The sequence below is a fragment of the Mirounga angustirostris genome, unplaced genomic scaffold (genome assembly GCF_029215605.1).
Source record: "Mirounga angustirostris isolate CCGP_5_RB_7025 unplaced genomic scaffold, mMirAng1.0.hap1 SCAF_17, whole genome shotgun sequence".
NCBI classification, from domain to species: Eukaryota; Metazoa; Chordata; class Mammalia; order Carnivora; family Phocidae; genus Mirounga; species Mirounga angustirostris.
This window is the reverse complement of record NW_026991725.1, coordinates 22,947,889-23,084,095: the sequence shown is the minus strand read 5'-3', so window position 1 is coordinate 23,084,095 and position 136,207 is coordinate 22,947,889. Positions and strand designations below refer to the sequence as shown.

The following is a 136,207-nucleotide window of genomic DNA, read 5'->3' as shown; positions in this document are numbered from 1 at the left end:
CTTCGGTGGAACGATTAGAGAATAATACCAACCCATCCAAATCGGCAGCTAGGTTAGAAAAGAAAAAATGGAATTCCTATCTCCTTCAGTTAAAAACACTTGCCCTGGGTGTAAAACACTGAGATAAAAATCAGAAGGTCCTTGATCCTGCTAGATCATATCCTGCACATTATAACTATCTCCTGCCAAATTTCTATGGAATCCTAAAGCTGTTGGAACAGATATGCTTGAGGTTAAGCATCTCATATCCTCCCCAGCCCTGGGCTTGGGCCTTATCCTAGTGTCTGAAGACCACCTTGAGGTCATTTCTACCTGCTTCTGATCACTGACATTACCCCAGATGAGAAACATAGATCTGTTTTTCCAATGCCTTCAGAAAAAGCTTCTGCATTTCCCTAATAAGAATGACCACACGCTCACACCCTTAGGAATATTAATATTTAGTTAATATTTGTATATCTCTTATGGGCTCATGGAGTAATCTGAGTGGTGTGCAACCTGGAAGAGAAGCATCTGCTTGTCCCAATGACCTACAAAGAGATGATCCATTTCTTAGAATGTGCCTGGCCAGGTCTCCAAGGGCCAAAACAAAGCATAAAGTTGAGGGAATTATTGAGATAAATAGGAGGGGAAATACTATAATGCAATATTCTTGGTGGGAGGCTGGAGTCCCAAATTGTAGTCTTATCTTAGCCTCTTCTCTACTGATTAGTCTTATCTTAGCCTCTTCTCTACTGATCTGGGATGGGGCTTCCAACATCTATTAACAGAATTTACCTGCTTGTAATGTACATACCTCTTCAGTGGTTAGAAAGGACTTACGAATCAAAGGAGATATGAAGGGGAAAAAGAGTAGTAAAAAGCAAGACAGCAAAACATAGAAATTTATTTTCTCACAACTCTGGAGGCTAGAAGTCCAAGATTAAGGTGTCATCAGAGTTGGTGTCCTCTGAGGCCTCTCTCCTTGGCTTGTGGATGGCCATCATCTTGTGTCTTCACATGGTCTTCCCCCCGGTGCGTGTCGTGCGTGAGTCGGTGTCCTAATCTCTTCATATAAGGACTCTAGCCATATTGGATTAGGCCCCATCCTAATGGCCTCAGTTTACCTGAATTACCTCTTTAGAGGTCATATCTACAGGGGTGCCTGGCTGGCTCAGTCAGTAGAGCATGCAACCCTTGATCTGGGGGTTCTGAGTTCAAGCCCCACATTGGGGGTAGAACTTACTTAAAATAAATTAAAAAAAAAAAAACAACAGATCTGCAAATACAGTCACACTCTGAGGTACTGGGGAATATGTTTTTTCAAGTTAACATTCCCCCAGTGGTTTTTACCTATATTTTTCAGACAGTTGCTGGTTTCCTGCTTCTCTTTGGGTTTGAGAGTGGGGTTCAGTTGGAGCTAAGGGGAATCAAACAAGGTTCTCATTGGAGTTCCTTCCCGAACTTCCCGGGAGAGCAACAGGCCCTGGGGTCCCAGCTCCAGCTCCAAACACAGCAGAGCGGCTCTCCTGGAGAAGGGAGGGCGGGAGGAGTAAGTGGCGACAGTTTATCTGAAGCTGGCCCTGGGTTCATTAAGAGGCCTGGTGCAGTTTATCTGCCTCTTGTCCACAAGACTCAGCTGCTTCGAACGCAGAGTCCAGGCCCTGTCACCATCCCCGCCCTGGCGGCGTCAGGTTGGAAGAGTGTGAAACAGTGTGTCCCCTCCCCCCACCCCAGTCTCCCCTTGTCTCCAACGGTCTGTCCTCAAGGGGTCAGATAGGAGCTGCAGTTGCAGAAATGAAGCTTGAAGGCCTCTGTCAATGCTTTCTACCCCTCAGTCGACTTGGCTGCTGCAATACAGGCCCAGACCTCAGCGGAAGGACGCGGAGAGAGAAGAGGCACGGGCTTACCTTCATCAAAGCCACCTTGCCTGGAATGTAGGTGACACTTGTTTTAAGTAGTCCCATTTGTCCTTGTCCTTGCCACATTTTGATGATGGGGAAAGGGAGAAACCTCTCTGTTGCAGGAGAAGAGGCCCAGGGTTTGGAAGCCCCTTTCTGAATGTCCCACAGCAACTCTGTGGTAGGATAAAAAATGGAACATAGACCTCCTGAGCCCTGGACCAGCCTTTCCTGAGACTGAGGCCCTGGCCACGCCTGTTGTTCTTTCAATGCGGGGGAGAGTGGTGGCTTGTCCAAACAGCTCAAAACATCTGTCCCAGGAGGGAGGAGACAGTGCATTATTCAATGAGTTGGAGTAGATGCCAACACCTGAAATTATTAACTTCTTGCTCGATCCAGAGAGTACCCCCCACTGGATCTACTATTAGAATTCATTTTCAGAGTGCCTGAGTGGCTCAGGTCATGATCCCAGGGTCCTGGGATCGAGCCCTGCATCGGGCTCCCTCTTCCATGGGAAGTCTGTTTCTCCCTCTCCCACTCCCCCTGCTTGTGTTCCCTCTCTCACTGCATCTCTCATTGTCAAATAAATAAAATCTTAAAAAAAAAAAAAAAGAATTCATTTTCAAAGGGTTATTGACTTTTTCCAGGAAGGTGGAAGGCAGCAAGCAGATTTATCCAAGTCAAAAGGAAGCAGTTGTGGGTGCCTGGGTGGCTCAGTTGGTTAAGCGACTGCCTTCGGCTCAGGTCATGATCCTGGAGTCCCGGGATCGAGTCCCGCATCGGGCTCTCTGCTCGGCAGGGAGTCTGCTTCTCCCTCTGACCCTCCCCCCTCTCATGTGCTCTCTCTCATTCTCTCTCTCTCAAATAAATAAATAAAATCTTAAAAAAAAAAAAAAAGGAAGCAGTTGTTTTCAAGGAAATCTGTGGCAGCAAAACACCCGAAGTCGTCAGGACCTGCGGTCTCCTGACCCCTCTCCAAACGCATCTTCCTGGAGGGAAGACCTCCACAGATACCCTGTTCTATCTGCTTCTCCTAACTGCCCACCTGGATTTGCTTCCTCACTCCAGGTTCGAGGACAGGGTGTCATCAAGTAAAACCAGGCACCCACTTTCCTCAACACTCATCAGCGGCCACGGATCTCTGTGCCCCAGACTCGGTCACCCACCCTGTGTCTCTCCACTACAGCCTGGTCCTTAAAGGCTTGGGGCCCCGGAGCCAAGCTATCCTGTGTTTAATCTCAGCTCTTCTTACTGGCTGTATACTTAATTGCTCTAAGCCCCTATTTCCTCATCTGTTAAACGGATATAGTAAGAGTATTTACTTCTTGGGATTAAATGAGATCAAGAGCTTAGCACAGGGCTTGGGCGCATGGTAAGCACCCCATAAACGTTAGTTATTATCTTCAGGGACTTTTAGGGAGGGGGCTTCCACGCTCTCCACACCCACGTCTGTCCTTCCCGATTGCTATGTCTGTCCCACTGGGCCTTTCTCTACTTTGTCTGTCCCTGTCCTTCATAAAACACGATCATCTTTAATGCCCTTCGCCTAGTAGATGCTCTTTGTCTCTTACTCCCATGGAGGCAAAAAGGGCAGCCGGGTTATTGGGCTACCTGTTTCCCAAATCTGTAAATAGAGAAAGAGCGCGATGCCCCGCCCACCAGAAAGCTGGATCAAGGCCACTTGACCTGCCATATAAACCCTCCGCAGCCTCTGCCCCATCCCAGCCCTGCTGCCCCCAGCCTGGAGCGGGGGGACTTCGGTGATGTATGTAGGCTTCCAAGTGCTCTCCCCAGCCCCTCAGCAAGCTGCTTATCAGGGACTGAAAGGCCAGTCCAAGCAGCCTTGGGCCCGAGCTTGCCATGACAGCAGGACCTGCCTGAGAAGAGAGGCTGAGATAAATGAAGGATCCTTCATCCCCGTCAGCGTGGGCCAGACAGAAACCAGGTGCAAGGCAGTGAGCCTTCATCTTTTGTAAACAACCTTCCATCGCCCACTGCAGCCGCTTGAGCCTGAGACGGGGATTAGAAGCACAGCTTCTGCAGGCCTGGGGCCTCTCAGCTGGACAGCAAGTTAAAGGGCGCACAAGATAACTCGCTGCTGGGAAAGATGCTTGAGGAAACACAGCCATTCGTCAACAGGGGGTTTGCCTGACCTGGCAGGAGAGAATCTGATATCTAAACAGTCCCTGCATCCCTGAAGCTCTGAACGTTCTCCAGCTAAATACTTGATATCACATCAGATAATAGCCCAAGGCTCTTCCCCGGCTGGTTGGAGAAGGCTCTGTGAGAGGAGGGAGGCCTTGCCAGCACTGGATTTGGCTGAAATCAGGCAGGACTTGAGGTGGAAGCATCCCAGTGAAGCTGGTTTTGGTGTCCTTTAACCTGGGCCAGTCCAGTTAGGGGTCAAATGTTGGTCTTCTGTGAATCCGTGAAGAGACCTGGCACCTAAATTTTGAAGGCCTTCGTCCCCTCCCCACCGCACTCTCCCTGCCTCCCCACTTCTTTGGCAGAAGCTCCACTGAAAAAGCAGAAAAAAATTAACTGTGACCCCCGTGCTCAGTCCGTCCACCTGAGATGACAAAACAAAGTTAAGTGCTTGAATCCCGAAGGGAGGTGAGGACAGACAGGCCTGGCTAAACGGAACAGTGTCTCTGTTTACGAGTCCTATTTTTCCAACAGTGGGGAAGAGAAGGTCTCCAACCCTGTGTTCAGAGTTTCTTGTAAGACAATGAGAACGAAAACATGTTTCAAATAGTACTGCTTCCGTGGGGCGCCTGGGGGGCTCGGTCGCTCAAGTGTGCCTTTGGTGCAGGTCATGATCTCAGGGTCCTGGGATCGAGCCCTGCATCAGGCTCCCTTGCTCAGTGGCAAGTCTGCTTCTCCCTCTCCCTCTGCAGCCTCTCCCTACCCCCGCCCAACTCATGCTCGTGCTCTCTGTGTCTCTAAAATAAATAAATAACTAAAATCCTTAAAAAAAATAACAAAGAAAATTTCAAACATATACATAAATGACAGAATAGAATGGCCTCTTACATGCCCAACAATACCCGGTTTCAACAACTATCAATCAAGGCCAACCTTATATCGTCCATACCTCCCTACACAGGTATAGTCTGTTGTAAGCTAGCAATTTTGGCCACAAGTCTGGGTTATTTTTTAATAGGAGGAGGAACATGGGATTTGGAGCCTGAAAACTTGTTCCACTCTTCATTAGCTGTAGGATCGTAGGCGGGTCACTTAATTCATTTGACTCTTGGATTCTTCACCTATAAAATGATGAAAATAATACTTGCCATACACACTTCACACAGAGCTCTTGTGGAAATGAGATGTCTTGAAAGGGCCTTGTAAAAGGAAGTACTCTGCCAGCACAGCTTGTTAATGCCCCGCCTCTCACCCGTGCGTGGCACCCATATGCTCTCAACAAACATTCATCGAGGCTGTTGCTAAGTGCTACGTCATATGCCAAAGAAAAACCTGTTCTTCGATCTTGGGCTGTGTCCCCGAGCCCAGCTGGTCCCATCGCAAATGCTGTCCCTAAGGCACCTAGGCCAGACAGAATGGATTACTCGGGGTGTCTCAGCCCCACCCTCGGAGAATCCCCTCAGTACGCACATCCTGTTGGACCAAGAGTCACTGCTCATACCGCGTGTCCTTGCTCAGTGTCAAGGCCTGCAAAATGTCAAACCATGTCAAGTCTCCAGGGCTGTATCTCCGTGAAGGTTCAGAGTGAGAATTACAGAGACAGTGGGACCTCAAAGTTAAGACCTCAAAATTACGTTTTGAAAAAAAAAAAAAAAAAAAAGAAGCTGTCAAGGACATAACCCAAATCACCCTTTCAAAAGTTATTTGGAGATAGGTCTCACATCCAGGATTTAAAGGTGTGAGCAGAGACCAGAGGGGGATGCCTGACCCAAAGGTTGGCCCTAAAACTAATTTGGCTGCAGCTGGAGAAGATGCTATTTCTCTCTTGTTTTTCTTCCCTTAGAAAGAAGAGAATTCAAGATTTCATCCTTGCCCCAACCCCTGCCTCCTGGTGGCCCATGAAAACAATATTTTCCTGCTCAGCAGGGCAAAACCTCTTATTTCCAGTTGTCCTTTTCCCACCTCCTAGCGCCACACTGAAGTCCTCGCTGTAGACAGATTTCTCCAGCAAGTTATTTTCTCACCACTGAGCCCCGGCTGTTTTGCATCCCTGGAGCACGTCAGGGCCAGAGCAGAAATGAAAGGACCGACGCAGTGTCAGCTGCACTGGGGCCCAGGTCACTGGTGATCAAATTTTTTAATGAACATGGAGGCCAGGGACTTGAAAGGAAGGTCGGGGTTCACTGAAAGGCGAGCACAATATGCGTCTGGTTTATTAAATCCTGAACGTGCAGGCATCGATGTCCTCCCAACACCCATTACTCCCAGGAGCTCAGCGCTGCCCTGAGCAATCAGGGCCCCTGATCTCCTGAAAGCCTCTGACTCCATACTGTCAGAGAAGCCTGAAGGACACTTGACAATAGGGACATGTCCCAGGAGTCAGCATCTTGAAGAGATATCGGCACTCCCATGTTCATCGCAGCATTATTCACAGTAGTCAAGAAATGGAAACAATTCAAGTGTCCATCGGTAGATACAGGATAAAGATGTGGTTTGTACACGCGATGGAATATTACTCAGCCATTCAAAAGAATGAGATCTTGCCGTTTGCAACGACAGGGATGGATCTTAAGGGTATTAAGTGAAATAGAGAAGAACAGGTGCCATATGATTTCACTCATATGTAGAATCTAAAAAACAAAAACAGAAATAGAATCATAAATACAAAGAAGAAATTGGTAGTTGCCAGAAGGGAGGGGGGTGGAGGATGGGCACAATAGGTGAGGGGAATTAAAAGGTATAAATGTCCATTTATTAAATGAAGACGTCATGGGGATGAAAAGTACAGCATAAGAAATACAGTCAATAATATTGTAAGAGCATTGTTTGGTGACAGATGGTAACCACACTTTTCATGGTGAGCATAATGTATAGAACTGTCAGATCACTATGCTCTACACCTGGAGCTAATATAATGTTGTACATCAACTGTACTTTAATTAAAAAAATAGTAGGGGCACCTGGGTGGCTCAATCGTTGAGCGTCTGCCTTCGGCTCAGGTCATGATCCCAGAGTCCTGGGATCGAGCCCTACATCGGGCTCCCTGCTCGGCGGGAAGCCTGCTTCTCCCTCTCCCGCTCCCCCTGCTTGTGTTCCCTCTCTCGCTGTGTCTCTCTCTCTGTCAAATAAATAAATCTTAAAAAAAAAAAGATTTATAAAAAAATAGTAAATTAAAAAAAAATTTTATACATATTGCAGTAGTATTCAGCTATAAAAAAAAGAAAGAAATCATGCCATTTGCAATCACATGGGTGAAGCTGGAGGACATAATGCTAAGTGAAATAAGCCAGACACAGGAAGACCCATATTGTAAGATCTCACTTTTATGTGGAATCTAAAAAAGTTGAATTCATAGAATCAAAGGGTAGAGCAGAAGTTGGCAGACACTGGGAGGGAGGGGAGATGGGGAGATGTTGGTCAAAGAGTACAAATCTTCAGATCTAAGATGAATAAGTTCTGGGGAACTAAGGTATAAGCATAGGGATTATAGTTAATAACACTGTATTGTATACTTGAAATTTGCTAAGAGAGTAGATCCTGAGTGTTCTCACCATGCATGCGCACACGCACACACACACACACACAAACTATGGGAGGTGATAGATGTGTTCATTGACTTGATTGTGGCAATAATTTCACAATGCATATGTATATTAAATCATCACATTGCACACCTTAAAAAATCATGTTGTACAACCTAAGTACATACAATTTTTTAAAGATATTTATTTATTTATTTATTTATTTATTTATTTATTGGAGAGAGCAGAGGGAGAGGGAGAGGGAGAAGAAGGCTCTCCACTCAGCGGGGATGTGGGGCTCAATCCCAGGACCCTGGGATCATGACCTGAGCCGAAGGCGGATGCTTAAGCGACTGAGCCACCCAGGTGCCCCCATATAATTTGTATTTGTCGATCATACCTCAGTAAAGCTGGGCGGGGAGGAATGAGATAATACATGCCTACATTAAAACATTATACACATGCTTTATAATCATCATCATGCTCCTTCTTGGCCCACCTCCTCTGGATCTCTTCAGTGTGTTCAGCTCCATTGAAAATTTATTTGTTAGTTCAGTAGGCATCGGGGAGCCGGACACTGTAGTAGGCACTGGGAAAACCAGGACTAACAAAATGATCTCTGCCCTCAAGGTCATCAGAGGATTCAAGTGCACCGCACTAAAGGCCGTAGCAGAGGCACGTGCGGAGAATAAGAATATAGGGGAAAGGGGCGCCTGGGTGGCTCAGTTGGTTAAGCGACTGCCTTCGGCTCAGGTCGTGATCCTGGAGTCCCGGGATCGAGTCCCGCATCGGGCTCCCTGCTCAGAAGGGAATCTGCTTCTCCCTCTGACCCTCCCCCCTCTCATGCTCTCTCTCTCTATCTCATTCTCTCTCTCAAATAAATAAAAATAAAATCTTTAAAAAATATATAGGGGAAAGCCTCCTAACTCCCACAGAGTGGAGGAAGTGACAACTGGACTGAGTTTAAGAGGATGCAGAGGAGTCATCCAGACAAAGGAAATTAGGGAGGGCGTTCTAGGCGGGGATGAAACCATGCCTGAAAAGCCATGAAGTTTAATAGAGATGGAGGTAAGCTATTTTGAATTCAAAAAGGTCACTGCTGCATCGAAGGACACAATCAACAAGAGGGAAAAGGCAACCCATGGAATGGAAGAAAAGACTTACAAATCATATATCTGATGAGGAGTTACATATCCAGAATATGTAAAGACCTCCTACAACTCAACAACAACAGAAAAAAAACAACCCTATTAAAAATGGCCAAAGGACTTGAATAGACATTTCCCCAGAGAACATATACAAATGACCAATGAGCACATGAAAAGATGCTTAACATCACTAATCATTAGGGAAATATAAATCAAAACCATAATGAGGGCACCTGGGCGGCTCAGGGCTCAGTCAGTTAAGCGTCTGCCTTCGGCTTAGTCATGATCTCAGGGTCCTGGGATCGATCGGGCTCCCTGCTCAGCGGGGAGTCCTCTTCTCCCTCTCACTCTCCCTCTGTGCTCTCCCTGTCTCTCTCTCAAATAAATAAATAAATAAATAAATAATTCTTTTTTAAAAATAGAGTTATCATATAATCCAGCAATTCCACTTCTGTGTATATGCCCAAAAGAATTGAAAGCAGGGTCTCAAAGAGATATCTCTTTTTTTTAAAAAAAGATTTTATTTATTTATTTGACAGAGAGAGACACAGTGAGAGAGGGAGCACAAGCAGGGGGAGTGGGAGAGGGAGAAGCAGGCTCCCCACTGAGCAGGGAGCCTGTTGTGGGACTCGATCCCAGGACCCTGAGATCATGACCTGAGCCGAAGGCAGACGTTTAACGACGCTTAACAACTGAGCCACCCAGGCGCCCCCCCATCTTAATCATTTTTAAGTGTACGGTTCACTAACGTTAAGTACATTCACATATGCAACCAACTCCAGAATTCTTTTCATCTTGAAAAACTGAAACTCTATACCTATTAAACAACCTCTTTCCATTCCCTCCTGCCCCCAGCTCCTGACAACCACATTCTGTCTCTATGGATTTGACTACTCTGTGTACCTCATATTAAGTGGAATCATATAGTATTTGTCTTTTTATGATTGGCTCATTTCACTTAGCAAATGAACTCAAGGTTTATCCATGTTGCAGCATGGGAAATGTAAAATTTCCTTCCTTTTTAAGGCTGGGTAATAGTCCAACCCGCATCGGGCTCCCTGCTTGGCAAGAAGCCTGCTTCTCCCTCTCCCACTCCCCCTTCTTGTGTTCCCTCTCTCGCTGTGTCTCTCTCTGTCAAATAAATAAAATCTTTTAAAAAAATGATTAAGATGGTAGACTTATGTGTACTTTACCATAATTTTTTTAAGGCATTGGAAAATTTGATATGCACTGGATGTTATTGTTAATTTTTTAGGTATGATAACATTCCTGTGGTTATATAGAACAGTGTCTTTATTTTCAGGAAATGCACACTGAAAAATATAAGGGTGAAGTACAACCTATTTTGAATGCACGGATGAAAGGATGGATGCATAAATAGAGAGTTACATAAAGCCAACCTGGCAAAATGTTAACAGCTGAATTGAGATGGTAGATGTAGTGCTCATTGTACTGCTCTTTCAATGTTTTCTTAATATGTGAAAGTTTTCATAATAAAAATTTGGAAAAAATGTTTAAATCACTGTATGGACCCAGCTGGAGAAAATACTCTCAAGCCTCCATACATGCAAAAATAATTAGATTTTTCCAGATGAGTTAACTCTGGTGTGACTGCCAAAAAAAAAAAAATCCAACAAAGCAAAAAATAACCATTAGCTGTATTAACAGAAATATGGCATTTGTGGACAAGCTATTTACCCTCTGTGAGTCTTGGGTTCCATAGGATGTCAAATGAGAATTACATTAATCCCTTTCGTCTTTGGGTTGTGACAAGAATTAGATGAGACCATGTATGTAAAAGGCTTGAAACAGAAGCCAATATTCAATAAGTTCTCCCTAAGCGGGTGGTGGGAGCAGAAGCATGAGGAAAATGTTACAGTCTTTTTTTTTTTTTTTTTAATATTTTATTTATTTATTTGACAGAGAGAGAGACAGCGAGAGAAGGAACACAAGCAGGGGGAGTAGGAGAGGGAGAAGCAGGCTTCCCACTGAGCAGAGAGCCCGGTGTGGGGCTCGATGCGGGCGGGGCTCGATCCCAGGACCCCGGGATCATGACCTGAGCCGAAGGCAGACGCTTAACGACTGAGCCACCCAGGCGCCCCGAAAATGTTACAGTCTTAATCGACCATGCTGGTGGTGACACCACATAGCACAGTGTGTACTTTGCTCTGAGTGCTCTCAGAGGGTGTTCCTCTGGTTCCTTCCTGGGCAATACAGTCACATCACACAATGAGCAGCTGGAGGATAAGGGGCTTGTTTCACCTGGAGTGGGAAAGACTGAGGTGGGGAATACATCACGATTGTCTTCTGGTAGCTGAAAAATGGTGCTCGGAGCAAAGGGTAAAAGTTTATTGAAACAAATGCCATCCTAAATAAGGAAAAGCAGTCAAAGTAGCTTGAACAGAAAATTAACTGTCTTAGGAAGTTGTCAGCTCCCTCTCTTTGGTAATTGGTGGATTGTCATCAGAGGCTGGACAACCATTTGAGGAAAACTGTCATGAAAAGGCGATGGGGGTGGGCGCCTGGTAGAGATGCAACTCTTGATCTTGGGGTTGTGAGTTCAAGTCCCGTGTTGGGTATAGAGATTACTAAAAATAAAATAAAATAAATATACTAAATATATTTCAAGAAATCTTGAAAATCTTTATATGAAGAGAGAAAACCAAAAACTAAATACATTTGTTGTATCTGTCAGTTATTAATATTATACCATCTATGCTACCTATTGGATCTGTCTTATCGTTACTCTTATATTTGTTCGTTTATCTTTTCAATATTTTGTGTATACTTACAAGGTATATTTTCCCTAGGTACTAAGGATGTAAAAATGAATTGATATATAAACAAGTGGTAAGAGCCCAGCAGTGGGATTAACAAGGTTGGAGCGGAGGAAACAAGGACAGAGATTCACTCTCTTTAGGGATGGGGGGAAGGCTTCTTTGAGGAAGTGAAACTTGAGCTACGTCTTAGAAAAGAAGGATTTTCCAGACATAGAACAGGTAGAAAATCATTTCAGCAAATGGAAGAGTTTATTAAAAGTCAATATAGAAAGGGTGTCATGTTTTGGAGGGACAAATAACCAGGTAAAACCGGATCTCGAGGAAATATGAAAAGCCAAGAACGTCAGGAACATGTATCACAATTCTAAAACGGGAGAGACAGACAGAAGACTTAGACATCCAAGCTTCTTTCTTCTCTTCTTCCCACTTCTAGAACCTCCCTCCTGAAACCCCATATCTTTTCATTCCATAAGCTGGTGACCTCATTCACAGTATAAGGTTTTAAGTGGTTTTTTGTCTTCCAGTTACTGCCGTATTTTAAGAGGATTTACAGATATAACAACCTGGAATTGGGGCACCTGGGTGGCTCAGTCGGTTAAGCTTCTGCCTTCAGCTCAGGTCATGGTCCTGGGGGTCCTGGGATTGAGCCCACGCATGCTCTCTCTCGCTGTCTCTCTCTCTCTCAAATAAATAAATAAAATATTTTTTTAATTTTTTAAAAATTTTATTTATTTATGTGACAGAGAGAGAGACAGCGAGAGAGGGAACACAAGCAGGGGGAGTGGGAGAGGGAGAAGCAGGCCTCCCCCACCCCCGCCCCCACCCCGAGTAGGGAGTCTGATGCGGGCTCGATCCCAGGACCCTGGGATCATGACCTGAGCTGAAGGCAGACGGCTTAACGACTGAGCCACCCAGGTGCCCCATAAATAAAATATTTTTTTAAAAAAAACCTGGAATTAGGGGGCGCCTGGGTGGCTCAGTTGGTTAAGCAACTGCCTTCGGCTCAGGTCATGATTCTGGAGTCCCGGGATCGAGTCCCACATCGGGCTCCCTGCTCAGTGGGGGGTCTGCTTCTCCCTCTGACCCTTCCCCTCTCATGCTCTCTGTCTCCCATTCTCTCTCTCAGATAAATCAATAAAATCTTTAAAAAATAAAAATAAAAATAAAAAATAAAATAAATAAAAAACCTGGAATTGGGGTCTTCCTTGTTGTACATTTCAGATTTTTAAAGATTTTATTGATTTATCTGAGAGAGAGAGCACATAAGCGGGAGAGAGGGACAAGCAGGCTCCCCGCTGAGTGGGGAGCCCGACGTGGGGCTCTATCCCAGGACCCTGAGATCATGACCTGAACTGAAGTCAGATGCTTCACCGACTGAGGCACCCAGGAGTCTCACATTTCAGATTTTTGACCCCCCAAAATTCACCCCACCTACTTTACATTTTGATGGGCTTGTGTTGGACTTTCCATGAGGACCCTCTCTGCAAGAGTGTCATGCGCAGAGAGTGCTCGCTTTCCTCCAATATCACCTCCAATGGATTGAAATTCCTTTGGCCTCCATTTCCTTAGTTAACAAGCAAGGCTGATGACGGGAAGGGATGAAAGTAAGAGTGGACAGACTCATGAAGCCTTAACTGGACCTTATAAAAAATAGTTCCAACTGCCCCCCCATACTCTCACTGCTGTTTAATGATTTTTACTGAGTCTCAGCCAAAATTGATATTCCCTTTGGTTAGAGGGCTGAGTAACTCTCTGCGAAGTAAGTGAAATATGGTGCGCTTGTAGTCCCCTAGCTTGCAAAATCATCAAGACCCATTATTTCAGCATGTTGTCTCCAGGCTGGCTCCGACCCATGAAAAGAAGACTGGGAAGAACCTGGCTCCTGCCTTCCCATAAACGATTGAATTTATTTGACACCTCTTACTGGTAAAAGCTCAGGTGAAGGGATTCAGTAGCCGGATGAGGGCTGGGATCTCTAAATATGTTGAAAATGTTATCTGTTTTTTCTCAAATATGTCTCTGTCATTCAGGTATTTGTTCTGTGATAGTCTTTTACCTTGACAGCCACTGAGTCCCTGCAGCTTGCATTGCAGAGCAAGGAAAGGCAAGATCCCCCCTCATCCTGCTCACGGGGAGCACCTGGTGAGGAGAGGCCATATGTGATTTGGGCCCTGTGGCCTCACCACCAATACTCACCCACCTCCCCCTTGTTGTGCACGCCTTACTCATCTACAGAGGAGGTAACAGAAAGGAGAAAATAAGTGGGTTTTCTCTGAGGGGCTCACACATACACTCTCTCATCTCCTTATCTGCACACTTGGCAAATTCTTTACAACATCTGATCAAGGAAGGTGGGGGTTTTTTTGTTTTTGTTTTTGTTTTTTGATGTTTCCGCATGTTCTTGATGTACTGCCCTGCTGCTAGGATACGATGAGATGCCCTTATCAGGAGCCCCTTCGGAGCTCTGCAAAGTCTGCGTATTTTTAAAGAAATAGCAAGCCAGTCCCAGAATGTAGCTTCTTTGGGGGAGAAAGCAACATTTGCATAAAGCAAGAGAGTAGATGCCAGACCCAAGTGATCTACTGCCCCTGATCTGGCTCTATGTCCCTCATCTCTCCTCTTCCTGTCTCACTCAGCTTCCCCATCATCCTATTGTCAGGACCCCTCTAGAGGGGTCCCCAGGACCTGGGCTGAGTTATAGGAGAGGAAGCTGCTCATGGCCTCCAGCTTTCTGCCTTCCATCTGCTTTGTGTCTGGCTCTGCAGACTAGTGCCAGGAGGCTCACAGGTGGAGGAGGGTGGAGATTTGGACTTTTGATCTGCTTATTCCTCAAAGTCTTTAAAGCCCTGACCTATATGTCCACCATGACTGGGATCTCCAACAAGGCCTGGGTGATGGGAGGGGGGGCGGCAGGGTATGGGGAATGTGGAAGAGGTCTGATTCAAGTGAGAGTAGGCGGGGTGCTTGAGTGTGCAGTCAGTTAGGCTAAGCATGGGACTCTTGGTGTAGGCTCAGGCCCTGATCTCTGGGTAGTGAGATTGAGCCCTGCGTTGAGCTCTGGGCTCAGCACTGGAACCTGCTTGAGATGAGATTCTTTCTCCCTCTCCCTCTGCCCCTCCTGCTCATGCTCTCTCTCTCAAATAAATAAATCTCTTTTTAAAAAAACTGAGAGTAGGCAGCTAGGCAGTGCTATTGTCTCTGACTCCAGAGCTAAAAGCCCCTTCTTATTATCCATCCGTGTGTCATGACTCCCATTACCTGGGAAGTCATAGCGCCCACACACCCATCACAAGAATTTGGAAAAATATGGCCTCAAAGAGAACTCTTCCCAAATTCATGTTAAGAGCCCCCTTCCCATTTCCCTCAGGCTTGCTGTAATATACCAAACTTGAATCTTTCAGCTTCAAGATCAGTCATGTTCAAAGTGTCTACATCTTTCCAAATTTGGAGAAGACCACTAGAAGGGGAAGGTCCCTAAAGCCAAACCTCCCATCATGACCAAACCCTGGACCATTAGAAGTTTTCTTGGACTCTGTGAGTCAACCAATATTTGACTTGGATTCTATTTGCAGGAATTTTCAATCTTTAAAGGTTATATGGAGAGAGAGATTCCCTAGGTGAGCCTGGTGATCTTGGATATTTGGGTAATCTGCTTGATTTCTGTTCCCGAAAAGGAAAAAGGCAATGACCTAAGACCCTGAATGAGGCCTGATGGTCTGATGGGTAGGGGTGCAGCTGGGGCAGGATGAGGCGGAGCCATGATCCCAAATGCATTGCATATTCCAAATATGTGGACTTACATATACATTCTTGAGGGCTAGAGGCAGAAAAAGGAAATCATATGTTGCTTTTCAGATATGCAATCTTGGGTACATTACTTATTTTCTCTGCGCCTCCGGCTCCCCATAGGTGAGAATAACGATCATACTAACCTCCCAGAGATGCGGTGAGGGGTAAGGGCTAATAGCAAAGTGCTATATAAATGTCAATAACAACAACGATCACAAAAAACCGTAACTGCTGCCCTCGAGAAGGGAGGTCAGGGCGAAGCACTCTGAAAGAAATAGAGTTACCTGGACAGCAATGATAAGGAAGAGTAGCTGGCTTAGCCCAGGTCATCAGCACTTCCTGCCCCTGAGATAATACGGCCTCTCCTTCTCACCTGTCCACACTGTTTCTCTACTCTAAGGCTCCTTTCCCTTCTCACAAATTACACAGGCTCCGCTCAGCAAATGTTTGTTCCCCACAAATAGCTGCCAGTCTGACAGCGCTCACCCTCCCAGAGCTTGGGGATTTGTATGGATTATGGTTTTGATGACTGATGCAGCCCTAGAGGTCAAGAAGATAAACACAATGGGCAAGAGATAAAGGATTCCTCTCATTTCTCACCAGCCACCAGCCTGCCCCATTGGCCTTTCCTGCCCAGGCCCTGCTCCCTGTATCAACAGAAATATAGTGACCAGACCAAGGGATAGGATATTCCCACTCTACTTAGAACTGATGCGATCACATTTTATATTTTCTGTTCCCCTCTGGGTGCTTCGTTTTATGGAAATATTAACTAAGGAAAGAAGAGCAGGTTGGGAAAAGATCTGGAAATCAGGTCTTCGGAGAAACAAATGAAGGAATCGGGTATGTGTATCACTCCAGAGAAAGAAGGACACACGTGAAGGCTGTTTTCAAATATTTGGAGGGCTAGCATGTGGACAAGGAATTCAGAGTCATTCTGTTGAGTCCAGAAGGGTGGCAAAGAAGTAAGATCGATGGGTGCAAGTCCCAAAGAGATGAGCTCCTAATCCACATAAAGGAATATTTCCTATCATTGAGAGCAATCCAGCATTAGAGGAATCTTCCTTACAAATAGCAATTTCCCCATTGCTAGAGGCATGCAAGCCCAGCCTGTTGTAGTAAAGACTAGGCGAGCGTATAAAGGATAAAGTCTATACAGTCTTTCCATCTCCAAGCTTTTCATTGTTCTTTTGCTTTGATTTGCCCCACCCTCGTTCTCCAAGGCCATCTCAGGTGGGCACTAGTGGGTTGAGAAAAGAGGGAAGTTCCCAGCAGTTGTCAGCTTCAGCACTGATAGGTGTCTGGAAATTCACCCATCTGACAGAGAAATAAAAGGCTCGTGGACTGTGTCCAGGCGGGGCACGGGGAAAGACAGAAGGGATGAAAAGAGAGGTAGGCAATGCAGATTCCTCAGTTCTCTCTATGAGCCAGGAAGCAGCTAGCTGGTCCTCAAAACATCCAAGGGCAATATTGATCTGAAAGCTGGAGTAGCATCTCATTTGGGGGCAGGAACTTCTTTCCACATCTGCCAGAGGCCAGGGGAAAACACCTCTCCCTGTTACTAGAAGCAGATTTACAAGTAACTTACTCCTCCTCTGTCCCTATTCCTTTAAACAACAAAACTCCTCCATTAAGCTTACAGAGGTGTGTGTGTGTGTGTGTGTGTGTGTGTGTGTGTGTGTGTGTGTGTGTGTGTTGGGAGAGGAGTAGGGTCTTTTCCTTCCAGGCACACGTAGGATAGAAACAGCTGCTATTCAAACCATCAAGGATTTGTGACCTTCCCTCTCCTTCTCCCAAACAAGGGCTTCAGACCTCGTTGGGGAGTGAAAACTGTAACTCAGGAAACTGCTCCCTGTTCCACACTGAGGTGGAAAAGGACTCTGGGGGTGCTGAGTCAGATCCTCTGTGACAGCGGGAAAATTCTCTGCATCTTAAACCCTGCCTCGGTTGAGAGGAGAGGATGGAAAAGTACTCGCCCAGGCTTCTACTGACCTAAAAGAAGAATCTAAGTTATGTCTCAGCAACTGAGCAAACATTTACACTTGTCACCAAAAATAAATTTGAAAACTAAATTTAAAAGACCTAGGGAGGAAAAAAAGAGAGAGAGAGAGAGAGAGAATCAGGTCTTTTCTTGTTTTCCAAAGGAGGAATCTGACATTCAGCTCAGCTCAGCACCTGACCAATGGAGAAGACTTAAGAGCAAGAGGTTTGTGTACTGACTATATTAAATTCAAACCTAAGATCCTATTTCCTGCCCTACCTTGGGAGATTTGTGTAAAAGAAAGCTGGAGGAAAAGAAGAAAAAAAAGCAAAATTTGCTTTAAATTTTTTCCAGTCTCCTATACCCATTTGACTTAGAAAGTAATAAAGAGGCAGAAGGAAGATCCATATGTATTGTAGATAAACCTCTCGTTCAAAAAGAGGAATTTTTTAAAATGAGATTTTCCCTAGAGAAATAGAGGGAGTTTTTCATAAGGGCAGGATTTGGGGCCACGCTCATTATTTTTGTTAGATTTATATAAGGCACATTTGGAAGTTAGATTTTTTTTCCCCCAAATCGGTTAGGATGTTGAAGAACCCAAAGCTGGGGTTGCTATATTTTTCTTTTATTTTTGTATCCTTCCCTTTGTTCCTCATTATTAAATTCTAGGGATAAACACAAGCTCTTTTTCTTTTTCCTAGTCAAGGCAGGAAGATGCAGATAAAGTCTACTAAATTGTGGGTCCAAACACCCAAATGAAAACCAAGGAAAAAAATCAGCTTTGCAGATCTTCTGTATTCGATGAAGATAATGTAGGAGCTTGGCCACATTTGGGATTTTTTGCTTGTTTGTCTGTTTTGCTTTGTCTTCATTTTTGCTTTCCCTCTGAATCCTTAGCCACAAGCCACCAAACTTGAAGGGTTGATTAATTTCCCCCCTATTTCCTTTTCGCTTCCATTCTGGGAATTCTGGAGAGAAATTTGATTGAGGGATTTTTAGCAAAAGGCCCTCCTCCTTTTCACCTGTATGCCGAGAACCCTTCTGTTTTCCACTCACACTTCTCAGAAGTCTTGCTCTGCACCACTTAGAGTCAAAATACAAACTCAAGGTGTAGGAGAGAAAGAAAACCTTTCCACCCAGGTAACAATACCTGTCTCCCCGGGAGCCCGCCTTCTCCAGCTGTTGGCAGCCACGTCTGCAAAGCCGTGTCCTGGACTTTTGATCGAGAACACACGTAACAATGTTTATAGACAAGTCTGCGAATGCGTGAGGGAGGCTGGCGTGACTGCGGGGAATATATCAAGGTGTGGATTTCAATAGGTTTTGAAATGTTCGCCCCGTAGGTGGGAGCCTGTAAGCCTGCAGGCCCTTTCAAAGGCATCTTTGCAATTCCCCATTTCCAATGCACCTAAATTACTGAATTTGAATTGCTGAATAGAGACCCCATGCTGGATTCAGCACTTGGCCCCCACCCCCACCCCACCGATCCTCTGCGGACGGTATTGCCTTCCTGCCGGACTGGCTCTTTGTAGCTTCAGCCCCTGGGTAGGATCTCTCCGCCAAACCCCAAAGGTGGGGATTGAACACTGAGTTCCGGAAGCTGACGGAGCGTAAATAGGAGAAACTGGAGGCGGTGGAGGAAGTTGGAGCTGAAGAACAATGTGGGATCGCTCTTCTACCACCTACCAGCCTGTGTTTGCTTACATAGAGTTGGAAGACTTTTCCCCCTGAACAGCCTATTGTCCAGATTTTGCCTTTTCAGAATCCCCATCCTAAAAAACAAGAGCATCTGGCCAGCCCGAAGCGGGGAAGCAGAGAACCCTGACCCAAGGTTAGAGCCACGCCCAGGACCCTTGGCCCTTCGCGTTCATGAGGGTCGCTGCTGAGTAATTTCCTTCCCCCAGCTTTGTTCCTCCCGATCTTGAAACCTAGCCCCAGAGAAGCACAGGGTGCAGGGGACTTTTCCTTATCCTTGACAGTTTTCCCTTCTGTTTTCCTGGCTGGTCAGTTCCTGTTTCTGTGATCAGGATCCATGTGTGTAGGTCTATGATAGGAGTAAGCAAAAGGACGTCATCAACTGCCAACAATTTCCAGTGATGGCAACTGACCCTGCTAGACTGGGTGATCCTCCCGAGGGCTCTGCGACCCTTCGAACAGGTGGCCATCCTTGCCCCGAGTTCCGTTAAGCTTTCCCTTAACGGAAAGTTACATGAAACATGTATCTTTGAAACATGTCACATGAAAGTAATGCTTTCCCTCACTATCCCCCTTCAGGCCCAACAAGCCCATGCACTGCTCTGTGCCAATTCACCATATTGGCCCTAGAAGGGAAAGACATCCCAAATATTTTTAGAAAAGATGAAAGGAAACCTAGGTCCATTCGTGTATGGACGACCCTAGACTCTGTGGGGTTGAGGTGGGAGATGGAGAGGGAAAAGAAAGGCTTATCCGTGACAGGAATGCCTCACCCTGATCTCCTCACTAGGGTCGCTCTGCAGAAAGATGGCTGCTCGTCCCTTTTGTACCAACATTTCTACCAATCTAAACACCCCGGGGGTGCCTGGCTGGCTCAGTCGGTAGAGCATGCGACTCTTGATCTTGGGGTCGTGAGTGAGTTCGAGCCCCATGTTGGGGATAGAAGTTACTTTAAAAAAAAACAAAAAAAATCCAGCTGAGCCTTCAAATCCCTTACATTTCCAAAGTTGAGTCTTTTCTTGAGTTTACACTTACTAAACTAAAGGAAGCCCAAATAAAACCTCTGCGGGTGAGCCCTGGGAACAGACTCGCTCTGAAGCTATGAAGTCAAATCACTCTGTCATTTGCCGGAGAGAGACACACTTAACGCAGGACCGTAGGAGAAGAAAATGCCTCCCAAGTCCCCTCCCTTCCCCAACCCTGCTTTCATTACTCCGTAGTGATGCACTGATTATGATAATACTCTTGGACTCATCAAGCATCTGAAACTGACACCCTTTCAGAACACCATTTTTGGGGTGCCCGCCTTCTAGATAGGAGCATTCTGCTTCAATCTTCACTTACTCAACAAATATTTACTGAGCATCTACTACGTGCCAGGCATCATTCGAGGCACTAGAAATAGAGCAAAGAACAAAACAGACAAAATCTCAGCCTTCATGGACCTTACATTCTAGAATGTTTGGAGGTAAGAGACTGTTTTCATATATGGTTGCTGGGAATTGTGCGTCACCTCTTTATTGTATGAGCTCTTTTAGTGTTTTTGGAAGAAGAGTCCAAGCTATCACAAGGTTACAAGTATCTCTGGATGAAACAGTCTATAATACTAATAACATGCAGATACGTGACCCTTTGCAGTCCTGGATCATCTCCACGACCCAACAGTTCCATTTTAGTCAATTTCCGTCTACTCCTTCCCCCAAAAGACAATCATTTGCTGAGTCCTCTCTCCTCTGGGAGGCCCTGGCTGCATGCTGGTCCAGCAAGAGGGGAGAGACCAGGGCATGACCCCACGACCGGGGCCCTTCCCCCGCCCTTCTGGCCTCAGCAATCCCCTGGACAGGCGGCTCCGCCAGGCCTGGGGGGTGGGGGGCCGCTAGCCATTTTAGGGCTGAACTCTCCATGAACCAGGAAGGGAAGGGGGGGACGGCAGAGCAGAGCCAGTAGGAGCAGGCTAGGGAGGCCAGGCTTCTGGGCAAACCTCTCTGGCTGGGTAAATATTGAGCTGCCTCATCTCCAAGGTTGGGGGTTGAAAACAGAACTGTCAGAGCAGAGTAAACTGAAGGGAGCTTCAGGCCCCTGAGGAGCAGAGAGCACATACTTTGTGGGGCTCCCTCCCTCCTAGGTTCCCTTCCAGGCAAAAAGGGCTGCGGGACTCGGAATTGTCTGGACTCAGGCCAGTGATTTTGAGAGCTTAGAGGAAATGGACTGGGGGTAGGAAGAGCAAGAGTGATTTTAATTAGCTCTAACTGGGTCAGTAGACTCTATCCAACAGGATGCTTCCCCTACCCCACCCTCCCACCCTCCTATCCCCCACCAGGTTTAACATTCCTTCTTACTTATATCTTCTATCCTCAGATGAAAGGATGAGTCAAGCTGCAGTGGGATAATTCAATCTACATGAAAGACTGGGAAAGCAGGCCCAGAGAGATTAGGTGACTTACCCGAGGACACACAGGAGTCTCCTGATAGAGTAAACTTGGGTCTCCTGACTTCTTACAGAATTCTTTCTTCTCTGAAGTATCTGCTCCATTAATTTCCTGATGAGGAGAACAACAGTGGACAGGCGCCAGGAAGCCTTTGAGCCTCTCTGTTCTCCCAAGAATGGACATTAAATATTTTGCATCTCCAACTCCTGTCCCACCCAGGACTCACTCTGATTATGGAAAGCATTTAAAGAGCAGAGAAACAGCAAAAGCTGAAGCATCTGGAATATTGTGACTGAGTCATGCAAAGGAGGTCATTCAAGGGAGTCCTTAGAGTCAGGACTGAATCATCAGAAAAAAAAAAAAGAAAAAAGAAAAATCTGGTACAACTGCAGGGGGTGCCAATCTCATGGACAATAGTGAGAATGTGCTCGCAGACTTACGCAACGAGGCTCTCCTGCCAAGAGCACGTCTCATCATGACACTGTACCAGTGTTCTGTGGGACTACCCTGAATCATTTCATTCAGAATTATTTTATTCCGTAACAGCAAGTCCCATGGTTATGGTACCAGCTGAGCTTGTGGGTGCAGTGCAGGGGGACCAGGGCTGGAGGATGTCTGCTTCCATCATGCCAAGACCAAGAACAACTCGGTGTAAGAAAGTAAGAGAAAGATCTTATGTGAATGTATATATATGACAGAAAATCTCTCTGAATGCACTACCAGACAGTGTTCTAAGCAGGTCTCGTGTATCTCATTTATTCTTCAACATCCTCCATTTTATATCTGAAGAGATGGAAGCACAGGGAAATTGAGTAACTGGCATAAACTCACCCAGCCAATAAGAAGGGGACCACACTGAAAATCCAGTTACACTTTAGAACCCTTGCCCTCCACCACTCTAAGTCAGGAACTCTGCCTTCAAAAATTCCTGTCCATCCTCCCAGAATGGAGAAGGGAGGAAAGTATGGGAGGCCCAGGTCACTCTCCCCCTCCACCAGTCAGTGCACTGAGACCTAAAGGAAATGACAGGGTCTCAGCCAGACCCACTGGACCTGTTCTCAGCCTCGAAGAAGGGAATCCCTTCTGTAGCCCCATAACCTGCCACTAGTCCCATATGTTTATCAGGGATCAAACAAGCTATGAGTGTGAGAAGTAAGAGTGTGTGTGTGCCAAAATGTCCAGATGTGCCCTGGAATAGATTAGAGACCAAAGAAGTGGGAGAGGATATGCTCCTCTTAACAATGAGAATTATGATTATAGTGCACATTTATTTATTAGGGACTGTTCCAAATATTTTACACATTTTAACTAATTCAATCCCAATATCAACTCTATGAAAATAGGTACTATTACGATCCCCATTTTGTAGGTAAGGAAACTGGTCGCAGGGAATTAGACAATTTGCCCAAGGCCACTGGCTGTGATAGGCAGGGTTTGAAAGAGTTGAACCCAGGTATCCTGGACGCTTCCTGAAATCCTCAGTCTTCCTCTCCGGCTCATCTGGATCGGCTGCCCCCCACCCCCAGCCCCCATCTCAGTCATCCCAGAGATGCCCCCAGCCTCCCCATCCCAACTCCCTTCCAGCAGCTCAGGGGTATGGGTGCAAGGAATATTCCTTAACAAAGAAACTAACTTAAAAGTAAGAAGAACTTCAGGGTTTTTTAAAATCTCTTTTTCTTGTCTCTCTTGTCCAGGAGATCAAAGGGCATCACGTTGGGAGAACAAACGCTGAAGAAAAAGGCAAATGAAAGAAGAAAAGTTCACACTTTGGGCTGAGAAACAGATGGTGCGGAGGGTTGGGTGGAGTGGAGGCTTGACTGCCCCCCCAGACAGTGGGGGAGGGGTGGGGAGATGCTCCTCAGAAACCTTGACAGACTTGCAACCAGCCCTGAGAAGAATTCTCTCTCCTATGAAGACTCAAGGGGAAAAGATTCTCTTAAGATTTTAATTTTCAACAGGAGAATTTTCTTGAGATAGTCTTGGTAAATGGAAGTGGGGGTGGAGGGTTTTCCAGTTCTGCGGAAAATGCGCTATCAGATCTCCTGGTGAATATAATTCCCCTCCTCCCCCGCCCCTCCACGCTGTGAAAAATCCACCTTTCTAAGAACTGCGGTGGAATCTATGAGTGAAGCAGTTTGGCATTTATCCTGGGAAGTTCAACAATGAACACCATCAACTTAATTCAATAGCAGAAAAATGTGCTTTTGTTTGTTTGTTTTACCATCCTCTCCTTTGTTGGTTATGATAGGAAAATGCACAGTGATCTTTTCTTTCTCCAACTAAATGCCTTCCGTGTAGACCAGTCTGGAGCCTGAGGTTCAAAGTGGGATTTAGGAGAGCACAAAGTGCGAAAGAGGTCAAGATCTTCGCATCAAAGATGATGGGAGACTCAGACTTTTTGTGGATTATTTTGAGCCAGCCCCTCTGTTAACAGAGAATTGATTTGCCCCTCACCCTTCCCTGGGGGAATCTCATGGTTCCTTCTGCGATGACCAAAATCAAATGGGCCAGCCTTCCCCTTTCCTCCTGTCCCCTCCATCACGCTTCCCCCAGGGCCTGTCAGCCCCATTCTGAGGCCCAACTCCTCCAGCCCTGTAGTCCTGTCCTAACCACTGCTCTTTCCTCTCCCTGCATTTCTGCCCATTGGCTGGTCCAGAGGTTGGAGGATCCACAGATACCCCAATCAGAAGGCTCTACTGGCTTCCAGTAAATGGCCCCAAGCCAGGGGAGTTTTGTTCCCACAGACATTTGCTCTGTCCCCTCTGTCAAGGTGACCCTTTTAGGGAAGCCAACCTTGGTGGCAATTTCGATTCAATGCAGAGAAGCGGTTAATGGGGGGGGTGTGTGCGTGCGTGTGTGTGTGTGTGTGTGGTTTAAGACAGCAAGCTCTGGGAAAGCTAGGCTTCCTCTAGCAGCTCACTTCCCTTCCTCTCCAGCCGGGCTGTGCAATTATTGATAACGTTGCCTTTCCTATGATGGCACCGTTTTCATTAGGAAGCAAATGCCCAGTGTTTCTTACGGACACTCCTCGTCTTTTGACCAACTCTCTTCCTTTGAGGTCAAGAATTAAATAGATGGGGTGGAACGGACACCCCCTTGCTCTCGCGCCAGCGTCCCCCCCCACCCAGCTGTCAGGGCTCCGGGGCCTTTGGACTCCCCGGGTAACCGGAATCAGTAACCAGGGCCGGAGCCCGCAGGCCCGTGTCAGCTCGACGGCACCGCGGGGCGAGTGAGCGCTGGCGGTTTGTTGGCCGTCGCGGAGCTTCCTGAGCCCCGGCCCCCCGCCTCCGCCGACCAAAGGTTTGTCAGTGGGACCGGCCGGGAGACAATAGCTGCCCCCGCGGGGCTCGCTGTTGGCTTGTTTGGAAAGCCCAGAGGCGCTTGGAGGTAAAAAGGTCAGCGCGGGATTGGGGTTTACCCCGGCCCTCCCAACCCCCCCTTCCCGCGTCCTCCAGCTGGCCCGCCCTGGGCCCCCTACCTGCCCGCCTCCCGCGCCCCACCCCACCCGGCCCAGTGGCGGCTGCCTCCCCTCCCCCTCCGTCCAGCGTCCCGGAGACCGGGGACGTTCACCTTGAGCCCGGGGATGGCCCTCTGCAGGCGGGCCGGCTAGGGCCAGAGTCTCCCAGCTACTCTGGCTTCCCTCGTGCCACGTCCCGGTCCCCTTTGCGTGGAAGGGTTCTGCGTTGGGGGGCGGGAGTGGGCCGGGCGGGGTAGGTGGGGGGTAACCTGGGTGCCAGTCTGCAGTTTGTTAGGGACCCATCCTCTGACATTCTCTGAGCAAGAGTTGGAGGGGCGGGGGCGTTATTACACAGCCCACCGACCCCGGGTTCACTCCATCAACCTTTATTGAGGGCCCACTCTATGCCGGGCCTGGCTCTGGGCCTGGGGGAGAGAGCAGGGGGAGGGGGTAGAGGGCCCTTGCTTTCCCCCCACACTTCCTCCTCTGTTTTACACCTTTTCCGTTCTCTCCAAACAAGCTCTTTCTCTCTTTTCCTGCCTTCCTCTCAGGACCCTCCCTGGACCATTTCCTTCCCCCCATCTTTTCCCTTCTCTCTTTCCTGGTTCCTCCAATGACCCAAGGACTGACCACTGTCAGACCTGGAGACTGGGGCCCAGTTCTGCTTGGGATCCACCCAGTAAGTCTTTCTCTTTATCCAGCTGAGATCTTACAGCTCAAATCTTTTTTTTTTTTTTTTTAAGATTTTATTTATTTATTTGGTGAGCTCTCCCACCTCTCTCCCCTTCCCCTCTCCTCCTCCCGGGCCAGCTCTGCGCCCCCAACGTCTGCCCAAAGTCAGAGAGAATGAGAGACAGAGAGCATGAGAGGGAGGAGGGTCAGAGGAAGAAGCAGTCTCCCTGCTGAGCAGGGAGCCGGATGCGGGACTCGATCCCGGGACTCCAGGATCATGACCTGGGCCGAAGGCAGTCGCTTAACCAACTGAGCCACCCAGGCGCCCGGGTTACAGCTCAAATCTTTCCAGCTCAACCAGCATCCACCAACTCTTCCCCCATCTCTCTCCAGGGCTCTTGGGGTTTGAAGCCTCTTCTTCCCGGAGGTGGAGGAGAAGAAGCAGTCAGGAAGATGGGGAAAAACAGACTTTATTGAAATGAGGTAGCTGGCGGTACAGAGAGAAGCCGGTTTGCTTGGGGCTCAGGTTTCCAGAAACTCGGGGCGGGGGGCACCTCCACTGTTTCCAAGGTTCGGAGAAATGCTTGCTGCTGCTAGGAGCTCTCAAGGCACCTGGGTCTCCCGAGGCTGCCTCAGGGCTCGACGTGGAGATGGGGAGGAGGGGCCTGGGTTTTCCAGGAGGCAATAAATAGGGGAGGAACTAGTGGGGGCGTGCCTGCGCCTTCCTGGTAGAGGCTTGCTGGGGGCAGGCCTCGAACAACGTTCCAGAAGTCTCCGGGAGTACCAAGTTCCAAAACACTTTGGTGGCTTAGAGATGAGGTCGCTGGCGGGAGGCAGGTCTCAGAAAAGCTCTGGAGGCTGCGTCGTTAGTGCAATACAAATGTGCCAGGAGGGGGTTAATAAGGTTAGATGGGGGGGGGGGGGGCTTTTTGGTCTGTCACAAGGCAGCTGGTGTTATTGTAAGGTCTGTGGTGACCGGACAGATTAAGCATCGGTAATAGGCCTGCACCCAAAAGCCTCCCCCAAGAGATACTCCAAGGCCTTCCCTCTGTCCCGGCCTAGAAGAGGGAGTTAGGATCCGAGCGCATGAGAGGAGTCCTCGGGGCTCAAAGGCACTGAACTGAACACAGGAAGTGGGAAGGGAAAGGAGAATTCGGGAGGATGAGGCTTGCTCCTACCCCACCCACGTGCTGATCCCCAGATGTAAGGCGGAAGGAAGCCCTTCCCTCCAGAGTTGACAAGTTCCGAGTGTCCCAGGCCTCCCTGGTCCTATAGGGTCCCCAGCCAGCAACACCCTGCCCAGACCAGAGAAAAGCGTCTCCCCATTCTCCCCGAAGGCAGCTGTGAACGGGCGCTCCAGCCTTGGTAAGGGTCGCCGGAACCGTAAAGCCGAGGCCTGGGTCCGGGAGAGCCGAGGAGCGGGCTGCACTGAGGCGCTCTAGAACAGAGGAGCCCCGACGGTTGGGGAGGATTCATTCAGGAGGTGATGGAGCTGGGCGAGGCCTCCGGGGACGTGCACGTCGACTGGTCGGAGGCGTCTCCAGCCGCCTCCTTGGGACAGCCCGGAGGGGCTGCGGGCACCCGGCCTCCCTCCCGCTCGCGCTTCTTCTGCTTCATGCGCCGGTTCTGGAACCAAATCTTGACCTGCGTCTCGTTGAGCTCCAGGGTGGCGGCGATCTCCACCCTCCGGGCGCGGCTCAGGTACTTGTTGAAATGGAACTCCTTCTCCAGCTCGGTCAGCTGCCGCGTGGTGAAGTTGGTGCGGAGGCCGCCGGGCGCGCCCAGGCCCAGCTCGGACACCTTCGCTAGGGGCGGGGCGGGGAAAGGGCCACGTCAGCTCTCCCACCTCTCTCCCCTTCCCCTCTCCTCCTCCCGGGCCAGCTCTGCGCCCCCAACGTCTGCCCAACGTCAGCTCTCCCCGTGCCCTTGGATCGCCAGACACCCCCAAGGTGACCTCCAAATTCAGACGGACCTCCCCCAACTCTTCCGTCCCCCCCCCCCCGCCACCCCCTTCCCAAGAACCGGGTGCTGAGTCTGTGTTGGGCACAGAGATGAGGAAGCGGGGGTGTGTGGCGACTTCCTCTGCAGGGTAACCGGGCACTCCCTGCGGGGGGGGGAAGCCCAACTGACCTGAGACGGGGCGGAGTGCTCTCACCCGCCCCCACCAGGGCTGCTCCACCTGTCCCGCCAGCCCAGGCCCGGGACACCCTCCGTGCAGGAGCGGCAGAGCGGCTTTGAGCCCCGGAGAGGAGGTAGCCGCTCCTGACTCCTACCTGTCTTGGGTGGGTTCCTCTTAACCTTCATCCAGTCGAAGGTCCGGGCCGTGGGGGTGCTGGGTTCTGACGGGCAGGGCGACTCCTTGTCCTCCGAGAGGAGTTCAGCATAGGCCGATGCAAAGCTCGCCGAAGGCTCGTTCCCGAAAGGGGGCTGCGGGGGAGGGTACGGCCCGGGGCCCGCTCCACCGGTTCCATAGCCGTCGGACAAGCCCCCTAGCTGGGCCCCATAGCTCGAAGGATGGTAATAGCCTCCATCTCCTTCCGGTTGGCCCAGAGGATAGTACTGAGAGGGCCCATAGCTGGGGCTGCAGGCGGCAGGGGCGTACCCTGAGGTCGCCGAGCTGGGGAAGGGCACCCCGAGCGCCGAAGGCGGCTGCTGGGTGGGATAGCCTGAGTTCTGCTGGAGCGCGGGGCTGGGCAGTCCCCCACCATAGCGGGTCTCGCCTGCGTAGCTGTCAACAACCGGAGCCGAGTTGGGGGGGAAGGAGGTAGGGGCGCTGTGGGCGCTGTGGGCGCTGTAGGCGCTGGGTCCCCGGTTACAGAGTGGGTACTCTAAAAAGGAATTCATCCTATTATAGTCCATGCGTGGAGGCCGCAGGAGGGTCGGCCCGTTTGGGGGAGACACCCTCTTGCCCTACAACCTTTCGGCAGTATGTCACAGCGCTGAAGCTTGCATCCATGGCCCGGCCCAGCTCGCTTGGGCCAGGGCTCCCCCAGGAAGGGGGTAGGGAGTGGGGGTGGAGGGGCGCATGTGATCTCTCCCAGGCCAATGGGCGCAGCGGGCCAGAGTTTGGCAGCCCCAGCGCCCATCCATCACCCCCCAAGCATTAGCATGACAAAGACACTTCAATCACCCGCAGCCCATCCATCTGAGAGCGACGTGGATGCGTCAAAAACATCTTTCTTCAAAGACTTTTGGGAAGAAGGGACCAGAGGGAGAGGGGGTAAAAGTTAGAGGAATATTCAAGACTTTCTTCCCCTCCCAACCCCCAAGGCCTTCAATAGGCTCCTGGGTTATTAGATTTGGACAAATTCAACCCAGCTGCCCCTCACTCTTCCCACCCCCAAAGGAGCCTCCCTTCACCCCAAGGCTGTAGACTAGGAGGTAGGGAATCCAACCTCCTTACTTTGCCCAAAACTCCCACCCCTGGTCTCTTTCTCCCAATTTATCTTGGGGTGATGGGCTAGGACAGCAGGGGAAGGTATGTTATCTTGGGCCAAATGGATAACTGTGAAGGAAGAGGGTGCAAAACGCCCAAGGGTGGGGCAGGGTCTAGAATCTAGAGGAAGAATTCATTAACGGAGAGGTGGGAAACTCATTTCAGTAAGCAAGGCAGGACGACAGAAATGTGGAGAGGAGGATGAGAAACGCCCCATTTCTCTCTCCACCCCTCCCCAGAAATGCTCTCTCCTCATTCACACATCCATTTCTCTCCCTCAGCCTCACTTTATATTCTCTGTCTCAATACATCTCTCCATTCGTCCATCTCTCTCCATATTTATATTCGTTCCCTACCTACCGATCACCCCATCTCTCTAGATGTATTTATCTTCTCTCTAGCCATCCATAGCTGTAGCTGGCTCGCTCACTCAGACTCAGATAACTCCTTGTATCTCTCCAGAGAGCCACAATGGGTACAGAGCTAGGTGATGTTTACAGGGGAAGAAGAGGGAAATTTTATTCTCTTTCTCAAGTGTTTAAAACTAGTGGAGCTAACTCTAGGGTTGCTGGTGGGGAGGAGGGTGGGGGGATGGGGTAACTGGGTGATGGGCATTGAGGAGGGCACTTGATGTACTGTTATATGCAACTGATGAATCACTAAATTCTACCCCTGAAACTAATAATACACTACATATGAACTAAATTGAATTTAAATAAAATTTTTTTAAATAAAAAATAAATAAAACTAGTGGAACTCCTGTATTCCCCTGGTTGCCTCCTTCCCCTCTCTCCCTTACCAACTTCCATCTCTTTCCCCTACCTCCCCCCCCAAAAAAAATCCCAAGCCTCAAAATCATAAATTCAATACCAGTCGTGTCTTAAAGATTAGTCAAATTTTCAATGAACTTTCTAGAATAAATTAAGGGAGTTTGCTTGGAGAATAAGAGAATCAGAGACTCAGGAGTGGAGCCTCACCCCTCTCTGTCCTGTGTGTCTGTTGGGTTAGGTTTGGGGGAGGGGAGGAGAACAGGAAGTGCCTCCTTCTCTCTCTTTTAGACCTGGATGGGACTGGAAGAGAAACTCTTAGGTAGAGCCCATTGATTCTCCTCCTCCAGACTCTGAGGACAAGAGCTTGGCGCAATCCAACACCCACGCTCATTTGTAACCTGTCAGGGTGTCTGCCTGAGAGGAGGCCTGGGGCTGGGGCTAGGGCAAGTCCGGGAGGGCAAGAGTTCAGGGAGGGATCTCTGTAAACAACGGAACTCAGGAGAGGAAGGGAAGCAAGCAGGTGGGACTGGTCCGAGAGAGGACTCTCAAAGCTGCTCAGCTTTCCCCACCCCTAAAAGGGCAGGGTGAGTACTCCTCCTCTGCAAAGAACCCCAAAGTGCTCCCTCTCTCTCTGTGTGTCTATGTGTCTCTCCATATTTCTGTTTCCCATTTCCCATCATTTTGCCCGTCCTTTATAATCACTTCTCTGGCTTTCTATCTTTAACACCAGAGTCACACAGCCTTTCTCTTCGCTTAATTACTGCGAGCCCAGCTTAGCCCCCCAACTATGAAGGAGCTCAAAGCTTTTCACGGGCCCCTTACCCCTTTCCCTTCCCATGTGTACTCTGCTTTGGACCCTGCTTCAGACGAGAACAAGTTGGGGAGAGGGAGCCAGCTGGTAACTCCTTTAAGGGAGAAACAATGGGGGAGGGTGAGAGAATGTTCTCTGCCAAAGGGATGAGGGCAGACAAAGGAAAGTAGAGTTGAGATGGGGGCAGGGGTGGCCTGCAGAGGGGTTGAAGAGAAAAGGAGTGTAGAGGTGAGAACAAGCATATTTCTTTCTAGTTCCCTTTTTGGGGTTTGTAGATGTTCCTAACTTTTTTCTCTCACTTTAAGATATTCTCCATGGAGGCCTTTGGAGAAGAAGGGTTTATTTAGAGTTAGGATTTTCAAACCCCAAATCTGATTGAGGACTGTATCTGACCCAGTGGCCCAGCCTCTGAGAGACTTGAGACTTCTTCACTCTCTACATTTGCCTCAATCCAGAAAGAACCCACTCACCTCATCCCTTGCTTTTCCAATTAAGGCAACAATTTGAGGTCTAAATGAAGTGAATTCCAAACCAGTTTGTTTGTTTGTTTGTTTGTTTGTTTTTAGAGGGGGGAGGGCCAAAGGAGAGGAACTGAGAGAAGATTAAGCAGGTTCTACTACCAGTGAGGAGCCCGACTGAGGGCTCAATCTCACAACCCTGAGACCATGACCTGAGCAGATATCAAGAGTCAGGCGCTTAACCGACTGAGCCACCCAAGAGCTCTTGCAAAGGGATGGGGGAAAGTGTTTTAAGTGATACTATTGATTACAGGGATAGCTTTGGCCTCAGTTCTCCAAATTCACTTATAATCCTTAATGCATCCCTGAGTCTTGCTCCCTTCCCTTGTGTAGCAGAAAGATTAAAACTTCCCCAAATTCCTGTTGGCTCCCCCAGCTTCAGCAGAAATGACTGGTGGGGAAAAAAGTAACTTGGCTCTCTACATTCCCAAGTTGCTTCCTCCTTAAAAGAAACTTCACCAGCCTCTGGCCTGAGAAGAAAGTTTTCGAAGCCTGGATTCCTTGCTAAATCCACAGCTGAGTACAAAACAAACAAAGAAACAAACAGAAGTAATCCACAGCTGGAGTAACCTCTGGGCTACAGCATTTTCTGGATGACCAAATTAAGTTCACCAGAGAAGGTCTGGGTGCACCCAACACCAAAGTGAAATAAAGTCGATTGATTTCCTCTTTTATATAATCTATTTAGACACGCAGGAGAGCAAGGACACCATAGGCGTGTTTAGAACCAAAATGATCTTTGAGAGGTGCTAGTCCTTATCATACTGAGAATGGGGCTGTGTTAGAAGTTTACACCTGATTCTGGCCTTTTTTGTGCAGGAAGCTGCTTTTGCTGGGGGGGGGGGGGTAGCAGGAGTAATCTGCACTCTTCCTTCATAAAATCCTCAAGTGTCTCTCTGCCTGCTCTTCCCAGCCCAATTCTTGAGGCCCAAGGCCAAGCCCAAGATCAAAGGTTGGAACATAAGAATTAAGAGGGCATTCAGGTTATAATTTTTTCTCTATAAGAGATGGCTATTTGAGGAGAGGATGGAATCTGAATTCAGTGGTGTTTCTTTTAATACAGACTGATTAAATTGTCACAAATCTGGTTGACAACCATAGACTATGGGCAGTACATATCATAAGGGGAAGACTACTAGCTTGGGGGCCAGAATACTTGGGTTCAAATCCTTGCTTGGCCATTTCTTAGCATTATGACTCTGGATAAGTTTCCTGGTCTTTCTGAGTCTCAGCCTCATGGAAGAAGAATGGGTTTAATTCTACTTACTTCACTGCATTGTTAGTAGAATTAAAGCAAACAAGAAAATATAAACAATAGAGAACTCTGTAAATGTCTGATATAAACATTACTTGCACATTCTGAAACAGTATGAGTCAGTCTTCTGTTTTTTTAATATAATTAGCATATTAAAATATGGAAATATGTGGGTGCCTGGGTGGCTCAGATGGTTAAGCATCTGCCTTCGGCTCAGGTCATGATCCCGGGATCCTGGGATCGAGTCCTGCATTGGGCTCTCTGCTCCTTGGGGATCCTGCTTCTCCCTCTGTCTCTGCCTCTCTTTCTCTCTGTCTCTCATGAATAAATGAATAAAATCTTTAAAAATAAAAAAATAAGGGGCACCTGGGTGGCTCAGTCGTTAAGCATCTGCCTTCGGCTCAGATCATGATCCCAGGGTCCTGGGATTGAGCCCTGTATTGGGCTCCCTGCTCAGCGGGAAGCCTGCTTCTCCCTGTCCCACTCCCCCTGCTTGTGTTCCCTCTCTAGCTGTCTCTCTCTCTGTCAAATAAATAAAATCTTTTTTAAAAAAATAAAAATAAAAATAAAAAATAAAATAAATAAAATATGGAAATATGTGATAGGAAAATAGCATATGTGTTATATTTTCATGTAACATATCACCATATATTATACAATATGTGTTTTGTCATATGCAAATTTCATTGAGAATTGAGAAGTTTGTCTTTGTTTAGGCAAGGGATTTTCTTCTAAACTACAGAGTTCTTTGGGAACTAAAGCCTAATGTCATATAATCTATAAAGAACCCAAATGATTAAAATTGTAGCAGAAGGGTGAGGTTCGATATTAGCAAGAACTTCCTGATCTTCCAAATATTTGGAAAAAGTTTTCTAGGGAGGATGTTGTCTCTCATTCCTTGAGGAACTTAGCTTAGAAACTGCTCTTTCTGGGTGAACCTGACTTCTGTGTTCTAGATAGAGTTCATCTGCACTGAAAGGTAAGTCAGAGAGTTGGAATCTTTCTAAAAGGAAAGGTTAGAGTGACATGAAGAGTTGAAATAATTTTCTACTCAGTTGGGTTTCTCCGAGTGTGTTAGTGGTGGCCAAAATATCCACTTTGGAAACTTTATAGAACAATGATCAAAATGACTTTGTATCTAGGTGACTGTCCGGACTGCGATTTTTCTGTGGTGTTTGGGAATTAGAGAAGGTTTTAGGAGGGCTCTTTTACTGGTGACTCTTCTCAGGAGGAAGCAGTTTGTTAGATCTCCTTTAGACACTAAATATCTGCTTCCCAGCTGAGTGTGAAGAGGGGGCTGGATGGAGACAGGAGGGCAGAGCTGAGCTAGAGAGGTCAAGGGAGGATTTGGGCCACACCAGCCACAGCAGGTGGAGGGGATGACATGGGGGCTCGAGGCCACTCTCTGCAAACTGAGCACATGTATTTGACGAGAGCACTTTCAAGAATATGTACAGGAGGGTCGCGGAACGCTTGTCAGAAACTTAGGGGAAAGGTGGGCAGGGGAATTCATCAGGGCTCTTTAGGGAGACCCAGAATTTGTACCTATGCTCTGATGCTGGAGGAACCAGACAAAACCTGACTTAAAGGGACTTTTAAGGTCTAGTACACGGTGTCAAAGCAGCTTGGTGGCTCTTTTTGTATACAATGTCCTACTGGGTTTTTTTTTTTAAGATTTTATTTATTTGACAGAGAGAGAGCGAGCACAAGTAGGCGGAGGCAGAGCCGTGGGCAGAGAGAGAGGGAGAAGGAGGCTTCCCGCTGAGCTGAGAGCCCGAAGGAGGCTGGATCCCAGGACCCCGGGATCATGACCTGAGCCGAAGGCAGACGCCCAACTGACTGAACCACCCAGGTGCCCCATCCTACTGTTTTTGACACAAGAGGAAACATAACCAAATGTTGGGGAAGGTGACAAAAGTTGGAAGTCAGAGAAAAGCTTGGTTAGGACACTTCTGAATACTCATATCTGTTGAACACCTGGCACATAACACTACACCCAATGACATGTTTGTTGAAAAAGATTTATTTCCCTACTAGTTTAAATAATGATTGGGGGCATGATTGTTGGTATAAAGATACAAATTAAAATGTGTTAAAATGGCTCTACCAGATACTTGGGAGGTGGGTTGTTGTCAAACATCAAAAGTCACCACCTCCATTTAAAATCACATGACACCAGCCACAATAAATATTTAATACATTATTTGTGAAGACTAACAAATATACTTTGGGCATATATCGATGCAGAAGATATTAGAGACATTAGTCCTTCCATCTGTTTTACAGATGGAGAAACTGAGGTCTGGAAAGGGGAAGGGACTTGCCCCAACATGAGTTAAATTTTTTTTTTTAATGACTCAGGGTTATCATGATGGCAAATAATTCCTCAATCTAATGGTCCTTTGCTTTCACCATAATATTAACGAGCCATTCTTCTTAAAAGATGACGCACCAAGAGCAAGGCAGACTGACCAGCAGCTTTCAGGACTGCACTGAAACCTTCCCACTCCAACCACAGCCAATTTATAACCAGTCTGTGCTACAGACCACTCACACTTGGTCCTGACCGAAGAGGAGCCCTGCCCCAATCAGAATGGGGTAAGTGAGTGCAGCTGCAGGGCATCACTATCAGCTTACCATCATGCGGGGCGGGGCAGGGTAGGGGTGGGGGTGCTGCCTTATCTGGGAACCCCTTCCTCTTCTCCTTCCTTCTCCTAAGCCAGCTGGGAAAACTCAGGCTAAAGAGGATGGCCCCAGAGATGAAGCAAGGAAAGGAGCTGATTTGGAACACAGGCATCCCCAGTACCAGTCCTTTATGAAACCCAAATTGCCAGGCATTCCTTTGATTTTGAAATTCGGTGGGGAGCTTGAAAACAGGAGTCCTCTCTTTCTGGAAATGCATTGTCTCTTTGTTCTGCAGTGGTGGCATCAGAGATGGTGAGTTTTGTGAATATGGAAAAGGAGAGACAGAACGGCTCCTGCGTTGTGCGTTGAAGAGTTCCAACTCCTCTCTAATAATCAACCAAGAGAAATGCTGGAAATGCTCCTGATTCCCTAGATTCATTGCTTCCCACCCTCAGGCTACACAAAGTGCCTAGATCTGAACACGTAGAACGAGCCTTTGGCTGGGCCCTCCTGGCCCTCCACTCACTTTGGCAGGGAGGAATCAGGACTGGTGCAGCCTCAGGCAGGAGCTGAGATTCCCTGTCCTTTGGGCCACTAGTTTGAGTTGGGGAGGATTGGAAGGGAGCAGCCAGGTTAAGCAGGTCAAAAATTCTTAAGCATGGGAGGAAGGCAGGAAGCAATGTGGCACTATGATCTAGTAGTGCTGCTCAAACTTTAATGTGCATATAAATTACTTGGGGATCTGCTAAATTGAGGTTTTGATCCAGTAGACCTGAAGTGGGGCCTAAGACTCTGCATTTCTAACCAGCTCCCAGGTGGTGCTGATGCTGCTGGTCCACGGAGCAGCAAGGCTCTCAGAGAACTGAAGCCTCAGAGGCCCCAGAGTGTTGCAGACCAAGCCATGATCCCAGGATGCGAATTCTCTCCAGCAGAGCAAATCCTGTATTTTTGGCATTGTTGAAGGGTGCTCTCCTTTTGACCAAAGAAAGCTGGAAGGTGGGCAATTAGCAAGATCCTTCTGGTATTCTTGATCTTTGTAACAACCTGCTATAGCTGAAAGAGCATTTTTAATTAGACCAAATTATCTAGTTTGGCTGTCCATAGAAATCAAAGCCCCAGCTGAAATGTCTGTTTCATTTTGTTGGTGTAGAGACGGCTGTGTGCTGTGATTTTTAAGATGTTAGGCACTGCCTGTGGGCATATTTTATGGAGAAATAAACACACAGCCCAATGAGATGTATAGTGTGGTTTTAATATATTGTATATTCGCTTATTTATGGGGAAAATAAATACACAAGCCAATAAGCTGTGTATTATTACTTTAATATATTGAATTTATTTCATACCTATATATTTTATGAGGGAAAATAAACTAAAAGATACATGATATTATTATAATAACACATCTAATTGTTCTATATTAATTTATTTATGAAGAAATAAGTGCAACTTAACATGACATAGGATTATTTAATACAGGAGATGAATTCTATATTAAGACAGTTTAAGGGATTAAATTCCAGCTGAATAAGATGTGTGCACTAGCCACACTGAGGGACCAGTTAAAAAAAATATGGGAGAGCCTGTCTAGTCCTATATGTCATGACCTATGTTGGCTCCCGGCTTCTCTTGACAGTTGTGGCCTCCCAGTGCCTGGTACTCCAAGTTCCCGTCCGTCCTTCTGGTCCAGGGGAAAGTCTGGGAGGCCCAGGAAATAAACTGCTTTCGTAGAATGGCAGCATCTGCTGGGGAGGTAACCCTGCGGTGTCTGTTTCTGAGCCAGAGAAATATTAAGTAAACCTAAGGAGGATGGATGGCTTTCCAGGGCCCTTTAAATCTCCGCGTTCCCCGGAACAAACCAGGAGGCAGATGGGGGAGATCGATCCTCGGCTTCCCGCTTTGCCGGGTTTGCAAGGAGCCTGGCTGGGCGCGGTGGGGGACAGCAGACAGCGGTGAGATGGCAGATGAAGCTGTTGGTAAGACAGGTAGGCCTGCATTCGGAGAGAGCTCTGGCCGGGCTTCAGATCCCAGAACGAAGGACCCAAAGTCAGACCCCGCGAGGCCGACCCGGGCCTGCACGCCCGCCGCTCAGCCCCTGCCCTGCACGCCCGCCGCTCAGCCCCTGCCCTGCCCGCCCCGCGCGGCCTCCACGTCCACCTCGCGTCCTCGGCCTCCCTCGCGGCATTTGTTTAAATAAAACAAAAACGAAAAGGAGGCGCCCGGGCTCCCTTCCTTCCGTGGCGTCTGGAAGATCCGGAAAGGAGACGCCGGGCGCGGGGACCGAGCATCCCGAAGCGGCTGTCATGGCGGCCACCGTCTCTTCCCTCGCCCTCCCTGCAGCCCGGCCCCAGCGCCATTTTGAGCATCTTCCTTGCTTCCCTGTCGCCCGCCCGCTCTCCTCGCTCCTCCTTCCCGCCCCCGTAGGCCAAGCGCCTGCCGACGCAGCCCGGGCCTCCCCGGGCGTGCCGCTCCGCCGCTCCGCCGCCGCTCTCCCGACCGCGAAGCCCTGCAGGGGCTGCCCCGGTGCCCGGCCCGCTCCGCGCGTCAGCCGGGCCCCTTTCGCGCGCACTTGGATCCTGCTTCCCGAGAGAACCCCGACCCCCCTCGGCGCCTTGGCCCGGCCCACGTCCCCAGGTCTCGCCGTCCGCGGGCTTCCTTCGACCCCGCTTGGGGCACTGAAGCGAGAAACCTGGGAAACCCGAGGACCCCTCCAAATTCGGCTAAACCTCTGCGCCCCCTCCCACGACCCCGAAGCCTCTCCTGGCACCCTCGTCTGTACCTTCTCCCGTCACCCGCCCACCCTTATTTCTAAGCGGAGGCCGGGGAACGCCGGCGCAGGGCCAAAGGCCGGCCGTCCGGCCGTCCGGCCGTCCTTTAGAGGGTGTCAAGGGGACAGAACTTCCAGCAAACCCCCCGACTCCTCCCGAGCTGCGGGCCGAGAAGCGGTGGCCAAATAGGGTGACTTTTGTACCACCCGGACTTAGCGGCCCAGGGTCGGGCAAGCCGCGCGCGGGTCCCCAGGGAGTGACGGCCGGCCTAGGGGGGCTGCAGGGAAAGGGGCTGGGTCCCAACACAAACACTCATTTTCGTATTATAAAGACATTTATTTAATCTATGAAAATAATGTACAATAAATACTTTCCCCTTTTCCTATTATTAAAGAGTTTTAATAAATAATCTACGGTCTAAAACAAAAGAGAGAGAGAGAGAGAGAGGAAAACAAGTTCCTCTAGTTCTTTTTTAAGAAAGCCCCCCCCCAGAGTTTAATTATTCCTGAGATTTCATTGGAAGGAGTCTACCAAACGGAATTTTCCTGTGTGATTTTTTTTTTTAAGACGCCGCAGTGCCCAGTATTTTAGAGAGAAAAGAAAGGAAATGGATTAAACGCTAATTCCGGAATACCTGAATTTTAGCCAAACACATAAATCTAAACGACTTGGGGGAGGGGGTCCTTGGCTTTTCCCGCAGTCGGCCGAGGGGACCGGGTCGAAGGGGCCGGGACGGGGAAACAGGTTAGGGGAACTGCAGGTCGATGGTACAGAGGGTGCTGGTGAAGAAGTCCAGCCCCTCCTCGGAAAAGGGAACCGGGCTGTCGAGCGAGCCCTGCAGGCTGGGGGAGAGGCCTCCGGACAGCTGGAGACAGGAGTCGGCCGCGAAGAAGTTGAGGTCGGGCAGGAAAGGCGAATCCCGCCGCTCCGGGAAGGCATCTTCCGGCAACGGCTCGGGCTCCAGCCCGGCGGCCGCGCGCGAACCGCCCCCCCCGTGAGCGGCCACAGGCTGGGGGCCCTGGGCGCCCGGGGGGGCCGGCGCAACCTCGGGCGGGTGAGAGCAGCCTTCCCGCGCCGCCCGCGAAGCGGAGGGCCGGCCAGGGCTGGCCACCGGCTCTTCGGCGGGCTCGCCGGTGTCCTCCAGGGCGCCCGGGCAGGCGGGCTCCCCGTCGGGCGGCTCTCGGTGCTGCGTCTGCCGCTTGTGCTTCATGCGTCGGTTCTGGAACCACACTTTGACCTGCCTCTCGGTGAGGTCCAGCAAGGCCGCGATCTCGACGCGGCGCGGCCGGCACAGGTACTTGTTAAAGTGGAATTCCTTCTCCAACTCCAGCAGTTGCGTGTTGGTGTAAGCAGTGCGCAGCCTGCGCGCCCCGCCGCCCGCGGCCTCCGGCAGTCCCGGGCCATCTGCAGGGAAAGCGGGCTGGGCGTCAGAGCGGGCCGTGTCCCCGGCCCAAGCTCATTCAGCTTCAGTGAAGACCACCCCATCCGCCAAAAACAGTATCAGCAGTACCCCCCCTCCTTCCCCGCCTACCGAAGCCGTTCGCTCCCACTGCTTTTCCGTTCTTTCCTGTCCCCCTCTCGCCGGCAGCCCCGGCCCGGGTCAGGGCAAAGCATTCAGAGAGCCACCCACGGGCCACGCAGGGGGTAGGGAGCGGCTCCCTTTTGCCCCCAGAACCTCAGAGCCTCCCTCCGGAGTCCTTGGAGTAGACCCCTCAATTCGGCACTTTCGAGCTCAACCCAGAGAGAGGGTTCATTAAGAAAGACTGTTCCTCACCTCCTTTCCTCCCTTGCTTTCAAATCCCCCTCTTTTAGAGCTGGGGGAGGGGGGAGATGGGGCCGAATCTTTTCTTGCCCCCAGATTCAACAACCCAGCAACACCACTTTAATTCCTCCACACAGATAGAGGTGAAAACCTAAATCAAATCCTTTTCTTCTAGCAGAGACAAAGCTCTTCCCCAGCCAGGTTCCAAAAATCTGCTATAGTGGGGGAAAAAAAAAAATGCTGGCAGCGGCCAGGCCTGAACCCCAGCAGCATATTCCGCTCCCTCACCCCTGGAATCGACGGGGCAAGGATCCCCAACAGGCTCGACACCCTTTCTACCTCCCCCACCTCTCTTTCTCCCCCTCTCTTCTAGCTGCCCCTCACCCCACCCCTACCCCGCTAACAGACCTGCTGGCGATCCGACCCCGGAGGCCGAAACGGAGGAGGCGGCGGCCGGGGGAGACGAGGCGGATTGGCTGGGTTTCTTGGCGGATTTCTTCTCTTTCATCCAGGGGAACTCGGGGACCAAGGGGGCGGCGGGGAGCGGCGGCGGTGGCGGCGGCAGAACGGGCCCATCTTCGGCTCGCTTTTGGCTCCCGGGTCTCTGAAGGGTGGAGGCGCCGGGCTGGAGGCTGGGGAAGGTTTGCTCGAAAGGAGGAGGAGGAGGAATTAATGTCGACTCCTTGATTGATGAAGTTTGAAATGTCTCCAAGACAGCGGGGAAGGAAGTCAGACACTCGGCGAGCGATGGCTGGCTGTTTATAAACCCAATCTCCCTCTCAAATTCAAAATTCATGGCTTTCAATGGTGGGGGAGGGGGCCTGCTGGGGGGGGCGTCAGGAGGGAGGATCGGAAGGGACCCCCCCTCCTGCCCCCCCCAGGTTTATGTGATGGAGCGATTTTGGGAGGGGGAGATTTCGCTCTTTCTCTCTCTCGCGCTCTCTCTCTTTTTTTTTTTTTTTTTAATTTTGGGCCTTTATAATTGTATATTGCTGATAAATACAAGCGTATGGGGACTCTCTCTATTAAACCCAGGACTCCAGCGAAATTGCAGGGAATTCATGGTCACGGGACTGGCCTCGGCCAATCGCTCGTCTGGGCCTGGTGGAAAACAGAGAGCATTATTTGCTTTAATTGATTCAAAAACTCTAGAGGACCACGACCTGGACACTGTGAGCCCCAAGTCCTACACTCCCTCTCCCCAAAGCCTCCCTTTCTCCAGAAAAGCTGGAGGAAACTTTCTCTCATCCCCTTCAGAGGATGGGAGGTTCCGAAAGCTGGGACACAAGAGAATCTAAGGGAGAAGTCTTCCTCTTTTCCAAATATTTGTAATAGAATATATTAATACATTCTTTACAATGCCAGCAGCATTTTCTTCCCCACCCTTCCCCCATTAAAAAAAGAAAAAAGAAGAAAAGAAAGAAAGAAAACTGAGTAAGGATCTCAATGTGGGAGAAAGAGGTAGTAGAAAGAGGCTTCCATCCTTTGGGAAAGGTCAGTGTTAAGGTGCAATAAGGAAGAGAAGAGATTTACAATCACCAGCACCACCATCCTCATCCCACCCCCCAAAAGCAACAGATAAATCTTGGAAAATCGACAGGCACTCCCAGGTTGACACGGAGGAGTGAAATAGATGGTGGGGGACCCTTTTGGGCCTCTGGCAGCCATAGCTGTGTGGTCTCAGTTTCCTCCTCTGCCTGGTGTTTGCGGCAGTGCCCCTGCCCCTATGTCCACCTGCCTTCCTTACCTGGAGTCTTCATCTCACTCCTTTTTGATACCCCACAATGGACAGGGTCTAAGGTGCATGTGCTCCCATTGGAGCCTCAAGTCTGTATCTACATCTGTCTCCAGGGACGCGAACAAGAACCGAGGTAGTGCGATTTAACTTAGAGCACTCTCAAACTCAGGTCAATGTGTGGGGGGAGGATTTCCCTCCCAGGACAAACAGTATCCCCTCTCCCATTTTTGCCAGTGTGCTAGTTTAAAAATAATAATAATAATCCTTGGCAAGAAAGAATTATCTGAGCATGGAGGGGGTAAAAACAATGAATAAGGAGATGATATTCCATTTCTGGCCCCCGGGAGGGGGGGAGATTTTTTATTTTTTATTTTTTATTTTTTGAGGGGATCAAGAGAGTGCTGAACTTTAGGGAGTGCTGTAATTTACTGGAGAGAGGGGACACATAACTCGGGGCCCCAAGCAATTGGTGGGAAACTAGATCTCAAAGCAGAAAATGAAAAGTCGATCTGGGGAAAGATTTTTAAATAAGTGGGTCAGAGGGACCGAGAGGAGATGAGGCGATCAATCTTAGCCCCCTGACAGCTCCCTCCGATGGCATCAAAGAATTTGGCTCTTTGGGAAAGCAGAGGGAACAGCCGAAATTCCACATCCCTTTAAAAGGCCTGGGGGTGGGGGTGATAGCAAGAGAGAAAGGTGATTCTGGGAGAGCGGGGAAACAGATGGGAAATGGGGACAGAGGGAAGGACGCTGAGTTGGGTGGAAAGTTTGTCTGGAGAACTCCCACGGCTCTGGCCTCCCCTCCCCCTCCTCCTCTCCGCGGGCCCGGCAAGGAGGAGAAAGCTGGTTAGCAGAGAAATGGCAACTCAGCCGGCAGCTGGAACTAGAAACTTTCTGTCAATGTAACAGCCGCGTGGGTGGCGGTGAGTATTCATCCGCGTGGGTGGCGGTGAGTATTTAAAAAGGACAGAGAAGGACAGAGGAGAGCCAGTAGGGAGAAAGGGGATTTGTAGGTGGGGGCTGCAGGGACAGGGGGTGGCCGGCTACGGAGGGTTCAGAACAGGGAGAGGGGCTCTGAACTGCGCAAACTGGCCAGAGACCGTTGCGTCCCACCCCACTCCAAAGAAGCCAGTTTTTGCCCTTTGGGGGGGGGGGGGGGGAGGGGGGAGGGGCACAGAAGAATCCCGAGTAGAAGTTGTCTGGAAGTTGTGCAGTGAGGCCTGAAAGAGGGTTCTCCGTCCGGCCACCCCCTTGAGAAGCCCGGGAAGTTTTTTCCACGGCCTCTCCAGCTGGCTGCAGGGTCTAGCGCTTCTCTCGGCACCAACTCCGGCCGAGGCTGTCCCTGCAGGAAATACGGCTCTCTTTAACCCTGCTGACAGATTTTACGGCCAGATTAGAGAAGAGCAGAAAAGTTGGGTGTTAAAAGCGGCCAAGAGAGCCCTCCTTCCCAGAGACACCGCGTCCCGCCTCCCGTTGTGCTGTGAATCTTACAGCACAGATATTTCCCCCACGACTTTGGCTGCTTAGCCAGCGCCTGGAATCTCGCAGAAAGAAGGGTAGAGGACACCAAGCCAAGTGGGCCCTTATTTTTCGTTTGCAATTCCAGCTTCAAGCCAAAGCTCTGCTTTTCAAACTTAAGCTAAATTCCTTCTCTTGGCCTGCCTCTCTCCTGCTAGATAAATAATCAATCCACTCCACCCCCAGAGCCAAACATGGCGCTTCATCTAGTCACATCATTCAGAAAATGGTATTCAGGGAAGAGGAAGAGGGAAAGACAGAAAGAAAGAAAAACCCTTGAGCGTTATTTGATCCCAATCAAACTTTGCACGCTCTTATGCCTTTAAATTATAGCCTGACCCGATGCTAAATTGCTTGCTGCTTGGATGAGCCGAGTCCAGTTAAAATCCTACTTGGTGGGGTGGGAGGGGGGAGGGTGTAGAATTCAGGTTGCTTTTTTATTGTTATTTATTGTTGCATAAAGACTGTAATTACTAACCTTGGACTGCCAGGATGCAACATAAAAATGAAAATCAGCCCTCGCTTTAAGGCTGAGGGCCTGGAACGATTCTCACTGACACTGCCCCCCCCCATCACTACCACCAAATATATGCTCCTAATTAAGCAATGCGGGCGCATCGCTTACAATTAGAATTATGCAACTCTTCAGCGCAGCCATCGCTCCTCTTTCAATGAATTAGCTCCATATTTCAGCCGCCCTGTCTCTTTGCTCTTATCGGCTCCAGCGACGCGGCGGTGACATTTCATCTTTGACAGACCCTCTCTATCCTCGCTCCAATGTGATAAAACTTTTATGGAACCACGACTGAGAAATGAAGTTTTCCCAGGGATCGTCGAAATGGAGCTGCACATTAGCCTGGGGACCATTTTATTTACGCTGGGATCCAACCGCTTCTCCCACCCTCCTTCTCTCCCCTTTCCTTGGCAGGGGAAATCGAAGGCGCCTCCTCTTCCTCCGCCCCGAGTTTTATTTAGTGATTTAATTTCACTTTAGTTTTAAGGTTTGACCTGAGAAGTCTAGGCCTCAGATTTTTTTTTTAATCATTTTCCTTTGTTTTCATTTTAGACCCAATGGTGGTTGGGCTTCGGGTCACGTGACGACTTCTTTGTAGCTCCGGAAGAGAACTGTGAAGTTTAGGTTGCTTGGAAGAAGCAGTAAATGGCCAGATTTTGTTGTTGTTGTTGTTGTTGTTGTTGGGTAAGGGGTGGCCAGGAAGTTGTGGCCAAAGGAGCAAGAAGACAAAAGGTCAATGAGAAAAACTGAGAGGCAAGTAAGCCAAACAGAAAGGCCTAAAGAGAGCACCCAAGGGTCCTCCTCCCCCAGCCCCGCAACTTGTTACTTAAATCTTAGCTAAAGAAATTGGCAGAACGTTCCAGGCCTAAGGCACGGCAAGGCGGGGGGGGGGGGGGGGGGGGGGGGTAGGGGCCTGAGCCTTGGGTACAAAATCCAGGGTAGGGTCTTCAATGTCCTTCTTTCCTTGGGGGAAATTTGGCAGTCAGCGGCCTTGCTCTGCTATCTAAATTGGACCACCAGGACAAGATAAAATTGATAACAGAAAGTTTATTCAAGAATTGTTTGACAGACAACCCTTTCAAGTAAGGAAAAAAGTAACTACGGAAGAACAAAGAAAGTTCCAGGAGGGAATTAACTCTAATTCTACAAATTCAGGACTATACAGTGACAATAGGAGCTGAGTTCATGCCTTTTAGAACTAATTACAATTGCTCATAAGCACGAGTTTAACATAAATCTACAGCTCTTTTCTAGAGTACAATAATAACTAAAATAGCTGGTTTTACATGACAGGAAACACAATGTCCTTTATAACAAGTAAATACTAAAAAAGTACAGTTTTTCATTTTTTCCCTCATATAAATACATAATGTAGGGGGATAAATAATACAAAAAAGAAAATATTTTAACAGGCTATAACCAATAAATATATATGAAAATGTTCACTAGAACACACACTTTTTGAGCAATGCTGGATTCCTGCAGGCCCAGGCATCTCTCACAGTTGTTTTTATATCCATTAAAATGTAAACTCTAAGTGCAACAAAAGTGTCCTGTCAGGGGGTTGAGCAAGGCGCACAGGCCCAGCTGCAGCCCCTGCCTGGGACAGACAGTTTGTTAAAATATACCCTGTTTTCACGTTAAGTCAAGAGAGCAACAGAAGAAAAGAAAAGTGTAGAACCTCGCGTCGCCGACTGCTTTCTGTGGAGAGAGGGGGATGGTCCTGGAGCTGAGATGGGAGGCAGCAGAATGGGCAAACCTTCAGTCCTGACACCTTGCCTGCTCTGACCACTCAGTTTTCCATAAAAGAAAAAATATATATTTATAATATAGACAGCTCTGACTTTCAGGATCTCTCACCATCCCTGAGCCCTCTGAAAACTGTAATAGATGGGGGCGGGGTAGAGATATTAATGTCCTAAAGCGGAAAATATGGGGCTAGAAATGAAGGGAATGCCCAAGAAACCTCAAATAGATGGGAAGAAACTTGAGGCTTCATGGAAGTGGGAGGGGAGCGTGCTTTGTGCCCTTGGTTTTGAAATGCGCTCTTTTGTTTTGTTTTGTTTTTTAAAGGAGAATTGCAAGAAAAAAAAGTCAAGATTTGGAGAAATTACCCACAGAGAGAGAAGGTAAGTTGGTTGGTGATGGCCTACCCATCTTGTCTGTTTTTTTAAATGTGCTTCTTTGCCTTGTTTCCCTATCTCCTCTTCCTCCACCCCACTCGGGAGCGTGGAATTCCAACTGGGTATTGCTGGAGGCCTAGGGTTGAGGGGGTCATCTCCACAATCTGCTGTGGATTCCTCTCCAACGGGTCGGCAGGCAGATGGAACAAGGACTGGAGGACCTTAAAAAGCAACTTCTCAGGCCTGGGGGAGGGAAAGGAGCTCCAGGCCTGGTCTTCCCAGGAAGCGTGCCTATCACCTCCTGGCCTCCTCTGTCAGACCTCCAGGCTGCCCTCCCAGAGCTCCACGGCCGGGCACCCCTCTGGCTCTCACCGACCCCATGGCCTCGCCCCTCCGCCCTCCCTCTCCCATCACAGGTGTGTTAATTTGGGCGCTTCTTGGATTCTACCCTGAGGAGGAGGCGCATGGTGAGAGGAGAGGTCTGTGTAGGTAGGGTGGGGATCGCAGGGTCCGTGGTGCTGGTTGGGGGCCATAGGGGGCGCCCCGTTGTAGTCCAGGTTCCCCGAAGGGTGGTGGGAAAGGTGGTTGAGGCCGTAGAGGGAGGGGCCGGCAGGGGGCGGCAGCGGATCCGCGTAGCCGCCCCCGCCCACGTACACGGGGCTGCCCTGCATGGTGGGCGTCCCGTAGGCGCCCCCATTGGCTTGAAGGACGTGAGGCTCGTAATCGGGCGCCGGGGTCGGGGGGTACTTCTGCGGGGCGCCGCAGCCTTTGAGAGGGGGCTGGTAGCTGGAGGGCAGCGCGTAGGCATTCTGGTGGGCTTTGCCGAAGGCGGGCGGGGACGGGCTCTCGTAGCTGGGGGTCATGGAGTGTAAGGCGTTCATGAAGCCGGCCGTGGACTGCATGGGCTGCGGGGGGCTGCCGGCGGGGGAGGGGCCCCCGGACGACGAGGCCAGGCCCTTGGCCTTCTGGTCCTTCTTGTACTTCATGCGCCGGTTCTGGAACCAGATCTTGATCTGCCGCTCGCTGAGGTTCAGCAGGTTGGCCATCTCCACGCGGCGCGGCCGGCACAGGTAGCGGTTGAAGTGGAACTCCTTCTCCAGCTCCACCAGCTGCGCGCTCGTGTACGCCGTCCGCGCGCGCTTGGACGCCGCCGACCCCGGGGGGCTCTTGTCCCCTCCCCCGCCGCCGCCGCCCCCGCCGCCGCCACTGCCGCCGCCGCCGCCGCAGCCCTCCGCTGGATCCGAGGGGGAGGGGTGGGAAGGGGACAAAATGAAATAAAAGATAATTACTGAACACGCCGAAATTGAATGCATGGTTTCTTAATAAATCCAGGCCTGGACTCGGAGCCACCGCCGCCCTCCCCTTCTCGTCCCCGCCTCCTCCTAACCGCCCCCCCCAACACCCGTCGCATTAGCGGACACTCTATAATAGTGGCATTTATTAAGAGACCTGTTCTCCTCTTGCTGCCCCAGCTTATGAAAATTTGATCATGTCACGCAGACAGAGCCGCATGGCCATTCATTTAGAGCTGGATTTTCTCGCGCACGCTTTCTCCCCCCATTTCCCAATTCCGGGTTCTGGGAAGACCCCACCCCACCCCCACTCCCTCCCACACACACTTCCCGCCAGGTCCTCTGGACCAGGTGGGCGGCCAAGGAGAACCCCTGGGGGAATCTGGACATTCGGGGACAGGGCGCGGAAGTGTGGCTCGAAGAGGCTGCTTTGCCTGGAGGCCGGGACCCCGGGCCGCCCGAGCGATTGTGATTAATACCCACAGTAATCATACTTAATAATAATCAATCGTTGACGACTCTGCGTCTGCTGGCAGCGTCTCGTGGCTCTGTGGCCTTGCCAAGGGCTGAGGCTGAGCAAGCACCTGGCCTTCTGGAGCTCTCGGCAGCTCAGGTGGAGGGTGGCTGGCGGGACAGGGTGTTGGCGGGGTCAGGGGTCGTCAGGTGGTGGGGGGACGGGCAAAGCGCCGCCGCCCGGGCGCCTAGGGGCTGGGTGCTAGAATAACAGTGACATTCCTGGCCCTGACAAAAGCTGACGACGGGGAAGGCAGAGAGCTGGTACCTGCGCCGGGGGAGCTGTTTTTCAGCTTGGACGTTTGCCTTGACTCTTTCATCCAGGGGAATATCTGTTTGGTGAGGGTGGAGTTGGAGCCGGGAACGCACTTGGGGGTGCCGCTTTTGCTGGGCCCGCCCCCATTACTGCTGTTGCTGGTGGCACTGGTAGGTGCGGCGCTGGGCGGGGGTGAGCCGGGCGGGGCGGGCAGGGGCTCGGGGGCCAGGCCGGGCCTCATGCAGCTGCCGTTGAGCTCCTTGCTCTTGGCATGCGGGGCGGCGTTGCCCAGGGACTGCAGCGAGCACGCCGAGCGCTGGTAGTCGCCCTCCAGGTGCGTGGCGGCCTGAAAGGGGGGTTGGGGGGGGCCGTCGTAGCCGAAGCCATTGCTGCCAGGGTACGAGGAGTAGCCTCCGAAGAGTGCTGCCGCGGCATTGTCGTAGTAGGTGGCTTTCTGCATCGCTGGGCGAGGCCCGGGCAGTGGGTGGCAACTTGCAAGAGCCTGATACCCTCACGACCGGACATTGGCACCCGCGGGGGTCACGTGAGGCGCCGGACCCCCCTCCCCTTTCTGCCCCCCTCCTCCCGAGTCCGTTGGGAGCGGCTGACCTGCGGGGTGAGAGAAGAGACACAAGGGGGAGAAGAGGACTGGGGCTCGAATCCATCTTAGGAGCTGAAAAGGGAACTGACATCAATAGGGTTTTTTTTTTTTCTTCTCCCCCACCCCAACATCTTCAAAGCAGATGCTGAGGCCACTTTCCTGACCTGAAATGGATTTTTTTTTTATTTCTTATTTTAATTTTAAGGAAAAAGCCCACCAGTTTTTATTTCCACTTCTACTCCTTTGGGGACTGCCTAGGTATAGAATCTTACTACTGCAAAGGCCATGGTTTCTCTCTCCCGCCTGCATGCTAGCCCCTGACCTCTTCCTCCTCCCTCTCCCAATCTCCCCCCCACACACACACCAACTCTGGATAGGGTGGCTGGGGTGGGGGGGGAACTAGGAGACTCCAAAATAAAAGCATCACCAACACCCTCCTCTGAGCTGAGACGCCTCCTGTCTTTGCCTCCCTCCATGTCCCTCCAGGTCTCTCATCCAAGCAGAGTCTAGCCTGAAGGAAAAAAAACAGAGGATCTCCGAAAGAGACAGGAAGGAGAAGCAAGTTGAGCAGGCAACCTTCTCCTGTGAGGAGCCCTCTCTTTCCCCTCCCACCTCACGAAGACAACAACAGCCTGACCTAGAAACTTCCTGAAGATTTTTAACATCCAGAGCCAGCAGAACCGAGCCTCCTCCATGGCCCTGGGCAGGCAGGTACCATCACCTTCAGTCTGAGTCTCTGCTCAGCTAAGTCTGGGACCCAGCAGCTAGCAGCCCCATGGGGCCCCCAAATGGAGCAGGATTGTTTCCATTTCCCTGGCCCGACTGATTGGTGCAGTGACCATTTGGCCCAAGTCTCTCCCGGCTCCATTTTTTTTCATCAGACCTAATTTTTTCCCCACCCCTTTCCTTGACAGTCTGTTTCCTCTGATTTCTCCAAAAGAAGAAAAGAAGAGAGAAACTGGATAACTGCTGGACTTTTCTACCAAGAGATGCTAAAGTGCTTCCTGAATGAGAACACCTTTTCCCAAGGCAAAAAAGAAAGTCAACAGAGCAATCAGAACAATATTATTCTCTGGGTTGGAAACAGGGTATCTTGTTTACTAAAGTTTTCCAAGTTAAAAAAAAATCATGATTTTAACGCAGACTTTTAAAACTGTGCAGAAAAAAATAAAGCTTCAAGCTGTCATAGGATTTTGTGTATTTCTTCTAAAACTTCTGATTGCATTTTTTCCCTCCCTGTCTTCCCGCATCTCTCACCATCGTATTTCATAAAACCTCCAGAGTGACCCTGTCTTCTGACATGTGAGTTTGGACTACTTAAATCTCATTCAGCCCAGCTGGTCAACTCCAAAGCAAACTAAAAATAGGAAAATAAAATAAAAGGAGGGCAGGTGAAGGAAGTCCCTTCCACACATAAATCCCCTTCTTAATGGCAGAGATTTACACTCAAAAGGGAGCCAGGGTAGCCCTGAGTTCCGATTGGTTTCTGGGAAGAATTTGTTTCTGGGAAATACACATGGGTCTGTAGAGCAGCAGGTCCTTCCAGGGAGGAGAACTGGAGTTCAATTGACCAGCCTGACCCAATCCCTTTATTATTATTACCATTAGCCTCTGATGATTTAACCAAAATTAGCTTCGGAGCAGCCCTGGATGAAGGGGGAATTAATTAACAGGCATCAGTTGAGTTTGTTATTAATAGATAGAGAAGAGAATGAAATAAAAACGTTGGAAGAGGTTGGCTGGCTGGGCCCTGGCTTTATTTAGTCTAAATGATTGTTGCAGCCGTAATGATGATGATGATGATGATGACGATGATGATGATGATGATAAAGCAATAATCTGACTAGACGCCTGGGGCCGAAATTCCTGTCGTTCCCCCTGCAATAAACCTGCAAACCATCGCAGGACAGAGGCCAGGCGAGTGTGGGAAGCGGAGAAGCCAGAGACGGAACAGGAAAGAATGGAGACACTGCCGGCGGCGAGAGAGGGCTGGGAGGTTTGTGGACGGAGCTAGCCCCTGGCTGCCGCCTCTGGGCTGTCTCGGCTGCTGCTGCCGCAGGGGCTGGTGACTAGCTAGGCTGGCCCAAGGAGGCAAAGAGAAAGCATCCAGAACGCCTAAAGGGCTCCCGGTGGCAGGTTCCAAGCACACCGGGCTGAGGGCAGCAAGTTTGGGAGCTGGAGGTAACCGAATTAAAAGGCGCCTTAGCAACTCTGCTCCGGGACTTTGGCAGGCCCTGGGTCTGCCGGAGGGACAGTGAGAAGAGGTTAAGGTGTTGAGGGGATCCGAGATCTAGGGATCCAGGAGAAGAGGGGGTGGGTGCAGCTCTACCAAGCCAAACATGTCTATTTCCCTTGCCTCCATGTTGGAAAAATCCAGGCTCCATATGGCTTCTCGGGAGAGAGGGAGGGAGGGAGACGGTGGCTCCCGGCTTCCCCCCAGGGTCTCACTAGAGAAGGGCGGTGAGCCACCCCAAGAACCCCACCTGTCCAGGCACACCCCTGAAAAGAGCCGGGTCGAGTAACAATAGCTGGGGAAGCCCGGAGACAGGGGATGGGCCACCTTCCAGGACTTTAAAAAAAAAAAAAAATAGTGGAAGGAAGAAAAATAAAAGAACAAGAAAGGAAAAGGGAGAAAGGTTAGGCTCTTCTTAGCAGCCGGGGGAAAATTCAGCCCTGGATCTGGCTGCTGAAAGAAAAGAGAGGAGAAAAGGAGAGAAACAAGAAGGGAGAGGGAGAGAGAGAGGGAGAGAGAGAGAGAGAGGGAGGGAGGGGGAGGGAGGGAGAGAGAGAGAGAGAGAGAGAGGAGAGTCGCTGCGTGGAAGGAAGCTTAAAGCTTGTGAACTCTTCTTGAACCGAGATTGGAGTCATATGGGCCATAAATCATTGAGACATACTCTCCGCCATTCACAAACTGATAGCCTATTTCAGTCCAGCTTACCTTAGCCACCGACGAGGGGAGAACAGGCAGACATAATATATATTCACATCGAGCCCCAGCGCGAGCGGCAGGCGAGAAATCTCCCCTCCTTGAAGGCAAAGGAAAAAAAGACCACTGTTTAAAGCTGCGTCGCCCCCCCCCCAATAGCCACCCCGGCTGGGGAGCCCGAGGGGCAGAGCGGCCGAAGGAGCCGCGCGGCGTCTGCTTCAATTCACTCGGCTTGGGAGCGGGGGTGCTCAGGAGGGAGGGGGTGGGGGAGCGGGGAAAAAAATAGAAGAAGACCGAAAGGTGCTCGGGCGGCTCAGCTCGCTGCGAATCCAGCTCCAAGCTCCAGCTCGGCCAAGCCGCCACAGTGTGGTTGCCCTAAAGACTGGTACGCCCTACTCTCCGTTAACAATGGCCTCTGCTTTTGCACAGGGAAAAAAACCACACAGACACACACACACACACACACACACTCACTCACACACACACACACAAGCTCACACACACCCCCACCACTCCCCCTTTAGCAAGCTTAGATGCCTGATAAGGAGGGAAGGTGTTGGTGGTGATGGGGGAGGGGGACATTTTTTAAAACCCCCCCCTCAAAAAAAAAAAGTGAGAAAGGAAAGAAAGTAGGGATTTTTGTTTTGGGTTTTTTTTTTTTTTAAAAACAGGTAAATTTTTAAATTGAGATTTTGGTGCGGGGGGGCGGGGGGGGCAGGAAGAGGAAGGCAAGGCAAAGCCAGTGGAGTTCACAGCTCCCCGGCACCCTGCTGGTAAACCATTATGCTAACTGCGAAGTAGGTGGGGAGGCCTCGTCAAAGGCACGCAAGGCGCCTGGGGGTGGGGGTGCTGGGTGCCCCTCTGTGTTCATTCGAAGTGGCAACACTAGGGCTTTTTTTTTTTTTTTTTTAAGTAGTTTCACTCCTCCGGGACTGGTGGCTGGGTCTCCCGCCCTCTCACCCTGGCTCCCCCTCTCCAAGTCTCCCAGGCTGTTTCTTCTCTTCCCCCACACCCTCCCTATTTCTTCTCTCTCCCCGCAAATCTCCAGGCTCAGTTTCCAACCGGTAGGGGAGACAGCCAGACCTTTTTTTTTTTTTAAACACCCCCCCTTTTGAGAACAGACAACAAGCGGTGAGTGATTATTTTAAAAATCCAGACCATCTTGCAGGAGGAGGGGGGTTGAGGAGAGGGTGACAAAAGGAGCAGTCTGTTTAGCTCGAGCTCCAGACACGGCTGGCAATAGAGAGGCTGTAAGAACTTCACGGAGAAGTTTCTGTTAAGATTCTCACCTCTGGATAGGGAGAAGGGGCAAAGAGGTGACAAGGACATTTGTACTTCTAAGAAGGTGAGAAGAACTACCAAAATGGCTTCATCTTAAGTGCGCTGGCAGAAGAGAAGGAGGGTAGTTATTATTATTATGCAGAACAAACCTGTTTGTTTCTCTTAGTTCTGCAAGATTTATGACTCTTGGCACAAGTGAGGAGGACTACAAAAGCTAAACTTTTCTTAGGGTGTGTTTGAGAAGGGCAGGAAAAGGCGAGGAGGCCTGTAGGAGGGAGCCAAGAGCCAAGAATGTAGGTGTCTGCAGATTTGGGGCGGGGGTGGGGAAGAGCCACTCCCGGTGGAGGAGAGACAAAAAGAGGACCAGGACATCTCCCAAAGTAGGAGTGCTTGCAACTCTGCCTAACTGCTGACTCAGGGCTTAGGGGATAAAATAGAAGGCAGGGAGTCTCTCTTTTCTACAAAGCCAGCTTGGAAAACTTGTTCTCTTAACTTCGAGTAGACAGAGCCAGCCACTACCCTGTGACCTCCTGGTTAGAATGCTTGGCTTTTGCCTTCTCCCATCTGGATGCACCAGAAGAGATGGGACTGGGAGAACAAAGGTGAGAGATGGTTCCAGCTATTGTCTTCCCTCCAGGAGAGGGTGGCTGTGTCTGGCAAAGCTTCCCTCACACCCCACTCACAAGCTCTGCTTTGGGCTAAGAAAGGGTCCTGCTCTCTTAGCGAGTATTCCCCGGGCCTCCTCCAGCCCCTACTGCTTTCAGTCCCGCTAAGTCAGTTTTCATGGGCTGGAGCAGCCAGTTTCTTGGGGCCTTGCTGAGCAGGCGGTGGGTGGGACCCATGGCCTCCCTGCTCTCCAGCAACAGGAACTACACGCCAGAACCTCCCACTGTGATGTCCCAAGGACCCTACCACCTGCCTAGAGAGCTGGTGGCTGAAGGAAGGGGAGGGTGGTGAGGACAGAGGGTGGGAGCCATCTTTCCCCTCGCGCAAGCCCAAGCCTATGTTGCTACTCAAGCCAGGACCCTCAAAGAACACCATTACAGCTGCCTGCGTACGTGGTTGCACGGAGCCTGTCCTGAGATTTCTAGACCCTGGTTAGGGACCTACTCTGTTGGTTCCTATGTAGCTTTGGGCCTGGTGGGTTGGGGACTCAGCCCAGGGAGGCTTCCGGAGGCTTAAGGGAATGAGCACCTTTGGGTCTTTTCTCTTACTCCCCAAAATTAAAAGTCAAAAATGTACCTCAGACCCTCCAGCTCTCCTAGCTGTTGCTACCACTAGCTACAGAAAGTCATTGCAAAACTGAGGCAAGAGGAGAACCTGGTCGCTATGGGGCTGCACAGCATTACCTCAAGGAATTAAGAAAGCCCAGAGGGTACCCAGCCAGCTGCGGGCCTGTGGGACTGGGCTGCAGGAGGATCTAGCCTGGAGCTGAGCTGAAGGAGGGTGGAGGAGCTTTCCAAAGACAGAGGTGAACCCCTCCCCTCCCAGAGCCTCCTCAACTCATTGTGGTCTCTTCTGGGGACACAAGGAGCTGTGGCATGGTGGGGTGGGGGTGAAAAGGAGGACTGGGGATCCAGAAAGCTAACCTGGAGAAAAATTTCAGAGGACACCCCCTCCCCCCCAGTGCAGTAGGAGAAGGAGTGGGGGCTTCTTATTAATTCTGGAGAACAGAGCCCATTTGAACTGCTTGGGAGGCAATTAGATCCCAGTTTGGTTTCTTTCTTCTTCCTTTCTTGGAGATTTCTGGCAGGCCGGCTGGCCCTGGTTGGGGCTGGGAAGGGGGTAGGTGGATGGGGGAACAGGCAGCTTGGAGGGTACCCGGTTCCTATGAGCTGTTGCTGCAGGCTGGGACCTTTCAAACTTCAGGGGACAAAGGCCGGGCTCCTACTTGGAGTAGGAGACATCACAGGGGTGTGCGGGAAGACTGGGGTCTGGAAAAAGAGGGGGAAGAGGAGTTTATCACTCCTGACAATGAAGTGGTGATTTAGGGGCAGACCAGAGAGAGGAGTGAACAATTTCTTCCTGGACCCAAGTAGGGAAATTTGGGCAACCTAACTCTGGGGGTGTGTGTGTGTGTGAGAGAGAGAGAGAGAGATTGAAAAAGAAAAATTGAGACGAGATTAAGACAGAGACTTTAGGGTAATCTAACAAAGGCAGAAATTAACAATAAAGGTAAAAATTAGAAAAAATGGCCCCCTTCTGGGCATATTTTCCCCTCCCACTCGCTACAGCACTCCCCTCCCCCACTCCTAATCCGCACTCAGTACCACGGGACAAGGCGCCCGTTAAACCTCTTAGAGCCATTCCTGGCTGTCCACCTTCCAGGCCTTGGAAGGATCATGTCTGTTTCCCTCTCCCTCTCCAAAAGAAAAATCTACCGAAGAGCAAACGAAAATTCTCCTCTCAATAAGGACAAAATGGCTGGCTGCTTTAAAATCGATTTCTGGTATCAGCCTTGGGGTGACCAAAGATCTGGCCTCCAGCTCAACCAACCCACCGGCTCACTGAGAAGCTGGGACCTGGGAGCGGGGGGCGAGGCGATTAGAGAGCTGTTTCTTCCTGGTCCTGTCTGGGCTCCGGGGCCCCACACTCTTTTCCAGCTTCACTGCCCAACTTTGTGGCCGCTGTGGAGTTCACACACGCACCCCAATGTCCATCTCTTCTTGCATGTTAATAAAGATTTCAAAGCTGGCGGTTGTAAAATTAAATTGCTAATGAAGATGGCTCTTGGTATCTGGATTCCCAACCCCCACCTCTCTAAGACGCCTGTGCGGGAGGAAACAAAGAGGAAGCGGGAAGAAGATTCCGTGAGGCCGCGGAGGCCGGTGTAGACCCGGCTCAGCGGAAGCGGGGATCGAAAGAAGACAGGCCGCCACGGTTGGAGAAGAAAAATGCAAGCTCTGCTCTCCCCCCACCCGAAGTGGAGGGGCGCGGGAGGGAAGCAGGGAAACACAGAGCAGCCACGAGGGTTCGCAAAGTGTCTCTCTCGGGGACCACGGAGGCGGCCTGGATGCGCTGACCGAGCGGATGGCGGTGCCGCGGGCCAAGTCACGAGTCAGGGACGGGCGGGCGCATCTGAATCCGGGGCCCGCCGCATCTAGACGCTCAGTCCCGGCCTGGCAGACCCACCCCGGGCGGCCAGTCGAGACAAAGGTGGGCAGACTGGCGAGGGCAAGAGGGGGAAGACCGAATCCTGGCCAGCTTGGGGAGGAGGTGGGTGGCTGGGGAAGGGAGGGAGAAGCAGGCAAGAGAGGAACAGGGGCCTAGCCTGCTGCGAGTGACTGGGCAGGTCTCTCCTGACAGATTGGATGTCTCTCTCCCAGTGACCTCTGTTTAGCAGACAATAACTCACCGGATTAATGACCAATCAGCGGAAGGCCTTCCGAATTGCCTCCAAATATAAAACCCCAGAGTCAGAATGGGATAGGGCCAGAGTTTGGACTTGCCAGCCCTTTGGGTGTTTTTCTTTTCTTTTTTTTTTTCTCCCTCTCTCTCAAAACAGAGACTCTGATTTCCAGAACCCCAAGGATGAAGTTGTGCCCATCTCTTCCTCTCCTCCACCAGAACTCATGTACCTGACCACACTTCCCAAGGCGGTCTGGAAACCTCCGGTCCCCTAGTGGCCTCCCATATCCCTGACCCTACAAGAAATCTCCCTCTCACAACCATGCAACTTCTAAGAAGCCCCGACCTCTTTTGAATTTTATCTACTTCCAGTTGGGAAAAGAGATGAAAACAAGAGCAAAAATAGGGTGGGGGTCATCTACCTCATAGGCCTTCTGTCTTGGCTGCCCTGGGAGGACACCTACAGTGCTCTGCTACCCTGTGTGTGTCCTCCCCCAAAAAAGAGAGGGCTCAAAGGGCCTGGGGTCAGGGTGAGGCTGGGGGACAGGCAGTGGACCACCATTACAGAATCCAAATTCTGAAACCACAGTAGTCCCTGGGCTGGAGTAGGAAGAATTTCAAAAACTGAAATTTGGACAATTCCAGCCTCAGTCCAGTGCCTGGCAGGGAAAATGCCTTGCTCTGTGAGGGGGAACCCCCCTTTTCCTTAGTGCCCCCCCTCCAAATGCCAATCCCAGTCCAACCCAGCTAGCTGGCCCCTCTCCACTGACTTCTCACTTCAATTGCTCTCAGCCTGGGCTTCTCTGCTGAGAATAAAGACAACTTCAAGAAGAGGAATGGTCCAGATTCTAGTAGATTTCCTAGCCAATCACAGTAACTATCCACTGCTCTGGGTGCGTACATACTCCCTGGATATTGCAAATAAGCACACAGTAACTTCTACACCCAGATGCCCTCAGAACTCCAGGACATGCACCAGAGAGTTTCCCAAGGTCAGACCTATGGAGAAACTCAAAGACCCCGTCCTCTCCAATCCCTGCCACTGTTACAGACAGGGAAACTGAGGCTCAGAGCCAGGAAGTGATCTGTCTAAAGTCATACTTGGCACAGCCTCAGCAGTCAGGAGGCTTGGATTCTAGGCATTCCAGATTGGCTGTGTGATCTGAAGCAGTGAACTCCTTGGGCCTCAGTGTCCCCTCTGCAAAGCCAGAGCATGTACATGGAGGGGAGGGGTTGGCCTAAATGATCTCTCAGGTCCCTTTTTGGACTGACAGCTTGTGGTTCTCTGTGTGCTCATGTAAAAGTGAGTGACAGTATGCAGTAATAAACTGAGTTCAGACAATAAAGGGCACCACCTCTGCCAAAAGCAGAATATTTCTTCTTGGGATTTAAATGTGTACACCCCTACCACTGAAAACCAACCCCACTCCTGGTTCTCCTTGCTCCCACAGAGGCTCATACACTGGTTTCTACCACCCTTCTCTCTCTCTCTCTCTCTCTCTCTCTCTCTCTCTGTGTAGGGGGAGGTGTTCTCTACCTCCATCACTAAATCAGAAGTGCTATTTTTGGACACAGCAACCTGAGCAGTAAATAATTAATTTGTATAATTAGAGGAGGAAGGCTCTGACCTGGCAATTTTTAACTAGGAGTCAATGCACCCATTGTACCAGCCTGGCTTTCTCACCTGACCCCCAACTCTGCCCATACACCTACCAGCCTCTCCAACTGTCTCCCCCCCCACCCCGCCCCGTTGGAGACCAGCACTCCCAAGATGGCCAGAAGGGTTCAGAGTCAGACTCTGCTCACTCCCCAACAAAGTTCCATTCTTTGCCTTGCTCCCCCACAGAAATCGGTTGGCTTACAGCTGCCCCTCACAGCTTGCTTTCCCTACCCCCTAACGCTGTGCGGGCTCCAGGCCCAGGCTCTCTGCTCTTGGGACACATGAAATCCACCTCCCCAGTTCAAGATGCCCCAACAATGCAGCGAGTTTGCATTTCAAGAAACTCCCATTAATATCAATTTACTTCACTGAAACCTTGGGTTCTTCATCAAGTTGATGATTTATGATAAAATCAATTAAATTACAGCCACTTAGGGCCCAGCCGCTTCCTCTCAGATTTCATTGGTGCAGGGCCCAAGTGTCTGGTGGAAAAATGCAAGTTTAGCTGGAGGCGAGGAAAGACAATTCTGCGGCTGAGAAAATTTAATGCAAAACAATTTCCAGGCAAAGCCAGGCTTCTAGACAGAAATGCAAGAGCCACCAGTTGGCCTGAGGAAATAACTATCTGGGGTCAAAATATTTCTCTCCCCAACCCCCAGCATCCTGCATGGCTCCTTTGCTCTGTTCCCCTTTGTGCTCACTTGTCCCTTCCCAAGCAGAGACTTTGGAGGAAAATTGGAGCAGTAATGGTGGAACCCAAGCCTGCCAAGGCCCAGTGTCAAACCACCAATCTCTGCTACCACCCCAGGCCTTTTTCTGCTCTCCTCCTCCCCTCCCCATGCAGCCATGCTCACTAATTCCTTATCCTCCCATGGCAAAGTTAAAGGTTCAAAGTGAAGATCAGGCAGCGTGGGCAGATGGCACAGAGGGGCCAGGGACCAGGCCAAGTGGACTGTCTGCATGTGGCTGTGGGAAGAAAGAAAGCACACTCGGGACCAGCACCACCCCACGGTGAGGGCACGGGGCAGCAAAGTGTGTCTAGAGCTACCATATCAGAGTACCAGGACCAGAGAACTCTGAGCCTCCCTCCCAGCTCCCTGTGTGCCCACTCACAAAGCGATGCTGCACCCCCACAGACCCCAGCCCAAGCGCACGTGTGCCCCGGTGTGCAAACGGCCTCACACAATACACAAACACATCTCCACGTGTGCATGCTTGCACACTCTCCTTATACATCACACAGACCCACCACATCCTGCGCCTGCAAAGGGACAGTTCCCACCATCTCCCCACATCTGGGAAAATAAATCCCAGCAAATGAACCTGGCATCGCCTCCCACTCCTCGGAGAGGGGCTCCTCCCGCCTCTGCTCTGTTTGGTTTTTGGTTTCCAGAGCAGTCTGGGAGTAAACATAGCTTCTCTGAAGCCATAAATCACCCCCCTCTCCTACCTTCTCAGTTTAACACCCGGCCTCACCGCAGCCCTTGTAGTTTCAGCTTCAAATAACCCGCCAGGTGCTAAAAGGCTCACCATGGTGGCAGCTGGACTGTGGGAGCAGAGCCCCGCTGTCCCCCCAACCCCAGGAGATGCCCCCACATTTCCTTCATAACGCACAGCTTCCAACTCCCCTGGAAAACCCTCCAGAGCCTCCAACACCCTTCCTGGGCCAGAGAGCTCCCCCATCCCCTAAGCGGTTCCCATCCACACACCGGGGGCCTACAGCCCCACATTCCTCCACGTTGCCCCGCACACCCGGATCCCTCTACCCCCGCAGCACCCACCCGCCTCTTTAAGGTGCGCCCATCTTTGTCTTCCACGATTCGGAGCCAGCCTCCTTCCTGACCCAGGAGAGAGACCTGGGGGCTGGGGTCTCGGCCCCCACCCCCCCCACACACCCCTCGCCGGACGCGGGCCGCTTGGCTCCGCACCCCCACTTACCTGGGCGGACTCCCGCTAGGGCGCAGGCCGCGGGCAGCCAGGAGCAGCGGGCGCGCGGGAGCCGACTGCCAGGCCCGGGTCCCTCGGCCCCAGCGGGGGCGCCCCGGCCGCCGCCCGCCGCATCGCGCTCGCGCAGACCCCAGCGGTCCCGGAGCGGCGGGCGGCGCGGGGAGAGGCCCGGAAGCGCTCGCCCCCTCCCCGCCCCCGCCCCCGCCCCCGGCTTTGTTCGGCCCTCGAGGCCGCGGGGCGGCGAGGCGCGCGCGGAGGCTGCGCTCGGGGCGCGGCCGGGGTCCGGGCCGGAGCGGCCGGAGCGCCCCCTCGGCGAGGGCCCGCGTGGGGCTGCGGGCGGCCGGGCGCGCCTGGCACCCAGCCGGGTCGGGGCCGCGAGAGCGGGCCAAGCTGCCGTGCGGGAGGAGCCGGCGAATGACGGGGGGCACGGCGAGGCGCGGGGAGCGCCGGGGGCGCCATGGCGGAAGGCGGGCGCACGGGCGGCTCTTCAATGTCACCAGCGAAATGGGTTCCATATGTCCGGCCCAGCGGAGAAGGGAGGGGAAGGGAGAGAGTTCTGGGCAGGACGGGACGAGAGGATGGGGGTGGGGGTGCGCAGTGGAGGCAGAGAGCAGGGGCGAGGGCGTAAAGGGACGGATGGGAGAAGCCAGAAGGTTTGCATTTTCCAGGTTCCCTGGAGTTTTCTAAAGCTGCTTAGGCTGGTAGGAACTTTCTTTCCCTTTTTCCTTTTTCCTTTTCTTTCCTGAAAGATGGGGGAGGGAGGAGATTAGTAAGGTTAGCATCCGTTTGTTCATGCTGGGGGTTCAAGGGAGGAGATGTGGATTGGAGGTGAAAGGGAAAGTTCTTAGGCAGCTGGTAGATCAACTTCTTCTCCCCGTCCCTAAAGAGGGAAAGAAGAGACCAAACCCACCAGGGGGAAGAGAGGCCAGCCAAGGAAGGATTCCCGGGTCCAGGTGTGAGCGCCTGACCCCAAATACCACCACCACCCCAGTGGAATTCTGTTTTGGGAGATTCCAGCCATTAAGTTACTGATGGTGGTGGTGGAAGAGGAGACTGATGGGCTAAGACAGTCTTGGCCATTCTCTGACACTTCGGTTCCTACCCCAGCTGCCTCACACCTGATTTAGCACCCCGGAGGGCCTACTCTAGAGGCAGTTGCTTCTGGGACAGCGCTGGCTTTGGGCAGCTACCTGGAAAGAAAGCACTGAGTCTGGAGGAGCTTCCAGACCCCCTGCAGCCCTCCCCTCTCCCCTTGCCTGGCCTCCCCAAGGGGTTGGGCTCTTTCAACATGTCTCTCTCTTCTGTCTCTCCCTCTCTTTCTCTTTCTCTCTCCACCCCCCCGCCTTTTCTAACCATCTCTGTTGTCTCTGTCCCTTTCTCACGGCCTCTTTGTCTTCTCATACTCTGCCTCTCTGTCTTCTGTAAGTTTGAACTGAACCCACGGAAGACTTAGCAGTATCTCCAGAAATCACTTCTGGGCTCACTTATTAGGCTGCTTCTCTCCCGGGGGCAATGTGGAGCTCTTGGCCTCAGGGCCCTTTCATCTGCAGAGAAAACACATCCTTCCACCACAAAGACATTCTCTTCTACAGAGAAGGGGGCAAAGTGAGTGGTTTCTTTTCTGGTTCCCTCCTTCTCACTTAACTCTGTGTGTGTGTGTGTGCCCATCCAAGTTGTGGGGTTCCTTGTCCCAGGACAGCCTCCCTGCCGCTCTGACCGGCCTTTGTCTTTATTTTCCCTGTCATCCTCTCCTTGGGCTCTGCCTTAACTTCTCCCCTCAGAAAAGGATCCTGCTGCTTGTTCTCTCTCTGGGGCCCTCCCTTTTTCCTTCATCCTCTCTCTCCTCATCTTTTTATTCAATTCCTCTGATTGCCAAAGCATTGGCAGCCCAGCTTCTTAAAGGCATGGGGATAAACACTCTCATTCCTAAAGAAGGACACCAGCAGAGTCTGGAGAGAAGATGGACTCAGCAGCTTTCCGAAAGCCCCTTCCACCAAATACGTTCTACCTCATCCCCTGACAGCACAAAAGCAAATGGGGTGCATATGTGCAGAACGGATAAGAGGCTGGGTGCTTCGTGGCTAAGTAAACCAAATATTTATATATATAAAACAACAACAACAACAACAAAGTCTTTCCAAACTTGCTGATATATGCCTGGATGGAGGGCATCAAGCCTTACGTGGAGAGATTCTGCAAGGAGCCAGCAACTAAAAGATAATGGTGGAGAGGGATGGTCTCTCCGCTTTTGTCTCTCCTGGGGGAAGACTCTGAGTGTGAGTTGGGGAAAGGAAAGGGGAGGGGGTATCCCCACGGCCAGAAGAGACAAAGACCTGAAGCGGGCTGACAGAATGGAGAGGAAAAGGGGGGATCAGATCGCCATGTCACAGGCAAAGGCAGCAGGGGGAGGGGAGACAGCGAAGGAGGATAGTTGGTAACACAGGGGTAGCGGCCTGTAGGACTGGCTCCCAGCTCACCCCCCTAGCTCTGATCTTCCCAAAGAGCAAATCCTTCAGCCTTCCCCTTTTGTTTCCCATCCCCCAAAACAGGCTGAATTCAGAAGCTAATAAAACACAGGTCTCCCTCTTCCTTCTCTTGTGTCCCTCCTCCTCTCCAAGGAAGAGGTCATCCTTCCCCCTTCTCTCAGGGATTCCAAGACTTTGGCCTAAGTTCTGGAATGCTGCTTTGGGGGTGAACTCACCCTTCCCTCATTTACATCCCCCCCCCACAACTTCCCAGGTGAGGGAGAAATACATAGTCGCCTGTCACACTGAGTGTGTGCGGGATTCTCCAACACCGAAAGAGGGAGGCCTGAAGGGTTGGAGCCCGCATCCCTCAAGCCTGCCTTCCCCAGCACCTTCCCCCTTCCCCACAATCTCCAGTCCCATCAGAGCTGCCCCTGAATCCACACTCTCCCCAGTTCCTTTTATCCAGACTAGGTAACACCACACCCATCCCAGCCTAGGGTCTTGACCTCTCCTTCTCTTTCCCCCTAAACCCTTTTCAATCCATACTCCCAATCTGGGAGGCTTCCTCCACCACCCACCCACAAATCTGCCAGGTAACAAGGACGGGGCTCAGCACCCCTTGGAGCCAAGCATGGGAGCGAGCTCCTGGATGCTCCAGGACTGAGGCCTAAGCCACCACTCCACGAGGCGGTTGCCATGAATAATTAACACCTGGGTGCTGCGGCGTCACTCTAATTTTTCTCCTCGAAGGTTTACACTAGCAGGCAGAGTTAAATATCACGGATAATAGTAGCTATAAAGTCACTTGGCCGGGCTCCAGCCAGAAAAGGAAAAGCCAGCGGCCTGGACCTTACTTGGCAAAGGCTCTGGCCCTCTGCTCCTCATCCATCACAACTTTGGGGTGCAGTGTTGAATGTCCCCAGAAGCTACCTCTGGCTTTGCTCTTGACCATCAGGCTCTTCCCTAATGGGGAGGAACTGGGACCCCCACATGAGACCCAAGGGAAAAGTTACCAGCTCTCCCCCTCCCAATCTGCACCCCATTTGCTCCCTCTTTGGAGGGGAACACACCCTATGTCCTGGAACCCTCACCAACTTTCTGGGACCACCTGGTTCCTGGAACATTTCTTTTCTCGAAAAACTTAGAGAAATTCTCCCTGCTTTAGCCCCAAACACAGAGTCCCTCACTGCTGAGGAAACTTTCTTTGTTTCAGGAGGTCGAAGGAAGGCTACCGGGGTGTGAATTCATTTCCTTGTTTTGTTAGCCAGTAGGGTGGGGAGCTTTCAGCTTCTCTCCCTGCCCTTCACCCTCTGCCCCCATTGTCTCCCCCAATTTGGAGAGCTCCTTCTCCACCCTCGGTACCGTGCCATACACATCGATCCTACAGATGATACTTTAGTACTATGACTGAATCCTTCCAGCCCCCTTCCCATTGCAGAGAGCTTCAATTTGGTCCCCATTGATTACAAAAATCTTTGCCTTCAACTCCAGCCATTTCTCCCTCCGCCTCCACCTCTCCTGCCCTCAGGCTCCTTCTGTCTTCAGATTTGGGTTCTTTACCCTGGGCTGGAGTCAGAGCAGCCAAACTCCTGGAGGGGAACCGCTGAAAAATGAAGCTCTGTCTGCTGCTTTAGGAATGTTGGCTCTCTCAGGCTTGCAAATATAATTTTTATATTAGGTCGTGGTCTTTGACTGGGTTTATATGCCAATGAGGCATTTCTGGTTTACCAAATTTATACAAATCTCGCCTTAATTGATAATCACAGATGCTGTAATTTAAGACCTCCAGCCATAGAGCTTTCATATTAACTGCTGATATATTACTGCAAATCGTCTGAAATAACCAACTCCTGGGAGCAGAGCAGAGAGGGGAGGAAGTGGCTCCGAGAGCGAGTCTCTCCCGGCCGCAGAAATAGCCTAGCTTCCACATCATTTTCCGTGAGAAATGATTTATCTAAGACATGGCCATAAACAACACAACTTGCTCACAAACACACAGACGCGTGCGCACACACGCACGCACACACACACACACAATGGCTGGCATGCCGGTCGAGAAGCTGACACCCATATTGCTATAAATCAAGAAAAAGGTTGGAGGAGAGGGAGAGAGAGACAGAGAAAGAGAGAGAGGGAGAGAGAGAGAGAAGAGGAATATTCCTAAAATCTCTATGCAATGCCTCAATGGGTATAAACATACAGAACACCGTGTGAAGAGAAATGGCAGGAAATGAAGATGGCTATTTGTCACATTTTACGACAATAACATTAATAACAAACAATAAATTTACATGGACATAGAAGACGCGGTAGGTAGTGAGAAATCCCTTCTACTTACAATACCCCAGCCCGCGGTGTGGCTCCGGCTGCGGGGCTGTTTTATTGCTGCCTCCCTCTCTTTTTCTCTCTCTCTCCCTCTCTCTCTCCCTCTCTCTTTTTTTTTCTCGGGGTACAGGCTTGTTTTTCAAAGGACAGTTGAATTGCACGTCAGAAACAGGGAGACCGAGCCTGCGATTTTCCTGACGAATACATATCTATTCTGCAACCTCGGCATTAATTATTTAATGAATCACGTGACCAGGAGGGGGAAGGGGGTCTTTCGATTTCAGGCTCAAAGGACCACTATGACCTTCCCCTTCAGGAGGAGAAATTTTCCTGCAAAATAGGTTCCCCCCAAACCACCAATGGAAGAGTAGTGAGTTCTTCTCTCTCCCACATTCGCATCTATACCTACTCTACCTACAGCTCCCTAACCTCCCCTCCCCAGACACACACTTACCCACAGCCCACCTCTCCTCTCTCCCTTCTCCTCCTGCTTCTGCTTAGTTCGTGGAGGTGCAGAAATAGTCTGCAGGGGCGTCTGGGGGGTGGGGGTGGGGTGGGCGCCGAGCCCTGCTCCAAGCCCCTGGATTTCTCAGCTTCCAGTTCTTCTCTCTGCATCCTTTAAGATCAAGATTCCCCCCAACTCAGTTCTCTCTCTCACTCTTAGGATATTGATTTTAGTGCGACCCACTCCCCTCTTCCTAAAAAAGCAACAACATTTCTAAAGGGACTAGCTTCAAAACAAACACTTCATAAGTCCAAGTTACACATGTATAAAGAATGGGGCTTCTGGCTTTAATTCTCCTTCTGATCTTTTGTGATACCTTTGGAAGGGGCAGAAAAGGGACAGGGTGAAGAGATTACTCTGGGGCTCCCACAGCTGAGAATAACCGCAAGGGGGACTTTTTTTTTTTCCGTTGTGTTATTACCATCACAGGGAAACAAATTCTAGTGACCAACTGAGAATACACTCTAGAGACAAAGACCCCAGACTAAAGTATCTACACAAAAGAAGTGGACACTCAGTAGCTATCTACCTATGTCACACCCCATATCAGTGACCCCCTCCACCCCTAATACACCAGTGAAGACAGCCGAAGATTTGAACTAGAGAGGAAGGAGAGGGAAGAAAGAGGCTTTGAGGTCGGCCTGGCAGCCCAGGGTCCCTATTTCCCAGGTGTTAATATTCTGAGCTCCCAATCAGCAGACAATGGAGTCTGATCGATGGGGAAAGATTGGGGGGGGGTGGAATCTCATAATAAAGGGTTAAACACAGGGACTATAGGAGCAATCCATTCCCTAGGCCTAGAGAAAGGGACACACACTCCTTCATCCCAGATGTAAACAAAACAAAACAAAAAAATCCCCCAAACCTTCACTTACAGCTTGGCCCCAGAACCAGCAGACCAGTTACAACCAGAAGCCGAGTCCTGGGCCACCGTGAGGGGTGGGAGTGCAAAGGGGAGCAGAAAAGACATTCCTGAAGAAGCCCCGCTCGGCACATTCCCAGCCTTATCTTCAGCAGCTCGGCGCGCAGCCTGGCCCGCGCCGCCAGAGGGGCAGGATAGGAGAATAAATTCGGCTTAGGGTAGGGGAGCAGGGGCCGAGGGGTCGCCACCGGTTTGTTTGGAGAGGCCTGAACCAAAAACAACTCAATGGGGAGAAGGCTGAGGACCCAGATGCCTTAGCAGCCCCCAAAGAAACAGTCACCCTGCCCGCCGGCCCCGGTAAGTTCCAGCTGGGGCGGCCAGGCGGCCCCTTGCCTCCTCCTCCGGAATCCCCGCTCCCGACACACGGGTGGGGCGTCGGCGGGGCCCGCACTCTGTAGGGGGGTGGTCGGCTTTGATTGTCCAGATACAAAACACAGACTGGTATTGAATTCAGCCTGCTCCCAACGTGGGCCCTGCGCCTGGCTCCAGTCAGGGCAACTCCTTGCAAGGTCCTGGCCACAAATCCATTAAAAATGGTCCCCTTTGGGAAAACAGTCCCCTATAGTCTGAAAGAAAAAAAAAGAGAGAGAGAGAGAGAAAGACAGAGCGAGAGAGAGAGACAGACAGAAAGGAAGTAATAGGCAGGAGCATGGGAAGACAGCAATCTCTGAAACTGAGAAATTGTCTTTAAGGACAAGAAAAAGAACAGCAGAATGACAGGAAGGCACGCCAGGCAGGTTCTGTTAAAATGCCCACACTCTTTTCGGATCCTGGGAATGTCCATGTTCAAATAAACAAGAGCTTGAGCGCGAGCGGAGCGCTTTCTTGCTGCCGATAAAGCGAACGTTCATTCTGTGAGAAAGGGGAGATTGATTTACGAATCTGAACGCGCCGGTTTTATGGCTGATCACAAATCCGTCAGCGCTCAACTCACGCTGGGAAACTTCCCAACTCTGTTTTCCAACCAGACTCCCCTCCCCGGCTGGCCACTCTTCCCAGGGAGACCCACCACCGGCGCTGGAGCGGCCTCGAGGGCTCTGGCAGGACTGGGGCAGCCCCGCTGCCCCCGGAGGTGCAAATAGGAGGGCCAACGGGAAGGGCCCGGGACCTGGAGGGAAGAGGGCAAAGATGAGGAGTGCCGCTGGAATTATAGAAGATGAGCCCATCCAGCTGGGGGAGCCTGCTGGAGGTTCTCAGCCCTGAAAAGACTGGGGGTCTGGGAGTGAGGGAAAAGGGAAACCTCGAAGCTCTCGCCTATGGGGCTGAAACCCTGGAATGAACCCCAACCTTCCCTTCCATTGTTTCCCTCCTCCTTCCCTTTGATGGACCCCTCACACTGCAGAGAGCTGCTCCTAAAGTCCCAGGTGACTACAGCTTCCTCACCTGGGCCTCTAGAGGGCCCACAATTGGTTCTCTGCCCCTATGAGTAATGGGTGCATATCTTACATGAGCCCCAAACATTTGCAGTCCAGGAGCGGCCCAGCTCCCTTTCAACTCACTCCCTCTCCTGCCCGAGGCCTCCAGCCCCTGGGTGTATTCTGCCATTCAGGGACAAAGGAGATGGTACCCACCGATGCCAGTTATTTCTTGCCTGAGTTAGAGTCCCCAAGTTACAGGAGACAATTTACAAAATGCAAATCAATACCCCACACACATCCCAGCAAGGTTCTGTCTCTCCTAGTTTTAACTGAAGGAACATTTCCTCTCTTCTCAGCTGGAGTCTCAGTCTGTCTGTCTGCCTGCCTGCCTGTCTGTCTCTCTTTGTCTCTTTCTCCTCCTAAGAGAATGGCTGCTGGTGTGGATTTTAAGATGCATCAAGTAGAACAGAGATTTGGAAAGGCTCCATGTTAGCAAATTCTCCACCCATCTCCTAAAATTAAAAGTTGCTAGAACTTTGGTTACTGTGGCAGAGCTGTCCCTGGAAATGGGCAGAACAGCCTATCCTGACCCTTCTCGCATCTCTCTTGCTCCTCTGGTAGGGAGGTATCCATGGGTCCTGTGAGTAGCTGGGGTGGGACTGGGGATTAGGGGAAGAGGGCATAAGTGATTATAGGAATAGCTTCCTAAACAAAGGAACTTCAGAAAAATGGGTTGAGAAGCTGTGGATTTGGATATGAGACCTTGAGAGAAAGTAGCCTCCAAGGGACTGTTGCGGGGGGGGGTGCTTCCCCCTCTTTAGAACCCAGGGGCTTGTTCCCTTAGCCCTCTGAAGCCCTATGGACCTATCTTTTCACCTCCCTTTGTCTTTCTTCCCTCAGCTCCCTCCAAGAGAAAGAGGAAAGAAGGAGGGATGAGCTGGATGGGGGGGGGGGGGGCGTTTAGAACCTGGCCTAGGAAAGGAGTTCTACATAGAGGGCCGGATCAGCACCCTACTTCTCTTCTCCAGCTGTACCCCTAAGCTAAAATGTTTACTTCTTTTCTCCCCAATGGACAGTCATAGAAAAACAATCCAGAAATTCCCAGATAGCAAAGAAGGGGTTGGGGGCTGGAGGGAGATGCAGAAGGTGGGCCACACAACAGCCCAAGGACCCCTCCCAGCAGAGGTGTGAATTTCCCTCCTGGGCAGGAGTCAGGAGCCAGGAGCCAGGAGCCAGCACACTGTCCAGTCTCAGAGAGGTCAAGGGGCTTCCGAGGTCATTTTGTGGTTCTAATACTGAGCTAATCGCCTAGAAAACGTGGCCTCTCCATGAACTCTCTCTCCTGCCAGCCTCCTGCCTCCAAACCCACAGTGAGCCCCAGGGTAAAAGGGCCAGCACATTCAGGTCTGAGGCAGAGCCCCCTGGCTCCCTTGCCCCCAGAAGCAGGGCCCCACAAGGGGGAACAGAGCCCCTAAAACAAGAGAGCAAAAGGAAACCAAACTGAACACTGAGCCTCCAGGAAGAAGGGGGGGGGCAGAGTTGAAGAGGAAGATTCCGGCATCAACGAACCTTGCCTGTAAACGGAACAGTTTCCTGCTTCAGAGTTGCAAATATTTAGTCCAGAATCCCAAGCTAGACACAAAAAGAAAGAAAGAAAGAAAAAAATGAAGACGTCTACCTATACCCTGCTCCAAGCCTGGGGCATTCCATCCAAGAACTGCATTCCATTTTTCCAGGAGGCAGCAGTGACATCTCCCCGGTAAACAGACATATGGGACACAAGCCCCCAGTGTAGACAAGCGAAGTCACAGAACACACGGGCCACATGTGCGTGTCGCTAAACACGCACACATGCTGGACCTCCCCAGGCCCGCCTGCATTTTCCAAAACCTGAAAAGCACTTCTGAGCAGCCTCACAAACAACGTTCTCTGGGGTTTTTCAGGGGCCCTGACACCTCAGTCCCAAGCAGTTCAAACACTCTCCAGGTGCAAGGCCCCTCTCTCTCTCCCTCTGACCCAAGCATCAGTCATCATAAAAGGCAGCAAATCTGACCAAGCATCCACCATAAAAAAAACCCGCGAAGAAAGTTGAAAAAGGAAAAGGAGGCGAGAGAGTTTCTTCTTCCCTTTGTAAAAAAGCTCATAAAACGATAAAAAAAAAAAAAAAAAAAAGGCAGCCCAGGCGGGGGCTTTGTTACCTTTGCGCCTCTTGCCTCCTCTGGCCTGAATTCCGCGGATCCCATTCATGACGAAGGGCTTCTTCCAAACTGAGAGAAAAAAGTTTTCAACTTTATGGTTCCAAATTTTTTCCCCCTCGCAGATCCGGGAGAGCCAGCTAACACTTTTTTCCCCCAACAGCCGGTCTGCGGAGATTTGCTGTTGAATAATAACAAAGGAGAGAGGATACGTATTTAAAGAAAAGAAGTGATTAATGGTTTTCTGTATAATTCTCACATTTTTCTTAGCTCTTGTCTACAACAGAATGGCTGTGAACTTTAAGCTCCATAGAAATCTTTTTTTATTCTATTCATACCTTCCAAGGAGCAACTTTGATTTGGTTCTATAGAGACATTCCTGGGGGGGCATATGCTTTTTAAGAACTATTTCCCCCCTCCACTAAGGGCAGCCACATCCCCTGGCAGCTAAACATCACACCGAGATTCGACCGAAACAAAGCTCGCCGCTCTGAGCCTCCAGGTCCGGGTGATTTTTTATGAGGCTTCCAGCAGCATTTCAACAGGGCCGTTCTATGGCCCTTTCCCGCGCTGTGGACACGGGCCCGTGTGTCCTGGGCCCTACCCAGCCTCACACTCCCGGGGCGCGCTGCAAGCCGGAGGAATACAAAAGAAATAACAATAAAACGTGCTGGTGGAATCAGCTATGTTTATTTTCTGGTGGGAGACGGGACCGAAAAACGACTTTTAATTGCGTATGCTCTCTTGAGCCCCAAGCTTTTTGGAGGCCGGTGGGTGGTGGTATCCTGGCCCACCACAAGACCAGAGACCCTGAGGTTGGAGCCCTCAGACCTTAGCACTTCTCTTGGGTGCTGCCCAAAGTGGCCCGAGCCTGACAGAGCTTGTGAGGGTCACCGGCACCCCCTTCCCATTCCCCCACTCCATTCTAGGGGTGACTGGGACCTCAGAGACAGAAAGCTATTTGGTCCCCAGTCGTACTTTCGATACTTTCTATGAGAAAGAAAATGAAAATTAATACAGGAGCAGGGCTTCACAAAAGAGGCCATTTGTCTTCTTGATTATCTATTTGCTTGTCAGAGTTTGAGCTATGGCATCGGCTAGCTCCTTTGTAATATAAAAATACTCTGAAAACCTGCAAACACCCAGAAACATCTGTGCAAAAAATTAGACTCATTAAAGCTTTAAACACCTCAGAGGAAAACGATACCTTCTTAGGCGGGAGGAAAGACGCCGGCCTCGCAGAATCCTCCCTCCGAACCTTAATAAGCAAAGAGTCGTCTGTCTAGAAAGAGACAGCTTAACCGCATTTTATTTGCTTATGACAAATAAATCACGATATGAAAGGCTTTGCCATACTTAAGCCTCTCGTGTCCTACAATGAAACATTCCCCCCCCCATTAGGGATTGAAGTCAGCCCTCCCAGTACTTTCAATCCATTTTTGGACTGGAGGAAAAAATTAAAAGCCCCAAACAAAACACACCCACCCCAAAAGGAAAACAAACAAGTTACCACAATTTGGAGTCCACTGAGACAGAAAGTCCCTTTGGACCCTTTGAAAAAAATCCTCAACCACATCCAATATGAGGCCGAATGGACTGGGATGCTTAACATATACGCTGGGTGGCATTTGTCTGTATCTTTATATCAAGGTTTCAACAAAAACACGCTGTGCTGGTCACAAGAAACCAAACATTTATTTCTATTGTCACTCTGTACAGGACACAAATTTTCACACCAACGAAGGGTTCTAGACTCAGGTAGCCCCAGAACTAGGAAGGGGCCTGGTTTGGAATGTCAGAGAGCGAACAGGAGAGAGGACGCACATGACATAAAATAATAAAATAATAATAATAATAATAATAATAATAATAATCAATGCAAAACAATGATAAACTATGGGAAAGGTCTCTGCAACATCATCTCCCAGACCGGGAGGGGCACCCTGTTTTATTTGCTAGTTTCACATTCGTTTGCAGTCTAGGAGAGAAGGCCTTGGCAGAACAATTCTAGATTGGCAACAGGGTTGCGCCCAGCTCCCAGAACTCAACTGGCCTCTGGCTCTGCCAGGAACGGCCTGACCTTCCAGAAGTCCCTCCCGTGTCTCCGGGTCTCTCTCTTTTTTTTTTTTTCGGACCCAACTTCCCTGCCTGCTCCTGCACCCGGGCCTCCACTTGTCCCCTTCCTGCTGCCCCCCAGCCCAGCCTCTTGGTGGAAGGGGGGGGGTGAGAAGTCAGTGTGCCTGTGCGGGGGCACTGAAGGGGAGGGCGTGTGTGTGTGTGTGTGTGTGTGTGTGTTACCGTGGCCAAAACACTGCGCTATCTGGCAGTCACAGGGTGCTTTCGCTGAGTGTCAGGAATGGGGGACAAAGAAAGAAAATCCAGGCTGTGTTCCAGCGGTGGCAGCAGTAAACGCGGCCGAGCCGGGCCTCATTTGTTAGCCGGGTGTCGAGGTAATGGTCGCCACCGAGGCCCATCCTCTCCTCGGCAGAGTAAACAAGACAGATGGGCCTGGGCCTGGCGTGATTAAAGATGAAACGTGGATCCATCTTCGCCAAAGCTGAAAGCGAGGAGTGCAGCCTCCTCCTATTTCTCTTTCTGTCTTCTTCTTTCTCTTCTCCTTTTCTTCTTCTTCTTCTTCTTCTTCTTCTTTTTAAGGAAGAAAGCAAGAGACTTGAACCTTGCTTCTGGGGGGGCCTCACCCGGCTCCCTATTGTCATTTCTATAAATAAAGCTTCCCCTCCCCCTCCTCTGCGTTTATTCGTGTAAATAGATAAAGTGAGGGGAGGGCAGGTAGGCTTTTGCGGACCCAGGCCCCAGGGTCCCCTCCCGCATCTCCCCCCGCCCGCCCCCACCCCCGCGCTCACAACCCACCCCCGCCCCGAGGTTCGCGGCTCCCGTGCGGGGGGGGGCACTAGAGCGCGGGGGGGCCTCCGTTGGGCCGGCCAGGGGGCCCTCCAGCTGCGCCTGCGGTGCCACCCGAGCGGATCTTGGTGTTGGGCAACTTGTGGTCTTTTTTCCACTTCATGCGCCGGTTCTGGAACCAGATCTTGATCTGGCGCTCGGACAGGCAGAGCGCGTGGGCGATCTCCACCCTCCGGCGCCGCGTCAGGTAGCGGTTGTAGTGAAATTCCTTCTCCAGCTCCAAGACCTGCTGGCGAGTGTAGGCTGTCCGAGAGCGCTTGGGCTCCCCGCCGGCGTAATTGGGGTTTACTGGACACACACAGAGAGAGGGAGAAAGAGAAAGTTTTATTGCCCCGAAAGGGAGGAGGGAGAGCTCTTTCTTCCAGCTAGCACAGTGTCTCCCTCCCTCCCTCTCCCGCCACCTCTTCTTCCTCCAGAGGGGGGTGGGGACGCCAAGCGAAGAAAGCGGCCCCCGGGAAGAGATAGAGACCTCAAAGTTTTGGAGGGTTGTGTTGTCTCCACGTTGTTGTTTGGGTGTCTGGAGAGGGGGTGGGGGGCGTAAGGAATCTTCACAAGGTTTTAACCGCTCCTCTCTGCCCCCTTGGCCTGGGGCCCGGGATGGGAGAATGAGGGGTGAAAGAGGGAGGGGGGCTTCCCTAAACCTTTCTTCTGCTAGTTCCCACCCTCTGTGCTCAGATTCCATGTAGCGCCTGCCCCCAGTAAAAACTTTTGCCCACTTCTGAAGCCAAGGAGCCAGACTAGAGGAAAGAAAGGAAAAAATAAATACTGGGAGTTGACTCAACTCTCCCTTCAAATACAGATTACCTCCTCCTCCTTCTCCTCCCCCACCCCACACACCCCTCCCCAACTTGCAACTTCACTGAGACTGCATCTCCCAGGCGAAAAAGTCGCTGGTGAGAATGGCAAAGAGGATGGGGGAACCGACTTCAAAGGCGCGGGGCCCACCAGGCCATAAAAATTTATGGGGGATGTAATTATGTGGCTCTGAAAACAGGCGACCGTAAATCTCCGGCAATGGCGAGTTTATAGCGGGGACAATTGGCTTCCCTCACCCCCCCCCCCGCCCCATGCCTCCGAGGTCCCTTCGGTGTAAAGCACCGGGGGTGGGAGGGGGAAGGGGTGCCCACGCACTCACCCGTGCTCACGTGAACTTTGCGCATCCAGGGGTAGACGACGGGCTCTTTGCACGCGGAGTGGGACGGGCTGGGGTGCAGGGGGTTCTGGGCGCAGGGAGGCGGCGGGGGGCTGCTGCTGACCGCCTCGCAGCGCTGGCCGGGCTCCGGGAGGAGGGCCCCGGAGGGCGGCGGCGCAGGAGCCCGAGGGGACAGCCCGGGCGGTGGCGGGGGCGGCGGGGGTGGTGGCGGAGGCGGCGGGGGCCCGGGGTCCCGGCAGGCCGCGTAGCGCTGCACGGTGCACGCCGCGCGCCGCCCGAAGCCCGCCTCCGGCTGGAAGCTGCTCTCTCGCCTCTGGCCGCCGGCGTAGTACCCCGGCGAGTGGTCGCTGGGTAGGTAATCGCTCTGTGAATATTCCTCGCACGGAGGGAACTTGGGGTCGACATAGTTTGAGTTGATCAAAAAAGAACTCATAGCCATTAATTTCTGGGAATTGCCCACAAAATATACTAAAATTTATTCCGACCCCTGACTCGTTTTCCTGTTTCCGAAAGCCCTCCTACTTACTGTCAAGTGAACAAAGTTAGGGGCCCACGTGATCCTCGGAGCCAATGGCCGCCCCGCCTGCGATTCCCGGATAAGGAAATCTGCTCACCCGGACCCTACTCCAGCCAAAGAGGTTTATTTCCCCTTCTTCTCTTTTCCCCCTCCCCACCCACCCAACGCCAGGATTTACATAGGGCTCCTGCAGGGCGACCGCCTCCTCGCCTAGCTCTCTCCGGGATCAGAGAAAGAGAGTGAGAGAGAAAGGGGGAGAGAAAGAGAGGAAGAGGGCAGGTTGCCGCCGGAGGGCCTGTTGGGGCGCTGGGCAGAGAACAATCATCCCGGGATCCCCTCGAAGTTGGGGCTCTCGGGGCAGCCCCCTCCTGTCCGGCCTCACCGCCCCGCATTCTCTGCCTTCCATAGGCCCCCCATCCCCTCCTCACGACGGGAAGGAGCCCAGGAGGCTGTGTGGGGAGTTAAGTTGAGGGGCAGACTGGGGGCTCCGCCTAGAGAGAGGAACCCACATGGGGGCGAGAGGGCACTGAGCACCGGGCTTTTCTCTGCAGTCGCCTGGGGAGGGGTAGGGAGTGAAGAGAGGAGGCGTCGGGAGCAAGCAGGCGGGTGCAGGAGGGACTTGTCAGAGATGAATGGAACCGCGGGCGGATCGATAGGAAATTCATGCACTAATTCGGGGAGACCTCGCCTTCCAAATCGCATTTAGCTGCGCTATTAGTTTGGCTGTGTCAGTCAGTCCTTCCGTTCCCCTCTCATATCCAGTCCTCCCCTTACCCCACACGGCCCACGCCGAGAAACGGCTTGGTTCCCCACACGGAACATGAGTGCTGGAGTAAAAATCTTGCAACTTTTGAGAGCGCACTGAATAGCCATTTGCTAATTCCAGAACCACCCGAGCAATGCTAACCACGGTATCCAGCCGTTCTAATTGCCGCTCATGCAGCTGCGTCTGCAGTGAACAGAAATCTCACATCCTTATGATGCTGGGGGTAGGAGCCCTAGGGGTGACCCCCACACACAATAACACCCCTTAGTAATTGCATATTTCCAGGGCATCTTGTTCTGATCCCAAATGAAAAGGCAACCTCAACATCCGTTTGAAAAGCGATTTTCTTTGCCTTCGCACACTGACAACAATAGTCATTTTTTCCCGGATTTTCAGTAAAGCCTCCCTGATCCCAGAATAGAGAATAAGTGGGCTTGGGGGAGTGGATAAAACACCACCACCTATATGAACCTATTAAGAGAAGTGAAAAGGGACCAAGCCTTCCAGGGGCGCCTAGGCATGGGATATTTCAGGTAGATGATTCCTCCATCTCTAACCAATGAGGGAGGAAAGGAAAGAGGAAGGAAAAAAAAAAAAAAAAAAAAAGGAAGGCGTCTTCGTGTGGTCAGTCACCGGATGGTCCTCTTTTTGGGAAAAAAAAATTTCTTCGGGAAAAAAATGAGCGGAGTGTTTATGTCAACTACATATTCCCCTAGATACGAATTTGTGACCACAAAATTCCTTACACAAATTCGGATCTACAGGGTATATACAGAAGACAGACAGATCTTCTTGGCCCAGAAATTTTCCAGTTCTCCTACTTTCCGCGCCTTCTTCGTTTGGGGTGTGGTTTCAGTGCTTTGATTTTATTTCGTTTTGTTCTACGTTTGAGCTCTGGGAGCAGGAAGACACTGCGGGTCCATTTTGGGGATTACAAGGTTTTCAACTCTCTTTCTCTTCTATCAGAGAAATAGAAGCAGCCGGTCCCGCAAAGGGACGCGAACCTCGGGGCTGCCGCACAACCCTGGGCGGCGCATGAATTATGAGATGTAAACATTAGCTAAGCACAAAAGGAGGAAGGGTCATCCCGAGGCTGCAGCGAAGTCAGAATCAGGCCCTTCTGGGTGCCCTCGCGTCCCTCCCCTCCCCCCAGGACTTTTTTTTTTTTTTTAAGAAAAACAAAACCCCAATCGGCTCCTCCGTGCCCCTCGTAGCCTTTAGTTTGCCATCAAACGAATATCTAGATATTTTCCAAGGCGCCTCTTGGTGAAGGGAGGAGGGAGAGGTGGCTGGGTGTGAAGGAGGTGTCATAAAAGTCCTTTTGGAAAAATTCAATGGTAAAAAGAGAGAGAAACAGCTGTAAAGAAAAATGCTGGGAGACCAAACAGATGGGGCCCCGGATATTTAATGACGGGCAATTCCGTTTACAACCTGAGAAAAAGATCAAAGGCGTTTCATTTCCGAATGAAGGGCAATGAGGAGCCATAAAAGATGCAGCCAGATGATATTCCAGCCCCTCCCAGCCTCCCGCACCTCCTAGGGCCAGAAAACGGGGATAATCCCTGAAGTGTGTGGAGGAACCCCATTTCCCCCACCTCCCCAGCCCCAGGCAGGCTCTCTCTGTCTAAATTTGCTCATTCCGCCACCTGCTAGGGTCTCTGGCAGTGGGACCAAAATGGGGATCTGGTAAACCTGGGGGAATCTGGGGTTTACAAATGAACTTCCCAAGGGTCCCGGTAACCACTGAATTTACTAAACTGGGAGCCTGGGATTGGGCTGGAGGGAACTGAGTCCTAGACTGAATGCTGAGACCATCACAGGGTGAGGGGAATTGGCACAGAGAAAGCCTCTACCTTGCCCAGACTCCCTACGCATCTCCCTGAGAAATACTCGCATCCTTAGTGATGGAGTCAGAACGATATCCATTTCATTAACAAATACAGCAACAACACAAAAAACAACCTTCTAACCAGCACATTGCAGAAGTCTCTCCCCCTCCCCAGTCCTGGGACTCTTGCAGGTGGGTAGGAGGAGTGCTCCCTCCCACTTGCCAGAAACTAGGTCCAGAGACCTTTTGATTTTTCTATCCCAAATCTAGATTGCCAATTTTGGCCTCGGGTCTGATTTCTAACACCAACACTCTCCCAGCCAGGCTGACTTGCATATATTTGAAAAATCACACACACACACACACACACACACACTTATATTTTAATTACCTTTGCCAAGAGAGGGTCCAGTAGACCCCCATCTGGGCACCTAAGGAGACTAGGGTCTGGCCCTGGGCCCACAGACAAAATGCCTGGGTAGAACCGCCCCCCCCCCAGCCCCCCAGAGTCAAGCAGGGATCTTTCCAAGTCTTGTCAAAGGCCACTTCGTCAGGGTTCCACGACCCATTCCCACTGGCCAGGCCCCTCCCCCACCCCATACCTCCTGTCCTTCTCAACTCGCTCTCTGAAACCCATCCAACTCAGCCGGCTTTTCGGAATTTTGGGAGGGCCGCTAGGCTGGCCACCGGGCCTCTCTGCTGCTCTACACTTCACAAAGGATGCAGCCCAGGTGCTCGGAGCACCCCAAGAGAGAGGTATGGGAGGCAGAGCCACTGCGGGGCTGGGTATGGCTGCTCCTGGGGACAGAGCGCGGAGATTTTCTCTGCGGCGCGCTGGGAGCCGCCACCTGCCCACCCCACCGAGGCGCCGCAGCCCCCCACCCCAGCCGAGTGCAGCCGCGATGGGTGGGGGACAAGGTGTATCAGCGACTCCCCAGACGATTTCACCAACACCGGAGGCTGCCTCTCCCCTCCGACCCCAAAAGAATACGAACACGAGTACTCGTAATAAAAATAAGAAAAGGCAAGGGCTCTGCGCGCGCGTCCCGAGCCACCTCCCCTGCGCTCCCGGGTCGTTCGCTCGCCGGCTCGCCGGCCGCCTTCCCCTGGCAGCCACAGGTTGCTAAAGTGACCTCTGGCTGCTCAGCCCCCTCGGCTGTCCCGAGCGCGCCCAGCCCGCACGGAATCATCTACCTTTTGTCGCCAGGGAGAGAGCACAGAGCAAGGGAGGGAAAGCGCAGGGCCGAGGAGGCGAGCCCCCAGCCGGCCGGCGCACCGGAGGCCGCACGGAGGAGTGGAAGGCCCAGAGGGGGAGCGGGCAAGAGTACTCACCGGGCGGCTCCCCGCGCCCTCCGGCCGCAGACCCGCCCGCGGGCCCGCTCGGCCCCAGATGAGCTCGCTCTCGTCCACTATTGTGTGTCCGGAAAACCGAACCGCCGCTACGGGCCCCCTTGCAGGCCGGAACAAGACTTTTTTTTGATGTGTTTTTGTTTTTGAAGCGCAAGTTTTCGTATTAATCTCATACTTTGGCAGTCTTTGTTAAACAGCTAGGCGCGTCACGAGGCTCTCGAACATTTTAATAATTTTTAGACGCCGTGACCTACGGTTCACCCCTCTCCGGGCCTCCCCCACGAGCAGACAGTTACTATAATACACTCGCACAGTTCGCTCGGTCATATTGAATTTTGCGCAGGTCATTACTTGGGAGAAAAATGACGGAGCAGGAATTTGATTCAGCTCATCCTCTTCAGCTCGACTTTTTGCCAGAACCTTCTCTTCCCTTCACCCAACCCCCACCCCCCAAAAAAGTCCCAGGCTGGTAGTACTCAGCCTACCCCACCTCTGCCTTGATATTCCATCATTCCTATTTTCTCATCTGTTTTGGTTCCTTGGGCAAGGTAGGAGAGGGTAGGATTCCATAGGGGTTCCCTTTGGGGCCTGGGAGGGAGGTGGCACCTGGAGAAGTGGAAATGTGGCCTTGGGACTCGGGGTCCCAGAGAGCAGGCCTGAGCCAGAGCCCCCTTCCCTCCTGCCTGCCCTATTAAATGGCTGCATTGGCAGGGCCTGTATCCCTGCCCCCTTGCATACTCCCTCTGCCTTATTCCCTCCCCCAGTGCCAGAGATATCCCATTTCTGCTCAAACTTTGGAGGTTCCAGGGCCCCAGGAATGACTCCTCCACTTCCTGGGGCTGAGATTTGGTCCCTAGGCCAGCATATCTGGGGAAGACAGAGAGAATCCTGAGAGAGGAGCTGGACCGTACTGGTCAAAGCAGGAGGACTTGGTTTTCAGAGGCTTTAATTTCCCTTTAAACACAAAACAATACACCCTCCCCCCAATTTTTGTTTAAAACCACTTCTCATCTATACAGTAGCACTTTTGCCTACCCCTATCACCACCACAAGGACGTACAGGAGCAAAGCAAGGAGACATTAAAAATACTCAGAGATTTTCTCTGGTTTGTCTCTCAAGGATTAGAATTCTTGGACTGTCAACAAGACATTTTCCCCTTTCTCTAGCCTCCAAGGGACCAGCAGAGGTTAGTCAGGTGACTCCCCTACCACCCAGTTTAAGTCTAGGGGGAGTGTCTGCAGGGAGAGGTCCCTCTAGCACAAGGAGGTGAGAGAGACTATCCCAAGGCACCCAGTTTGGCCGAGGATGGCAGAGGACCCTCTTTCCCCATCCTGAGGCCCCTCCAGCCCAGGGCCTTTGGCTGCTCCAGGCTATTCCACAGAACCATAAATTCGCTAGCATTCTGTCCTGGAAAAGGAGGAAAAAGAGACAGAGGAGGAACAGAAGGAAACAGAGTCTCCAGTTCAGCCTTTGACCTCTACCTCTTCTGGACCTCAGGCATTCCTTCCTGGCTTGACTCCCCAGAGCAACTTGTCTCAAGGCTGAAGAGAAATGGGGACCCACACCCAGTTGGTTTAGTCAAAAACTGGGGCAAATTGATTTGCAATTTGACATTACGTTGTTGTCTCTTCTGGCCATAATTCAAAAGGCGTCTTTATGAAAACTCTCAGGTTATCTCTATTCTGGCAGGACAAACACCCACAGCGCACCTCCTATATCCAATGCTTGGAAGAGAATGTGATCACATTTCATAACACGACAGTCATTTAAAGACCAAAAATAGGCATATACCCTGGTGTTATAATTACAGAGTCTCTGTAAACATTTTACTTATGAGCTAAGCCTAATGCATACATTCAAGGTTCATTTCAGGTCGCTTGTTTTAACTCCAGTTAAAAAGATCTCTGTGAGGCCATTCAGTATTTTTCCTTCTCATTTCCCCTCCCTCCTCCAAATAGGAAGAGAGGGATTCTGGATGAACCTACAAGTGGAGGTTTGGGAGAGAGTGCGAGAATTAGCTAGCCAACCTCCTTTCAATATCCAACTTCTTAAACCCAAGCAATTTGGAAAGAGGAATGGGAGTTTAGAAACCCTCCAGTCCTGGCCCACTGTCATGGACTCCAGCTGCCTGGACCCAGCCTGGGGGTTAGGAATCCCTGAAGAATAGGCCTGCCTGAGGGATAGGGGGAGTTGGGGGAGTCAGGCTCTTTGGACCCTTTGGGGGAAGGAGGGTGGGTCTGATGTTGGTGAGAATCAGGCCTTCACCTTGGAAGCCTTCTTTGGCCCCATCAAACGTCCTGCAAGGACGCGTGGGTAATTGGATTTTTTTAATGTGTGCGGCTGGGTAGGTTTTAATTAAATTTTATATGGTGACTCAAAGGTTATCTTTGGGAGAGAAAATTGCGCAGAGGATTCGCCATGCCCCCAGCGCTCTTGTGCAGCTCCCCACCCCACCAGCCCAGCGGCTTTTGGAGAAGGGTTTCTCCCCCACCCCAGTTTCTCCTGCCCCAGATAGCTGCCTCTCCTCCTCCCCAGTTCTGCTCCCCCACTCCCCAAACACATAGGTCTTCCTTACCTCCCGCACCCTTTGCTCCCTCTCTTCTCTCTGCTCACACAGCCTCCTCCCCTTGCCCAGACCGCCCCCACCGCTAGACGCCGCCGCCCGCTCCCGCACGCTGTAAACTTTTGACCCTCCAACTTTGCGACCCCTCTGGCAATAACACTGGCCTCACGGCCCAGGGTCTCATTCTGCTGCGCCGGCTGCCGAAACCCAAGCGCAAAACGCCTTCCGTGCCCCTCCCCCCTCGCCACCCTCCCCAAACCCCCACTAAGGGCCTTAGATCTGGGGAAGAGGAGCCTTTTGATTATTAAATAACGCCTTGGGAAAAGACGCCACCCCACTTCCCGCATCGACCCCACTTCCTGCATTTCCACGGGTCTCTCCTGTGGAGTGCCTGGAAAAGCTTTTGATGACCCACCCGCTCCATTCTTGTCCCGGAACGGGGCCGCGGTTGCTGGGCGTGGGGACATACGGGGTGCAGTAGGACGCGTCGGCTGACCTGGAGAAGGGAGTTTCTGGGGTGAAGAGTGGAGAGAGCTTGGAGCAAGGGTTCCTTGAGAGCGGAGGGGGCCACAGTCCCCAAAGGGCTGGAAAGAGAGAGCTCAGTGTCCAGGCCATGCGAGACCCAGCGGGCCCGGGGCCACCTTGCAGGGCCGCTCGCTGGCGCCTCCGAGGCCCCAGCCTGGCTGTGAACTTGGTCTAAGGCGGACTCTACTGGCAGCTCGGGGACGTTACAGCCTCTGCCTCTCGGCCGGCGCGGCGGCCGCACGAGCGACCCGCGCTCTTTCGGTTTCCCTTGCGCCCAAATATCCCCTCCCAGGACCCCACTTCTCACAGGGAAGGGTTCGTTCCCCCTTCCCTAGGGGCCTCTTAGGGGTCGGAAAGCAGAAGAGAGCGAATTAGAGAGAGACACACAGAGAGAATGGAACAAGCCTGCAGAAGCTCCAAAATATAGGGCTTATCCTGCATCTCGCCTTCAAGCCCCAAGGGGAGACGTTCCCACATGCTGGCACTTTCCCTCCACTTTTCCCCCAGATGCTGCCTTCCAAGCTGAATCCTCCCCTTCCCACCTGGCCTGGGTCATCTCTTGACTAAGCAAGCTGCACTGGGGCCTGCCAGGTCCCTTTCCTCCCTAGATGCATTCATCCCTACCCAACGGGGCTCTGAGGTCAGGGATCGCAACAATCAAAGGCAGCCTCGGTACTCAGAGGCTGCAACCGGGGCGAAGCTATGTGGGCTCAGCCCGAATCCACACGGAGAGCAAGGCCAGAGAGCGGCCGGGCAGCCTGGGAGCCGTTTCCAGGGAAGAGAGGCTAGAGGATGCTGCAGAGAGTGCATTTTCCTCTCGGAGAGGAAATTTGGGAAGAGAAGAGACAGGACAGAAGACGCCTTAAACAGAGAAAAGAAGAAGAAAAAAAGTGGGGGAGAGATTAAAACTTGGAAAGGGGGTGATATTCCGGTCCGAGAGGTCCCGAATTGCCCGAAGTCCAATCTCTCCAAGTCTCCTAAATCTCCGAAACTTCCCCCCGGGAGCCCGCCAATCTGGGTCTCAGTAAATTCACCAAAAGGAAGAACGAAAAATCGAAAAATCGGCCTAAACCTGTCGGCATGCCGGGGCCCCGGTCCGAGCCCGAGCGGCGGAGGTGACGGCATCGCGGCCCGAGGCGCGTAATGTATGCGGCAGCGGCGCGGAGCCCCGAGCGCTCCGGCCCCGTCTGCTGACCTCTGCGTGATCCCGGACTCTATGAATTATTGATGAGATATGAGCGTTGATTTCCCCTTTCAGGATGCAAACTCCATTATATGGTTAAAATGGCGATTTAATCGTTGAGAATAGCTTTGGTGTGGGTTTTTTCCCCCAACTCATTTGCACCTCCTTCCTTTTCATTTAACTGTCTTAATTAAATCCTTTAACAGATTTTAATCACTTTTTGGAGGGAGGGGGGAGAGGAAGGGGGAGGCCATCGCTACCACCACCAAGCACGAAAAACAAAACAAGCCCCCAGGCCATAAAAAGCTTCTACCTTGGGGAAGTTGGAAGGAAGGTGGGGAGGAGTCCTGAAGCCCTCTAGAAAGGACGTCCTGGGAACTTCCACCAAAAGATCCATCCATCTGAGGACAGCCTACGTCTGACAAGGAAGAGTCAGGCCTGAGAGGTGTTTAAGTCCACCACTGAGAAGATTTGTGTGTGGACTCTGACTGTGGGGAGTGAGACACACTTGCCCCTGCTGAGAAGTGCAGGGACCTCAAGCCTGGGGAAGGCCACACGATTCTGGTGGGGAAGGACTCTCCGATCTGGGCCCCAGGGGCACTTAGGGAGAAATGTCCATTTTCCTTAAGGGGCCCCCATTTCTTCCCTCCTCCTCCCCAAGCGGCTCAGTTTCCAGGCCGGTGTCTGGGTTAATTAATACGGATGTGTAACAGCACGGCAGCAATCGATAAATCCTGCTGTGGGCAGATCCCAGCCTCGAAATCTGATTACTTCTAGAAACTCCAAAAATGGAGAGAGTGACCCTAAAAGATGGGAGGGTTTCTTCCCAGCTCTGTCCTCCTTGGTTGATCCAATTGGTCCCCAAGCTGAGAAGCCCATGCAGGGGAGCTTCTTCCTCTCTACCCTGGAAGGGACTGAGTTTGGGAGATCGTTCTAAGTGGTCTGTCTTCTCTCTTGTTCCAAATCCTTGGCTTCTGCCCCAGCATCCAGGGATGAAGGAACCAGGCCAGGAGAGGAGCTCCCACTTGGATCTTGCCCCCACCCCCTGCCTCCCCCCCTCTCCCCAGTGAACACGTTCTCACAGCCAGGGAAGGGTTAAGTGTCCCCGCTGCAGTTATGGAGAGGAAGCCGATGAAATATGGGCTCTCGGAACTCCAGGGCCGGCTGGCTTTCCTGTTTACACTTCTTTATACTTCCTCCCACCCCGCACGCAGAGAAACAAAACAAAACAAAACAAAATAACCAAATCAAACAAAAAAAATCCAAAATCAAATTGTCCGCTGAGAGGTGTCAGGCAGGCTTTGGAGGGAAAAAGGCAACTGGGGCCTTAATGCCCGGCTGCCTCCTCAGGCCTGCCCAGGTGGAGGGTGCTGGGTGGCTGGGTGGCTGGGCGGCAGCATTTGGCTGCAGGGTGCTAGCCTGGAGCTCAGAAGGTTGAGGCCTGGACCCAGAAGAGGAGGGAGAAGCGGGTGGGCGAGGAGGGAGAAAAGAGTCCTCCAGATTGAGGAGCGGTTTTCCCAGAGAATCTCTTGGGGAAGGCAGGAGGGGAGGGCACGGGTCTGTGGCGGAGTAAGAGTTCCTCTGCACCAGAAACCCCTTCTTACCTCTCCCCCCGCAACACACACATCCTTATTGGGTTTCAAGGGAGACCATTACCCAGAGAACCTGAAGCAGGGAAGAGGAAAACCAGCTAGGGAGTCTTTTCCCGGAACCGCTTAGAGCAGGAGACCCTTCAAGGGTTTTAACCTCCGGGGCGGAAGTGGGCACCCTCCCCCGCCCGGGGCTGCTCTTCACCATTCCGGAAAATCTGTCTAGATATGCCCAGCAGATGTCCCTGGGTCGCTATCAGAGTTTGCAGAGCTGACATAGAAGGGGACAAAAAAAGTCTTCAGGGGCAGGCCTGGTGGTCTGGGGTTTCTGCGAGAGGGCTCGGCATTGGAGGGAGGCCAGGCCCGTGGGAATGGGGGTTCCCAGGAGGCCCCAGGTCAGATTCTGCCCCTGCTGCACCCTTCCTCTGCACCTTACTCAACTCATTTGCCTTGTCCAGAGTGGAAGCCTGTGGAGGCTGTGCCTCCAGAATGTATTGGTATCTTAAATGATGCTGGGGACCCTCTGGGAGCTGACCAGAGTCTCCTTTCCAAGGAATACAAATGCCTCATCATTCTTGGGGGGATTTGTCTTCAAATCAGGGTGAGGACCCCAAGTTCTCTGTCCTCTTTGCTCTCAAACCCGTGAAGGTTCTCCTGTAAGTCAGGCCTGGGCAGGGACTGGAGAGCTCAGGGAATAGAGAATGGCTACAGGGAAGAGGGGAGAGAGGCAGAGAGTGCAGATGTCCTTCAAAGGGAAATGGGGGGAATCTCATGGCCATTCCCTTGTCCCAAAGATCAGAAGCCCCTTAAGGTGCCATATGTCCAATTCTAGGGACTATTCACAGGAGTTGGTAAGCCGAATCAAGAGACGGGAGGGCTAGCAAAAACAGGAGTGACAGGGTGGTAGACCCCATGGGTCTTAAAATCGGGGGTCAGTTTGGTGGAGAAGAGGCCTCTAGTTTAGAAGAGGGTGATTTACCCTTAGAAAATAACAGGCCCCCTGGGGGTCAGATGATGAAATCCCTCTGGGTTTGCGGTGCCACAAAACAAAGGGGCTTTTAAGGGTCTGGTAGGGAGAGAAGAAGAGGGAGGGAGAGGAGAGGAAAGAGAGAACCTTTCTGATTTTTCTCTCCTGCTCCTGAGTCCCTTTTTTCCCTCCGGACAGTTGGGGTCTGTGTTCTTGAGCAAGTTTTATTTATGGAGGGCCTGCCAGGGATCTGCTGAAACACCTAACTCCTCCAGGCAAGGGAAAAAGGCTCCCCCTTCCCCCCACTCCTGGCCAGGAATTAGGTTTGGAATTTGAGGGGATTGTGCCCCTCTGACCCTCCTCAGAGCCAAGCGGAAGGGGCTGGCTTGGAATTAACAGGCGGAAGCTGGGTGCAAAAGCCCCGCACGCCCCATCCTGGGTAACCCCGATGAGGCCGTGGAGAAATGGGAGGCACCCCCTTTCACAGGGTTCAAAAATCTGAAAGCCAGAGAGAGCCCCAGTGCAAGGCGGCCCACAGCAGCCGCATTAGCCTTCCCGGTGCTTTTTCTCAGCTCAGATGTATCCAGATAAAAGTGCCCAGCGGCGCGCCCACACACACCCCTGACAAATGAATGTCATAAAGTTTCTTTCCTGGGGGTGGGGAGATGTCTGTCTGAAGATATCCAGCAGTGAAGTGGCCCCCCCACAAGGGGCCCTTCTTTCAGGAGTACACACCCTTCCCTCTCGCCCCCTAAATTTCCAAGGACACTGAAGGAACCCACACAAGCCCCTTTCCCCCCACAAAGAGTCAGACACTCCTGTGCTTAAAAACCAGGCACCCCTACCGCTGGCCTTACAGAAATGAGAGCCCCCACGTCAGTTGCCCAGCCTGTCAGAACTTGGTGCAAAAAGCAGACGAAATGTCCCCCACTTGCTATGCTACAGCCCTGCCGGAGGCAAGATTTCCTGCCCGGGGTTCCAAGCCCCAAAATTGCAGGGGGAGAAAGCGAAAGCTGGAAGCCACTTACCGCGGGAGTGCTGCCACTGCCTTCTGGGCTGGGAGAGCGCTCACCTACCTCTGCCCCCTTCCCCACCACGGCGAGCAGTTAAAGTGTCACTTAACATTCTGGAGAATGTGAAATATACCGCGCGGTGTCAACTCCCCAAAACCATAAAACTAACTTTATGGACCTCACGTGACTTTCTCGAGCCAGTGAGGGGTATCTGTCTGACTTCTCGGCGATTTTTACGATCTAACTTCGAGATAAAACCCCTATCCATTTGACATCTAAATGTCATAGCGACTTTTGGGGTAGTTTGCTATGGACAAAGGGGGACAAAGTCAAGGGGTGAGGGGGAAGGAGGGCCCAGTAGAGCCTCTACGACCCTTGGCTGCCTCCTCACCAGCTCCCCCTCCCCCCAAGTCCTGTAAGAAGTTGGGCCAAGCTGGAAGGGATTGACCGGGTAAGTGTCCAGACTTGACTCTTGCACTCAGGGTGAAGGCGGACTTGGATGGAGGAGGACTGGGCCCTAACCCTGGAACACTCGGGCTGGCAGGGGAAACAGGGGTGTTCCAAGAGGGACCCCAACTCCTAACCAAGAGGGAAGGTCAGTTGGGCCCCTGGAGAGAGGGAACCCTCGCTAAGTACAGAGAAGACTGAAGTTGAGAGGAAACCTTTGAAATTGAGCTGATTTTTTTTTTTTTTTTTTTTTTTTTTTTGGTCTTAGTGGGTGGCGGAGCTGAATTGGGATTTGGGCCAGGGGACAGGGGGGCTGGGCAGGCCAGTACCACTCCCAAAAGGCCAGGAGCTTCCTGCTCAGGACTTAGGCCCACATTACTTTCCCTGAAGAGGTTTCCAGAGGCTTTTCTTGCTGGCTGGTGGAAGGCCAGGGTGGAATCCAGCTCACCCTTTCCCTTGCCCCAAGCCCCACATGGCATTTCTGGGCCTCTCAGTCCCCCAGACTTGAAGGCCAATCCCCTGGCCCAAGTACCGGCTGACCAAGCGAGGGGTGTAGGTGGCTGAGAGGGGCTGCTGGTGAGCATCCTGCTTTCCCTTCCCTACACCCCAGATCTGTCAAGAGTGGTCTAGGGTGTGCCCAGTGATGGGAGAGACAGGCCCCCAGAGAAAAGACAAGTGGAAGGGCAGTGCAGTGGGGGAAACATTTATTTGACTTCAAGGAAAGCTACAAACAAATACCAAAAGCGAATCACTGAGACAGGCCCGGCAAAGGCAAAGACAGATTCCACACGTAGCACAGCATCCACTCGCTCACTACAAATGGTCTTGGAAGCGAAATGGGGGGGGGATGGGTCTGACCCAGACTGTCCCCATATTTACAAGCTTTGGGCCCTCTACTCCAGACCCATGGATTCACAGAGAAATACACAAGACATTTTACACTGAGGATTATTTTTGTTTCCGTCCACTCCCAGGCCAGGCCTTGTGGGGCCTACCCAGGCGGCAGGAACTGAACTCTCACGGTTTACCTTCCCTCTTCTCAAGATCACCCCTTTGGTCCTCCACGCCCCCTTCCCACCCCCGGACCAAGCCACTGGGAGACTTGGGCCTGGGGAGTGGGAAGGGAGGAGGAGGAGGAGGGTGGAAAGAGACAGTCATGGACTCCATCTCCGAGGCCAGCTCAGCTGGGCCCCACACTGCGGCACTACCCCACCTCAACAGCTGCCCCTTAGAGAAGTTTCAAGCTGAAACTCAAAATACAGCGACCATCCTTTATAAATAAGTTAGAAGAACACAGATGGGGAGGGGAAAGTTCACGTTAAACATGCGAGTTTCTTTCTTTCCTGGGGGAAGGAGTGCAACCACAGACACGAACATTCAGAAACACTGGCGGATTTGGGGTGAGTGGAGGGGCGTGGGGAGCAGGGAGGGAAAATAATAATAATAATTATTATTATTAACAATAATAACAAGATTAACCAGTCCAGGAGAGAGGGAGCCACAGGAAGACCTAAGACCAAACGAAAAATCGTAACACAAGGCCGGGGCGAGGCAGGCTCATGGGAACCGGTCCCCAGCGGGCAGTGGCAGCGCAGGGAGGCTTGGAGGGGCCAGGGCTGGGGGGCGGCAAGGGCTCTTGGGCCACCCAGGGCTCCTCCAGGCGGGCTCAGGGCTGGAAGGCGCTGCCGGCTGTAGCCAGGCTCATACTTTTCAGTTTGTTGTCTTTCTTCCACTTCATGCGCCGGTTCTGGAACCAGATCTTGATCTGGCGCTCGGACAGGCAGAGCGCGTGGGCGATCTCGATGCGCCGCCGCCGCGTCAGGTAGCGGTTGAAGTGGAACTCCTTCTCCAGCTCTAGGGTCTGGTAGCGGGTGTACGCGGTCCGGGCCCGTTTCCCGTCCGGCCCGGTCATATCTGGAGCAGACAGAGTAGAGCCGCGAGGCAACCAACGTTAGTCCGGTTAAGGGAGGGGGCCCTGGATGGGAGAGGGGCGTGGAGCAGGACCCAGGCGTCCCCGGCACCCAGCTCACCGCAGCTCCAAGCCTCCCCACTCCAGACGCCCGCATCCGAGCTCGCTCCTACACCCCCTTCTCCTGCAGCCCCCACTTGTGCCGGCTGCGAATGCGCCCGGCTTTGTCTCTTGCTCCCTCCCTGTGCCTCACCCTTCGCTGGGCTCAGGCGGCCGCTCGCCCCGGGAGGGAGGAGAACGGCTGCACTTTGGCCCTGGAAAGCTCCCATTACTGCTCGCCCCTTCTTTGCTAGCAGCAGCCTCAAAATTTCGGGGGTAAGCAGGACCCTTCCCCACGTTACATAAACCCCATCCTTTATCCCATAGCTAGTACAGCTGGGCGAATAAAACCTTAGCCGAAGCTGGAGACAAATGATTAAAAATACTCCTCCCCAGCTAAAGACCTAGACCTTCTTTGGCTCTATCCCCCCGAGCTGGGAGGACCCTCTTAGAGACTTCTCCACCTCTGGAAAAAAAAAATAAATCTATATTTGAGGAGAAGCCAAGCTCTCCTCGCCTCCCTCCCGCCCACCCCCTCCCCAAACGCAGAGAAGGAAAGCCGAGGAGACAAAAAAAGGGAGCGAAAGCGAGAATTACCATGGCTGATGTGAAGCTTCCTCATCCAGGGGAATATCTGCGGAGTCTGCCCCTCGGGCGCGGCTGTGGAGGTGGCCATGGGCTCTGGCTGTGCCCGAGCTAGGCTCGGGCTGCTTAGCTGCCTCGCCGCTTCCTCAGGCTCCGAGGACGCGCTGGCCTCGTCTATTTCGGTGAAATTGGCGCTGGAGCTGGCCGGGGTCGCCTGGTCGGAGGGGGACGAAGCAGAGGGCTTGGCGCCGTGGCTGTCGCCGTTGGTGCAGGGCAGGGACTCGGGCGAGGACAGGGAGCAGCTCGACGCCGCTTGCCTGAAGCGGGGCTCCTGGGCGGGCGCGGGGAAGGCGCGCGAGCTCTCGCCCACCGCCCCAAAGTGGCTGGAGGAGGCCGAGGAGCGGTTGACGCTGAGGTCCATCCCATTGTAATTGTAGCCGTAAGAGCCGGTGTGCATGGCAGCGGGATCCCTGTAAGAGCCGCTCAGAGAGCTGCCACTGCCATAATTTAGCAACTGATAGTCCGGGCCATTTGGATAACGCCCCGAGAAGGAGTTTACAAAGTACGAGCTCATTTGGGTGATTTTGGAGGGCTTGATTTGTGGATCGTGGTCGTTATAACCCTGTGCTTCACGATTTATGATGTATTAATGAATTATAGCGATGCACTGTACTTCGTTTTGCTATGTATGCGGCCAAATATGGGGGGGGGTTGGAAGGGGGATGGGGGGGCGTTAGGGAATCACGTGCTTTTGTTGACCAGTCGTAAATTCTCGCTGATGACCTCAAGAGGTAATTCATGCTCTATGGTTACAAATAATGACGATCCGAGAATCGTTAGGGCCGATTCAATGCGAGCCTCCAAGAGAGGGGGAAAAACGGAGAAGGGGGAGAAACAGGGAGAAGGTTGGCGGCGGCCTCTGAGCAGAGCGCGCCACCTCCCGGCGATCGGCGGGAGCGCGGGCCGCAGACTGCCATGGCGGAGACGGCTGCCTCCCTGCTGGCTCCCTGCAACCGCCGGGCGAGAAGGAAACCCGGCCTGGGCTCACCCGCAGAGTTGAGTCTTTTAGAGGAGGGACCCACTTGAGCCTTCACTCACTTTCTTGGGAGTGGGGTTAGACTATCTGTGCCCTTCTCCCTGTCATTATTATTATTATTATTATTATTAGTGTTATTATCATTACTATTATTTTCACTCTGGATGAGATGATCAAAAATTGAGTTGCTTTTCCCTCACTTGGGCTTTGCAAGTCTCCGTGTTGGGGGCGGAAATGGGGGGGAGGGCTGGAAGATGTGTGTGAAAAACAATTACTGCAACGCGTTTCCCCGTGAGCTCGGCCTGGCCTGCTTCCTGCCGGGGCTGCCGTGGCCCACGCATAGCGTCCAGGCGCAGCTGGTATGGCTGGGCCCAGGGTTCCACGGAGAAGCTTTCACTTCTGTGCCTCTTAGAAGTTTGGGATCCTCTTCCTGACTTTCTCCTCCTCCTTAGCCCAGGCCCGGAGAATGGCAAAGCAGGACAGGGACCCCAGAGGAGGTGCGGGGCTGGGGCGAAGCGGCCTAGTTGCAGGGGAGAGACGGTGGCAACGACAGAACCGGTGGCTGGGGTTTGGGGTTCTGAGAGTTGGGGATCAAGGCAAGACCGTTTCCCCTCATCACCAGATGCCCGCTATTGCATTGGGAGGCCCCACTCGAGGCCCCTCGCTGACACGTCTGGGTAGTTTCAGAATTTGCCCGGCGGCCCACATCTTCCCTGGAAAGGGGTTCCGAGGACCAGCGGCGCCTTGCTGAGCACGCTGGGCGGCCAGAGACCGCCGCAGCTGGGCTCCTTCTGCCGGGCGGCTATTTTCTTTAAAAATAAAAAAGGGAGAGAGACGGCGGAGGAAGAAAGGAAAACAGTGTCCGCAGCTTGCCGCCTGGGGGGAGGGTGGGGGGTGGGGAGAGAATGGGTCGTTTTTTGGTTGAGGGGATGGGACCAAGACGCCTCATCACCTGGACTCCTGCCCTCAGGTCTCCAAGGAGCAGCGGAAAGTCGTGCCCTTCGCCCCGTGCCTGCCGGCCGCTTCGAATTCCCCTACTTGTCGCTGAGCTCCTGCTCGAGGCAGGAAAGGGCGTCTGGAGCCTTCAGCTCCGGGCGGAGAGACACCCGGTGGCCCCGATTTAGTCTCCGGAGCCACAGGCCCCGAGCCGAGGGCCAAGGCCGGCAGAGATCAGGCCATGTGGGCAGGCCAAAGGCTGCGGGCCTCGCCAGCGTGAGGACAGAAAGGCGCTGCTGAGGCGCGACACCCGCCTGGCTGTCTCTGCAGGGGCTCCGGGCTCGGGGCCTCGGCGGTGTCCCTCGTGCCATGGACAAACGAGGAAAAGCTTAGAGAATAAGAGGGAAACGGCCCTTCTCTGTCCCCCAAGTCTGCACCAGGAGAGGCTGTTGGGAGCTCAGCAGTGGCGAGGCGCAGCGCCGGAGCCTGGGCGGGACCGCCCCAGCCTCTATCTCAACTGTAACTTCCAAGTCGCGTCGGGCCGGCCAGGGCAACCAGGGCTCCCGCCTTTGCTGCGCAGTTTCTGGCACTGGGACGCTGGGGTGGCCTTGGGGGTGGGGGAGTGGCAGGGGAGGAGCAGAGGTGACTGAGCGGCGAGTTTTTACATCTTTATTATTATTATTATCATCATCATCATTATTAATAATATTAATATTATTACCGAAGTATTTCACGTCCAGAGCTAAGACAAGACTACAAACACGACACATAGAAAATTAATAAAATAGAACTTTGTTTTCTTCTGAGGCTCCTCTTCTTACTTCTAGGTAGTATGTGCTCCTTCCAGTGGCTTTAGGGAGGGGGTGGGAGAAAGGTCTGGGGTCAGGGAGTCTTCGAGGCCCCTGCTGAGGGGACTGCGAATCTACCATTGAACCGTGCACGGGGGACATGGACGAAATGAGACGCGACGCGGACAAGAGCATTTTGCTCTGCTTCCAGGAAACATCAAGTGAATCCGGTCCTCAGTTCTCATAGGGGAGCCTGATGGGGCTGAAGCGGTCCCGCAGGGATGGAGGGGGCGCTCCGGGTGCTGGGTGGGCTCAGGCGGCAAGGCCTCCCAGCACCCAGGGAGAGCTCTGCGGGTGGGGGCGTCCAGGAGAGCGCTGGGCCCCGCCTGTCGCGTGCTAGAGAGCAGGTCCCCCGGGCCCCCCGCCCGCAGAGCCTTCTCCGGGCTCTCCGACGCCCTCGGCTCCCCACAGGCCGCTCCCTTCGCGTCCCCCCTCCCTTTCCGGCGCCTTCACTCGGCTGGCTTTTCTTCCTCCTCCTCGGCACTGAGCTGAGACGCGCTGAGCAGTTTGCTCTCCTTTTTCCACTTCATGCGCCGGTTCTGGAACCAGATCTTGATCTGCCTCTCGGTCAGGCACAGGGCGTGCGCGATCTCGATGCGCCGCCGCCGCGTCAGGTAGCGATTGTAGTGAAACTCCTTCTCCAGCTCTAGGGTCTGGTAGCGGGTGTAGGTCTGGCGGCCGCGCCGGCCACTGGGCCCAAAGGAGGAACCTGTTACGCAGAGAGAAGATGCTGAGGCCTGGGGTCACCAGGGCCAGAACCCCCTCCCCCACTCGACCCTCAAACACGGACTCTAGCCTGTCCCGGGATGCCCTGCACTCTTCGAGTTCCCTGCTTCCCCCCCCCCCGCCCCCCGCAACTTCCTCACTCCTCCAGCGCCCCCTCCAGATTCCCTCCGGGTCTCCCAGGCCTGTGCCTCTGGTCTAGACTCTTGGTGGGGGATGGGAGGCGAGTTTAAAATCCCACCTGAGCCTAGGGGGAGGGGCTGGGGAAGTACTGGCCAGGTGAGTGTCTCTTCCTAGCCTTATCTTTTCTTTCCATCTATCTGACTCCCCCACCACCCTGTGATAGATTCCAGCCCTTAATCCGTAATGACGTGGATCGATCCATAGTCGGCATTAACTGCTCCTCACTTTCGTGTCCCGCTAATGGACATCAATTTGGGACTTAAGGCCGACAAATAATCCAACCTGAGACCCAGGCGCCTGCTTCTCCCCCTCTCCCCCTCGGCCAGCTGCCTCTCCCTTTCTTCCCCTTATTCTCCCTCCCTCCTTCCTCTGACTACCACCCCTTTCCTGGTGCCTCCTCTTTCCCCAGCCCCGAACCCCCAGGGAAACACAGTCCGGGACGGACTCAACTCTCCCTCTCGCCAGCGTCACGCCGCCCCCCTTCCCGTGACGCACTCCGTTTTTAATGGAACCGTCTTCGGGTGGGGGACCCGACCCGGGCTGGGGGGGGGCGCGGGGGGGGCGGGTGGGGAAGCCACGCCAGTGGCTGCGGCCCCTGCCCCCTCCCCTGCCCCGGCATCGGGCTCTGGCGCGCCGCTCCGCGAGAGCCCACTCGCTCCCCCTTGGCTCCCAGTGCAGCTGGGACTTTGCAAACTTTGTAACTCCTGAGGGCGAGAGGACAGAGCGGGAGACCTCGGGCGGGCGCCCAGTCTTCCCCGAGCTCCTAACGGAGATGCCCACCCGGCACCCCGGGGGAGGGAGGGGGCGCTACGTCTGTCCCCGGGGGTGGGGGCCCGCGGGGGTCGGGGCGGCCGCGGGAGGGCTCACTCACTGTTGCACGAATTCATCCGCTGCATCCACGGGTAGACCGGAGTGGAGCACTTCTGCTCTTCGGCCTCGCCGAACACGCTCTTGTCCTGCGCACAGTCGGACTTCCGCGGCTCGGGGTGGAACCGGGGCGGCTCTTCGGCGCCCGAGAGCGCGCAGGCCGACTCCTTCTCGCGGTAGAAGGCCGGCGCCGGCCCGTAGTCGCAGGGCGCCGCTCGGCCGTAGCCGCCGCCAGCAGGCGGGTAATAGGAGGAAGCCGCAAAGCCCTTGTCCTGGCCGGGCCCGGGCCCGTAGGGCGCGGGGTAGTGCCTCAGCGGGTCCGCATAGCCCGACGAGTAGAGCGGCAGCTGGCCCAGGAAGGACTCCTGCCCGCTGGCCAGAGTGACGGGGAAGGTGGAGTTCACGAAATAGGAACTCATTGGGAGGGGAGGCGCGCTCGGCCGCTGCTGCTCCGCCGGGTTTATGATTTGTTGTGTTTTATAGTCCGAGCGCCGCGCCTATTAGTAGTATATCTGAGATTGGGTTTTAGCTGAGGGGGGATGGCGAGGTGCCAGTGAGGGCCAGAAGGAAATACAACCATCTGATCCAACACTGACCAATGGCAGAGGCAGGAATTGTCAAATAGCACCCAGGAGGAGCGCAGCCCGCGCGAGGGACCCGCGCACAAACCTATCAACCTTTTTTTTCCCTCCTTCTTCTCCTTCTCCTTTCTCTCTCTCTCTCTCTCCCCGACAACACAACGCGTCCTGTTCCACCTACGCAGGATCTGCGAAAGAGGCGGCTGTGCCTTTGAGGGAGGAGGGAGCGTTTGGATTGAGACCACCCCATCCCTCAGTGATTAAATAAATATAGCCCTCCCCTCCCCACGCAGGATAGGAAAAAGTTAATTGTGTTTTCAGAAAAGTTAACCCCTGCGTTGCTTGAGCCCCATTCCCTCAAGGGAAGGGTGCGTAAATGTCCCTCTCCGTGTGGTGAGGTGAGACCTAAAGGAAAAAGGGTTGTGTCTAGGGTTTTGTGTGGGTAGACCAGGAGCAGAGTTCACTATTTAGCATTTTCAGAAGGAGAGGCGAAGAAGAAGAAACTCTCCCCTCCCCAGGTTTTGAAAACTGGTTTTTCCTATTTCTCAGGTCTACCCTGCCTCCTCCAAGCCTGAGTTTATTATTCCTGCGGCTTCTCAGCTCCTATGGTCTGAAGGGCAGGCCAGAGCCTGCTGCCCAGAGGACCCAGCAGGCTGGGAAATGGGAGGAGGGTCTGAGCCCATGCTTCCCCCTCTGGCTCTGTGGCCAGGTTAGGCTAGGCTAGGAGCTTCCTGGAAGGCTCTGCTACCTCTGCTGCCCAAGACGTCCTGCCTGGTTTGAGCAAGTGCTGCTTGCTCCTTGGCACAGGAAGGGGCACTGGGGAAAGGGACTCACCTTCTCTTCGCTTGCGCGGTAGGGAGAGGAGGAGTGAGGGGCGTTGCCCAGCCTAGGTTGTCTGATCCCTATCCTGCCTGTAACCCTCACTCCATCCCCACCCTCTACCCCCCAAATTATTAGAATATCCTGGGCTACAGAGTCTCAGGAATCAAGGATGCCTCAGGACGTCTGGGCCCAGGGAAGAAATTGTTCTTCCTCCAATTCCGGGTCCTCAAAACCTCCTGATATTTGAGGCAATCAAAGACAACCAGAAAGAGAGGGGCCCTTGCTCCTTTACCAGGTCTCTCCAGAAGCTGGCAGTTCTTTTTAAAATGAATTCTTTCCCAAGACTTGGTTTGGATTTAGTTTTCTAAGGAGGGAGAGGTGTCTGCATCCTCCTGGGGACCCAGCAGGCAGCTTACAACTATCAGCCCGAATCCCCTCTCCAGATGCTCACCACCCTCCTGTCTGTCTCTCAGCATCTCTCCAGTCCCTCCCACACCTCATATTTGTATCACCAGCTTTGCTGCTGCACAAGCTTGGGTGTGAGAAAGAGTGCTCATTTCCATTCATTTCTCTCTCTCTCTCTCTCTCTCTCTCTCTCTCTCTCTCTCTCTCTCATCTAAGGAAAATGAGCACTGAAGCCAGGCTGGAAGACTGAACCACAATGTGTTTTCAACATTCTAACTAGGCACGTGGAGGCCAGGCAGTAAAGGGTGATAACCTTCAGACCTGGGTTCTGGAATGAGCCAGGATGCGTGACAAAATCTGATGATAAAGGGGCCAGGCTGACTCTCCTCTGCCTTGTTCTTTGGGCTCCTTTTTGTGGGCCAGATTTGTCCACTGCAGATGGTACAAGACACTAGGGAAAGCGGTAGAGGGCTGAGGTTGGCGACCAAGGGCAGGAACGTGGTTGGCTGCAAAGTGGCCTACAAGGCTCCCTGAATTCAGGACAACTTCTAGGCTATACCCTCAGGGCCGAGTGGTGATCCCTGCATGGTGATCCCTGCACGTCCCACCAACCACTTCCTAGCCAAACTCTAGGGGGAGGTTTATCAAGATTTAAGAAAACTCAAGCCTGCTAATGATGAAGAATCCTACGTGCCCCAGTCTGGCAGTGATTGGGCCCACTCCTAGAGAGGAATAGGGAACATTTGGTCTGGGGGAGCAAGGTCAGGAGAGTGTCTGTATGCACCTCCCTCCTCCCTGCCACTGAGGCTGGGCCTTGGGCCACATCCGTTCTGCCTCCTCCCTGGCCACAATGTCCCCTTCCTAGAACTGGACCATGTGGGCTTTGCTGTAGAGTCTGGACTAAGTAGGTTGCCATAAGGCAGGGAGACTTCCCTGTGATAGAAGTACGAAAATAACTGCCTTATCCTTAAAGTCAGGGCCCCAAATTAACCTCACCTCTGCAGGTTGCCTGTCATGAGATGGAGCCGCAAAGGCAGGGCCTGGGCGCCTGGAGTCCGGCATGAAAGGAAATAGCGCCTCATCGCTCTTATCTAAGCCCAGAGGTATTTATGAGCGTTTATTCGTCTGATCCATTTGTTTGGGAGAAAGAGCAGACGGGTAGGGCCTGGCCAGAGGCCGCCTGGTTTCTGGAGCCAGATCTCTACGAATTTGTCTGTGGTTCGGTCCACCATCGTCTGTCTGTCTCCAAGGGAGAATATGTAAATACCCAGCAGGCACAGCTGTCTGCCAGTCTGGGGTGTCTCTCCCAGCCTCACTGAGGAAGTGTGTATAGAGAGAGGTGGATATAAATGTGTACCAAGTATTGAGGACACAACAGAAGGATTGCAGAGAAACCCCACAGGCAGAATTTATAATTGTAATTTTCTGTGCTGTGAATCTGAGCTCCCGTGGACACGCACGCATTTTCATCTCCCAGGGAAATGTCCAAGTTGTGTTCAGCTCATGAGCAAAATTCTCCTATACCGGTAACCTCAGGGAGGGGTTTTTGCCGGGATGTGTATGGAGGTAAGGGGGGACTGAGACACTGTCCAGGCTTCCCATTTCCTCTCAGCTACAAAGCTCCCCCCCACCTCCAGCTCATTGGGTTGTGAGGATCTTGCCCCAACCCACTCCCAACTCCGGCTGGGGTGGAGCAAATTAAGACATCTCAACCCAATTCTTCCCCTAGACTGTGTGATGCTCTGAATTTGGGGGACATAAATGTTCCCAGAGGGAGTTCTCAACCTTTGGGAGCTGTTTACAAGGGATATTGCCTTAGAATTGGCCCGTCCGGCACGCGGTACAAAGACCTCATTTCCATTATGCAAATGAACATCCTCTTCTCTGATATGGGGGGGGGGGTGGGATTGGCGGTGACGCTGGGCTCCCTCCCCTTTCTCCCTAACCAGGTCCATCGGCACCCTAAGAGCCAAAGTGTTTCAACCCCCTGTACAGGCCGCCTTCCCTCCCTACCTGTCCTCCGGACCGCCCCCAAGAAAGAGGGGCCCAAGACTTTCCAGCGGCTGCCCGGGGGGCCTCCGCACTGGGCCGGGCCTTCTGGCCGCCGAAAGTCACTCTTGCTGCCGGAAAGCTGAAAGGAGGCTCCTGTGGTGCAGACACTTGAGGCGCCATCGACCCGGGGAGCGCAGCCGCGGGGTTTGCCCCCCAGCACCGCCGGGCCCCCTCGACCTCGGCCGCTCCTCCAGCTCTGGGCCAGACCCTAGTAACACCTCGGCCTGCCTGGCACCGCAGGCAATTTCCTGGAGCCTCCGCCCAGGAACTGGGGCCACAGCACCTTGAAAGGAGCAGCCAGGGTTTCCTCCTGCGGCTTGAAAGCCCGAGCTAATCAGTAACCCATGAGACAGGGGCCAATATTCAAACGCGGCAGCAGAGGAGCTACCCCTGCCCTCGCCACCCCCTTCTGGGAAAGCGATCGGGTTAAGCGGGTGTGAGGGGTCCGGCAGGAACGGAAATCACAGTGGTTTGGTTCCTTAATGGTTGATCTCCACTCCCACTCCCAATTTTTTCCCAAAGCATATTTGTGTCGATTTCGCTTGAAACGATCGAGAATGGGGGAGGGGACCCACACTCACTTGCAGACACCAAGAGTTTCCAGAAAATTTCGGCTCAATTCCTTCACCACGGACTCACCCGCCAAACAACTGGCAAGACCCACCAGCCAACCCAGAGAACACAGACCCGGGTTTGTCTTTTGACAGCCGAGTGGAACTGCGGGGGCCGGCGCCTCCCCTGCTGGCCCCCTCCCTTGGCCGAAAAGAAAACCAAATAAACCTTGAACAGCCTTGGCCTCGAATCTCCCAAGCCGCCCGGATGATCCCCTCTCGAGCCTTGGAGGGGTAGGAGGGTGAGGGCTCGCGACTCTGATCCCCCAACCCTTTGGTTCAGGGCCCCCTGCCCGCGGGATGCAGTATTAGTCCTTTTTAAATATGACCTAGAAAAAGCCGTGTTCTCAGCCAGCCGCTGGGATGGGGGCGGGCGAGGGGAGGGCACACTTGTTCTCTAATCCACACGCGGACGGGCGGGTACCATGGTCCAGCGGAAAGCGACAATCTGGGCCGACGTCCCCCGAAACCCGCCGAACCTGAGCAGCGGGGGCTCCAGGCGTCGGGCACGGTTCAGGCGGTGTCGCCGGGCTTGCGGCGCCGAAGCCGCATGTCTCCGAACGGACGGTAGATGGCAGCAAACCGCATAATTTGGGTCAGAGCAAACTGTCTAAGGGGTGATTTATACCTCGCCAAGACTACAGGAGAAAAAGACCTTTAGTCTGGATGGGTTTGGGGAAATTTTCCTTTGAGAATAGGCCCCGAGTGCCGTGGGTGCTGACCGAGAACTTCTCTCGCGGCGCAGCCCAGGGGTTCCTGCAGGCACCCAATCAGGGCCTGCTTCCTGGGCATCTACCTGCGCCTCCAGGGGCCGCCTTCCAGCGCCACAAGTGGCCTGCATCCCTCTCTTCCCAGCCCAGGCTCGAGAGGGCCAATATCCCCTTACCCACCCCCAACGCCAGCAATTCCTGGGCCACCACAGGCCCGAGGCTGAACGCTCTGCATCTGGGCTTCAAAAAGAGAAAAGCAATCATTTGTGCAAACCAAACTAAATCGCAGTCTCTCCTGCCCTCCGTGCCCAAAGCTGCTTATCTCTCTGCTGGCAGCTTCCCCCAGAAGGCCTCTCACTTGGTTTTTAGGTTCTGACCCGCTTCCCCCTTCTTCCACCCCACCAGCTACTTTAGGAATTTCAGTCTCCCGCCCAGTGCTTCTTCTCCCCCCTCCTCACCCCCAGGAGGCCTGGCTGGAGAATGAAATCAGGCGCCGGAGGGACAGGATTAGCTGTCTGAGCTCAGCGCCAGGCAGCTCTCCAGTCCGGACACCATCAGGTTCCCTAATTGGGTTCTCTTTTTATTTTCTTCTTCCCTCCCCTTTGTCCCTCTCTCTCTTTTTTTTGTTTTTGTTTTGGTTTACAAGCTTAAAACACAACAACATGCTCAGCAGCTTCTCCACAATCAACACGTTTGGATCCAGGAAAGTTTGAAATGTTCCCACTTCAGACACACACACATGGCAGTTTTCTCCACCGAAATCCACACGCCCATACCAATAAAACACAAGTAATAGAATCAATATTGCACGGAAACCAACACGCTGTAACCTACCGCATTAAAAAACCACAAAATTGTCTCCCTGCAGAGCGAGGCTCCCTCCTGCGGGAGTGGCGAGAGACCTGGGCATTCTCGGGCTGGCTTCCTGGGGGGAGGGGGGTCTCCCTCGAGTTGGGTGCCCTTTAATTTCAGAGACGTCTCCCAAAGGGAGATAATGAGCATTTCTCTGTGAATTGTTCTTTCTCTGTCCCTCTAGCCGCTGCCTCCTCGCCCTCGCGGGCCTCTGCGGAGATTCCAGGCCCTCCAGAGACCAGGACGTCCCTCAGCGCCACCGCCCCTTGTGCCAGTGCCTCCGGGAAACCGCCGACACCCACACAGGGCAAGAGAAGTGCGCCGGGGCAACTGGGGGAGGCTGGAACAAGGGAGGGATGGGGGGAGGGGCGCACACCCACCAGGACCGTAGCAACCGGCTTCTGGGGCGCCCCGCAGCCCAGACACCCCTGTCCTCTCTTTCGCAGGCCCCTCGCTTGAGCCTCTTCTCCCAGCTTAAAAAGGCGACTTAGAGCTCGCCTCCGTGGCCCTTTCGGTTCCTCCTCCTATCTTCCTTGCCCTGGCTCCCCCTCCAGGAAGCAGCCACCTCTCTCTCTCTCTCTCGCTCTCTCTTTCTTTCTCTCCGCCACCGAATTTCCTGAGAAGCCTCTCCCTGCAGTGCCCAGAGGTGGGGTTCAGCCCCGTCTTGGGGTGGGGGGAGAGGGAGACAAACCTAAGCCCCACCCCCTACAAAATCGGTGCAAAAGAATAAGAAGAGAATTGTAGAATCTCCCTTACCTTTGTAGACCTTGGGATTTCTTTCCTCCGATTGAAAGAGGTGAGGAGGAAGGGAGGGAAAGCGTTCTGTTTCGCCTTCATCTTCCAGATAATATTGTCCCAACCTGAGAGCCGTCGCTTCCCCTTCTCTGACTTGGGAGAGAGGGTGTTTCGCTTTTCTGATATTTGCATAGAAAATGGAGTAAGTTCTGGCTTTGAAAAATGGTATCAGGCTGCAGTCCTGGGCAGATTATCCATTTACCCTCCATCATGACTAAAATCCCAGATCAGCAAGCAAATCAACTTAGAAATTAAAATTATTTTTGGTTCTCTCTTTTGTGTAATTCCCACCCCTCCTTCTCTCTCTCTCTCTCTCTCCTTTCCTCTCCCTCTCCCTCTCTCTCTCTCTCTTTTGCTTTATCGAGCTGATACTGAAGTATAAAAATATCAAGAGGCTGGAGCCCTGAAGGACGACAGTGCTCCGACCTAGGTGTGGTGTCCAAAAGAATGCTGCATTATAACCACCAGGGAAATGATAAAAAGTTCATGTTCACGATCGCCCGGCCACATGACCGGCGCCGGCCAATCGCTGGATTCAACCACTCATAAACTTCTATCACAAAGTTGTAAATTTTCATAAAACAACAAGGAATTTATTGCATTTCTTCATGGCTGCTCCACCAGCAACCCTTTTCTCGGTCGCCATCTTCTTTTCTTCTCCTTCTCGCTATTTGGGGAAACCCCAATCTGAGAAGGGGTGAGATTTGGGGTGCAGGGAATCAGGCGGAGGAGCCACAAGGGTCCATCTGGGAAGGGGATTCTTTCCAGAACCTCCCTATTCTCGCAGGAACTCTGGCCCCCTCTTCTAGTAAGAATTCACCCCAAATCCTCCACACAGGGGCCATTCTAAGGTAGTTTTGGGGTGAGTCGGGAGTAACAGCGGGTATCCAAAATTGCCACTTGCATCAGGGCAAAATGAAGGCTTCAGTGCCCCCCTGAATGCCCCCCTTGTTTCCAGCCCTCTAGATGGCGGGACCCCCACCTGTGAGGCTTGTAGCATTGCGGGTGTGGGGACCCTACATCCCCTAGGGCCTCGTTTTTGCCTGGGGAAGAAAGGCGGCCCTGAGAGAGGCCAAGGTGGACAATCTAGCTACCAGATTCTCGCCTCTGCACCCCAGAAATTGGAAGAGGGTGAGGCCAGATCCCTGCCTCTCCCACCCAAATGCCCACATGCCCAGGTTCCCAGTGACAGCTCCACGTGCTCTCCTGGGGGTTCTGCAATCATTAATGGGAGAAACTGCAGGTTCAGGGGACTTCTACTTACAAATTCAAATTAAAGAGATTCTCCTAAAACGCGCTTCCATTCCAACCTGCTTCCCCCTTTCTGTCCCCAAACCTGTTCTTTGCATTTAAATAATCCAAGGTTTATAATCGAATAAATTCTAAAAATCAGCTCCACAGGTCTAGATGTGTAGGGGCCGTCCTCCAGGTTTATGTTCCTCAATCAAGGGGTGTTTTGGAGGGGGGAAAAAAAAACCCACCATCACCACCACCATCAAACAAAATTCACCCCGTGTTTCCCAGTTTTCCCTGAAATACTCCTGTATTTTGAATTGAGCTACCAGCGCCTAAATGCAGGAAACGAAATACCATCCCCCCAAAATTGTTTTCTCTTTTTTCTCTCTGTCTCTGTATTCCGGAGATGATTCCAGGTCGCCGGCAGCGCGGACCGCGGGCAGCAACGCGCGGAGGAAGCCCGCGGAGCTCCCGCGGCCCGCGGCTGGGCTCACAGCGGCCGGGATGCGGCCACACTACCCGGGTAAACTTGCACCGCTCAGGCTCCCGTTCTCAGGGGTCATCCACTCCTCCCTCCACCCATTTAAAAATTCTGTTTGGATCGCTGTGTTAATTTAGAATGAGATAAATGAAAGTAAAATAAGTTGAAATAAAATAACCGAATAGGTCTTGCGGAAAATGCTTGCCGAGGGGGCGGAAGCCCGGGCGCGCCCTGGTGTTGGAGGCCTCTTTGGGCTGGAGGGGAGCGTCTGCTCGGCGGCCTGGCTTCTGCCCAACGCCGCCCAAGAAGCGGGAGTGGATTTGGGTGGTCACCTTCCCTTTCCTTCCCCTCTTCCGTCGCGTGGGGCCTAACACTTCGGATTTCAGCTCTGTATTTGTGCCCCAGCTCCGCCACCAAGCCGCAGCCTGGTTTGAAGGCCTGGATGAGGCAGAGTTTGCGGAAGGGTGCGGGTTTTGTTTTGTGAACGGGTGTGACTGAGCGTGTGGGCTCATGGATATGTTTACTTGGGGGCAAATGTGAATCTGTGTTTATAAGCCAATGTGTGAATGCGCATTGGTATGTATCAATGTCGCTGTTAAGTGTGAATGTGTGTTTACTTGTGAGTGTGTGTGAACACAGTGTTCCAGGGTAGAGTTGGGATGTGTGAATGCCCGCATGTTTATTTATGGACATATGAATATGGGGTGTTTAGTTGTGACTGTAGGTGACAATGTATAGATTTACTTATGTGTGACGTCAGCCTGTAAATATGTGTGATTTGTGCATTTGGGTATGTCAGTGTGTGTAAAAGAATGTAAAGGGAGGTGCGTGTGTCCTATCGGGGTTCACTTGTTGACGGCCCCCAGAGCCAGGAGCACCAGGAAAAAGAGCAGACCCCAGCACAGAAAGAAATGACTAGCAGCAGAAGTTGGAGCCAAGGGGCTCAGGGATGCATGGCTCACCCTGACCCTGACCCCCCACCCTCAGCTTTAGGGAAACACAGAAAATAGGTCATCTGTTCGTTTTTAAATTGTGTTTTATTTCTCCATCCTTCAGGTACACATACAATGTAAAGAGGTTCACAGGGGCTAGCGGGAGCAAGGAGCAGGCCAGGTGCACAGAGGCGACACTTGAGCTAGTCGGTGGGTCCATGGGGCTCCCTAAGGCCCCTTCAGTCCGCTACTGGGAAGGAGGGGGGCTCAGGAGGACAGGGAACCACACACGTTAGTCCAGACCCACAGACCACAAAGACAGCTTCAAAGAAAGGGGCTTACAAAACAGCAAGATTTTACAAAGACCTTACAGTAGCGACATAGAAAAGGGGAGGCAGAAAAGCTACAGAACAGGTAGGTGATTTTCTTCCCATATCGTACAAAACAAACCCGCCGGACTTTTCTGTAGGTAGTATTCTTTTTCAGTGTTAAGAAACCAAAATTTCACGTCTCTCCTTAAAAAAATTTTTAAACTGCTTTCCACTACTTAAATAGTTTTCCCCCTCCCTATTTAATTTTAGTTTCCTGGTTCAGTTCTCAGAGCTGGGCTTCCCCCCTCTCCCTTTCTGGCTCTCTTCCTCTGCCCTTTCTCCGGCTCTCACTCTTCCTCGTCCTCCTCCACCTCGGCCTTGTCCTGGCCTGTGGCCCCAGGGCCCGCGGTCTTGTTCTCCTTTTTCCATTTCATGCGCCGGTTCTGGAACCAGATCTTGATCTGTCTTTCGGTGAGGCAGAGCGCGTGCGCGATCTCGATGCGCCGCCGCCGGGTCAGGTAGCGATTGTAGTGAAACTCCTTCTCCAGCTCTAGGGTCTGGTAGCGGGTATAGGTCTGGCGGCCTCGCTTTCGGTCAGTCCCTGCGCACAGTATTTAAAGGAGAATAATGAGTGCGTGTGGGAAAAGCCACGAGAGTGCCCATCTCCCTCTCAGACCCTTAGGTTTGGGGTCAGTGGGTGGCAGAGCCCATTTCCCCTCTAAACCAAAGTCTTACTTTCCATACCCCAGTGTGTGCCTTCCCTCTTCCCTCAACGTTCCTAGAGGCCTCCTGAGGCAAACGTCCCCATTTGCCACCCAGAAAGTCTTCCAGCCTAGGGCTTCTGAACCCAAGATTTAACCAGCTGGCTTTTGAAGGCCCTGCACCGGAGGGGTGTATGTGGTATAGAAGGAAGGTTAATCTTCCCATCACCCCTGAGACCAGGCACCCTAAGACTCCCCCTTTTGGATACGACTCTGATGGTCTTTAGGGTAAGAGGCAATGGAAACCATGCAAGTGGAGTGGGGCTCTAGGCCTGGCTTGAGTGCTTTTCCCAAAAAGAAAAGGAAACAAAGGAAGCTCACAGACCCAGGCTCGCGCTCTCTCTCTCTCTCTCTCTCTCTCTCTCTCACACACACACACACACACACACACACACACACGCAGAGCCTGTTGTGGAATGAGGAGGAGGTGAGAATTTGCAGATTTCCTGGGAGCCTGGAGTTGGCCTGACAGCAGGGGCCCTCTGATGACTTTTTCCAGTGAGTGGCTCAGGTTCAGACAGGGCCAGGCTGTCCTGCCTGCCCACCTGCCCAGACAACCCAGTTTTCCAAATCAATCTTTGGGCCTCCAGAAAGGCACAGGGGAGACAGCAGCCTGGCTTGGGGTGGAACATGAAGTATCTGGGAAGTGGGGACTGAAGGGCAGAGGAGAGCTTTCCAGGTTAGGCCGAAACCCTAAGGAGCCTTGGGGGAGGTTGTACTGGGGGAGGTGCTGGTACGAGCCCTCCTGGGAAGTAGACATGGGAGGAGAGCCTAGGGGCCCTAATTCCAAGTCAGATAAAAGCCAAGCTGAAATGTTTACGAGCAGAAAAATTGGGGCTTTGATAAACCAACTGGAAAGGCAGTTGAATTATGGAGCAGGTAATGGGGACCGTGACCACTAATACTGATGGTGTAAGAGCTGGGCCTCTTCTGACTGGACTGGGGAGTCTCTGACCACAAGTCTTGGGCCTTCTGAACCTTGGAGTTGGCCCCTGAATTCAGGGCAGCATGAAGAAAGATGTCTGGTTCAGGCTAGTCAGGAGACCCCACAGAGCCTGGGTCCCTTGGGGCTCCTGCAGCCGCTGGCTCAGTGGCCTGCACTCTCTAACTCGTGATCTGGCTCCATGCAGTCCTAGTCCCTCCCCAAAGAGGACATTCACCCTTCTGGAACAATACCTGCAAACTTGCTGGCCAGTTCTCCAGGGGGTACTTAGGCGCCCTAGGAAGGGCACCTGAGGAAGCCTGCTGTACTCCTATGAGGCTTCTGACCCTTTCTCTAGCTCTGCTTCCCCCTTCCCAAGTTCACTGGGGGGTCAGGAGCCTCATCTCTCTTGGCCTCAACCCCCCTCTCTCCACCTGCCTCTCTGGCTCTGTGTCCCTGGCTGGATCTTCATCTCTTCTCATACCCCCTCCTCCCGCCAAGCCTCTAGAGCCCACCTCTAATTGTCCAGAAGGGAATAATGGGGGAGCGGGGTTGGCTGGGAAGGAAGGGGGAGGGGAGAATTGCTCTGCGCTGCGGGCCCCCTCCCCCAGACCTCCAAGCTGGGGCTGAGGGACACACCCAGAGCTGAGATCCCCGGCGGGGGAAGGGAGAAGGGAGGGGGGAGACCCTAATGGCTATTCTCTGCAAACCCCAGCCTTCCTCCACAAGACAAACGGCCTCGTCTCCAGCCCGTGCCGGCGCGGCTGATAAATATTTAAAGCTAAAAGGCCGGGAGGAAAGGTGGGGGGCGGGCGGGGGGCTCGGAGCGCCACGGCGTCGGCGGAGAAAGATCCGCCGAGGGAGCAGAAGGAGCCTGAGAGCACCGAGCAAAAATGGGGGTGGGATGGGGGTGGGGTGGGGGTGGGGGCGGTGCGCCGGGTTGCGGCCGAGGGGCTGCCGCGTCCCCAGGGCCGACCTCCTACCGGGGGCACTCTGGACGCGGAAAGGAGCACTTGGCCGGGAAGGGGGCGCCTTCCGGGGAATGTGGCCGGGCCACTGCGGCTCGGGATGGCTCGGTGCGCGGCGTTACCTGAGCTTCGCATCCAGGGGTAGATCCGGAAGTTACTCTCGGCCGCCAAGTCCGAGTCCCTCTGCTCCTTGGCGCCCGCCGCCTTGGCGGAGTCGCCGGGACACACCCCGGAGAGGTTCTGCTCAAAGGGCGCGCAGTGCATGTTGAAGGAACTCGGCTCGAGCCCGTAGCCGGCCGCGTAGACGCCGGCTGCACTCTGGCCCGCCATGCCCCCCCCGCCGGGGTACAAGCCCTGCATCGAGGCGGCGAAGGAAGCGCCCGAACCCGCTCCATAGCCCGGGCGCTGGGGGTTGGAAGCAAACGCACAAGAAGTTTGTTCAGGGAAGGCTCCGGTAGCGAAAACCGAACTTGCGGCTGGATATTTAGAAAATAAAGCATTCGCATAATACAATGAACTCATAATTTGGCCGGATGATTTGTAGGCAGGGACGTTTTAGTGTCGGTTTTACGAGATTCCTTGATATATTACAGAATTAGAGTCCAGATTTACACCAAAAAGGACCCCCTTTTTCCTCTCCGGACCACGTGACCCCGCCCACGTGACGTCCCCTCCGCCAATGGCCGGGCGGCCTCCCCACGGCTCCCGGTAATGTGGAAAAAATTGTGTGGCGTTGGATTTATAAAATATGATCAATAATGAATGGGAAAGCCAAGCCCTGTGGATTGGGGCTGGGGGCTCAAGGGCCGCTGTCGACCCCCTTGGGCTGGAGGCAGCTTGCAGGCGAGATTTGGGGAGGAAGGGATTGAGTAGAAGGGAAAATAAATAACCTCCGAGCGATCCGTGTTGTCACCCCCCCCCCCACCTCCCCAGCCGGTTACCCAACGAGAAACAAATGCAGGGATTGCCCGCAACTGGGTGGGTGGGGGCAGGTCAGGTCTTTATTAATCTGGGCCAATTTCGCCTGGCTGGGCCTTTGGGGGAACTTGGTCCGGTCCTCCCGAGGTGAGGAGCGGAGGTGAGCCTGGCCTCCTGGCTCTCTCTCGGTGCCCCCAGACATACAGGCAGGGATGCAGTGAGGCTTCGTGGGTGCTCCTACAGGCGCGGGATCCAGCCCACGGGCGTTGGATGCTGCGGTTTCTGGTGGCTTAAAAAAAAAAAAAAAGTTTGAAGATAAAAAAGGAAGGGGGGGGTGGGGTGGGTGGGAAGAGAAAGGAAGGGAGGAGGGCGGCCTGGGTATACTGCTCTCCTGGTTCCGGGAGGCGGATGCCTCAGTCGAGCGTGGCTGCCGGAGAAGCAGGGGCAGCGAAGGAAGGAAGGCGGCGAGCCACGACCTCGGAGCTGGGCGAAGGTGGCCAAGTCGTGGAGAGGGAGAGGCGGGGCAGAGCATCTCTCCTCTCCTCCTGCTCCCCCCACCCACCCACCCACCCAATCCGGGAAAAATAAATATATAAGCTTGTTCAGCGGCCCTGCACTCCAGTTTTATCCACCCCTCCACACACATGCACGCACAAACAGGAGAGGGCCCACAGAAACAAAGGGGGAGTTGGAGGGGGATACAGCCACCAGCCCGGGCGCATCTCTCCAGCGTGGCCTGGGCGCCAGGGTCTCGCGCCAGCAGCCTCGGAACGCGAAGGGAGGGGGTTTCTCTGGGCTCCCCTCCCCCGTTCCTCTCTCCTCCAATCAGGCGCAGCCGCCTCCCTCACCCCCTGCGCCTCTGGGCCAAGGGACTCGCACCACCTGCCTCCAGCCCCCGCCCCCTCCTCTGGGCTGCCTGGCCTGGCGGGCGCAGGAGCCCGGTGACCGGCTCTCCCCAGCTCTGCAAGGCGCCGGGGGCAAATGAGGAGCGCGGGCCGGGCCAGTCTCGGGTTCTCGCTTGTAAACTTTATTGTAACTCTTCCGCCCTTTTCAGGCGCAGACAACAGAACAAAGTATAGAGGAACAACAAAATATATAATTAGCCCTCCCACCCCCCAATAAAGCAATTCACGGATACAGGATACATTCTCTTCACAGTAAACCTAAGAACACTTTTAACAATTGCCCACAGCGCGCATGCTAACTAAAGTAACCTCTTTTGAGAAACACTTAAGACGAAATTGCCAAACCAAAGGGGGGGGGGGGTTGGGAGGAAAAGAGAGAAGCAAGAGAGAAAGCCAGCGAGCTAGGGAGGGCAGCGGGGAGAGAGGGGTTGGGAGGGGGAAATGAGGACGGAGAGAGAGAGAGAAAGAGAGAGAGAAGAGAGAAGAGAGAGAAGGAGAGGGAGACAGAAAGAATTACGGCGTGAATAGGCAGTTTCATGTTGTTGGGAGAACTTAGCAGAAATCGGTACTTCGGTCATTACAAAGAAGCACGTTCAAAGGAAAAAAGACCATTGCACAAGGAGGCTTTTTACACGGGGCGGGGGCGTGGGGGGCTCAGCCAGGCCGCAGCCGCTCACCCTCGCAGGGCGAGGGAGTCCTTGCTTAAAATCCTTTTCTTTCCCCCCCCTCCCCGGCCCCCAAGAGAAGGGAAGGAGATCCACGGTAGCTCACACACAGAAGCTATTACGAGATACTACCACTAGCGGGGACTGGCGCGGCGGGGGACGCTGCGGCGGGAGGCCGGGCTCCGGGCCCCGCTCGCGGGGCCAGAGCTCTCTCGGGCGGGGGCGGGCGACGGCCGTGGCGTGGTCGGGGGACCCACGGACGGAGGGCGCCGCGGCCCTGGCAGTCCCAGCTGGAGCCTACTTCTTGTCGCCCTTCTGCGCGTCGCCCTCGTCCGCCGCCTCCGGGGCCCGCTCCAGCTTCTGTTTCTCCAGCTCCTCCTGCTCGCATTTGCTGCTGGGGAACTTGTCTTTGTTGTTCTCTTTTTTCCACTTCATCCTCCGGTTCTGGAACCAGATTTTGACCTGTCTCTCTGTCAGTCCCAGCGCATGCGATACCTCGATCCGCCGCTTGCGAGTCAGATAGGGATTAAATAGGAACTCCTTCTCCAGCTCCAGGGTCTGGTAGCGGCTGTAGGTCTGTCGGCCTCGCCTGCGTCCGGCGGCTGCTGGGAAGGGGGGAAAAGGCGCGACGGGGGGGGGGGGAGGGGGGAGGGGGCAGAGACGGAGAAGGTTGGAAGATTCGTGAACCAGCCTAAGAGACCAGTATAATAAGGGCAGGGGACCTTCTACCCCGTGCAGGGGCGGGGGCGCTGGGAGGCCGCGGTCAGCGGTCGCGGGGGGTGGTGGTGGTGGTGGTGAGAGGGATCAGACACCACTGAATCTAAGGGAGCCCCCTCCTCTGGTAACCAGCACCAGGGAGTTGGGTGGGGGTGGTTCAAATCTATTAAAAGTGCCATAAACTTTAGAAGGAAGGATGTGAAGGGTGGGGGCAATAAGAATAAAAAAAGCCCGGATGGGGACGAATGGACCCACCTTGAAAAGCCCCCAGAGCCTCTGCCCCAGAAGAAAAGTTTCTTCAGGGTAATTAAACTATAAAGCAATTGAGAAGTGCAAAAGTTGAGCGCCCCCACTCCCACCACCCTCTCTCCACTACCCCCATAAAACAGTAAAAGGGGGAAAAAAGGATGAGAAGAAGAAAAGTAAGGCAGGGTGAGGGGTTTATGGATTCAGGAAATGTCGCTTAGCGACCCCCCTTCAAGGGAAACAAAAAAGAAAGGAAGGAAGGGAGGGAGGGAGGGAGGGAGGAAGGGAGGGAGGGAGGGAGGGAAGAAGGAAGGAGGGAGGGAAGGAAGGAAAGAAGGAAGGAAGGAAAGGAGGAAGGAAGGGAGGAAGGAAAGGAGGAAGGGAGGAAGGAAAGGAGGAAGGAAGGGAGGAAGGGAGGAAGGAAGGAGGAAAGAAGTGGGAGGCGATCGGACCTGAGCAGGCACTTCTCCCAGGCGCTGGAGGAAATGCTCCGGGCCTGCCCGGCCCCCTGCCCGGCCTCGGGCCCTCTGGTCTCCCTTCCGCCCCCGGCCGGCCCAGACGCGAGCTCACCTTGCGGGCGCATCCAGGGGAAGAGCTGTGTGGGCGACGGGCTCTGCTCTGAACCCTCGGCCTCCTCGCCCAGGCCGCTGGCGGCCGCGAGCTTGCAGTCGGCGTACTGCACCAGGTCTGGATCCTGCGCACCAAACAGGCTCTGCCGCTGCAGCGGGTCGTAGCCGTAGAAGTTGCCCGGGTCCCCGTGGCACGCCACGGCGCACGGGTTCTGCTGGTAGGGAGCGGTGGACAGCGACGACGGCCCGTGGTAGAACTCCTGGATTTGCGACGGGTGCTGGAAGCTGCCGCCGCCGCTGGGACCGTACACCACGGTGGGTCGGCCGCCCAGGTCCTGGGCGAAGCCGCAGTCATAATAATTGGGGCGCAGGGACTCCCCGGTTTTGTATTTGGAGAACAGTGAGTTGACGAAATAAGAGCTCATTTTATTGAATTTTGAGGCGGCGGCGGCGGCGGCGGCTGTAGTTGGGGGCTGTTGGGGAGGGGGTGGGGAGGGGGAAAGGGAGGGAGAGAGAGAAAAAAAACGCGGATTCGCCGGCTCCTAGTCACCCTCGCCAGGAAAAGGAGAGGGAAAGGGAGGAGGGGGGAAAAAAAGAAAAGAAAGAAAAGGCGAAGATCTCGAAGCCGCCACACTTTTTGTGATTTCCAGGAATAGAAAAGGACAGCGAAGCCTCCAAAAGTCTAAGCTTGCATGGCAGCCGCAGCTCGCTCGCCCTCCCCCCACCCCCCACCCCCCAAACAAAAATATACCGCCACTTAAAGAGGTCCTCGCTTTACATTTCGAAGAAGGGATGCCAGTTCATAAACAGTTTTCGGTGATTTACTTCCCTGCAAATGAGTTGTTTCATATTTTGCACTGTCTTTTCATGATCATTTGCATCCATTAGAGACCCCGCATCCTATTGGCTTCTCCGTACTCCTCCCGGACAGAACGCAGAGCGAGGGCGCGAGCGAGAGAGAGCGAGCGAGAGAGAGAGCTAGAGCGAGAGAGCGCCAGGGAGTGAGGAGAGAGCGGAAAAAAAAAAAAAAAGGAGGGGAAGAAAAAAAACACCCAGGGAGAGCGAGGGGGAGAGGGGGAGAGAGGGGGAGAGGGAGAGGGGGTGAGAGAGAGAATGAATACGGATTAAATCTGTTTAACTACCTACATTAATGAGATATCTCTTGCCTCACAACAAATCAAATACCTTCGCAGACCACCCCCAAAGACTGATGTGGGGGAGTCACAGAAAAAAAACACGCACACACACATACACAACGCGCCAGGCGTAGGCACGCTGTTAATTTCGCGATTTTAACGAGGCAGTTGGAGTCTTTTTAAATGTCAGGGTCGCTTCGGAAAAATGTAAAAGAACACGGTTTAATTGCGCCGAGTTTTAAAAGGTCCTATAAATGTAATTGGTATTTTAATACAAGTTATCAAATCATACAGCTTCCTCTCCTAAACATATTTTCAAACAAACGAGGTAGTCATATTTAAGGCTTTAATGATCAATTTCCTTATTATTGATAAACGTTTAACTATCGTGTGGAGGGAATTGGCTGGGTAACCGGCCCCCCAAAAACGGCTGTAAACTCTTTAACAAACTATAAAACGCAATAAAGCCGGAGTCTGTTGTTGTTTATGCCGCAGCGCATAAAAGCTGTTAGCATTTTACGAGTTCTTTCCTCTACAGCTATAAAACTGCAGCTTCGAGCGCCCCGCCGCCCGACTGCAGCGCGGTGGGGGTGACGAAGCCGAAATGAGAACGATTATGGGTTTTTTCGGCGCAAACGGTGACTTTTCTGAGATTTCACCTCCTTCAGCTGGGGCCAGCACCTGCCCCTACCTACCCCCCCCAGCCCCCAAACCACCTCCTCTCTGCTCCACCCAGGCCACGCACCCACTCTCCCTCATTCAACAAACAAGCAGGATTTTCTCTGGAGAAGGGGTCCCGCAGGGCATGAGGAGGGACCAGGAGGGGGGAAAGAAACTTTCTGCTTAATGGGCAGTGGTGAAACAGGGAGCAAAGTTCGCCCAGCAACCGCCAAATCCGCAGCTGTGCACAACCTCCTTGGCCTGGAGAGAAGTGCTGGGATGGAGAGAAGGGTCTCCAGTCAGCGCTTTGGGGGACCAACTTTGTGAGATGGGAGAGGGGCCTGGTGCCACTGGCAGGATGACACCCAGCTGGGCAGTCCCACTCCTGCACCGAGGCCTTGGGACCTACTAACCAAGTTCAACTGGCTCCCCAACCTTCCAGCCCAGCCCTCCACACCTTCTGCGGCACCCTAGGGTGAGGGGGCACCACCGAGCCCTTGAGCACATCAAAGGGAGGGAAGGGCCATGGAGGCCGCTGCGGGACACTGAGGCCCAGGTGCTTGGTTTGAGGCTTGCGTTCTTGTCCTCTCCTCCGCTCTAGGTAGAGGCTGCAGAGTGTATGTATGGGGCGGGGGAACTTGTAGCTTTCAGCGACCTTTGAGCCATCATCACTACCTGAACTGACCTTGGGGTAGAGGGGATTTGGATGCAGCAAGGCCACAGAGTCCCCATTTTCTCTCCTCTCCCCTTGGGGAGCCTGTAGTTAAACCCAACTCTCTCTCCAGACCTGGGGACCTGGGGCCTGAGGCACAGCCTAGAAGGCCGAGCTGCGTGGGCACCACCCCCTCCTGCCTTTGCCTTCCCCAGCCTGTCTGGCCTACGGAGGGTGGTGGCCAGGTTCTCGAAGGCGCCAGTCCCAGGGTTCCAACCAATGGCTTCCTGAATCGGCTCACTGGCCAAGGAATGGAAAGAAAGAAGGGAAGGAGAGAGAGGGAGAAAGAAGGAAAATTTCTAGTAACAAAGGTAGAGGCTTCACAAATACATTCAAGCCATTGTTTATTCACCAGAGAGTGGTTTGCTTTTGGAAGGGTGCTTTGGGGGGGGGGGAATCCCATTTACCCCAACCTTTGTAAAAAATGAAACCATCAGCTTTTTCCAAGGGGAAGTTCCCAGCAGAGCCACTTGGTCCTTCAAAAGTGAATCGGGAGAATGGGAGAGGGGCTGAAAGGGAACAGAGAAGAGGCGGGGAGAGAACCAGGGTCTTGGATTTTCAGTGCGAGGCTGAGGGGGTGGTGAGGCAGCTGGAAGGCAGAGTTAAGTTGTTGCCGAAGAGAACATTTTTATCAAGTGCGGGGGATTTTATGGTCATGATTTGAGGACTCACCGGTGAGGGAGAAATTCAATGGCTTGTTCTAAATCATCCCTACACCGTGCCAGAAATTCCTGATGGAAGGAAAATGTTTCTATTATAAGAAAAAACAAGAGCAAGGAGATAATTTATAAACACCCAACGGAGCGCAGATTTATTAGAGAAACTCAAGTTGAGAAACTCCGCTTGCCTCTTTGCACCAGGTCCTGGGGGAAGAGAAGAGAGACCGCGGCGGGGCTAATTTTAAGGAGGGGGCTGTGTGTTTCTCAGGCAGGTTTGTCCGGATGGGGGACACGGATCAGGCTGGGCCGGGAGGAAATGGGAGATTTGGAATTAAAAGGGTTATGGGCAGACAGCGCGCGGGTCTCAGAAGGAAAATTGCCCGAGTCCAGGCCTCCAGCTGCTAAATTGCGAAAGGACCCTTGTCCCCTAGGTTTGCCGGGGCCGCGGCGCACGGAGCCTGAGCTCCCACCTGGAAACCACCGAACGCGGCGAGAATCGGGCTCCTGCTTCCTGCCGCCGTGCCTTCTCCCACATCCATCCGGCAAACGCACACTTTTTGGGCTGCCCAACTTGGGGCGCGCAGAACAACCGAGAAAACATACGAGACCTCCCCGCGCCTCGCGGTCCTGGGGAGCCCCTGCCCCGCGCCTGGCTCACCCGGCGCGCGCCCAGCCCCGGACGCGTACAAAGGCTCTGAAGCCTCTGTCCGTGCTGATCCGCTCCGCCCGCTTTGGGCACCTCCGAATCCCCACCAAAGCCGGGGATCTATTCCACCCCCCCAAGGTGTACCCCACACACCGCGGGCTGGCTCACCCGGTTCCCTCTGCTGCTGATCCCGTTTCGGGGCAGCTTCCTCTCCATCCGACCTTCTTCTGCCCGCTCGACCCTTTCACCTGACCTGCTCACCCGCATCCGCAGATATTCCTCTAGCCCCCCTCCCGGAAAATCTCATTTTTCCGAACTAATTCTCCTCTTTTATTTTGCCCATTTTTCTTTTATTATTATTATTATTACTATTCCCCGTTTTCATGCATTTGTTGCCCCACCGACCACAGAAACTGGGTGAGAAGCACTGAGACCTCCTCCTGGGGAAAACTCAGAAAATTGACCATTGGGGGGGACGCAGTATGCTATATCTGAAATCTATAAAACGGGGGGAACGGCCATAATGAACCCTATATTTTTATTACGCGCAAATTATTCATGACTTTCGGTAGCGCTCAGTTCACAGACTCAGGGCCGACCAAGGTGCGATGTGCAGCCGCCAGAGTCCGCAGCCTTCGCTCCGGGGATTTTCGCGTGGAGCAAGGGTGCCATCTAGCGGCCGTCCTGAGAAAAGGCGCCGCCGCCGCCACCGGTTCGGCCAGTTTCTCCGGAGAGCCAGCCACCGAGGCGACAAGCGCGAGAAACTTTCATTATTAGTAGAAAAGGGGGAGGGAAACGAGAGCAGGCGAGAAAAAAGACATCGGAAATCAGGGAATGGCTCATGAAATTGTGCAGATAAGCTAAAAAAAAAAAAAAAAGGCGAGGGGGGTAAGGAGGGAAAAAAGAAACCATAAGCTTTTTTCCTCTCGTACTGACCCCCGCCCCCCAGCAAGCCCCTAATTTCTGGCGGAGACCGCCAGGCAGTGCGCCCTTTATGGCCCGTAAAAGGGGGGAGCCGAGCACTTTTCAAACCCAACACGATTGTTTCAAATTCTGAGGAGAAACAATTGGGCTTTTTTTGCGGGGCGGGGTGGGGGGGAGAGAAGAGGCCTGGAAGGGTGGGAGGGGGCTGTAAAAGGATCAAGAGGCTGCCCGCGCCCAGACGTCTGGCCCCGCCGGACCCGTGTGTGTGTGTGTGTGTGTGCGCGCGCGTGTGCGCAGGGGGCTTCTCGTTTAGGACGCCCGATTCTGGAGGGGGTGTGAAGAACAAAGAGAAGAGTCCGAATTGCGTTCTCTGAAGCTTGTGTGACAACAAAGTGTTCTTCCCTCCCCAGTCCCCCTTCTCCCCTCTTTGCCCCCTGGGCGCCCCCCCCCCCAAACCCCAAGCCCCGCGGCCCGGGACGGGTGAGGGTGGGGGCTCCGGAGCCTGGCCCACCCGTTCGCCCGCCAGCCCCAGAGCCCAGGCCCAGCTGCGGCTCTTGCAGCTCCGGAAAGTTTCCCCTCACTGTTTGCTTTGCTGCTGTTTAGTTTCTTAACCTTCAGAAATTTATACGCTATAAACTTTTATAGCGGTCATATTCTTTTATTGCTGCGCACACGGCACTGAATTCCTCTCCCGGCTTCTCCGTCTCGCACTCTCGCGGTCTCCCCCTCTGAATCTCTCGCTCTCTTTTATGACAACAGATTTCCCCATCCCCGGCTTCCCAGCCTCCGCATCTTCGCCTTTGTTTGTCTTTCAAGAAGCCACCCCGGGCTCGGGACGCAGACGCCGCCGGAGGCTTCCCCGGGAGGCCTCGCGCCCCCTGTCCCGCCGCTCTCCGTCCGGTTCCAGCCGCGCCTTTGCGTTTCTTCTCGGCGGAAGCTTGCCTGCTCGGCTCTCCCTCCGCGCCCGCTCGCTCCAGGGCGCCCAGGATGGGGAGGGAGCCTAGTCTACACAAGCTCTAAAGCGAGATTCATTTTATAACCCGAATGGAACCCTCCTCGGAGGACCGTACCCAGGGCCGTACCCAGGAGCTTCGCTTTCTCCTGCCTTTGGCAATCTGTCCGATTATATCTTTCGTTCGCTGGAGAGGGGTAGGCCTGGCCTTTCCGCTTCCAGGCGCCTCTCGCTCGGGCCATGCTTTGTCCCCACCTCTCCCCCAACCCTCGGGGGCTCGGCGGGCTGCAGCGCCGCTGGGATGGGCCTGGCGGGAGGCTCCGGCGGCCGGCCGGCACCCCAGCGCCAGCCGGGCGGGCAGAAGCCCAATCCCAACGCCTGGCTGAGACGGGCAAGGCCGCGGGGAGCAGCGATCTTCCTAAGAGGCTCTGGAGGGGATGGGTCTGATGGGGACAGAAAGGTGCCTCTGGCAACCACATTTAGTTTTGGGGTCCGACTGGGGAGTGATTTTTTTCCCCCCTCTGGAGACACTTCTGTTGCACTCCCAATCTCCTCTCCCTGCCTATCTATGGGAGCTGCCTGCCCAGGCCTCTCCTCTTACCAAACCACCCGCTTTCCACCAAGGCTGCTACCCTGTGGCTCAAATCCGAGCCTCAGATTCCAGGTGGGGGCCAGAACCCTCAGAGGTTCACTCCTTTTGAGCAGAAGGAAGGACAGCCTGGTCTTCCTAAGGCCTCTATCTAGGCCCAGTCGCCCAGCTGCAGGGAATGGGTGAAGGAAGTTAGTGCCCAAACCAAGGTGATGTTCTCGGGCAGCTGAGAGAGGAACTGCTTCCAGCAGTGGCAGGGCAGGCCTTGCCTTCCCTCTGGCTCTGGAGTTGGTAGGGAGGTCTCCAGTGCCACTTTGGAGGAAGATATTGCTCACTGCAGACGAGACCCGTCTCCAAACCACTCATCTTTCCTTCCATCCCCCTCCGGTCTCCCAGCTCTCCTGCTGAAAGGCTCTTGCTCACTTTAAGCAGAGGTCTTGGGACCTTGGGTCCAGACCAGTTCTCAGCTCCACCAGGAAGCCTGCTCTGTGCAAGGTCTAAGGAGACACCTCTTGGGCCCGGGAGTCTCTGTTTTTTCCAAGCTGCCCTCTTGGAACTAGGACCTCTACCTCTGGCCAGGTGAGGAGAGCCAACAGAGAATGAGACACAAGGAGAGATTTATTTTCTAGAGTGATATATATTTTTTTGTTCTTTTTCTTGTTTTTTTTTTTTCTTCCAAAACAAACAATCAGAGCTCTAGGCCCCTTGCCCTCCCCGTTCCCACCCACAACCCTCCCATATAAGCGACAACTGAAAACAGACGAGACGATCACCCCCAAAGAAATCACAAAACACAGCACAATTTCACGACAGCCACCGACAAAGCAAAAAAAGTTCTACTGGAATGTCCCCTTGCAGGGTCGGGAGAAGCAGGAGCAAGAAGAGTTCATGGAATTGAAGGGGACTGGACAGATGAGGGAGCAGGGGGGAAGAAGGGAAGCAGAGAGTAAGCTTCAGGCCGATGCTTAGGTGCGATCTCGCCTCTTTCCTTTGCACGCGGGACCGCGTTGCCCAGAAGCGCGCGCAGCAGCCGAGCAGACCGCCATCCAGGCCCGAGTTGCGGGATGCAAAGGCCGGCGCCGGGGCAGGTCTCGTTCTGCGCTGGGGCAGGCAGCCGCCGAGCCCCCGGCTCCTCCGCTTGGGTCGAGAGGTGGGCAGGATGGGGAGGAATGCGCCAGGCTCCTCGCGCTGGAGCCTTTGCTCCTCCCGGCCCTCTACAAGTTATCCCGGAAGGGAGCTTGGGAATCGATTCACAATAAATTCTCAATAGGACTCTCCCGACCTGGCTTTCCTGCCTCTAGTAGGGTTGAGCTAGGAGGGGATGGAGGGTGGATGGGGGGGGGGGCGGGGGTTTCTACAAGGGGCGGCTTAACTCGCTGGTGCAAGGTGGATTTGGCCGAACAGAGTTGATTTCAGAGCTGGGGAGGATGTGGAAGGATGCAGGGCCGGTGGAGAGCAAGAGAAGCTACAGTCTCTGTCAAGCGGGGCACAGATGAACGGACAGACGACATTGTCAAGGCTTACGACCCACGATTTGACCTCCTTTTGTTGGAAGGAGAGGAAAACAACATGCAGAATTAAACATTTCCTGCAACAAAATGTGTGTGTGTGTGGAACACCTTCATAAGTCCTAGGATACCTTCATAAGACCACTGCTGCCTTTCCTTGCCCCTTCTAGCCCCCCAGCTTGGGGGCTGAGTTTACCCCCATTTGCCCTTGGGTCCAGAGGGGGTCAGTTGGGGATTCCATAGAGATGGTATTGTGATGCTGAGCCCTTTGGGCTGCAGAGCCTCATTCAGGAATGTGTCTCTAGACATCTTCTTGATGTGTTACTTGTGCCAAAGGTAAAATCTGGGCTTGCTGGTGGTCTGAGGGCTGTTCTGCCAGATTTGGGGTGCAATGGTCTGAATTTGGGGTGTCACTTCATTGAGTGTTGGCTGTGAGCTTTCCCCGTTATTACTGTGGGCTCCAGGCTTTATGTATGTGGGCTTCTTTTGGGCTGTATGCAGTTGGAGTGTCCCTGGGTGACTTTGGGGTGGGTGCAGGTAGGGGGTGGAGATAGGTAGGCTGGAAGTGAGGGCCTGGGGCTTCCCAGAAAAATTAAGGGGATTGCTAGGGGGGCTTGACTAGGGTCTCTCTTTCCTTGTGGCCCATCACCTTGTTAGAAGCCAACTACATGTCTACCTTCTAAATCAACAAAACTTCCTTCTGAGGCTCAGGAAGAAGAGAAGGACAGGTAAAAGGGCAAAGGAAAGGAGATGCTCTAGATGCAGAAAAGGACTTGGAGGAGAAAGACTCCCTTCCCCATTCACTTGAATACATCCCAGACAGCACTGGCCCTGTAGCCATCACTTATAAATACGTGTGAGATGGGGAAGGGGCGGGGAGGGCCGGGGGGGGGGTCTTCACTCTTTGCCCTGTTCCTTATTCATTTTCTTCATTTTCATCCGCCGGTTCTGAAACCAGATTTTGACTTGTCTCTCACTCAGATTGAGGAGTCTGGCCACTTCGTGCCTACGGTCCCTGGTGAGGTACATATTGAACAGAAATTCCTTCTCTAGCTCCAGCGTCTGGTATTTGGTGTAGGGACAGCGCTTTTTCCGGGAAGAGCGAGCGTGCAGCCAGTTGGCGGAGGGGTTGGCTGAAAGAGAAGCAGCGATAGAATCAAAGAAAGGAAGGGGGGATGAAAGGCCCCCATGTTCTCCTTCCAAAAGGACGTACCCCTGGCCTCCACTCCCCATCTTGCATTGCAGAGAAGGGACCTGGGCCTTCAAGTTCCCAGAAGGCGTCCCAGAGATGGGCCAGGAGTTGCTATTGACACCTTCAGGTGAGAGTTACTTGGACAGAGTGGAGCTAAACACGTACCAGGCTTCTCAGCATTTCCAAAGCTTTGCCTGCCTCCGGTCCTCTCTCAATCTCTTTCTCCACTTGGGTCCCCACTGGTCAGGACTCAGGTCAAAGCCCAACATGGCTAAAGCAGCCCCCCCACACAAACACACTGGCATCACCAGACTAACCAGAGGTGGTTGACCTGGAGGGTCCTGGCCTTGGGTCTGGGGGCGTTAGAGTAGGGTTGGGCTGGGGGAGAGCGGCTTCTATTCAGCCACAGCTGAGAAACCTCCTGGCTCTCCAGCCCAGTCAGAGTGCACCCTGCCTTAATCACAAGCTTGCATCCCTTGGCCACATGGCAGCAGGCATGTGTGTCTGTAGATAACTTGTCCCCCCACCCTCCACGTACACACCGCAAACATGGGTCTGCACTTAGAGACGCAAACATCCAGCACACTCCAATTCACATGCAACCCAATTGCAACCATTTATCAACTCCAGCCTGTGGACAAGGGAGCGCCAGGGGCTCACAGATAACTTATGGTTGCAATAGTCTCTCCTTTTCCGCTCCTGCTCAGCTCGCAGTTTGGTTAAAGCAAGTTCAGGGAAATTGGGAAGCAAGATTGCTCCAGTCCCAAGGTGGGGAGCCATGGATGATGTGGGGGTAACAGAAAGCCCTTCACAGCACACCTAACTCCAACTGGTTCCATGTGAGGAAGAGCAGAGAAAGGGGTACTTGAGTGGGGGGCGGGGAGAGGAAACAAAAATATATACAGGCTTGTCTCCTTTACCGTCTCTCTCCCTACCCTCCTGAACTCAGAAAAGTTGCCAAATAAAGCAGACCCAATTAAAAATAACAGCCACCCTTTGCTAGATTCTTCTCCCCAAATGAAAAGCACTGAATATATTTTTAAAAAATAATCTGGTTCCTCCTACACTAAGTACCGTGTCTTACCAATTTGCAGTGCTATTTCCTTAATGTGATTGCCTGGGATGGGACCCGCAGCCGCATTAAATATGAAAGAGGAAAAAAACTGTTAATAATTGATCCTAGCCAAACCACGGCCTTGCAGTAATGGGCTTTCCAGGCAGAGTTTGGAGCTTTGGGGTGGGGGGTTCTGTTTGGGTGTGAGCCGGGAGGTTTTGGGAAGAGCCTGTGTTACCCAAATGCTAGTTCTGGTTCTTAACCTCGGCTGGCTGGAGGAGGTAGCACCCTGCAGGGACCTCAGGGGAGTGGGACAGCCCTCTATCCTCCAGCAGACGAGGACGCCCCAAAGGGCCTGTGGGCTACTATGTTGATGGGAAATCTGGCAGGGCAAGCAGAGACGAAAAAAATCTGACCCTCGCTCCCCCAAAAGAGTAAGGGGTGAGGACTTGTTCCGGCCAGCCTGGAGGTTATTGTTTGGAGCTAAGAGCCCCCAACCAATTTGCCTTTCTCAGCCTTACAAACGAAAAATATGAGACTCGCCCCCCACTCCCACATCCAGCCAGCAGCACCTCCTGGAAATTAGCCAGACTTGGGTTCCTGGCGGGGGTGCTTCTGGAGGAGTGGGAGATGAGGAGTAACTACCATCGGAGGGTAAAGTTCTCCACCTTTCCGCAAGCCTCTCTTCCCACCCTCCCCCCCCACCCTTCCTCTCCCCAGGGTCCCTTCGGGATCTCTCCTTCTCCACTCTGGCTGTCGGCCCCGAAGTTCAGAAGCGATTCCCGGACTCCCCGAGAGGCGGACAGCTCCGGCTGGGGCTAGGGAGCCCCGCGGCGCGCAGCGGGGGCTGCAGAAAAGGAAGCTGCAGCCCGGGCGAGGGTGCCAAGGAGGGGAGGGGGCGGCCGGAGGGAAGGCTCCCGGGGAGGGGCCGGCGCATCCGGGGAGGGGGCTCAGTCACCGGGTCCTGGGCTTCCCCGCCCCTCCCGGCGCCGGCTGCGGACCGTGAGCGGCTACTGCGCGAGATCTGCTAGAACGATCCTCCGCCAAGCTGTTGCATCGCAAATAAAATCCTAATGAGCCCCCTCCCACTTCCCCTTGGCCGGCTTTTACGGTCTGCGCGTGGCGCGGGGAGCTCTGCCAGCCGCGCGGCCCTGGGCAGCCCCGCGCGGGCTCCCGGCCTCGCTGGCCGCCGCCCGGTCCCCGGCCCCGCCAGCCCCTCTCCCCGGCCGGCGGTCGTCAGCCTCCTCCCCGGGCTCTGAGCCCGAGCCCCGGGGGAGTGGGGGAAGGGAGGCCGAGAGAGCAGCGAGGCGGTGCCTGCGCCCCAGTTCCCCTCCCGGACGCGGAGCCGTGGGGGCGGCGCTCCTCCAGCGGCCTGTCTGCCCTTCGGGGACACCCCGCTTGCTCGCCTCCTTGCTCCCTCTTCCCTCCTCCCCCGCTCGCTCTCCGGCCACCGCCGCGGTCTCCCTTCACATTGTCCGCAGTTTATTGCCTCTCCCCTCCCCTCCCCCTCGCCTGGCCTTCGGCCTGGTATTTCCTCACTTTTTATAACTTACTTTGATCCGGCCTCTCTTTGTCCTCGCTTCCTTCGCAAATTTTATTGTCCCCGTAGCCGGGTCTTTGATTAGACAGGACGGCCTCCCTGCCCGCCGAAGTTTCCAAACTGTACTCGGGCGTGCCCTGTTTGAGCAGCTCCCCAGGCGCGCCCAGCAGCGGCTCCGCCTTCACCGCCGCCTGGCCCTGCCCCGGAGCAGCTTCGCCGCGCGGCGCCGGCTCCAGCCAGGTGCGGAGGTACCTGCTCTCGGCCGGCGGGACGCCCTGGGGCTGCAGGTAGGGGTGGTAGACGGACGGCAGGCTTGCGGACGCGTGCGGGCTCAGCGGCGCCCAGGAGGCGCCGAACACCGGCGCTTTGGGCTGGAAGCTGCACGAGGGGAACTCCAGGTGCTCCGCGTGGCCCGGCTGCCGGGGGCTCGCGTACTGGCCGGAAGGAAACTTGGCTGGAGGAGCGTCCTCACTCTCGTGACTTATGATCGAGTCGACATAATAGCTGCTAAGCGTCCCAGAAATGGACATTCTCAGACATTATCCGGGCGCTCGCAGGGGGAAGGGAAGCGCTCGCGCGGCGGCGCCCAAGCAGGGAGAGGTGGCACCCAGACCGGTGTGAGGGCTTTCGGACGCGACCCCCCCAGCCCCCCACCCTCCCACCCCCACCCCCTGCTCAACTTCTCAGCCAACAAAGTACAGTGGAGCAGCCCGGCTCAGCGCTCCTTGCAAAATGATTGGTCAAAGTTTTTCCGACTGCCTGATAAAGCGTCAGCTCCAACATAAATCAATCGGGCGAGGGGGCTGCGCTCTCGCTGTCATCCGTCCGCACCGCATTCCATATCGAGGATGGATTGTTTTATGCTGATGCAATGTGCTATCACGTCAGGGCTCCGGCGGCCACGTAACCTCAGCCCGAGCTGCCGGCCGCCCGCCCGCCCGCCCGCGCCCCCCCCCTTTTGCAGGAAGGGGGGTTGTTCTCGACATGGGGCGGCGGGGGCGGAGGAGAGGCGGAGGGAAAGCAGCGGGCTGCCTCGGGAGGGATGCAGGCTGTGGAGCCCTCTCCCCAGGCGGGTCCGGGAGGAAGCGAAGGCGAGCTGGGCAGAGGGAGGGAGAGAGCCAGCCTGGGGCGCAGACCGAGAGGCCCACAGCATAATTAAAGAGGAGGTGGTCCTCTCCGCCCCCCCCCCCCCGAAAGCACGGCCACTCCACCCCGCAGGCCTCGTTTCCTCTCCTCTGTCCCCTTGACACAAGATGTTTATTAAACAGCGGTGCAGCGGCAATCCATTGGAGATGAAGTAAAGGGGATGGGGGAGAAGTTGGGGGGGGTTATAGGGCGTTATCCGCTTTGGAGGGTTCTCTGTGACTATGTTGGGAGGTTTACAGGCCTGGGAGCTTCTCCTGACCCCTCCATAGCTGAGAGAGGAGACAGGGGAATCAAAGGGGGTGCGTGTCCAATGATCTGGTCCTAAAATTTAGCTATCCTAAAATCAGAACCTACATGAGGTTGAAGGTATTCATCAGGCTCTGGAAAGTTGAGCCTCTAAAAGAGTTTAATACAACTAGCCAAAGCTCCTTGAAATTTCTAGGGCCTCTCTCTGGCCCTGCTCAGAGGGAAGTATGGGGTTCCGGGGGAGGGGGCATAGCCATGACTCCTTCCCTTCCCTGGTAACTGCCCAGGCCCTTAAAATTGCCCATTGGGGGAGCTGAATGTGAGAAAGGGTTAAGGGAACTTCCCTAAAGTGTCAGCAGAGCAGAGGTATGGACAGGGGTCCCATGGTTATCTCCCCTGACACCCAGGGAAGAAGGGGACCAGTGAGTTTTTGCCTCTTCTGGATGGCTCCTCTCGCCCGGCATTGCCGTCCTGATAGATTTCCAAATATCGGTATTAGGTACCAGTGTAGACAGAGAGCCTGCGGGTCAGTCTCCCGACCACCCGTCGCCTTCCCTCCTGTGAACTCTGGCTGCAGCTTTCAGATAGCCCGTTTTATTGGTATCTACTATGCGGCCCTGCGCTGGGACTCCCCTGGGGCCACCGGCTGGCTTCCTGGCTCATCTCCCAGCCGCTGTTCTTCCAGCTTCTGCCCTGGGTACAGTCGCTTCTTGTGATGTAGGCACACAGGGAGGCACAGCCCCTGGACAGAACCGATTCTCCTCCGGGTGGGTTTAGGAGCAGGCTGGGGCGGGTTTTCTCAGCATTGCCGGGCCCTGGGCCCTCAACCGATAGGCTGTTCCCGGCCCTGTCCTTTTAACAAAAGCGGGGCCATTCTAATTTGAGGTTTTATCTTTTTGGCCATGTACCCCTCTGCCGTGCAGAAGGTTGCGGATCACCTCTGTGCACACACACAGACACACTCCCTCCCGCTTTTCTTTTCCAAATGAAGCCATCTCGTGTCATTACGTGTGAAATATGAGGGTGAAGCGCCATATTTCTTCACATTATGGCGATTTTAAAATGATTTTTTAAAGATCAATGCCAGCGCCGAGCCGGCCCCCTCCTCTTCCACCCCAGCTCTCCGAGGGCGACAGCCCAGCAGACCGGGAACCAAACGGCGTGAAGATCTGCTCTTTCCATGGGACCCAAGTGGGGAAACAAAAATCCGATGCAAATTCTTCTAAGTAGCGGTTGGACGCTTGGGAAAGTCCAGGGAGCTCCCCGGACTCGACAGCGAAAAAGCTGCGCGCAGAGCGAATGAATCACAGTTAAGGCAAAGCACCTGTTCTCGATTTGCCAGATGTATGGAGTCTGCTGTTGGCTTTACCTGTAATAAATATATTCTTCAAAGAAAAAAAAAACCCTCTCCTGCCGTAAATAATGGTGTTATGAAGCATGGCGGGCTGAGTATATGACTTTCTGTAGTATATAAATTAGGGCCCAAAAGGCCATATGGACTGTGGGCAGGGCCTTTTTTATTTATAGAAAAGCCACAGTGCTGGGCTGTTCTTAAAACCCAGGCCGTGCAGGCGCTGGGCTCTGACTGCGGCCCTTCTGGTTCCCATTCCCGGCCCAGACTTTGATGCTGCCTCTCTTTGCAATAAGAGAAGTCCAGAGGGACACTTAGTTTAGGGAAGAAGTTAGAGGATGAACATTTGGGCTCAGGACTTGTGCCCCATAAGGGTGGAGAGTCCCAGCAGACGGGGGGCTAAGTTTGTGAGTTGCTGTCTGTATGGGGAGTTGCTCCTAAGCCCTGGTAGCTCCCAGGTACTGGGTAAGGAGGAGACCCAGGCCTCTTTCCTGAGACCAGAGCTTCACCTTTGCTCATAAAACTGGAGGGTGGGGACAATTTCAAAATGACAGGTTTTGAGGTCTCTGTCTTCTCAGGATAGGGAACTCTGGAGCGAAGGGAATGAGCAAGCACCCACGCCCTGGACCCTTCACCCCAGCTCTCTTCCCTCCAGGTGGGGATGCAGATGCATCAAGCAATAGTCCCACCCTAGCCAGGCTTTCTAGAAAACACTGCTGCCCCAAACTGGAGCTCAACTCCAGCTCAGGGAAAGGGTTAAAGTGTCAGCTGGGAGGGAGCCCCTTGTCTGGGTGCTCTGAGGGTCTGTGGATGCCCTGAGAACCTTGTTTCCTCTCCCAAACAATGGTACCCACCGTGGAGGAGGGAGGCAAACAGGATTGCTGCCCCTGGAGTCCAGCTTCTAAAGATGCTTAATAGAGAGGTTGCTTGAGTGGGGGGATCACTTTGTCCGGAGAGCAAACTGCTCCCCACCCCACCCTAGATCCTAAAGAGAAAGAAGGAAAACCTTGCCTTCCCTCGCAGGCTCTAGCCATTCCCAGCACAGGAGCTGCGCCTGAACACAGCTAGGGCCAGGAACTGGTGGCTCATAGAAGGGCAGGCAGGGGAGAGCTGCAACCCTGGGCCACACTGGGGCCCAGAGCAGCCAAGAGCGAGGCCGAGGTGGGGAGAGCAGAGGCCGAGCCTGGCCTGGACCAGCCCAGCCGGTGAGTGCCCGTGTTACAGGGGTGACTTTTGGAAAGATTCTTGTCAATAAGGAGAGAGAGAAAATCTAGACAGAGGGAAGGAAAAGAGAGAAGGAAAAACAAAAAGAAAAACAATAAATGGGAAAAGGGGGAAAATTTGTGTTTAAACTTTGATAACTGATAAGCTAAGCTGAAATTTATGCATGTTGTATTTGGATAGACGTGTGTGTCCTGTAGGTATATTTCAAATCAATATTTATTTATGGGGACCCAGTGTGCAAAAGTGCTGTGCTCTATGCTGTGTATAGACTATGTAATAAATAAATATGCCCAACTATAATACTGGATGTGCTTGGGCATTCATATAGAAGATCCAATGGTGCATATGTGGATGCGTGTATAACCCCTGTGAATGATGTGGGTTTACAAGTCTGTTCATATAAGAAGATCTATTACCCAAAAATTGTTGCGTACATTTTTATAACAATCACACACCTATGGAAAGGGCGAAAACTTGAGTATTCGTGTACTTGAATTTTGGCTATAGAACATTATCTGATTAGGAAGCTTTGTTTGAAAATCTGCTGACTTGATATTTAAGCAAAATATTTACCGTATCCTCAAACAAGCGCATGTAACTTAAATCTGAATTCTTTTACAACTTTCTCCTAAAATAATTCTCTGGAAGGTGAAGGAAATGACTCGAATTGGCCCAGGAGAGGTTGAAATTTTGTGACTTTTTGGTTTGACCATGACATCCTTTACTGCGTATCTCACCCAAAAGTGCAGGGACAGTGTGCATCATGTGATGCCTATTTCATGGTAGTGATGGGCATAAGAATCAAGGCACCATACTTGTGCACAAGTGTGTCCCTCACAAGTGTGAATCTGGCCAGTGGGCAAAGATGAGTGCAATGTGAAAGCCCTCAGGTAACTGCAGGGGTCATATACAGCACTGCTGTCTCCAACGAAATTAGAAAGGTCCCCACGTCTATGTCCCCAACCACCCGGGGATATTTCTTCTGACCCAGAACCAGAGTCCAGACCCACTCTGAGAAAGAAAGAGGTGTGGGGATGCTTGCTGGGGGGGGGGTTGGGGGAAGAAACCCTGGTCCCCAGAACCTTCAGCCTTTATCCAAACCAGCCTCTAAAATGGATCACATCGAATCTACACCCAAGGGTTCAAACCTCAGTGCTTCCAAAGCCTCCAGGTGGGGATTTTAATTGTAAAGTAACGAAATCTCCTGCCAAATCTCCCTCCCAGGATGTCAGAGGTGAAAGGAGGAACGGAGAGGTCAGCAGCCCAAGCAGACCTCGGGAATCTTCTTACCAACTCTCAGCCATCAGGGACATGGAAGGCAGTGGGGGTGGCTGGCTCTTTGGGAGGGGGCATCTAGGAGGCCAAACGGGGAGGGCGGCAGGCGGGGCGGAAAGGAGCTGAGCAGGTAGAAGGTTATTACGGAATTGCTTCCATAAAACCTGTGGCTGTTGTAAAACTCTCTGCTTTCCAAAGACTTTATTTCCTCTTTTCTCTCTAACATCCCCCTTTTTTCTTTTTACAGCACTGTTCCTGGGAGGGGGTGGCCAAGAGACACCAGGGATGGAAGACAGTCAGGCTCCAGGATCCTGGTGGCTGGGCAGGTTTGTGAGAGGCCCAGAGAGAAGTAAGGTAAGGCAGTAAGATGCTCCAGACCACCTTCACCCAGGCTGGAGGACAAGAAAATGTCAAGGAACAGCGTTGTTGGCCTTTGCCCACCAGGACAGTAGATTGAAGGCTGCATTTCTTCCAGGGCTGGGGGTGGGTCTTCCAAGGCCCCTTCCACTCCCAGCAGATGCCCCTTGTTCAGAGATCACTCCCCCTCCCAGGTCAGCTTGGCGCCGGAGTCCCATCCGGTCAGGGCCTCTTTCCCAGCCCCTTTCCACATTTCCTCTGCCTCAAGCAGGGGGGAAAAGTTTGGGAACAAAAGTTAGCTTATGCTTTGGACCGTCCCCCTCCTTCCTCCAGTACTTCCAGTTTTTCCTTTCCTGGGCAGAGAGCCAGCAGCCTCGAATGGGTTGGGGTCAAAGAGGGTATCACAGCTTTGCCCCTGCCCCCCCCCGTTCCATCTCCTGTCAGTCCATAAGTCTGGAATGAAGGGCCCAACAGCCGGGGGCTCCTCTGTAGCAGGCAAGCCAGGCCCCTCTCCCAGTGGGTGGCCCTTGGGACCCAGGTAAACCTGCAGTCCAGCCCCAGGGTCTATGGGGAAGCCTTGGCCACTTTGTGGGGAAGGAGCTGAGGGATTGGGAAAGGTAGGACTTTTTCTGCCCCACTCCTGCCCCACTAGGCAGCCCTAGGAAGGACCCTGGAGGCCCACACGCTGAGGCGACATGGGATCCTGATATTTCCTTTTCAGAATGGGACATACAGAGTCCTCTTCAAGGACCTGAAGTTTCCTGTTGAAGTGGAGTCCTGTCCCCCCTCCAATGGTTACAAAGACCTCAAGGACCCCCCCCCCCCCGTATCTCTTGAAATCAAGCTTTTTGCCAAGTTGGAGAGACTTACTCTGGAAAATCTAAATGTAGACAGGAGCCCAAGATCCCAAGGCAGAAAGCTTGAAACGCAACCACCATTTTCTTTGGCTCTGCGGAACAGCCCAGCAAGGTGCCTCTGGTGAGTGGAACGCTCCCCATTCCCCCTTTCCCTCCCAACGCACACTGAAAAGATACAGAAGTGTAAAGACACCCTAGTAACTTCCCAGATCTCTCCTCTGGGGGAACATCCCTGCTGCTTCTGGGTGAGGGACCTCAAACCTCGTCACCACTTCGCAAGGTGATACACTAACCCTGACTCTGCTTCCCTCCCCAGCTCCCCACTCCTCCAGCTAAGCGAGGAGCAGTAACTGCCGTGAGTCGGGTGGTTTAATGTCGTTGTGTTCAGAAATCCAGGCCCAACAACATGAAACTACCTAATTCACTCAGCAGTTCCAGTTCACGCTCCAGGTCAAGGGCTCCCTGAGGGCAGGCCCCTGCAGCCATTTTGTGCGCCCAAGCGGCTGGCCCTCTAACTCCATTTTCCGCCACGACTTCCCCAGCAGAACCCAGTTGCTAGTAAACAACATGTCCAAAGACCTGGAGGCAGGACTCCAGGAAAAACCACTCTGGAGCTGGGCCTGGCAGCTCAGAGTCCAGGGACTTTTGCTCTCTTCCAGGAGCCCTGGTGGATGGGGACCCTAGGCCCAGCGCCAGGCCTGGGCAAGGCCTCGCCAATACACCTGCCTGGTCCCCGCCTCTCGGCCTCCGTCTCTGCAGCTGGAGGTCTCCACAGATAAGATTTCTCACCTTCAGATGGTAATCAAGGTGCGTCTACACTCGCCGGAGGGCTAGTGCCTGTATTCCAGGGTCACTCAGGGCAGCTCTGAGAGGCCAAAGCCCTGCTTTGAGACTGCAGTATAGACAGAGAGTGGAGGGGAGTGCTGAGAAAGTGTCTGCAGGAGACACAGACGGAAAAGCCGAGTGTGAGAAAGTACCAGGAAAACTAGGGAGCAAACAGAAGAATATGACTGGCAGGGGAAGCGGGCTGACCTGAGGAGTCGCTGTGAAGTCGCCCTGCCAGAAACGTCTTGGGGGGGGGGGGCGGGGGGGGCTGGCTCTGCAGAGGCTGAGCTGTCCCAGGTAAGACCGTCCGTTCCGAATTCATAAACGAGCCCGAGGGGCTGAGGACTCAGATTGGGACGCAGAGAGCAAGTTTGCATCTTCCTTCCTGACCTTCAGCCTGGGCCCTTCTCTCCCCGCCCCCACCGATGTCCCCTCCTGCCACCTCTCCCCACTCCAGACACCCGCAGCGTCGCAGGTGCTCACGCACACAACCCGCAGCGGGCGGGCGGCCTGGCGGGCCGAGGCGGCCGACTCACCTGGGCGGCGGCGGCGGCGTGGGAGCGGCCGTCGGAAGGTGCGGAAGGTGCGCAGCCAGCGGCCTGTCCCCGTCCGGGCCCGGCTCCCTCCCGCCCCGGCCCCGGAGGCGAGGGTCCGAGTGGCCACGTGTCCGGCGGGGAAGTCCGAGGGAGCGCAGGAGTCTGCCTGGCCGCCCGCTCCCCCTCCCGGGTATAAATCTTGGGGACCGGAAATACAATAAAACTTCACCGTGTTGATGAACTTCAAATGGTTTACATCCCCTCCTGTCCTGAAAAGAAACACGGCCGGGGGCGGGGGGGCGGGTTAAAAGGAAGGGGGAACAAATTTACGAGCCGCAGAAGCAGCCGCCTCGGCCCCTTTCTTTCGCCCGAGGGGACTGCGTCCGCGTGGAGAGAAGCAGCCTCGGCCGCCGGCCCCCGGGACTTTGCCTCGGCCGTGCCCGCCGCCGGGACCCTTCTCGCGGGACTCGCCGGGGCGGCGGCCAGGCCTGGAGGCCACCGCCTGGCCTGACGACTCACCGAGCCCCCACGCACAGCCTCCGCCGGGCTCCAGAGGCGAGTTAGACGCCGCGTCCTTCCTGCAACCGCCGGGCTCTGCCCGCCACGCCCTGTGGCCTCCGGTCTTTGCATCTTTCCGCCGAAAGCGGGTTTTTTTGCTTTTTCTTTCTGCGTCTCTAGCTGCCCGACCTTTGCCCTGACCCACCCCTGTATGGCCAGGTACTTGCGGGAAGGGGAGAAAGGGTCAGAAGGCCTAAAGGGGCTGAGCGGGGCAGGGGCTCCCAGAGGAGAAACCGAGAGGCTGCTCTTTCCTGAGTGGAGGTGACGGCCAGCGCTGAGGAGCGTCCAGATTGGCCTCTGCCGAGAGGGCGGCCACCGGCTCCCGTCCGGCTCCTTCAAAGCCTCCAAGTCAGACAAAAACCTCTGCCCGCACCTCCACTGCCCTCTCCATAGTTCTCTTCTGCTCTGGACCGTTTGTTGTCGTTGCTCTTGTTTTGTTTCTGTCCTTGTTTTGGGTTTTTTTGTTGTTTTTGTTTTTGTTTTTACCAAACTTTGTGGAATCCGGATTGGGAATCGCTATCAGGCCGTTGTGAATCAAAACCAAGGAAAATCCCGTTTGGCTGTGGGCTCCAGATAATTGGGAGTGTAGCTGTTGATTTCCTGCTCACTTTGTCTGCTGGAGGGGCCTGAGTAGTGCACTTCTGAGCGGGAGAGCAAAGGAATTGTGATCATGCCTCACAGTTACTCACCAAAAAAATACCAAAGATTCAAGTCTAAAAGGCGATGGAGGGCTAAGATGAACTCAGGTTCAGTGAGGCCTGGGGTGCAGGACTGAGGCCCAGCTGCAGACGCAGGTGGGGGTTTGGTGCACTGACATTCCCTCCTTCCCACAGACACACACAGGTGGGGCCCTGTGTGACCTGCCAACTCCACGCCCAACCCTCCTTCCAAGAAAAGGCCCCAGAACACTTCTGGGGACTTGTTTTTTAAAGTGATAAAAAAAAATGGGGGCACCTGGCTGGCTCAGTCCTTAGAGCATGCGGCTCTTGAGCTCAGGGTTGTGAGTTTGAGCCCCACGTTGGGCATAGGGATTACTTTTTTTAAAAAAAGGAAAAAGACAATTTTAAAAACAAAGTTATAAAAAATGGAATGGGCAGGGGAAATACTATGGTCTGCGGTTCGCAAATTTTCTGAAAGGCAGGCCCACTCTGCCCCAGCCAGTGGGGGATGGGCGCAGTGCCCTCTGGCTCCTTCCTTGCACCCAGGAGGAGGAAGGGGGGAGCTCATTAACAGCTGGAGGACAGGAAGTAGCTCGTTCCCATCCCGATATTCATATCACAGGATATGCAGGAGGAGGCATCTCCAGCTCCTTCCTTATTATGTGCCCTAACTCCCTTATTTCACTCTTTATCATATTATATTTTTATTAAAAATACTGTGATGGCAGCTACTGGCAGTCACCCCTCCTGTCAGGATTTGCCTCTGGGAGCTGTTAGCAATGGGCGGAGGGCAGGACACAGGGACCAGCAGTTTCCACCCCATTCAAGACTGCTATTACCCACACACCCTGCCCCACTCTAGAGGCCTGCGGTGGGGGCAGGTCCGTGTGCTGGCTCCCTGCCCATCGCTGACCTGGGTCTCGTGATTCCTGGGACCGAGGAAAGGGGATTGAACCATTTTAGAGTCTTAGAGTCTGGAAAAGCTGAAGAGGCCACAGCCATAGAACAGACTTGATCTGTGCACACACAAATTTTGCAGACACTTTTCAAGGGCTTTCTGTCTCCCCCCGCAACCCCATCCCCAGAACCCAGGCCATGGATCCCAGTTTAAAAAATAAAACTCTCTGCATGGGGCTGAACGGACACCTCAGATGCATTCCCACAGATGCCAGCCAGCCTTCTCATTCCGAGGTTGCCTGGCCTGAGAGAGTCAACTTTCAATGCCCAACACAGACACCGACCAACAGGGGCTCTGCTGCCAACAGGTGCCCTCCTGAATGCCATTCGGACGCAAGTTGAGCTAAGGGCCACTCAGCGAGTAGAGGCCACTTAGGCAATGTTTCTCTTCACCCTCAGATGTTTGAATACTCTCCCCAAAGCACGTCAATCTCCAAATTATTCAGAATTGAAAATGTAGATGACCACGCTGTAAGATTTAGGGGCAGCTTTTCCCTACTCTTGTGCCCCCTCGAAGCTAAAGCAGAATTCTAGCATAATTGGAGGCGACTGGGCATTGGATGGTGAGAGGAGGCAGAATAGACACGGATGCAGAACACGGGATCCTCAGAGAAACCGAAATTGAGACCCCCTTGCATTTAGAATCACAAGGAGAATAAATATTTCTGGCCCTTCTTCTTCTTCTTCTTCTTCTTCCATCTCCCTTTCTACGGCTCATTACGTTGGAGGGGTGGGTTTTAGAGTAGTCAGAAATGCCGGAAGCCGCATCCCTGAGACCCAGGCTGGATTTTTTGTCCCCTGATTTCTGGCCGCCGCTGGGGATGCAGCTCTGCGGTCGCGGGCCGGTGAGGCTGAGGCCGCGGCCGGCCTCTAGGCGGCGCCCTGGCGTTGAGTCCTCGCGCCGCTCTAGGTCCCGCGGTGGTGAAGGGGCCGGTTCCCGCAGACGCGCTGGGCTTGGCCTGGAGCTGGCCGCAGGCGCGTCGCCTTTGGCGCCCTCTGCCAAGCAAGAGAAACACGATGAAACCAGTGAGGGCTGGGAAAGGAATCGGCAGCTAATCCTGGCTCCATCCGCTCCCCACCCCCTACCCTCATTCCCGACTCTAGGGAGCCTTCCACAGCCCAATCGCCTTTGATCTCCCCAGGGGCCTGCTCAAGGGCAGCGCCGGAATCCTTAACCCCTCCCCTCAACTTGCAAAGGAAGACACTGAGGCCTGAAGAAGTGGTTAGCCCAAGATCACAGCAGCTATTAAAATGGTGAGGCAGGGCTAGACGACATGTCCTCTACTCCGAATGGAATGTTCTTACATTATGACGACCCCAGCAAAAATGCCTTTCTCACTAAGCAAAATTCATTTCCAGAAAGGCAGCCTTAGGGGATTGTCTGTGTTGGAAGTTTGGGGTTTTCTGGATTTAAGATCTGGGGGAGCACATAAGGGAATTGGAAGCGGATATAGGAGCATCTCAGCTAGGATTGGGAGCCAAGGCAAGTGCCTTAGGCCCTCAAAGGCACGGATGAAAAACGGCCCTGGGATATTGTGAGGTTTGAATACTTTGTCAGATGCCCTGATGACTAAGAGAAGGTGTCAGATACACGACTGCCCCATAAACCCAAAGGAGAAAGGCCTTTAGGGCAGACAGTTGGGTCACTCTCCTTGGTTCAAATGGCCTGTCGAATTACAGGAAAAGGAAACCAAATTACAGGTGGGGAGACAGAAGCCTTGTTCGGGACCCACTCCCTCTGAGTCTAAGCTCAGAGACGCCCCAGACCCGAGAAGCACGGGGTGGGAGAAACTGGGGTCCCTCTCCTTCTGCCAAGCCGGAGACGCCATTTTATACTGTGGGGCCTTCTTGGAGACGTCTCTCCAAAGTTACTCTTAGACAGAGGTCCCAGAGAATCCCCTGCGGGAAAGGAAGGGAAGGAGAGGGGCGAGGGGGCCGCCGGGGGGCCGGGGCAGCAAAGGGGCAGGCTAGGGGCGCAGCGCCGGCCCACATCCGCGGCCCCGCGAGACGCGCCCTACCCGCCGGGCACGGGTTCTCGTGGACGCCTAATTACCGAGAGCACATCTGGAGCAGCTGCGCCCTAGCCGGCCTTGGGCACATTATTCCGCGCCAAACCCTATTTTCATTCCTGAGGCTGAATCATAAAAGACTCTAGAGGCAGGATAAATTCGGGTCTGTGTGTGTCAGCAATCTTGTGTGTGTGTGTGCGCGCGCGCGTGCGAGTATGTGAGCGTCCGGGAGGCGTCTGTGCGTCTCACTGTGATTGCCCAATCGATTCGCAAAAGTTAGGGCGAGAAATGGAGCAACATCAGGCGAATTCAACTGCGAACATACTGTCGGCCTCATTATCCGCCCATTTCCAGGGAAAGCATTTGGGGCTGGGAATTAGCCAGTTAATTGCATCACTTCTTTGTTCACTTTAGGGCAGGAGAAACTATCTGCTTTTTATGAAAACATTCCATATTTCAAAAACTTTAAGATCTTCTCATTGACAATTTTCTCTATTTCCATCCCTGTCATACCACTTGAATGTTCAGATCTCCCAGGATCACATCAACATTATTACACACACACACACACACACACACAGGCTTTATGCTGGGAAAAGTAACTCAGTTTCTGCAGCTGCAAAATCTGGATGTCTTAACTCTTAGGGTTATTGTGAGGATTAATTAATGTACAGTGTGTCTAGGATTTAGCACAATGCCCCGTGAACAGGGAGCATTTAGTAAATAATAACTATTAATAACAAGGAAGAGGAGGGGCGGAAAGAGGGGGAGGAGGATGGCGGGGGTGGGGGGAGGAGGAAGACTGCTTTGTTCTCAGAGAACTAGTCTAGGTTGGAGGGTATGTTCTCAGCCTGTATATGTATAATGTATTCTTTTGCCTTAGAGCAATGTCCATAAAAGTGAGGCCCCTTGAACCCCTTGGCCTGTAACTACCTCTTTAATAAGGAACAGAGAATTGGGGCAATTATCTGGCTCATTTCAGGTTCAAACTCCCTTTAGCCTGAAGTATCTGGATCTGGTGGGGGAAAGGTCTGGGGAGTGGTGGCATATTCTCATTCAGCTTATCAATGAGCCTTTTCCCTTTGCTGGAATGAGCAAGATCCTGCTTTAGAGGATGGGTAGAAAAGAAATAGGGAGCCCAGAAAGCTGGAATTAAAGCAGAGCATCTGAGAAATAATTCAGGAAAAACCAGGACTTGTTTATCTCCTGGGCATCAGGAGGCCCTGGAGTTCTCCGTGTATCGGCCTCAGAGACTCCCCAAACAAATCAGACCTTTGCCTGGTGGGAACTCTCATTTCACATTCCAGAACTATCTGAGTGCCTACTGTGTGCCCAGCACTGGGCTAAGCTCTGGGGCTCCACCAGGAGCTGCACTCCACCAGTCAGCAGCGCTGACTTGCAGCCAGTCAGAGAGGTCTCTGCTCCCAGAAACTAGTCCAGGGATCCAGGAAGGGGGAAGACCCTGCTGAGCCAGAACTTTTGGCCAATGACAGCACTGCCTTTTCAGGGCCAAAGTTCTGGTGCAGGGGCGGGGCCAGATGGTCTGAGGGCACCCCCCTCCCATTGTCTGCCGGAAAGAGGCCAACTACGCGGTGGGGATGGCCTTGTGGGGGGAGGGGTGGGCCATAGGGAATTGAGAAGGGGTGAAGAGATGGCTAGAGGCTCCTGACCCTCAGTCGGAAGTTCCTGAGAACACCAATTAGCTTTTTTTTTTTTAATTAGTAAAGTAGGGAACAAACGGGCATGTATTTCTTCTGCTCTGATTAAAAGCATTTAGGTCAGGTGTTCACAGCCTGAATTCTTCAGTTTAAATTGTCCCAAGCAGAAAATTATTTTTTCTTTTTATTTTCAGGCAGGGGTCTGAATATTATTAGGCAGCCATTGGCTTCTTGTTACAGCCCAGAACCGTGGGGGCTGGTAGGTGATGGTTGTGTCAGCCCAGAGAGAGGCAGCTAGCAATGGGTTGGGGGTCTTTCCTTCCCCAAGTCACATGTCACATTTGCTCGAAATGTGTAGGCAATTGAGGACCAACCGGGAGGGGCTGGGTTTGTGGGGGGTATGTGTGTGTGTGTGTTGGGAGGGCTGCAATAAGCCAGATAATTTCCTGTTCCCTTAATTTGTCTGAACATAGTCCTAGAAGAAAGGAAGTTTGTTCACTTCCCAGACCCCAGTGAAACCTGACTTTTTTCAGGGTGCTCTAATTTGGTCAGGTCCCAGGAGTGGGGAGAAGGCCAGAAAGCTGTTACTAGGCTGTGGACGAAAAGTCTAAAGAAGCCACAACACACAGGCTGGGTGAAACTAGCAAGTCTCCCAGGCTTGTCAGGGGCTACCTGATATGTTTGGCTCCTAATAACAAAATTACAAAAATGTTTGCGAGCAAGTTCTTCCCCCTCTTAACCCCGAGTTCAGTACCCCCAGCCTCTAACCCTGGCTAAGCCCTCAGCCCCATAAGAAGTTGGGGTCTCTGAGGAAACTGAATAAGTAGATTAATAAGGGTTGCAAAATAACATTCTACTGCCTGATCCCTATTCGCTTGGCTCACAGAGAGCATCATCTAGGGGGTGGTCACTAGATAGCCTTCCCTTTCCAGGAGTTTCAGTACTTTTTTATTTCCTGGGTGGCTGCCCAAGTCCCACTTCCTTCCAGCAGCTGGTCCCACCCTGAAGCAGTCCATGGTCAGTTTTCCCCAGCAAAGCTCTTCCCACTTTCTGGAGCCCCCTGGTCAGGGAAAGAGAAGACTGACTGACTCCCATTGGGAACCCAGACCCTACGGGTAGTGGTTGGGAGAGGAACATTGCTGCACAGATGTTTTTAGATGAAGGTCGGGCGCCTGGGTGGCTCAGTGGTTAAGCATCTGCCTTTGGCTCAGGTCATGATCCCAGGGCCCTGGGATCAAGCCCTGCATGGGGCTCCCTGCTCAGCAGGAAGCCTGCGTCTCCCTCTCCCACTCTCCATGCTTGTGTTCCCTCTCTGGCTGTCTCTCTCTGTCAAATAAATAAATAAAATCTTTTCATAAAAAAAGATGAAGGTCGACCTGTTAAACACCAAGATATCAGCTACAGGGAAAAAAAAAAGTGGAGATCTGTATTAACTGACCATATTTGGTCTCAGCATTTTCCAGACACCTGCTTCTTTGATCAATCCAAATAGGAGTTCTTAACCTGGGGTCCAAGGGGTCTGAAATCCTCTGAAATTGTGGGATTTGGTGAGCACTACATAAGTACCCCCCCCCCCCCG

At 53.0% G+C, this 136,207-nt stretch overlaps 9 protein-coding genes and 3 long non-coding RNA genes across 22 annotated transcripts; 2 read left to right on the top strand and 10 right to left on the bottom strand.

Annotated features, from left to right (window-relative positions):
- Positions 1-26,638: 26,638 nt before the first annotated feature.
- HOXB1 (homeobox B1) lies at positions 26,639-28,398 on the bottom strand. Its single transcript, XM_045888089.2, has 2 exons — positions 27,771-28,398; positions 26,639-27,302 (listed from the first exon to the last, which is right to left on the bottom strand). The coding sequence occupies exons 1-2, from the start codon at positions 28,354-28,356 to the stop codon at positions 26,974-26,976; spliced, it is 915 nt and encodes a 304-aa protein (XP_045744045.1). The 5' UTR covers positions 28,357-28,398; the 3' UTR covers positions 26,639-26,973.
- A 7,921-nt stretch (positions 28,399-36,319) lies between these two features.
- LOC129046243 (uncharacterized) lies at positions 36,320-37,305 on the bottom strand. Its single transcript, XR_008507173.1, has 2 exons — positions 37,070-37,305; positions 36,320-36,882 (listed from the first exon to the last, which is right to left on the bottom strand). It is a non-coding gene; the product is annotated as an uncharacterized LOC129046243 (long non-coding RNA).
- A 1,014-nt stretch (positions 37,306-38,319) lies between these two features.
- On the bottom strand, positions 38,320-40,378 carry HOXB2 (homeobox B2). Its single transcript, XM_045889071.3, has 2 exons — positions 39,851-40,378; positions 38,320-39,084 (listed from the first exon to the last, which is right to left on the bottom strand). The coding sequence occupies exons 1-2, from the start codon at positions 40,236-40,238 to the stop codon at positions 38,426-38,428; spliced, it is 1,047 nt and encodes a 348-aa protein (XP_045745027.1). The 5' UTR covers positions 40,239-40,378; the 3' UTR covers positions 38,320-38,425.
- Positions 38,837-49,183, top strand: LOC123854092 (uncharacterized). 6 transcript variants are annotated; one of them, XR_010408337.1, is made up of 5 exons: positions 38,837-38,974; positions 43,765-43,965; positions 45,286-45,341; positions 48,484-48,708; positions 48,912-49,183. It is a non-coding gene; the product is annotated as an uncharacterized LOC123854092 (long non-coding RNA). The 6 variants fall into 6 exon arrangements; XR_010408338.1 differs by lacking the exon at positions 38,837-38,974 and adding an exon at positions 40,396-42,129; XR_010408340.1 differs by lacking the exon at positions 38,837-38,974 and adding an exon at positions 42,340-42,736.
- Positions 44,240-99,862, bottom strand: HOXB3 (homeobox B3). Of its 5 annotated transcripts, none has more exons than XM_045889068.3 (5): positions 99,729-99,862; positions 68,936-69,113; positions 50,936-51,023; positions 47,409-48,005; positions 44,240-46,569 (listed from the first exon to the last, which is right to left on the bottom strand). In XM_045889068.3, exons 4-5 carry the CDS (start codon positions 47,854-47,856, stop codon positions 45,746-45,748), a joined length of 1,272 nt encoding a protein of 423 aa, XP_045745024.1. In that variant the 5' UTR covers positions 47,857-48,005; positions 50,936-51,023; positions 68,936-69,113; positions 99,729-99,862; the 3' UTR covers positions 44,240-45,745. The 5 variants fall into 5 exon arrangements, with proteins under 5 accessions (XP_045745024.1, XP_054366820.1, XP_064438146.1 ...); XM_054510845.2 differs by lacking the exon at positions 99,729-99,862 and adding an exon at positions 77,451-77,905; XM_064582076.1 differs by lacking the exon at positions 99,729-99,862 and adding an exon at positions 77,313-77,374.
- HOXB4 (homeobox B4) lies at positions 70,609-77,274 on the bottom strand. Its single transcript, XM_045889073.2, has 2 exons — positions 72,990-77,274; positions 70,609-72,142 (listed from the first exon to the last, which is right to left on the bottom strand). Exons 1-2 carry the CDS (start codon positions 73,444-73,446, stop codon positions 71,844-71,846), a joined length of 756 nt encoding a protein of 251 aa, XP_045745029.1. The 5' UTR covers positions 73,447-77,274; the 3' UTR covers positions 70,609-71,843.
- HOXB5 (homeobox B5) lies at positions 80,311-90,521 on the bottom strand. Its single transcript, XM_045889072.3, has 2 exons — positions 88,362-90,521; positions 80,311-87,670 (listed from the first exon to the last, which is right to left on the bottom strand). Exons 1-2 carry the CDS (start codon positions 88,921-88,923, stop codon positions 87,423-87,425), a joined length of 810 nt encoding a protein of 269 aa, XP_045745028.1. The 5' UTR covers positions 88,924-90,521; the 3' UTR covers positions 80,311-87,422.
- On the bottom strand, positions 90,977-99,899 carry HOXB6 (homeobox B6). Its single transcript, XM_064582077.1, has 3 exons — positions 99,729-99,899; positions 92,947-93,439; positions 90,977-91,878 (listed from the first exon to the last, which is right to left on the bottom strand). Exons 1-3 carry the CDS (start codon positions 99,897-99,899, stop codon positions 91,619-91,621), a joined length of 924 nt encoding a protein of 307 aa, XP_064438147.1. The 3' UTR covers positions 90,977-91,618.
- A 2,603-nt stretch (positions 99,900-102,502) lies between these two features.
- Positions 102,503-106,019, bottom strand: HOXB7 (homeobox B7). The gene is made up of 2 exons (XM_045889078.2): positions 105,501-106,019; positions 102,503-103,328 (listed from the first exon to the last, which is right to left on the bottom strand). The coding sequence occupies exons 1-2, from the start codon at positions 105,898-105,900 to the stop codon at positions 103,075-103,077; spliced, it is 654 nt and encodes a 217-aa protein (XP_045745034.1). The 5' UTR covers positions 105,901-106,019; the 3' UTR covers positions 102,503-103,074.
- A 1,283-nt stretch (positions 106,020-107,302) lies between these two features.
- Positions 107,303-121,110, bottom strand: HOXB8 (homeobox B8). Of its 2 annotated transcripts, none has more exons than XM_045889075.3 (3): positions 120,984-121,110; positions 109,400-110,376; positions 107,303-108,471 (listed from the first exon to the last, which is right to left on the bottom strand). In XM_045889075.3, the coding sequence occupies exons 2-3, from the start codon at positions 109,821-109,823 to the stop codon at positions 108,164-108,166; spliced, it is 732 nt and encodes a 243-aa protein (XP_045745031.1). In that variant the 5' UTR covers positions 109,824-110,376; positions 120,984-121,110; the 3' UTR covers positions 107,303-108,163. The 2 variants fall into 2 exon arrangements, with proteins under 2 accessions (XP_045745031.1, XP_064438149.1); XM_064582079.1 differs by having other exon boundaries at positions 107,303-108,468.
- Positions 114,646-122,374, bottom strand: HOXB9 (homeobox B9). The gene is made up of 2 exons (XM_045889074.3): positions 120,984-122,374; positions 114,646-118,317 (listed from the first exon to the last, which is right to left on the bottom strand). Exons 1-2 carry the CDS (start codon positions 121,498-121,500, stop codon positions 118,082-118,084), a joined length of 753 nt encoding a protein of 250 aa, XP_045745030.1. The 5' UTR covers positions 121,501-122,374; the 3' UTR covers positions 114,646-118,081.
- Positions 122,375-126,456: 4,082 nt separating this feature from the next.
- LOC129046242 (uncharacterized) lies at positions 126,457-128,219 on the top strand. Its single transcript, XR_008507172.2, has 3 exons — positions 126,457-126,566; positions 127,291-127,547; positions 128,086-128,219. It is a non-coding gene; the product is annotated as an uncharacterized LOC129046242 (long non-coding RNA).
- The last annotated feature ends 7,988 nt before the right edge of the window (positions 128,220-136,207 follow it).

Excerpts from the sequence above, each read along its gene's own strand:
- HOXB1 (XM_045888089.2), bottom strand. The coding sequence starts at position 28,356 with ATGGACTATAATAGGATGAATTCCTTTTTAGAGTACCCACTCTGTAAC. Across the intron at positions 27,303-27,770 it reads GAGGAACCCACCCAAGACAG|CGAAGGTGTCCGAGCTGGGC; the intron begins GTAGGAGTCAGG and ends CCCCGCCCCTAG.
- HOXB2 (XM_045889071.3), bottom strand. The coding sequence starts at position 40,238 with ATGAATTTTGAATTTGAGAGGGAGATTGGGTTTATAAACAGCCAGCCA. Across the intron at positions 39,085-39,850 it reads CGGGGTCGGATCGCCAGCAG|ATGGCCCGGGACTGCCGGAG; the intron begins GTCTGTTAGCGG and ends CTTTCCCTGCAG.
- HOXB3 (XM_045889068.3), bottom strand. The coding sequence starts at position 47,856 with ATGCAGAAAGCCACCTACTACGACAATGCCGCGGCAGCACTCTTCGGA. Across the intron at positions 46,570-47,408 it reads AAACAGCTCCCCCGGCGCAG|CGGAGGGCTGCGGCGGCGGC; the intron begins GTACCAGCTCTC and ends CCTCGGATCCAG.
- HOXB4 (XM_045889073.2), bottom strand. The coding sequence starts at position 73,446 with ATGGCTATGAGTTCTTTTTTGATCAACTCAAACTATGTCGACCCCAAG. Across the intron at positions 72,143-72,989 it reads CAAAGTTCACGTGAGCACGG|TAAACCCCAATTACGCCGGC; the intron begins GTGAGTGCGTGG and ends GTGTGTGTCCAG.
- HOXB5 (XM_045889072.3), bottom strand. The coding sequence starts at position 88,923 with ATGAGCTCGTACTTTGTAAACTCCTTCTCGGGGCGTTATCCAAATGGC. Across the intron at positions 87,671-88,361 it reads GAAGCTTCACATCAGCCATG|ATATGACCGGGCCGGACGGG; the intron begins GTAATTCTCGCT and ends TGTCTGCTCCAG.
- HOXB6 (XM_064582077.1), bottom strand. The coding sequence starts at position 99,899 with ATGCAAATATCAGAAAAGCGAAACACCCTCTCTCCCAAGTCAGAGAAG. Across the intron at positions 93,440-99,728 it reads AAATCCCAAGGTCTACAAAG|GCGCGGCGCTCGGACTATAA; the intron begins GTAAGGGAGATT and ends TACTACTAATAG. Across the intron at positions 91,879-92,946 it reads GCGGATGAATTCGTGCAACA|GTTCCTCCTTTGGGCCCAGT; the intron begins GTGAGTGAGCCC and ends TCTGCGTAACAG.
- HOXB7 (XM_045889078.2), bottom strand. The coding sequence starts at position 105,900 with ATGAGTTCATTGTATTATGCGAATGCTTTATTTTCTAAATATCCAGCC. Across the intron at positions 103,329-105,500 it reads CCCCTGGATGCGAAGCTCAG|GGACTGACCGAAAGCGAGGC; the intron begins GTAACGCCGCGC and ends TACTGTGCGCAG.
- HOXB8 (XM_045889075.3), bottom strand. The coding sequence starts at position 109,823 with ATGAGCTCTTATTTCGTCAACTCACTGTTCTCCAAATACAAAACCGGG. Across the intron at positions 108,472-109,399 it reads CCCCTGGATGCGCCCGCAAG|CAGCCGCCGGACGCAGGCGA; the intron begins GTGAGCTCGCGT and ends CCCCCTTCCCAG.
- HOXB9 (XM_045889074.3), bottom strand. The coding sequence starts at position 121,500 with ATGTCCATTTCTGGGACGCTTAGCAGCTATTATGTCGACTCGATCATA. Across the intron at positions 118,318-120,983 it reads CAAAGAGAGGCCGGATCAAA|CCAACCCCTCCGCCAACTGG; the intron begins GTAAGTTATAAA and ends CTTCTCTTTCAG.